The 133,216-nt window shown below is 35.1% G+C and overlaps 3 protein-coding genes and 1 long non-coding RNA gene across 6 annotated transcripts; 1 reads left to right on the top strand and 3 right to left on the bottom strand.

Moving 5' to 3' along the window:
* The first annotated feature begins 631 nt into the window (after positions 1-631).
* On the top strand, positions 632-73,294 carry LOC119084564 (protein abrupt). Of its 3 annotated transcripts, none has more exons than XM_037194578.1 (6): positions 632-1,517; positions 37,118-38,010; positions 38,082-38,426; positions 38,510-38,735; positions 69,526-70,182; positions 70,259-73,294. In XM_037194578.1, the coding sequence occupies exons 2-6, from the start codon at positions 37,480-37,482 to the stop codon at positions 70,654-70,656; spliced, it is 2,157 nt and encodes a 718-aa protein (XP_037050473.1). In that variant the 5' UTR covers positions 632-1,517; positions 37,118-37,479; the 3' UTR covers positions 70,657-73,294. The 3 variants fall into 3 exon arrangements, with proteins under 3 accessions (XP_037050473.1, XP_037050474.1, XP_037050475.1); XM_037194579.1 differs by having other exon boundaries at positions 37,118-38,001; XM_037194580.1 differs by lacking the exon at positions 38,082-38,426 and having other exon boundaries at positions 37,118-38,001.
* An 8,214-nt stretch (positions 73,295-81,508) lies between these two features.
* Positions 81,509-82,306, bottom strand: LOC119084575 (actin-related protein 2/3 complex subunit 5). Its single transcript, XM_037194630.1, has 2 exons — positions 82,032-82,306; positions 81,509-81,910 (listed from the first exon to the last, which is right to left on the bottom strand). Exons 1-2 carry the CDS (start codon positions 82,169-82,171, stop codon positions 81,595-81,597), a joined length of 456 nt encoding a protein of 151 aa, XP_037050525.1. The 5' UTR covers positions 82,172-82,306; the 3' UTR covers positions 81,509-81,594.
* Positions 82,307-95,847: 13,541 nt separating this feature from the next.
* On the bottom strand, positions 95,848-96,233 carry LOC119084577. The gene is made up of 3 exons (XR_005089085.1): positions 96,216-96,233; positions 96,012-96,152; positions 95,848-95,942 (listed from the first exon to the last, which is right to left on the bottom strand). It is a non-coding gene; the product is annotated as an uncharacterized LOC119084577 (long non-coding RNA).
* Positions 96,234-96,646: 413 nt separating this feature from the next.
* LOC119084571 lies at positions 96,647-98,527 on the bottom strand. The gene is made up of 2 exons (XM_037194610.1): positions 97,715-98,527; positions 96,647-97,190 (listed from the first exon to the last, which is right to left on the bottom strand). Exons 1-2 carry the CDS (start codon positions 98,442-98,444, stop codon positions 96,673-96,675), a joined length of 1,248 nt encoding a protein of 415 aa, XP_037050505.1. The 5' UTR covers positions 98,445-98,527; the 3' UTR covers positions 96,647-96,672.
* Positions 98,528-133,216: the final 34,689 nt, after the last annotated feature.

Raw genomic sequence — 133,216 nt, forward strand, 5'->3', positions numbered from 1 at the left:
GTTCAGAAAAAGAAAATAACGATAATATCGTCCAGCGGATATTTTCATCCAGGACGATATTATCGTCAAAAAAAACATTTTTTTGGACGATAATATCGTTTTTTAGACGATACTATCGTCTAAAAAACGATAATATCGTTCCTGACGATATTGACCATGTAGTTATGTCGCCTCATCAATCGAATGAGCTATATAAGTCAATAAAATTCGTGACCCCTTGTCCCCAAGTTGTTCGAAGATTTGGCGATATCGCTCTTAACCGAAACAAAAACCAAAAAATCTGATCGCAATCAACCGGTTTCCAAGCCCTGAATAATGGATAAAACATAGCTATACGAGAGTAAACACTATCGAGAAATATGAAATAAAGAAAAAAAAATAATATAAAATTATAAAGTGGACGAATAAGAAGACGAAAAGAGAATTACACAAATACTATCAAAGACATTAGATATTGGACGGACGACGAACGGCGGTGGAGTTGGAGTAACCATTCAAAATAATGTTATAATTCTCTGCACTATACACACACTATGTCTCTAACAAACAATAATAAAGGAAGATGCGTACTGTACAACGCTATTGAGAAGTTTTATGTGCAGGTTAACATTTGTTCTGCATAACAAATACACTCAGTACATTTTTAGCAATCAAGCGGGTAGCACATTTTGGGATAATAGTTGCAGTTGAATTTGAAAAATTGCATTTTTATATACACAAAAAAAAGAAGAGAAAGAAAAGAACTGATGTGTGGTATAAACATGAACAAAATTTTAAATTATTTATCGTGAAGTGGATCTGATGTTCAGTTCGAATTTTTTTTTAGTTAAGTTTTAACAAAAAAAAATTTTTTATTTTTTTTCTTTAATGAAAAAGAATTTGTTGTGTTGTGGTCGACAATGCGGTTGTTGATAAAAAAAATATATAAATAAATAAAACAATGCAAACGGATTTATGATGGTTAATTAAAATTTCGATTTCATTCAATTAAATCGCAACATATAATACCCCGCGTTATCAGTGAAACCAAACAAACAACAACAAAAAAAAGTAACTTAATAAACCAAGTAAGCAAAAAAAAAAAGTTTAACCACCAAAAAGTAGTGTTGTCGGTTGGAATAATTGTTATATCACAATTTCTGCAATAAACAGAGAACTGAAACCGATATGACGTTCAATTCTAATGTTTTAATAGTCAATCAAATTAAGTAAAGCAATCGAAGCGAATAATTGTTTTTCTGTGGTGACCAGAGAGAGCGAGATTTTCTTTTGTTGCATTTTTTGTGTTTACTTTTTAAAAGCTGATTAACGACACGGCAACTTCAAGTGAAACAACATCATTCAAACAAAAAAGTGCATTTTATGACATTTAAGATATCAACGTCTTCGATAACGATTCCGGCGTGTTCTTGAGTAGCACGAAATAAATTTTGTTTATTTTTTGTATATTGTGCCGCAAAATCTGTACTTCGGACACTCATTGGCTTCCGAGACATCCAATTGATTTGGTCGAAAATGTGAGTACAAAACGAAATTTATTTAGAATTTATCAAAATGTTCAAAATGTTGATTTGATATCCCATCGAAATTTTTTTTGGCAACCAAAACGTTTTATCGCCGGTGTTTTCGCTCTCTTCCACATTAGCACTCGTTCTAAGACGTTTCTATATGTTGTTATGCTGTTTGTTCACAATATGTGCGCTAAAAGTGCTTGTTCTCCACTATTCTTTTTCTCATTGAATGTGCGAGCATCTCAAGCATGCTTGTATCGCACAATTTTATCAAATCGCATTTTTCATAGAAAAAATTGCAACGTCGTCAGCGTAATCTGTAGTGACGATTATCTGTAGATAAAATCAATTCAACGCTAAACGATTTAACATTTTTTTTTGATTGAAAAGTATTTCAATAAAATCAAATCGCGTTTTTGTTGATTACGAAATTTAGCATAAGTCTGAGGTGATTACCTTCGTGAGGTGTGTCAATTGATAATTCTCAGATTATGGTCGACTTTGACGACTTAGTCGAACTAGTGTAGTTTAGAATTTTTATGTTTCTTCCGAACATAATGTGCAACTTCGCCGGTGTCGAATTACATTTAATATAAGAAAGAATTCTCTACACACACTCCCCAAAGTAACGTCCCGAGGGGATTTATTTTGATCGAACATGAACAATGTTTTATGAGACAACTGCAGTAAGAAAAATTACTTCACTTCGCTACTTTATTTACACTCAATGCTCATCAGCGTTTCATTCCAAAGATCTTACTCATTATCTATTAATCGACTTAGCAATACAAACGTTCGATATAAATCAACAGCAAACAAATGAAGTAACAGATTTTGTGTCTGAAGTTAGTGATAATCGGATCGTATGATTAATGAATCAATAAATTCAGATAGAAAATCTTTTACTTCATTTGTTAAATGATAAATTTCCTAATTTTACGTTATAAGTGAAAATCACACTGGGCCTTAAATATGATTTGTAAGACCACATTAAGTATATTTCGTCCGTAGAGTTCGTAACAGATGACATTATTTGAGTGACACTTACTTCTTACTTCTTCAAAATTCATTCCCGAAGTGGAATTTTTAACATATATCCGTGACTTAATGAAAATACTCAGAATCGTTGTAGATCATTAACACGTTGCCGGTTATTGCGACTTGTCAACTTGTCGACTTGTTAGGCACACCGGAAGGTGCTAAGGGAGTCGAGGAATACCTCCAAATAAATTTCTAAAAATCAAAAATTTGACTTTTTATTTTTAGAAATTTATTTGGAGGTATTCCTCGACTCCCTTAGCGCTTCCCGGCGTGCCTACAGTGCCTGATCGAGCAATATCCACTACGTGTTAAAATTATTCTGACTGACGTTCAGTGACTTTCCTCCTCCAATATCACTCCTAATTTAGTCATATTGATTGTAATTTCCATAAATTGTAATTGGTTCCCAAAACATCATTTTCCTTCAATTTGTCAGATGACATCTTCTATGCCAGATTAATACCGATTCCAATGAATTATTAACCATTTTTCTGTGCATTACTATCGCAAACATCTGAACATTGTATATGAGTAATTGATATATCAATTTTCCTAAAATAGCCTTTGACCAGCCAGCGGCAAAAATTGTAATTTAAGTAAATAAAATTTATATCCCGCTGTGGATTTGATATAACGTGCGTTTAACTACACACTCACACGCGTGAAGTCCGTATAGGTAATTTCAAATTGAAATGATTATTATTCACAAAACATTATAATTCCAGACAAATGACTTGTTGTGAAATGATGAAAATGTTTGGACTCAAAAAACCGTCGAATATCAATAATAAAAATTTTTTATTGTTAATCCCACGATTTTAATCAGTCGTTCTACCTGAACCGGGTGTACATTTTAACCGAAAATTTTTATATTTTCTTTCCAAAGCCAGAGACGATAATGTTTATCATAATCAAACTATCAATCATCCGAAATCTTCTTCCAAACGTAACAACAAAATAACCGAGGAAAAAAAATTATCGAAAATTTGAATTTGAATTTTTTTACCATTACGCAAAATAATCTCTTCAATCATCAATTATTGTACAGAAATTACATTACGAGAAGTTCGTCGATTATTACTAATAACAAATAGCGTACACCTTACACTGTCCGTCACCTAAAAGATGTCTGTGTAGAAGAAAATCCGATTTTTTTTTTGTAAAACTTAAACGCTTGTGATTCAATGTGATTAATACGTGACGTCAACCCGGTCATGAGTAGTGTAATGTAAGTAAAATCTGAATACAAAAACAACTGAAAAAATTAAAATTGAAAATTAAAATCTTCAATTATTGTTATAACACGAATTCGGTGTTTTTTTCTGTCTGTATTTCGGATAGTGTTAAAAAGCCTCGAAATAAAATAAAAAAATGAATTTATCCATGCCATATGCAACGTATATTTTTTACGTTCGTTATGGTATTTCTCTCTCCGTTTGTCACTGATTTTTTTTTTAATTAAAATAATTAGTCATGTGTGTGGATTATTCTGTGCTTTTAATGAAAACAGGTATTTGCAATTAGAAATTCATCAATGCTTCGAAAAAACATTTCAATATTTGAGTCTCGGTGTTTTTTCTCTCATTTCTGTATTGGTCATAAAACGTAGGTACTAATGGTCTAATCACGATTGTTTTTACACATTTAGATGTAATTATATTTACTTTTGTTTTTATGTGTGATTAAAATTTGAAACGAAAAAAAAATCACTCGAACACTATTGAGTACATACACACACAGGGTGACCGAAACATTTTTTTGTTTAAATTCTTCAAATACTTGAACGGATATTGCAAATTATTTTCTGACCAAAAAAAAACGTCATTTTGATCATCAATCGATGGATCGGTGTGAATTCGATTTCTAATGTACAGTTACTTGATTTTCTACTGAGAAATTGTTTGGTTAATGGTCCGGATGGGAAAATTATCATCATTTCGTCGGACAATTTTTTTTTCTTTTTTTTTCTCAAAGCCAATCGTCATCTGCCTAGAAAATCATCTAAAATCACTATTTTTCCCTCTCAAATCCAATCGTCATCTGCCTAGAAAATCAGCTAAAATCACTAACAACAACGAGTCTAATTTTTCGATCGACTATAGGTCAGTCTAACTCTGTCTCGCCTGATCCATATTATCCTTGATGTTGAATTGAATTTCCATCCAAAATCGGTGAATAAAATAGCAAAATGAAACCAAATGACTCGTATCATCGGGATTCATGCGAAATATAAATAAAAGCGCAGTAAATAGTCCACATAATAAAGCACAACGTTCCACACACAATAATCTCATAAAACTCATTGTTTTCCCGAAGTATTATGGAATAACACAAAACACTTCGTGTGCGCCGTCTATATCACCACCAACCGATAGATTTTCGGTGTTCACATTTCAAATGGTTTGCAGATATCGCCAATTGAATCGATATTGAAATTACACACATTTCGAATTCAAACTCTTGCATCAAATTATGTACAAAAAAGGGGTGATAATTTATTCAGGAATCAAATCAATAAGAAAATTGCCCCGAATTTTTTGGATAACATTTTTTTGTTCGTACGCTCGATGGAAATGAGGGTATTTATAACGTTCGGTGAGAGAGTGAGAGACTTTACTTTTTATGTATTTGCTAAGTCTCACTTCAACGCCATTAATGATCGTTCTTTTTCGATTAATTTTTATGAGCTTGTGTTAACCAGTCGAAGTAGTAGATTCACTAAAATAGTGTCAATGAAGTAGTAGATTCGCCAAAATTTTGAGATTGGTTTTTGTTCGCTGGATGGAAATTCGAGAATTTAAAACTTTCGGTGAGAGTGACAGATTTTACTTTTTATATATTTGGCAGGTCTCACTTCAACTGAAGAATGAACATTCTTTTTCGATTAATTTTTATCAGCTTGTGTTAACCAGTCGAAGTAGTAGATTCACTAAAATAGTGTCAATGAAGTAGTAGATTCGCCAAAATTTTGAGATTGGTTTTTGTTCGCTGGATGGAAATTCGAGACATTAAAACGTTCGGTGAGAGTGACAGATTTTACTTTTTATATATTTGGCAGGTCTCACTTCAACTGAAGAATGAACATTCTTTTTCGATTAATTTTTATCAGCTTGTGTTAACCAGTCGAAGTAGTAGATTCACTAAAATAGTGTCAATGAAGTAGTAGATTCGCCAAAATTTTGAGATTGGTTTTTGTTCGCTGGATGGAAATTCGAGACATTAAAACGTTCGGTGAGAGTGACAGATTTTACTTTTTATATATTTGGCAGGTCTCACTTCAACTGAAGAATGAACATTCTTTTTCGATTAATTTTTATGAGCTTGTGTTAACCAGTCGAAGTAGTAGATTCACTAAAATAGTGTCAATGAAGTAGTATATTAGCTAAAATTTTGAGATTGGTTTTTGTTCGCTGGATGGAAATTCGAGAATTTAAAACGTTCGGTGAGAGTGACAGATTTTACTTTTTATATATTTGGCAGGTCTCACTTCAACTGCAAAATGAACATTCATTTTCGATTAATTTTTATGAGCTTGTGTTAACCAGTTGAAGTAGTAGATTCACTAAAATAGTGTCAATGAAGTAGTAGATTCGCTAAAATTTTGAGATTGGTTTTTGTTCGCTGGATGGAAATTCGGGATTTTAAAACTTTCGGTGAGAGTGACAGATTTTACTTTTTATATATTTTGTAGGTCTCACTTCAACTGCAAAATGAACATTCATTTTCGATTAATTTTTATGAGCTTGTGTTAACCAGTCGAAGTAGTAGATTCACTAAAATAGATCATTTTCATTATATCGTACTCGTCAACTTAACCCCACTTAATGTTTCGTCAAGTAGTCCTTAACCTCAATAAATTGACGTTAACTGCGTCCAATTTACTAATTTTTACATGAAAACCGTTCGTTCAAATCATTCGATATTTTTCGACATGTCTGACAGTTGGGATCGTGACTGACGTTTACAATGTCATGAAAATGATGAGTGTCAATGAAGTAGTAGATTCACTAAAATTTTGATATTGCTATTCAGCGTGAAACAACAGCACCGCCACAATGTGTAATGAATCTAACTAATTTATTTCTTGATATCATGCGGTTTTCTTCAAAAGTCAACTTATATCGTGTCGAAATCATCATAATGACTCATGTTCGTCCTTATTATATCCTGTCAAAAAAAAACGAACTGAATGCTGTTTGATCACAAATTACTCACTTCCCAAGAAGAATGCGAACCGAACGTATGTTACACCGAATGCGGTAACAAAAAAACAAACAGCCGAGTTCTTCATGAAAACGTTTCATGAACAATTTCATCCGAAAAAATCTAATTGACTCAAATGTTCTATGTACACGGGCTACCAAACCATACGCATTATTCATCATATTAACGCACTAAAAATAAAATATCAAATTACGTTTCTGAGTCTACAGGAAAGAATCTCCAACACTTGACACATTTCTGCCTCTTGTTATTATTCTGTACGTTCTCTTCTGTTCCTATACGTATGAAATACAAAACAACAAAAAATGTTTGCATACGAATTTAAGTGCACAGCGTAAATGAGCATTAAAAATACACAACGAGAAAAGACAGGAATAAAATATGATTTTTCCACATAATGTTACAGAAAAAAATGTGCACTTTGAGCATCTCATAATAACGTACAGCATATGCTCACTTTCTGAATTGTTTGTGGTTTGGAAGATGGGTTTTTTTTTCCTGTGTGCATTTTAATGATTGCATAGTTAAGGTCCTTTTTTCTTCTATTTACCGAACAAATGATGGCGTTTTTTACTGGTCTGGATTAGATGCACAAACCGACACTTTGAATATGACATAGATTGTTATTTGAAGCTGGCTATCTCCCGAAAGAGCCAAGTAAAAAATGATGGAGTAATTACTGTTACACGGTGACGATGTATTCGAATTGGTCATTTTTTCGATTAATTTTTTCTCTGCCATTAAAAAAGGCTTTGTTAATTTAACGCTTCATTACGTATTTCGGAAGGGTAAATCGTTTAGGTGCAAGAATTTTTTATTTTATGTTGTTGGGAAACTATTGTGGTCCTTGAGTCTTTGCTCTTATTTTTCGAGTACAAATACTTTGTGATACACTCTCGTATACCTCGTCCGCCCTGAGAAAGTGAAAAACTAAAGAGAAATTGGTATTGAACACGTTTGCTGACCAAACATGGAAAACATTGTGTTGGTTGAGTGGATATGACATTCTTAATTTAAACATGTATGTTAGCACTTTTTTTTTAGCTTACAAGGCTATGTCCCTGCTAAGAGATCGAAAAAATGCTTAGTTGCATTAAGCGAAAAATTCAAAATTTTCGTCTTGTTTCTAGTTTGTTTAATTTAAGACAAGTGTATAACTACGTTCACAGATGATGTCAAGATATTTTACGGAATTTTCTTCTCCCCTCGGCATACAAAAAAAGGGTCAAAGTTGACTCAAATGTGTTGGAACAGTCATGACATCATTTGTATCATTATGAATTATGCATTTTAGTAATGTGACTCTACACCAAAGTCACCTCTAGCAGCTTCGGGTGTTACTACTCTACCATTCAAAAGTATTCGATCATTGAGTGTTTTCAGTGTAAATTGAGAGGGCGCCAAAAATCGAAATGGTACCGGATTTTCACGAAAGATGGCGCATTCGATAGCTTGATCCTTAATCTTTAAAGGAAAAATATAAAAAATATTTGACCAAATATGAAAATTTGGAGAATTTTTAGTTTTCCCGACGGTCTGCATGGCCCGGGAACATCTTTGTTCGCCGACTATGCAGACCTTTGCAAAAATTAGGATTTATCGAAAATTTCATTATTTGGTGAAAATATATTTTATATTTTTCGTTTAAAGATTAAGGATCAAGCTATCGAATGGGCATTCGATAGGCGCAATCTTTCGTGAAAATCCGAATACTTTTGAACGGTGTATGTTCTGGTGAAAAGTGTCTTAACGACATCTTAGTGACAAGCTAGGAAATTTCGTTCATACACGTTAAGGAATTCGTTAAGAATTTTATGTAATTTCAGCTCATGAATGAAGTAGTGAGTACAACTCACTGAGTAGGTAATAGGCATGGGCGATAATGAAAATGATTATCGATAATTATCAATTATCGATAATCGATAATTATCGACTTTTTTTATCGAAAATTATCAAAAAAATATCGATAATCGATAATTATTGATATTTTGATAATTATCAAGATATCGATAATTCGATATATCGATATTTCGGTCCGAAAATCCGATATTTATCGGTATATTCCGATATATCGGTATATTATCATGAATTTTCAGATAAATATCAAAATATCGATATTTTGATAATTATCGAATTTCGATATTTTGACAATTATCGATAATTATTAAATTATCGATAACGATATGATTAATCGATTATCGATAATTTCTTTCGATTGATATTATCGATAATTTTGAACGCCTCCCATCCCTAGTAGGTAACAAATGATCTTCGTTCTATCTTCTCAATGTGGAAGCCTGTCAAAACTTCCCGCCGAAAACGCTTCAAATAAGATTCATTCATTCAACCGTCCAAGCATATCTTTAAGAAAATCTTAAAAATTCCTTAATTTCTATAAATTAATGAATTTTAAGGAATTTTTTAAGAGTGTTAAAATTTAGCCCTGCTCATACTGGAAGTCATCTGACTTTCTGCTTCTCTATGTGAAAGCTTCCAAAAATTCCCGCCGAAAACATTGCAAATAATATTCATTCATTCAACCGTCCAAAAATATCTTTCCATGCAAAATATGTTAAGGTCACACAACGAAATGAAATGAATTTTTTTTTTCGCAGCGTTTATTATCAGAATAAAAAAAAATATAATTCCGATATCAATTACAATGCAAACAGTATCGTTATAGCCGAATGTAATACGAACACTAAAACTTAATTGAATTTCATTTTTTTTTCTGTTATTAAATCTGTGCACGATTAAACGTACTCACGGATATAATTTCCCATATCACACAATGCTCGAACTAAATGTTAAAATTTGTATATATTTATGTGTGTGCCATTAAAGCGAACAAAAATGTTCCGATATGCCCAAGTAAGTACATTAAAAATCTATTACTCGTTTGATTGATTGCAATAATTTCACAGATGTTTTAAACAATTTTTAACAATTGAAATACGGCGTCTAATTGAGCTTAAAAATGAATATTTTTTTCTTCTTTCGGTTATATCTCTGAAATTAATAAATCTTAGTACTCACATCCAAAAAAATATTACATGCGCTGCTTAAAGCATTCGTAGACGTACAATATATTTCTTCGTGGTTAAATAGTCTTTTGTATTTAATAATCAAAAAAAGAAGTGATGCGATGAGCATGAGCACTTATAGGAGAAATAATGAAAATTATGTCTAAACAACTTAAAACCAACAACTTAACCTTTATCTTAAATGGCTGAATGTACGGACATTTATTTTACGTTTTTAATTTCAATTTAAGATTTTAACATACTTTTCGAACCATTCGACCATTTCATATCGAATGGTACGTATTCACAGGTCGTTGTACAATATATGTAAGTACACCACGGCATGGCAAATAGAATGGAGAAAAGTTGTGTGTTATTCAAAACCCCGTAATTAATTTATTGTAATTATTTTAAATTGTCGAATATTCATTTTTTACTGGGTTGTTGTATGGTTGTTCGTATAACCAATTTTGAAATATAAATCATTATAAAGTACCATATAAACGTCTTGAAGCATTTCTATTATTTGATTTAAGAATAATTGCATTAAAAAGCAAAGATATTTGAAATTATTTATGGGTATACACGGACGGTACACACAATAAAATGAATGAGCAGAGAGACGAACAAGAAGAAACAAATTATTCTTAAAACTATAATAATGAAATTGAATGATTTCAATTGAAGTTATTATAATCGAAGTTTACAAAAAAAAATTGAGTGTTGTAGAGGAAGAACCGAAATATGAAGACAAGTAAAAAAAACCGATTTCAATATGGTAATGTAATTATTTACTTGATTTTAAATAATAATAATAAAGTTAAAAAAAATCACACTTGACCTGCAATTTATACGTAGAATGAATGTGTTAAGTCATGGTATAAGAGCAGTAATGATTCGATGTTTTGTTTTGGGTATTCTGTGTATGTGGTTGAATGACTGTTCAAAAACACCAATCGGTTGGTGTTTTTTTTGACAAACATTTTATTGCTCTTAAACTGCGCTTTTTTTTACCTCCGTAAGACGTGGAAGTGAGGTCTGAATGGCTGTTTGTTTGTTTTGTTATTTGAATGGAATTTTGACACTCGTTTTTGATCAATTTCGCTGTTAGAAACTACTAGTTTTTAACAACAGTGCGGAATGGAAAAATATTGATTTAGAGAAGAAGTAAAAAAAAGCTTAGTAAGTAGTCGACTTGCTTATTGATGTAATGAAACGGTAGCCAAAGACCTTTACGTTTGAGAGGCTCCGTTTATTTGATTTTTGCACGCTATATTATATTAGTGCATCAAGTCACTGCTTGGATTTGCAGAACAAACGAATTAGTCCCAAACGAATTAGTCACAAACGAATTAGTCACAAACGAATTAGTCACAAACGAATTAGTCCCAAACAAATTAGTCCCAAACGAATTAGTCCCAAACGAATTAGTCCCAAACGAATTAGTCCCAAACGAATTAGTCCCAAACGAATTAGTCCCAAACGAATTAGTCCCAAACGAATTAGTCCCAAACGAATTAGTCCCAAACGAATTAGTCCCAAACGAATTAGTCCCAAACGAATTAGTCTTAAACGAATTAGTCTTAAACGAATTAGTCCCAAACGAATTAGTCCCAAACAAATTAGTCCCAAACGAATTAGTCCCAAACGAATTAGTCCCAAAGGAATTAGTCCCAAACGAATTAGTCCCAAACGAATTAGTCCCAAACGAATTAGTCCCAAACGAATTAGTCCGAAACGAATTAATCCCAAACGAATTAGTCCCAAACGAATTAGTCCCAAACGAATTAGTCCCAAACGAATTAGTCCCAAACGAATTAGTCCCAAACGAATTAGTCCGAAACGAATTAGTCACAAACGAATTAATCCAAAACGAGTTAGTCACAAACGAATTAGTCCCAAATGAATTAGTCCCAAACGATTAAGTCCCAAACGAATTAGTCCCAAACGAATTAATCCCAAACGAATTAGTCCCAAACGAGTAAGTCCCATACGAATTAGTGCCAAACGAATTAATCCCAAACGAATTAGTCGCAAACGAATTAGTCTCAAATGAATTAGTCCCAAATGAATTAGTCCCAAACGAGTTAGTCCAAACGAGGGCAGGCTCAGTCTGTGTTAATTTTTAATTTCATTCGTCATGTGTGGCCACTGTCCAATATCTTCATTTTGACGCCAATAATCATCGTCAAGGTTCTACTAGTGCTCTTGGGGGTATGACATAGGTGTGTCCTTAGACTCAAAATGCCGTAGAAATACAGATCTATTAATTTCTTTTAAGTTCTTACTTTTCGTACTTACGTTTCTAACTTTTCAATCAAATATTCATATGGAACCATTAGTCGTATACGTTTCCTTCGTTGCTATTAATTGTCTTCCTATCGCCGCAAAGATTAATCGTCAATATTCGAAACATTAGTCTTTATTGCTACTTCAACGATTTAATGTTGTGAAGAAAAAAGCCAGGCATTATGATGTACTAAAAACACACATAACTACCATATACAGTTCCTCATCAACGTTTTCATTTAACTATAGTGTACGAAAAACAACTAATACCTAGCATTGTGCTACTGAGCACACACATCTCCAGCAAACACTCTTAACTAATCGCAATTACTAAAATATTAAACATTTGTACATCAATTCACATTCATTACAGCTAAATTACTTCAATTACAACAATTCTAATAATTTATTGTCTTATGAGCTTTAATGCCACACACACAAAATTATGGCATACAATGTGTGATGCGATTGCTGATATAAAACTTCTTATAAAAGCCTTAAATGTTTTCAATTACATGTGTGCGTTACCGTATAAATCGTTTTATGTACCGAGCCATATTTACGCGTCCGTATCTATATAAATATAAATAATAATTCATTATTTAGCTTCAGACAAACGGTTCAGTTGCTGAAGGAATATGATTGTTTTTTTTTAGTGGTGGTTCTGTCGTCGTTCATGCTATCCAAGACATGCGGAGACAAAAAAAAAATTAGACCAATTACATATTGAGCGTACAATTAATTCAGCTGAGAAAAATAAAAGAACACAAAATGTGAAGCAAATTATATAATTGAAGAAATAAATAAAATGTGGAGCATTGAGAATATGGTTCGGTTTTATGATTTGTTGAGCCATAAAGTATCTATCATTATACGTATATACCATACACATAAATACTCTCGAATGGTTACTAAAATGCAAATTCAACGAAAATGTTACAATTGAAATCATAGATGACAAATAATTGAACATATACATGTATTGGGTGTGTGTATTTATATGAAGTATGATTCAATTAATGTTAATAAAAATTAATGAAAAACAATTAATTATACAACTGTTCATCAGTGCCGATTGTCTCGAGACATTTGATTTTATTTATGAATATTAATATTGCGATTTGCAATGCATTTAAATTATTGGTTTGTTATGTTGTTTCGTTTTTTATTTAGTTTCTACCACACACAAACCCCTCGACCACAAATTGGGGAAATTACTTTTACCGTCGAATAATATTGTATTTAAACGAATTATCAATTTAACATTTAAATTCCGTTGGATCTGCACGTGTTTTACACGATGATATCCTGGTTAGTCAATTTAGCATGAATCTGGACAGTTCGATGTTGAAATTATGTACTGAAACGGACGATGTTTTTGAGGCTGGGTGGTGGAGGGGTTCCGTTTGGACAATGTGAAATGTGACATTTGTTTTAATTTTAATAATTGATCTTAATATCAATATTGAATTATGGATTGTTCAGACCATGGGAGTCCAGGTGGTTTTTTGAACACCTAAGACCGATTCCATGAAAAAAAAGTTGAATCCGAAAGTTCATTGATGACAAAATATTTGTCACAAAACAGTGAGTCACGTTTAACACTGGACTAGGTAATAGATTTCTCTAGGAATTGTAAAACCTTCTAGGCAGGGACTGCTATTGGAAAAATGTTTTCCAAAATTTTTCCAATTTTTCCCAAATTTTCATAAACTTTTCTCAAAAGTATTTTTTTGAGAAAATTTAGGAAAATCTAGGAAAATGTACGAAAACTCACGAAAATTTCAGAAAATTCAAGAAAATATTTTCTCAAATATATGAAATGCATAGGCTGTCAATGTATCAAACAGTATATATTTAGGGTCCCAGGTAACGAACTGTAAAACCTTCTAGACATTTACTAAAATGTTTTCCCATATTTTCCAACTTTTTTCTGAATTTTCCAAATTTTCCAAAAAAAAATCTGAAAATTTAGGAAAATGTGCGAAAATTCACGAAAATTTTGGAAAAGTGAAGAAAATTCGCAAAAGTATTTTCTCAAATATAGGCAGAAGACAAAACAGTGTGTCTGACATTATAAATTCAACACTGGTCTAGATAATAGATCTCTTTTTGAACTGTAAACACTTCTACTTTCGTGAAAATGTTTTCTAACATTTTCCAGAATTTTCCCGAATTTTTTTTTGTAAGACTCAGAAAATGTAAGAAAAGTGGTACTTTACTACCAAAAGTCACAGAAGTGGACACTTTAGAAGTTGGTAGCATTTCCGAGTAATAAATTTAAAAGACAACAAAATGTCTCAGATTTTCGCTGCAATGCAATGCCACTGATTAACCTGAATCTCAATCTCTTAAATGCAATTCAAAGACTGCATTTACTTCAATTGAACTAAACAAAACAACCAGTCGAGAATATCTCAAAACATCCGCAGAATAATAACAGCCGCGCAAACACACACACTCATACAATACGAGATCAATTAGCGGCAATAAATATAATATTGCATTTAAATGTACAAACGAATCAACAAAACAGTGACCAACAATGTATAATAGAAACATCACTTTAAACTCCATTTAGCATTATTCTATTAATCGAATAATACAACACAAAAAAAAAGACTTACAAGAAAAACGAACAAACCTGAAACATTTATCGCTTTAATTGATCAAACATGTCAATCAAACGTAGTATGTGATATGTAAACACACAGCGGAACGAGCAACGAATTTTATATATAAAAAAAAATGAAAATAATTTCACAAGAACTTTGAAACAAAACGAAAATGAAAATGTTTTTTAATAATGAACGAAAATATTATTCCGTGTAGTTTTCACCAGGGTTTGATGGATATGATTGGTTCATTCAATTGTAGACACAGACGAAGAAAAAAAATTGTAATTAATCGATTAGTAGAAATTTACGTGTGGTATAACAAATTGTCGTAGTTTACTAACTTTATGTTTAGCACGCACTGGAGCACGAAAATAAATTTCGATTAAAAATTAAAACGTTTTCGAACAATGAACTTTGAATAGATTTCCCTACTTTGTCTTGTGTTTTTAATTTCAATTAATTAATGAAAATTCGATCCGTCTTTAACGCCAATTTCCTGGTCCATCAATTTACACCAATCTGAGTACATTTCCTAAACTACTCCACCGTATACCATACACAGCGTACTATAAAAGTTAAATAAATCTGCTACCTTCAGACGCAGCCAAGTACATAGGGGTAGAAAGTGGGTGGCAATTATCAATTAAGGTTTCTAACTCAATCCGTATGTGACCGTCGCCAGTTTATATGCAAAATAAACAGCGACTGAGAAAATTCATTTCCCACCGAATACCCAGCCATCACATGATCACATCCCAAAGGATATGTCACATATTGCTTTTTATGACTAAAATGCTTGGAAACATATAATGGAATTGTGCCTGTCAATTAATTTAGCAACTAACTGCTTGTCACGATGAAAATAGATAATCTTCGGTGTAATAATTTCGAAGATGGATCTATATTTATTCAGCAGTTCTCCATGTAAATCATGAGTGTTTTTGGTCCTATATTTACGACAATATGAATAGTTAAATGCAGAAACGAAACGTGTCGTATTTGTGAATTGTAAGAAAAATCAAATTTAATTGATTTAACTTCGTTGAGAATAGACTGACGATGTCAATAGAAGGTTTTTTTTTTGAACTTTAGAAGAAGAAATGTCGTTGTGTTGTTAGCCTATTGGGAACAGGATCTATAGTTGGTCTGCAAATTTACCGCAATTTACCTAAATTTACCGCAATTTACCTAAATTTACCGCAATTTACCTAAACTTACCACAATTCACTGTAATTTACCTAAAAACGTAATTTACTTAAATTTACCGAAATTTTCGGTAATTTACCGAAGGAATTTTTGGTAAATGTTGGTAAATTTCAGTGAATATTTCGGTAAATTTTGTGGAACTTTAGTGAGTTTCGGTAAATTAGCTTATCGAAGCTGAATCAATGAACTTTCATTTTTCTTATAATTCGCTAATTGTACACGTCCCCTTTCTGCATATAACAATTCATATAGATACGACTGCAGTAAGTAAATCACTATTGCCCACAGTCATATTTATTCACACATACCCGATATTACCGTCAGGCAGGCAATGAATGTTATGAAATGAACAAACAACCATACAATTTCATTAAAATCTAAAACACGAAAGTTCAATGAATAGAAAAAATAAATAAAACAATTTGATCATGCGCATATGGATTTCAATTAACATCTTTAATTGAATCATACAACAGCATTGTATTAACATTTTAATATTATTTTTTGTGTTTTTTAACTAATTTCGTGGATATGAAATTCAATTGTCAAATTAAAAGCACACAGAAAAATGAACAAAAACAACCACAGAGAATCTAATATATAAAGCCATCATCAAATTGAAATAAATGACCAAATATATGAAAATGAGAGAGTGAGAGAAGAATGGAGCGAAATAAAAACCCGATGGAACATAGAAAAATACTTTCGAAATTATAATTTTGCAATTACCAGCTACGACCTACATGCATTTTTAATGGAAAATATTTAATTATTATATATTTGCGATATTTCATAAATGAGTTTCCATGTCGTATATATATACATACGTTATACACAAAGTTCATAATTTAGATGAAATTTGAAGTGTGAAGTGGCCTTTAATAATATGATGGCTATTTATGCATATACATACATGCATGCTGGACACCATATACTTTATACAATGTGGAAACTTTATATGAGTACATAAAATGCAAATCACGTCTCATCTCACTGTGTACCCATACAAAATAATAATAATTGTACTCGTCGCAGGATATAATGGTAAAATATGTCCAGGTTGGTGTTGTTGTTTTTCTGTACACTTTGGTTTGTAATTAGAGAGTAGAAATGTAGAAATCTGATATTTGAGGAGTAGATTCCTGCATTTTTACCTCTTTCCGATATGCGACAACGCTGGCTGCAGAATGTTCAACGGGCGAAGCGCGAAGGGGCATAACGTGAGGGTGGTAATGTGAATTATTCTGTTTTGATCATATGTTTATGGCTAATTGTGAAAAGTATACGAGGTAATTATAGAAGTCTTACTAATATCCGGACGAATAGCACCCGGTTGTGATGAGATTTAATTGGCAAATCGATACAAAAATTTGAGAATTGCTGCAGGAGTCGTGAAACAGGACTAGTGAGTTTTGAGAGAGGAACGCTGTGGGGGAAATGTAGTAGTAACTGAAGGTCCAGTCTAATCTAGTTTAGTTTAGTTTAGTATGAGTGGGTGGGGCGAACCCCTGCACCTAAGCCTCCAGTGGGCCTGTTGTGCTTACCCATTTATAATTACCTACAATCTGTTTGTTATGTTGAGGTAATCGAGTATATGGTTAGGTGAAATGCTCCAAATTATGTTATGTGGGAGGATGTAGGCTCCTAGGCATTTGGCTCTTTCAGTTATGTACGCTGGGCATTTACATAGGAAGTGTTCGGATGATTCTATTTCTCCACATTTGTTGCAGTGGGGGTCGTTGTGAACGCCGATTGTATGGGCGTGTTTGTTTAGGAAACAGTGACCTGTGAGGACGCCGGTGATTCATTTGATGTTTTTCTTGCTAAGCGATAGGAAGTATCTTGACTTCTTTTGGCTAATTGAGATGTTGTTTTTAGATTGGCGGGCGTGGGTGATAGACTTCCAATGTTTCGTGAAAGCTTTTTTTTTGCATTCTAGGTTTACTTTTTTGAAATAAGATGGAGCTTTTAGTCGAGGCTCTGGCCCTAGAGGGAGTTTTTCTGCGCCTGCTCTTGCAAGCTCGTCGGCCAGTTCGTTACCTTCAATATTACTGTGTCCTGGTACCCATAATATGGTTACTGTGTTGGTTGAGGCGAGTCTTTGGATGGTATCGTAGCAATTCAACACCAGAGCCGATTGGAATTTAAAGGCACTGATAGAGTCAATTGAGCTTTGGCTGTCCGAACAGATGCAGATTTTTTGATCGTGGGTGTTTCTGATCAGGAGTTTCCTGCCACAGCTAAGGATGCCATAGATTTCGTATTGGAATATTGTGGCCGTTCTCCCCAGTGGGAATGAGTGAGATTCTTCCGTTTCTCGGCAGTATATGCCTGCACCAGCGAGGTTGGTTTTTCTGGATCCGTCTGAGAACCAAGTGAAATTGCTGTCGTTGTCGATAGCCTTATTTACTAACCAATCAGTCCTAGATGGGAATTTGGTTGTAAATTGTTTGTCGAATCGGTAGGTTGGGGTGATGGTATCAACTGGCATGCCAATTTCTGGATTCTCGGATTCCATTTTGGTCCACAGGCTGGCGTGACCATAGTTAGCTTTGATTAGTTGTGAGGATTGGTGCAATCTCAGGCAGGTGGCTCTGGCTGCTGATTCTATGTAGATGTGCAATGGTTCGATATTGAGCATTGCCTCTAAGGCTGCTGTTGGGGTGGTTTTCATCGCACCTGTGATGTTAATCAGAGCAAGTCTTTGGATTTTAGCTAATTGTTTTTGGACTGATTTTATGTGGCAACGCGGCCACCAAATGAACGAGGCAAATGCTATTCTTGGACGTACTATCGCGGTATAAATCCAGTGTGAGACTTTAGGTTTGAGACTCCAGTTTTTACCGATCTACCAGTTTTTACCAGTCTAATCTAAAAAATTATTTGTAATTTTAAGAAAAAAAAATTATTCAAAAATCAATTTCTGTCATAGGGTAAACACACCAACACTCGGACACGTATAAGTCGTCGGACTATATAGGAATGTCAAAAATGTTCATATAGTCCGACGACTGGTACACACCAGACGCTTAGTGTTATTACAACGCATTAATAACAATAAAAATCATCAAAAACACTATGCGTCCGAGAATTGATGTGTTTACCCTACAATTTGCGAAATCGGCTAAAAACTACTAAAACTCATTTCCCACACATCAAAGAAAACAAACCAAATTTGCCTGCCCTACCGGCCAATCTAGAAACGTCGACAAGCCCACAAAAATAGAGAGTGGAATGCAATTCTGCCTGATAAATTTTTATGAACACTTTACCGCCTTATATAATACATCGTAAAGGACACTTTCTTATGCCTTATTATATGAAAATGTGTATTCTATGAAGTAACCCGCACAATATAATTCACAATCCGTATAACCCACACCGATCCTGATGGGACCCGAGGAATGGGGTAACATTTTGTGCACATAAATGGACTCTGCGAAGAATGGAAAAAAAATAGAGAATAAGTAGAAGGAGCCGGTTATTGTATTTTCCCATTATATGAATGTGATATTTACATTTGTACCACCCTTAAACGAAATGTGTACACACAAGAATTTATATGTGAGGAAACTGTGTAGCCGTTCGTATTACGATTCAAATAGAATGTACGGATATGTGAAAGTACAATGATATGATGAAGTGATATGGGACGAATAAAGGGTATGCCGTACGAGAAGTCGGAGAAAACTCACTTGAAACTCTCTCTCCTACGTCTTTCGGTGCGTGTATTCTTGAAGATTGTAGGTACACGGGTACAGTTGATATATGTGTGTACACAGACTAAAGCCGAGAAGAAGAAAAAAAAATATTTCAAACCTTACCGTTACTAAATCGTTTACTCAAACCCACCACCCTTCGTTTATAAACTAAACTGCCCTCTGGTAACTGGTACATGTAAAAGTAAAAGATGTATGTACACATTATATATTATTTATAAATAGTACAAAGAGCCATACATAACCAGCAACGTCCGTGCTACTTATTCATATGTAATCCATCTATATGTATACGTACCGTATAAGAACAGAGTTAAGGAAATGTCCGATCGATAACTGATCTGTAAACGACTTGAAAGTGAGGAAATAAGAGGAAGAAAATTCGGACATTTCCTCGATTTGTGTTGTGTAATGCTGGGTGCCGTTACTCATATACACACAATTATATATTAAATTTTCTGATACATTCCCATCCCTCACACCGGGCACACACAGTATATTGCCAAATTACATTTATATTTTGCCCATTACAACTGCTGTACCATAGCCGTTCATCGTCCGATATCGGTTCGATTGCTTTTACCTATATATTGCTCCCGAAAGCAGCCAACAATCCATAGTTTTCTGTTTCGGAATATTGTGTGTGTACTGTACACAGTATGTACACATACTATATATAGAACCACCAGTCGAAAAATACATACCGTCTTTTGTCAGAGCAGTGGTAGTTGTTATTTTCCATTATGTATTGTTTTTCCATTTTCCGCATTGTGAGAATTACTGTTTTGTATCGTGTTTGATATTAGGTGTGTTCATGGCAGAATAAATGTTTTATTTACTTATATAATATCGACAAATACTTCTATAAATATTGATTTAATTCATTTTCTTATTGTAAACGGTGATTTTAAAGAAAAAAAGAAAGATTTTCACATTTCTTTTTCGAATCGTTTCGGGGCTTTTTTCCAGATTTTCTCTCTTTTTTGTGTACACCGAAGAAAATGGATATTTTTAGCAGAATGTACAGTAAAAAACATAGCTAACGCCGACCCGTACGAAACATCTATTCGTATCAAAAGCCTTTAATGTGAAACTCTTCATTTCTCTTACTTCATTTTCTTCTCTGCTGAAAAACTATTCTTCCTTTAAAATCACTTACATTATCCACTCTTTGCCTTGTTATCATATACAATTAAATTGCCGGAGGCAATATAGACAGCCCCGTACGAAGACAAATTTCATAAATTCCTATTTAAACAGCTATATACCGCTATATTTACCTATATTTCACTGTAAATAAACATTTCACAGAGGAATATATGCTATTATATAGCTCTATATGCCTGTTTATAGCTCAATATAGCTGTATATAGGTATATATAGATGTCCATATATGGAATCCCTGAAACCCCTCACACTTAACACATTATTTCCATGTTAACAGAAACTCTCTAAGCATCATTTTCCCCAAGATATTTCTATTTTACTAAAATCCAATATGGCCGCCGGCAGCCATTTTGTTAGGAGACCGGAAATTTTACAGACGCTTTACATTCGTTAATACCTTTCAAACAAAAAAAAATCATGAAATTCGGTCAAAATTTACTCGAGATATTGACAGAATACTCCACGTTCACTGTAGGGCCGAGTAGCCAGATAAGAGCTCACTCCAAGAGACCTAGCTCACGATCCGGAGAACATAATTTCAAAAACTTGTTTTTCCCTGATTGGTACGGTCAATACCTATCTAATAAAGCTAAAACAGACGAAATATGTTCAAATGTGGCCGACCTACAAGCAAAAACTGCTTGCCGCCCTGTGCCTGTTCCACACCAAGGGGTCTAACTCACGAGTCGGTCATCCGATTTCCATAAACTTTTTTTTTGTCGATCGGTATTGTAAATACCTTTCATTTGACGTATCACTTACAAGTTTAACGTTTAAATGTCCGGAGATATCTTCGAAAAACCGTAAAGCACTTATTGGGCCACAGCTCGGGAGGGGTCGATCCAAAATCACTCATCTTCGAACTTAGCCTGTCTTTTGACATTACCAAACGGGAAAAAAAAGAATTTTCAAAATCGGATGCGTTTTACTCAAGTTATCGTGCAGACGGACAGACGGACAGACGGACATTTTTTTTTTCGCGGATTTGGCATCTCTAGACAACCACAATAGGTTTCCCCTTACTCAGGGAGTCCAATTCGACGTGTTACAAACGTATGCGTAAACCTATAAGACCCCAGTACTTCGTACGGGTCTAAAAAAATAATCGGTCGGTGATGCTTGTTCACTAAGCCACATGCATAGAGGACATTTAAAACCTTAATCGTTACTTTGGCATTAATCGTGTCTAGCCAAGGAGCCCGGAGATATCACTTGTTGATACGTTGGATTTTAAAGTTTTCTTCAAATGAGTTGTGTTCTAAGGAAATTTAAGATGAAACTGATCATCCTGCAGAGGTACAGATAAACAAAGAAAATCCTTTTGCACTCAAAACAACATTCTTTGTTAAGAAAATCCTCAAATTTGTTGAAAGTCCTCAAGCAATCCTTTAATAATTAAGAAAATCTTTGAAAATCAAAAGAAATTTCTTAAAAATTGTTAAAAAATGCTTCAAATTTTTTTGAAATTGAAAAAAAGTCTTTAAAAATCAAAGAAAATCCTTGTAACTCTTAGAAAATCTTTAAAAATCAAAATAAAATCCTCAACAAATCGTTAAAAAGATACTTAAAATTCCTTTACCAAAAAAAAATCCTTTTTCATTGACAAAACATCCTTTCGAATCCCAGAAAAAATTGTATCTAAAAAATCTTCAAATTCGTTACAAATTCTCAGAAATTCTTTAAATTTTACAAAAATCCGTAAAAATTAAAAGAAAATCCCTAACAAATCGTTACAGTCAAAGGCAGTCAATTTTCAGCAAGAATTTGCTTCAGCTGTTTTTCAGCTGATCCACACAAACAATCACAACCGTTTATAAGTCTTTATACGGTTTTAACACTACCACGCGCGTGCGTGTAGCAGCTTCAACCGTATAAACAAGGAAAACCAGTTTTGATTGTATGTGTGGATCAGCTGAAAAACAGCTGAAGCAAATTTATGCTGAAAATTGACTGCCTTTGACTGTAACAAATCTTTGAAAATCATTTGTCAAAAAAAAAATCCTCAAAAATCCTTAAAATTTTAAGAAATTCCTTAAAATTCAGAGAAAATTTCTTTGAAATTTACAAAAAAACGGGTTGAAATCTTTGAAAATCCTTTAAGGAAATTTATTCTTTAGCACCCAAAATATCCTATTATCTCCCCCACGCCTTTCAGGCCTGTCAAACCTGCAACACCTGAACCAAAAACCGAAAATTTAACGCATGCCTCCAATCTCCTTGAATGTTTCTAAACATAGACTTGTTTGGTAGAATATTCCGAGGCCCAAAATGTTGTTTTGATAATCAGTTATATTGGATCCATTTACATACACACATACCGCGACTATTTACTCGGAATACTTAAAAAAATGAAGAGGAAAAAAATGTTATGCATGTAATTAAAAATGCGCAAAAATATTTACCATTTTAATCGGTCGGACGACCTCCAAACAAACATAAAGGTGTCGGAAAAAAATATATTATTCATCCATGCATTACGATTAGACCCCAACCTTTATTGTTAAAATATATTAAATTCTAAACAGAGAGCGAGATACATGGCACATATACACATTAACGTCGTGTCTATGGCTTGCACACATTCAGGAAAATCTATAATTATCGTTAAAAATAAAGAGAGAGAGAAAAATGCCGAAATTCAAAATAAAAAGAATCATAAAAATTTAAATGAATTATGTATTATGATATATTTATGGGCACCTTTTCGAAAAAACTTACCAAAAAAATTCTAATAAAAATAATTGCTATCTGCATGCTGGCCGGCACAAATACCACCAAAAAAACAAAGCTTCCACATGAACCTTCGTATAATTCTTCAATAATTTATTTTTTAGTTTCAAAACCAATTTCTTTGTATTTCTTATTTCTACCAATATGAAACTATATTTTTGAAACGGAGTTTTAGAACCCAATGGTACGTCGACAACCTGGACCGAACAATGAATTTGTTTTTTTTTTAAATATATTTTTACATTTAAACGGAATCCATTATACGGACGATTTTAATGCATTTTTGTATATACCATCATAATGCCTACTAATTGATTAAAATGACCTCTGTTACTTGTACCAGCAATTCTAAACAGCCTTACCGTTACACACACCTGACAGTATATCATGCAATAAATTTAGTCAATTCAATTTACCTTATTGACTCATCGCATAACAATCGTATAAATGTTGTAAAGCCTGCTATAGCTATACATCGATGAAACCAAGCAAAAATAAAAGTTCGAGGTGTAGTCTCATTTTCCCTAGTTTTTATACATTTTCTATTTCACTTTTACTTGATCGTGCTGTTTTTACAAGTTCATTTCAAACAGCATGCAATCATTTTCCTTCGACTGAATTGACATATAAACATCGACATTATAATACCATATAATAGTGAGAAAGAAATTGCGAATTAGTTCAAACGAAAATTAATAAATAATTCTCGTTGTTCACAAGCAACACCTATCGACACTGTCGATGTATCCATTGGAGATCGATGAAGTGTCGTCAGTTGATTTTCTGCTTACGTATGCGACCATTAAATGGTTTTTGTCGATAATTTACCAAACCTGGTCAGTACGTAATGGTTTCTTTTGAATAAGAGCATCAAACAATAGGGGTAGACCCAAGCTCATGGGATTTCGTAAATTCATAAAATCTCGTACGTCATTAAATCTGTCATCTGTCATGGTGACGTTTTAAACGTCAAACCAAAAATGTTTAGCCAAATAATAACAAAATCGTTTATTTTTATATAAGTCTATTTCACGAATAGAATTGACAAAAAATTTACGACATAAAAATTTTGGTTTGACGTTTAAAATGTCACTTTGACAGATGGAATAGACCGACTTTTGATCACAACTGTCACACTTCTCATGGCGAAATGTTACGAGATCGATTGAACTTTTGGTTTACCCCTAATAACCTCATTACCTTTCCAAAATAGAATAGATGTAGGTGGTAACTAGTTCATAATACTGTGCTTGCCGCAACGTGAGAAAGCTTCTCTCATCCGTTACGAAGATAAATCACAAAATCAAGCATTTCCACAAATTGCATCGCCATTTTCATTTATAATTGCTGCTGGTTACACTTGAGTCAATTTATTTATACCGAAAATCATTCGCTTAAATCCAATCACATAACATACTTCATTATACCTCCAATGTAGCTAGAACAAAAAATAATATTTTTTTCGCACGAATTTTAATCTATTTGAAGATTATAAATTAATGCTTTTAATAAACACGTGCTATGTTCAATAACAATTGTGTGAGCATGTAATAATGTCTCATAACAGGATTGGGCTGTCTTTTGCTTCACGAATTCTATTTTGCCAGGAGATGAACTTTATTGGTTCCAGGGCCGGACTGGCTACCAAAAGGTGCATCGGGTGAATTGTCTGAAAAAGGTTCAGAGGAGCCTAAATAAACTTTTTTGGTTTGATGAGGGTCAAAAAGCAAAAGACGCATCGGGCATTGCCCGATCGCCCAGTACAACAAGTCCGGGCCTGATTGGTTCTCTGGAAAATCAGTATCGTCCAGGAGATTGATTTCGGTCCTTTCGGTTGACAGGTTAGACTGAGCCTCACCTTTTCTTTTATTTTTTCGATTCAAAAGTGAAGTTTTTGGTGTTGTCCCACTACTGGAAAGTCTTAGGGATCTTAGGGCTACCCCTACTTACCTATTGATGATTTTTATTTGCAAATAATGGATGACCTCTGGCTAAATGAAGTCTGATTTCTATTGAAAGTATCATTCGCCGTACGTACCAAACCAATCCATCCATTTAACCTACATAATGTTATTATAATCATTCTGAGTCTCGCAAATTAATTGCTTTGAAACATTTCATAAGTCTAATTAAAAAAAAAGAACTCGAGATGATAATAGCAGAACAATTAGCCGATCCATATAAATGGGATGGATAACAAACATTTATTCGAAATTCGAATTCATAACACTCAGTGTTGTCGAAGTGGTTGTAAGTACAATATGAATATGTGTGCACCGAATTGCTATCTAAACATTAAAGCAATTATTATTTTGTTTAATTTATAAAAATAAGAAATAAAAACAAAAAAAAATCATAATAATGCGGCAAACATATATCAATGGTACGATTATTACGAGTTTTTATTATGTGAAATGGATAACAACATCCTGTACATTTTTCTCACTCTCGGTTTTATGTAATCTGAACACACATAATGTTTATTTGGCATTTCGAATATATTATAAACAATTACAATTTCGATAAATTAATTTTTTGTTTTTGTTCTCTCTTTTATTTCTCATTTGATAATCAAAACGAATTGCAAATAAACTATGGTGTGTACAAGGTGATTGTGGTGCAGGCTAAAGTGCCGTTGAAATCTAGCCGCCGTTCAGGCTCTAAAAAGCTAACTTCAGTCGGGCTAAGACCGGTTGGAAATTTAGATTTAGATTTCTCCAATTTTCAGAATTCGTTCCCTGATTTCCCACTCAAAATTGCGTTTTGTCAGCAGCCGTTTTAAGGACGGGTTAAAGTGTCTTGGATTGGATTGGATTAGATGGGAAGGGGGTTAGCCCAGCATGTAAGCCTCTAGTGGGCCTGTTGTGCTATTGCACAAGTCACTTGATCATATGAATTGTGATTTTTTCATCATATCTCTCCGGACTCGGATAGTTGACAAATCGACCGTGTAAACGTCCCATACGTTGTGAATTCTCTAAGCCACGAGTGGTATGCGAAGACCACAACCATCACTAATGACTCATGCATTTTTCCCAATGAGCGACTAGTCGATCATAGATGGCGCTTATCCTACAGTCTGTTGTATATTGTGAATTGTGTCATTGCCATTATGTCAATATGGCGTGATTGTTGCGAAGAAATCGAATATTGGATTTCTTTGAAATTTGCGACTTTGTTACGGTCGTACAGCCATTAGATAACTAATAGCGAGTGCTTAATCACCAAGTGATTAGAATAAAACCAGGCAAGCATTTTTGCACCGGGAATCGAACCCGGGACCTCTTGGGTATGAGTCCTATGCTCTACCGATTGAGCTACCTGGACCACTAAAGTGTCTTACGTCGCATGTAAACATTGCCATAGTAAACCGCTTTAACCAGGCCTTAAGCAGACGTTTTAGCCTCAGCCACTTTTCTTTTCTTTTTCGAATAACGGCTGCCGACATTTTTGGACGGCTGTCTAGTCTGTTGTGATGTGTAGAACTTTGTGAACTTGTTTCTTGCACATTTTTTATCCGGTCAATTTTGCAGTGTTCGACGAATGTTTTATTTTCTTTAGCTTATAAGGTTTTTTTTGTCGATTCTTTTCTTTAAATATTTGTGGTGCATGCATACCATACATTGATATTCGCTCGTTGCTCTTGCAAATCTTTACTTTTTAATTACAAATTATCTAAGGACCTACTTGGCAAGAGTATTAGCTCTGTACCTATTGATGGCTTGTTCATAAAGTATGTTAGAAATGACATACTTCCTTAGAAGCATGCATTTCTCGTGAATGACACCACATAAGAGCGTGTATGTTTTTTTATGGTATTATTGTTTCCACAGGAACATTTTCCTCAAAACTCGAAAAGTTTCAAGTGTTACGATTAGATTTATGACTCCTTGATATCAGCGAATTTTAAACAGATAAAGTGATACAGTCTTCGACATTTCAAATGTTTCACTGTCAAATTTTTCTGAGAATTTCATTGTGTCATTGCGAATTCACAATGACATTCTTTGAAAAAAAATGACAGTGAGACATTTGAAATGTCGAAGACTGTACAAATTTGGGATTAAAATTTTAGGTCCGTGAGGGATTAAAACGTATTTTAATCCTTCTGGAATTTTTTTCTTTGTAACATTGAGGCAGTGGGCCCAACAGAAAAATTCCCAGCAAGACAGCCAGTTTTTGTTAACGAGGTAATTAGTCGTTTTTTGGTCGCAAATGCAGTTCTACCAGTTCGAAATGTAATACAAGTAATTCCAGAAGGATTAAATTTTAATTCCTAATGCGATTCAATTGGGTACTTTTAATATCTAAAAGAATTAAATCAAGGTCCACGTTTCTATCTGTTTACAAATCAGTCCGACTAACAGTGTCGCTTTTAGATTTTGGGCGCCATCGGGCAATTGGAAAAATAGGCGCCAATTTAGTCAAGCTAAATTTTTTTAAGGACCTCGGACACCATGTTCTTCTGCTCCACTTCGGGCGCCACGGGCATTTGCCCATTTAGCCCATATGGAAAAGGCAGCACTGCCGACTAATACGAATCCTCGAATTTTAGTAGATATGAAGTGTTGAAAATTTCGGCTCTTCGATAGTTATACATCGGTGAGTGTTTCGAATTACCCAGTTATTATCCATTTCTATAAATCTGACACTCACATTACGATTGAACGGGAAATTAAACTCTTGATGGTACGTAACCAATACTTTCTTACACAATGGATTTTTCTACCTGCGTTCATATCTCAAATTTAACATCCTTCGTCTTTCGTATGCACACATTTTCATTATTTATAAATTTGAAACACATTACCCAATTCTTTCCCATTTTATTTGTAAATTATGTTCGGAATTGAAAAAGTTTTCTCAGAAATCTTAAATTTTTATAGTGAATGTTAATAAATTGCACCTTCTCAAATCAAAAAAAGAGCAAAATAAATAAAAAATAATTTTTTTGTTCTCTAACGAGAAGAACGAAACCAAAATACATAAAAATAAAAATTCATTTATCATTATTGCCGCCATTAGAACAAAAAAAAACTATTCTACCGAACAATCTACCACTCAGTTTTGTACCATTCTACACTTCATCTTACCATTTAGAAAAATATAAAAAAAATCAACCTACATTTGGTTGTCTCTCACTTAAGACTTATACACATAGCGTATACACATAAAAAAATATTTCTAAAAAAAAGGAACGAAAAAAAAATTACAAAAGTTTTGGTGCCCCTTCCCGCATACACATCATCAAAACAACAACACCAAAAAAAACGCAATTCTCATTTCAATTCAATACATAAAACCCCCCGAAAAAAAAGGAATAGGATTCTCTTATAACTTACACTACTCTGACATACAACACAGAAAAACTTTATGATTTTATGACCTTAACTGCTCGTGAACAATGGCAAACAGACGCCGAAATAATTATGTGTTTTTTAAACGTATAGAGCAAAAGGACTGTGAATAACGAAGGGAAAAAAAATTGGTTCTGTGTGTACGATGAATAGCACATTTTTTAAGATCTCTCAGAATGTTGCATTTTATTTTCAGTTTTCTTACCTCAGCACCGAGACGATAACGAAATTTACTGTTGAACTTTATGTTTGTGTTGCATGTTTCGTTTCGATTTATCTAATACATTTTCCATTTTCACTTCTCAGTTGCAAAAGTTTTTTTTTGTTTTTCTAAGGATATCGTATCCACCCACACAGGGATGAAGATGACGTTCATCAATATTAACCTATGGCACAGTATTTTTGCTTTACTCTCAAACTTTCTGTTTAGAATTTCAACACTGAATAATTTGTGATTCATCTTAAGTGACATTAAGATAGATTGTTTAATAGTAACGCCTTACAACCACTGACAAAATCATTATTTTATCTGCCTAGAACGATATCGGTTATTTCGATATATCTCTTCTCGGCAGATAAAATAGCGTATGCAGTATGCACCTCTGTCGATTATTTTGACTATTTGTATTTTGTACTACGCCCTCGGCTCGGTACATAACTTCAAAATCGTCAAAATAAACATTTTAGGACAGAGGTGCATATTTTACTGTTTTTTTGAAGGAATGTACAATCGCTTCTTCAGTGAACTGACTTCGAACGTCTGTCTCACATTGAGGTACATTTAATTTTATTAACCGTTTTCAAACGTTGAGTCTATAACTGTTATCGCAAGATTATCATTCAGTTACTTCACTTGTTCACCAGATTTTTCAGTTTTTGATACAAAATCTTGTACTTCATCAGTTTTAACATTTTTATATAAAAGAGGAAACTAGCTAGATCACATCGTTTATCGTTCTGTCGTTGTTTATAGTGGATAATTATCAATTTCTCTATCCAAGACTATATCTATGTGTGCTTCTAATACTTCATTTTCTACGATTTCGATTCATTCATATAACTAAAATACTTGAAATTTACGTAAAGCAATACGAGAAAATTGTTGACAAGCGACATTGTAAGCCAATCCCGCCACTAATATAGATCTGTTTTGTTGATTGTTAGACCCGTACGAAGTACTGGGGTCTTATAGGTTTACGCATACGTTTGTAACACGTCGAATTGGACTCCCTGAGTAAGGGGAAACCTATTGTGGTTGTCTAGAGATGCCAAATCCGCGAAAAAAAAAATGTCCGTCTGTCTGTCCGTCTGTCTGTCTGCACGATAACTTGAGTAAAACGCATCCGATTTTGAAAATTCTTTTTTTTCCCGTTTGGTAATGTCAAAAGACAGGCTAAGTTCGAAGATGAGTGATTTTGGATCGACCCCTCCCGAGCTGTGGCCCAATAAGTGCTTTACGGTTTTTCGAAGATATCTCCGGACATTTAAACGTTAAACTTGTAAGTGATACGTCAAATAAAAGGTATTTACAAAACCGATCGACAAAAAAAAAGTTTATGGAAATCGGATGACCGACTCGTGAGTTAGACCCTTTGGTGTGGAACAGGCACAGGGCGGCAAGCAGTTTTTGCTTGTAGGTCGGCCACATTTGAACATATTTCGTCTGTTTTAGCTTCTTTAGATAGGTATTGACCGTACCAATCAGGGAAAAAAAAGTTTTTGAAATTATGTTCTCCGGAGCGTGAGCTAGGTCTCTTGGAGTGAGCTCTTATCTGGCTACTCGGAAGTACAGTGAACGTGGTGTATTTTGACAATATCTCGAGTAACTTTTGACCGAATTTCATGAATTTTTTTTTGTTTGAAAGGTATTAACGAATGTAAAGCGTCGGTACTATTTCCGGTCTCCTAACAAAATGGCTGCCGGCGGCCATATTGGATTTTAGTAAAATAGAAATATCTTGGGAAAAATGATACTTAGAGAGTTTCTGTTAACATGGAAATAATGTGTTAAGTGTGAGGGGTTTCAGGCTATATTGAGCTATATACAGGCATATACAACTATATAATAGCATATTCATCTGTGAAATGTTTATTTATAGGAAAATATAGTTAAATATAGCGGTATATAGCTGTTTAAATAGGAATTTATGAAATTTGTCTTCGTACGGGGCTGTCTATATTGCCTCCGGCAATTTAGTTGTATATGATAACAAGGCAAAGAGTGGATAATGTAAGTGATTTTAAAGGGAGAATAGTTTTTCAGCAGAGAAGAAAATGAAGTAAGAGAAATGAAGAGTTTCACATTAAAGGCTTTTGATACGAATAGGTGTTTCGTACGGGTCGGCGTTAGCTATGTTTTTTATAATAAAAATTTAGCCCAGTTTTCAATGGTCGCATCATTTTGTTGTCTATATATTATGTTAAATTATTAGTTGACGCTGGTAATTGTACGAATGAATTTAGTAAGAATTTAGAAAATATCAAAATTTTAATTGCCCACAAATACGCGTATTAATGTATCCTATACATACATGCACGCCTGTCTCTCTATATTTTATAATACACTCTAAATGTGCGTTAAATTAGGGAGTTAATTATTTATATTTCACTAATTATCTGGTCTACATACAGTTGTTATATGTGAGAATATTTATTGAATAAAATAATAATTTTTAATTAAAACGGAAATAGTTAATACTTAACATAATTTATGATGCATTAGATTTTTGTGTGTTGTTCCAATGGAAAATGGCTGGTTATGAAATTGTTATTTTAAACAAAAATGGAAGTAGGTTTGGTTTTTCAGTTATACAAACTATTTATTTTAATTGTGTGTATCGTCGGAAATTTATCGCTGTTAAAAACTACATTTTTATATGGGCGACAATTTTGTTTCGGTTCTGCCGCACGGCCAAACGATTTCCGAATTCATTCAACGAACGAATTCATTGATAGAAACAAGAAACGAAATACGAAAAATGCAAATTGTTATACACACAACATTCGTTGACACTTTCAACCAAGAATCGTCGGATATATATCGCAAATTTGTGGTATTTTAATATGCATTTTATGATGCGAAAGAAAGAAGGGCGAAACAAAAAATTCAACACTCAAAATTTTATGGAAAATACACTTTATCCCCGCGACAATTAGGAAATACTTAAAGCCAAGCCTTAATCTTTTAGCGTAGATATAGCGAACATAAGCCGTATACCGAAATTAATTGACTTTGCTCTGCTGTACGACGGTAAATTATATTCTCTTGTGAATGTAAAATGAAATAATAAAGAAAATAAAACATAGCTAACGCCGACCCGTACGAAACACCTATTCGTATCAAAAGCCTTTACTGTGAAACTCTTCATTTCTTTTACTTCATTCTCTACTGAAAAGCTATTCGCCCTTTAGAATCACTTACTTTATCTTTCTTTGCCTTGTTAGCATATACAAATAAATTGCCGGAGGCAATATAGACAGCCCCGTACGAAGTCAACTTTCATAAATTCCTATTTAAACAGCTATATACCGCTATATTTACCTATATTTCACTGTAAATAAACATTTCACAGATGAATATGCTATTATATAGCTCTATATGCCTGTATATAGCTCAATATAGCTGTATATAGGAATATATAGATGTCCATGTATGGAATGCCTGAAACACCCCACACACATAACAAATTATTTCCATGTTAACAGAAACACTCTAAGTACCATTTTTCCCACTTTATATCACTTTTAATAAAATCCAATATGGCCGCCGGCAGCCATTTTGTTAGGAGACCGGAAATAGTACCGACGCTTTACATTCGTTAATACCTTTCAAACAAAAAAAAAATTCATGAAATTCGGTCAAAATTTACTCGAGATATTGACAAACACAAACAGTGACACGTTCACTGTGCGGCCGAGTAGCCAGATAAGAGCTCACTCCAAGAGACCTAGCTCACGATCCGGAGAACATAATTTCAAAAACTTTTTTTTCCCTGATTGGTACGGTCAATACCTATCTAATAAAGCTAAAACAGACGAAATATGTTGAAATGTGGCCGACCTACAAGCAAAAACTGCTTGCCGCCCTGTGCCTGTTTCACACCAAGGGGTCTAACTCACGAGTCGGTCATCCGATTTCCATAAACTTTTTTTTTGTCGATCGGTATTGTAAATATCTTTCATTCGATTTATCATTTACGAGTATAGCGTTTAAATGTCCGGAGATATCTTTGAAAAACCGTAAAGCACTTATTGGGCCCCAGCTCAGGAGGGGTCGATCCAAAATCACTCATCTTCGAACTTAGCCTGTCTTTTGACATTACCAAACGGGGAAAAAAAAAGAATTTTCAAAATCGGATGCGTTTTACTCAAGTTATCGTGCAGACAGACAGACGGACGGACGGACGGACGGACAGACGGACATTTTTTTTCTTGCTGATTTGACATCTCTGGACAACCACAATAGGTTTCCCCTTACTCAGGGAGTCCAATTCGACGTGTTACAAACGTATGCGTAAACCTATAAGACCCCAGTACTTCGTACGGGTCTAAAAATTGCGCGGTGACAAATATGCGAAATAATTTTACAAAAAAAAAAAAATTAAATTTACTTGATCGTAGTCTCGCGTTTTATAAATAGAAATCAAAGATTAACAGCTACGACGACTGTCTACGTAATCTTTCTCGATATTTTCGTTTCGACTATCCCATAAAAGAGTCACGCACATTCTTACAGAATATATATCGGTTTACAACGTCACGAACGAAAAACGTTTGCCATGGCTTATTAAACAACCCTTTCTTGATCTTTAGACATTCCGTAAAGGAAATGAGATGGAATGGCCATAACCTTAAAAAATAAACGATTCGGCGATATATAGATGATTTACGTAGATAGTTTCCAACATTCGTATACCATCGTGCTGTATATTCATGTACTCATACCCAGTCCGAAGCACACACAGGAAAAAAAAAACGTGCAATCTACAACGCTCTGCTCTAATTTCAACGAATTAAAAGTTGCACATAAATATATAGCATTGTACAAACAGTAATCGTCTAAGTATATACATATATATATGAACGCGATAAGCTACGGTCATCGCAAACACTATTTAAATATGCTAATCCCTTCTTCACCCTTATCTCTTATTCCATCATTCACACAAATGCCGAGCAATCCATTCACTCTGCTATATGTGCATAATCTATGCCAGCTACTGCGCCTGACCCAGTCAAACACAAACACTCTCCCAAATATCGCACAAAAAAATTATATAAAACGGAAAACGTTGTGTTTCAAACAGAAATTTTACCATCTTCAACTCCCAAACATCCATTCGAAACACTGTGTGCTATACATTCTCCATCAGCGCCGCGCGGCAACACAATCATTCTGTCTCATTCGGCGTAACAAGAAGTACAAGAAGTCGGAAGTGTGTTGCCTAGCTGCCGGCGTTTGGCCAATATAATAATTTAGTTTTAGGATTTTTTTGATTTCGTACAATTTATTCGGCCGTCGAAATAATACCAAAAAAAAAAAAAACGTTTTGCTTCGGTGCGATGATAATATAAAATGAAAAAAGCTCTCAACACTATACCACCGGTTTGTTTTATGGTTATATGTGTTGTGTACGTAGTATATATACCACCACCTCTTCTCTTAGTTATAACACATTTTCTTTTCTTTTATTTATGTTTCATTTTCTTGAAAGTGTTTTTCCTGAATTTAAATGTGCATTGATTTGAAATTTCTCGTTCTACTGGGTACTGTTCGTATTTTCCTTTTCCTACACGTTTTTTTCCCGTCGTTATGTGCGCTTCTTCCAACGTCTCCTTCGTCGTCGTCTTCGATGCGAATTTTATTCATATTTTGTCAAGTTTTTTGTAAACAATAAAGATTTCTGTTAATAAATACACGATGACGTAATGTTGTGTTCCCGATGCTCCACTTGTGTGTTGTGCTCAATGAAATTCCACGTTGATGGTACGGGAAAAAAAAGGGGAGAGAATGTAAATGGAAGTGGAAAGTAAAGTGTCTGTGGCAGATTTTTCGCATAATATGTTTTGGGTGTTATGTTATGTGTGTAGAAAATGCTGTTGAGATATACACGTATAACTATGTATATTGTGAGTGCATTGTATTAATACAGACGGGAGCGTCGTCGTCGTCGTCGACGACGTCGTTGCATGCTTTGATGGTATAAACACTGGTGCGGAGACAAAGCGTCGTTAAGTGCAATTGTTATGGTTGTCTGCAGTTGAGAATTAAACTTTTCATTTAAAATATTTTTTTTTCTTCTTTTATTTTCGTTTTTTGAGTTAATAGCACAGCACAGTTTTACTATGTGCATGTCCATTAAACTGCAGTATATTGTGTGAGTGAACGGTAGTGACTACGTTCTACATAAATATTTATCTGTTAATTTAATTTCATGTTCAAGCGAAATACTCGAAAATTGTAACTAAAGAAATGTTAATGCAATTATACGCCTTGTTTTAACAATTAAGAGGGACGATTTTCATTTGTGTGATTGTAATTAGATATAAATGTAAATTAAGGTTTATGTCGCATCGTATTAATCTTGCGATAGTGTTTGTGTCCCTTTTCCACTCTCTCGCACTCTCTATATACAACAAATTATGCGATTGTAATTTCTATCCATCTACACCATAACAAAATGTGCTTTTTGGGTGTGAATTTCCTTACGAAATGGAAACAAAGTTTTCCTTACATAATGATTTTGTTTTGTCTAACACGTTTCACAGACAGCATAGTTGCCAATTTGAGTTTTATTTGTGTTCTCTAATATAATGGTGTGTGGGGTAATACTGATGGTGCAATAGTAGAGTATCCTTACAGTATATATGGTAGAAGTATATATGTCCGAAATGTTGAAATTTAATTTGGAAATTTTTCTGTTTACCGAAAACTTTATGTTTTCACTTTAAGTTGGAATTTGGAATGAACATTTCGTAACAATTTTCCAGATGAAACTTAACGTTTTTTTCTTGGTCTGTATGCTTGTGCTATTATCGTTCCGTAGAAGTGTCTCTCCCCTTGATTTATGGGATGTGTTTGTGTTTCACATAATCAAGTGTATTGTAAATTAAGCAAAACCAACGCAATTGTTTGGGAAATTGTTACAGAAGAATGGATTGAAGTGCACCGACTTACGGAGTTTATTTAAGAGAATAGTTAAATGCAGATAGAGGACGTGCCACATTAGCGAATTATAGGAAAAATATTATTTCATTCATTTAGCTCCGCTTCAAATAGGCTGAGGATGTCAATAGAAGTTTTTTGATAGTTTTGATAGTTTTGAAACAGAAAAATCTTCTTCAGTTCTTTTGGAAGTTCATTTTTCTTATAATTCGCTAGTAGGTTTTGTCACCTTTTTGCATTTAACTATTCCACTAGCTTACGTGTCGACATGTCGACTCTTTCACACTAAAATTTATGACCTTCTAATTTATCGTCGGAATAATTTCTGAAGTACAAGATTACGATTTCATTTATCGATATCGTTGTTGTCGATTTAGTTGTATTGCTATACGTTTTACTAAACGAAGTCGTGTTTTACATGTTTAGAAAAACCAGAGACTATTTTTGGGAAAACATTTGCCCATTTTTTCCTACCCTTTGTAGGTGGGTAACACAGTGTAAACATCAGGTTTACACCGAGCTTGCAAAATATGTGATACATCATTCTCATACATTTTAAGTGGTATTTTGTATGGGTCCATTTTTCACGCATTTTTCGCCTGTGTATTATCATACGTGCTTCAATGGTTTTTACTGTTTCAAAAAAAGATTTTGGTTCAGACAAATCATCAAAAAATTGATATTTTTTCGCCTAAATGTAGGCTACAAATTTGCAAAGGGTCAATTGTGTTTAACTTTAAAAAAAAAAAATTTGGAAAATTTGTGAAAATGTGGGAAAATGTTTGCCGAAAAATAGTCCCTGTCTAAAACTGTAGCGCGTGTTGCATACGTACAAAATACTCTCACAAAACCTTGTTAAAGGTCCATTCATTTAATTACCAAACCGAAAATTAATTACAACTCCCGTTGATGATTAAAAGTTAATCTCAATATCAAATCAACATCATTTTGAACCAAAAAAAAATTGTCGTCGATTTACGCTGAAGCTTTTTTTTGTGTTGAAATTGAAAAAAGTCACTTTCCAACATTTTTATAAATTAATAATTTTTTTCCTTTTTCTCTTTCAGATTCCGTCCGTAAATTTTTCATCAACTGCATAAGCATAATCCAATATGAAAAAGGCTAAAAATGCTGTCATTAATTGAATTATAATTTAATTCAAATCTCTCGCAAGGAAATTACTCTCGAAAAGTGATTTTTCTTTCATGACATAAAAATGTAATTAGAAAATAATTACGAAACAGCAAAAGATTTCCGTTTTAAAATGGCAAATTGGTATAAGATTTTATGAAAAAATTTACTAAAAACAGAACGAGAGGCGAAACAAAAATCGGAAATATCGGAACAAAAAATAAATTGAATTGATGTCCGTTACAAGTGGGATACCCAAATAATTACCGATCTAATACCGAGCATATGCGTTAATGCAATGACTGAATCTACACTAATTCAAACAACTGAAAATAATAACACAACCGGTGTCAAAATGGAACCTCCTCCAGTGTCACCATCACCGTCCGAACAACAATATTCCCTAAAATGGAATGATTTTCAAAGTTCAATACTGTCATCGTTTCGCCATCTGCGAGACGAAGAAGACTTTGTTGACGTAACACTAGCCTGTGATACCAGATCGTTTACTGCCCACAAAGTGGTATTAAGTGCGTGCAGTCCATACTTTAGGAAATTACTGAAAGCGAATCCGTGCGAACATCCAATCGTCATACTGCGCGATGTGAGGGCCGAAGATGTTGAAAGTTTACTGCGGTTTATGTACAACGGTGAAGTTCACATAGGTCACGAACAAATTAGTGATTTTTTGAAAACGGCACAACTACTGCAAGTCCGGGGATTAGCCGATGTTACTGGTCCTCAGTCCCGCACATCAAATTCAACTGTAAATTCAACCCTAACTACCACACCAGCTGTTCAGGAACACAAACCATCTCCGGTAAGCAAAGTAATGTGTCACATTATAGCACATTTTATGAACACCAAAAGGTTATTATTAACTCCATGCCATTCGCACAGACGTCAACGTCCTTACCATGGGATTTGCCCGACGATCGATCGAATCATCTCACGCCACCGCCACAAAAGCGAATTAAAAGCGTTGATCTGTACCGGGCGCAGCATGGCATCAGTCCGTCAGAATTAGAATTAGGCAAAGATACTGACATTCAACCGATACCGGCACATCATCGCCAACGAAATCGTAACTCGGACCGAAGTCGTGACACTAGTCGCGATCTGTCACGGTCACGAGAACGATCAAGAGATTCGACAAGGGAACGCGAACGGGATCGAAGTGGCGATATGCGTGAATCTTTATTGGGCCAAGCGTTAGAGGGAGGACCGACACTAATTGTACCATCTGTACTGATCATTTTTTTACCTAATAAAATTGTGGTTGAATGGCAATTGGCTTGATGGAGAAAATTTCTCTTTTCTATTTAAAGAAACAATCACATCCGGATCTGGCAACGCTACAAGCACAAAGCACCGGCGAAGATTCGAATAGCAGTGACACAGCAGCATCCGATCATGGGGACATGGACCATATGGATGGACTGAATGGTTCGATGGATCATCAAAGGCATTCGTTTCCGGGGGCATTTTTAGGACTACAGGGAATTCCTGGACTCTTACCAGGACCATCCGGAATGCATGGTGCAGATAGTTTTGGTAAGTTTGACGAATTTTTGTTTCTTTTTCTTTTATTGCCTTGTTCTTAACACAATTTTTTTTTTATTTAACATTTTTCATATTAAATGTGACTTTTTGTTGAAAAATTTATTGAAAAGAAGGAAAACATTTTTTAACTGTTGGATGATTCATAAGTATAGGTCGTTGAATGAGTAAAAAAATCCATATTTATGTGGCAGGCAAAAAATTGACTTCCGATATGACAACCTCCCCTCATTTCTAAAAGTGTTAACGCTGGATGCCAATCTGTTTCAAACATTTACACATCAGCTGAACGACTCAAAGCTTTTAATATTTTTTTTTTAATTTAGTCATTTACCAAATCAACTTTTGGGCGGGTCAAGTCCCTTGACTTACTAATTTTCTATATTTTGCGATTGTTTTAAAAATATAATGAAATGGCCTTGCTTGATCATGAACAAATTTTTCAAGTAAACAAAGCAAACTATGCCTTCAGACGGGCGATGCCCATATCCTATTATCTTCTTAAAGGCACTGAAAAGAGAGCGCATTCCTTGCTTACCTCTTTAAGAAAAATGAAACTCGTGTGAATTACAGCGCTCGCTTCGCTCTGGTTCATACTCGTTGAAATATTTTCTATTTTGGAAGCTGTGCCATTTGTTTATTTGCATACAAAAAACCACCAAGGAATTTCAGTCCTCCACGAGGACTCCTCGTCGAATATTTTTTTTTTTAAATCCTTTGTAGTGCTATCAAGGAATGAACAAAGTGTTGACAATCACTTGCATACATTGAAAGTTTTTCAAGGTCATACATTCGTGCATTTTCAATCATAGTGAACATGTCAAAAATTTTGTGGCAAACATTCTATGACAAACGTTTTGTGACAAACAATTTGTGACAAACAATTTGTGACAAACCTTTTGTGACAAATATTTTGTGACAAACATTTTATGACAAACAATTTGTGACAAACCTTTTGTGACAAATATTTTGTGACAAACATTTTATGACAAACAATTTGTGACAACCATTTTGTGGCAAACGTTCTATGACAAACGTTTTGTGACAAACCATTTGTGACAATCACTTTGTGACAAACATTTTATGACAAACAATTTGTGACAGCCATTTTGTGGCAAACATTCTATGACAAATATTTTATGACAAACATTTTGTAACAAACAATTTGTGACAAACATTTTGTAACAAACAATTTGTGACAAACAATTTGTGACAACCATTTTGTGGCAAACATTCTATGACAAACGTTTTGTGACAAACAATTTGTGACAATCACTTTGTGACAAACATTTTATGACAAACAATTTGTGACAGCCATTTTGTGGCAAACATTCTATGACAAATATTTTATGACAAACATTTTGTGACAAACAATTTGTGACAAACATTTTGTGGCAAACATTCTATGACAAACGTTTTGTGACAAACAATTTGTGACAATCACTTTGTGACAAACATTTTATGACAAACAATTTGTGACAGCCATTTTGTGGCAAACATTCTATGACAAACGTTTTGTGACAAACATTTTGTGACAAACATTTTGTGACCAACATTTTGTGACAAACATTTTGTGACAAACATTTTATGACAAACATTTTATGACAAACAATTTGTGACAAACATTTTGTGGCAAACATTCTATGACAAACGTTTGTGACAAACAATTTGTGACAAACAATTTGTGACAATCACTTTGTGACAAACATTTTATGACAAACAATTTGTGACAGCCATTTTGTGGCAAACATTCTATGACAAACGTTTTGTGACAAACATTTTGTGACAAACAATTTGTGACAAAAATTTTCAAGTAATTTTCATCCGTAAGACCCTGACTTCCAGTCAAGGTAATAAAAAGTCATCCATGTCCCCACTTTTAAAAACAGTTAAATGTCCCCGACAAAAAAATGTCTATACCCCAAATACGACGCCGTGGTGCTGTCAATCAATCTTTTGTTGCAATTCCTTTGATTGTAATTGATTTAACATTATTCCTTTATATTGTGGGCATTTTTTTTTCTTCTTCTTCTACTTCTTCTTGTTCTCCGATGGGGAGGATAAATAGGACGTAAAACGATATCTATTATTGTGATTTGATTCGGACATAACACTTAAATATCAGGGTGAAAATCAAGTTGAACAATTTTTTATGGGACTGTGTGTGTATATAAAAGCTGGACCATACACCACACTTTGGCTCTTTGTTGTTTCGCCGTTTAAATGGCGAGACATTTGCATTGCAAAGCACAAAAAAAAAATTCTTTATTTTATTCCTTTTTCGATCACAATTTATCCAAATGAACAATCGTATAACGATATTATTATTATCATTTGTTTTCCATTTTTATTGACTGAGGTCTGCAGAAAAGACGAATAGGAAAGCGGGATCTAAAACCGCTCACACATTACATTACATAATATAGTGAGCCAAAACCAGAAAGGAATTTTTATTTCTGCGCGCTTTACGTATGTTTGATATAAAAATGTAGCCGGAGCGAATTGTCGGATATTTTTATGTGCATTAAACAGTTCATAAAGAAAATAAAAACTTTTTATATTTCAATTCTATTAAGACGTTAAACTAGTCAACAATGGGATAGATGACAAATATTTATTTGTTTATTTTGAGATGGAAAACATTTCACCGAACGAAGCAGAAAAAAAAGAAGAAAATTTTTCATTTGTTTTCGTTAAAATAAATATATCTCTATAATATCTGGGTGTCTTGTCGTCCTGGACCGGACAATATTCAACCAATGACAATTCATCAACAATTAATTTATATGTCCTGATAAAGTTTCGCAGTAAATCCAACATCTATAAAATGATATTACGATGGACATTACTTATACGATGTGCTAATATAGAGAAAAGATATATATTCCAAAGTCATCCCCCGTTTCTAATATAATATCAAGGAGAACTTTGTCCTGAATATTATATTCCCATGCTATGCTTACATATATGTGTATGTGTTCCATTTCTATAGAGATGAGCTATACGAGATACGGGCACACAAATTGTACGGACGAAAAATCATCATCCCCAGAAAACAACAAACAGAGAGTTATATAAATGTGAAACTAGAAACTGAAACTCAAAAGCAATAAATCAATACGATGGTCTTCTTGGCGAGCAGGGGTGAATAATACACAAGATATATTGTTCTATAGATGAATTTACTCTGGGTACAGTACATACGTATATATATACGACCAGCATATCTCTTTGAGATGGACAGAGGGCGAAAACTTACCGATATGCTTCATATTCGACGATGTTCTTGTTGTATTACTCTGCGCTTGCTATAGGTACAGAGCGTTTTGCTGTGTGCGAATAATTTTCCGAAGTTTCCGTGTAGGTTCTCCTACCCTTCATTTCATCTCAACTTACAGTCCGAATACAACAGCAACAAAAAAAAAACAAGAATAACCACCACCCACCCACTCATTCCCCTTTTTATCATTATACCATCGGTCGCCACACGTCCGAAACTAAAAGTTTATGCCTGATGGCGTTATACAGTTGAATAAAATGGAAGAATGAGACAAGGCATTGTAAATGTAACGTATGTGTATGGATATAATACGTATACGTATGTATGTGTGCTGCTGCTGCTGCTGCGAAAAGAAAGACAATGAGGAAAATCGGACATGTACACAGTGTTTGCCGTACAAACTATACGAAGTGAAATACACTTTTCGGTAATATATTACCGAAAATATCAGCCCCGTACGTACGATTTTATATTTTGCTGGCGAAATGTTTCCTCGGTACGATTGGGAAAATGGCAAAAGTGGAAATTCGGAATCACAAGTGTTGGATGTAACCATTGCGTAGTTCCTTATTCGGTTCGGTGTATTACGGTATACATATCTATGAATGTCTTATTGTTGGTTGGAATATGTAATAATGTTCCATATTCACCATCGGATGGATGGGATATGTGTATGAAGAGATAAGTTATAGGTAGAAAATCAGCTCCATTTGTGGAGTGAGTTACTTGAATGGGGGCTGGGGTGGAATAGAGGTTCAGTGTGTCTCCCTTCCATATATGTATAAAACGCTAGTAGAAAACTATTGATAACATCTTTGCCATAAGCTTTAAGGGAAATGTGTGTGCTGTTTCCATACGTACACAATACATAAAGTTTTTGGGAAAATTGTATTATTAATTAGATTCACTGTTGTATAATATTAATACGTACAGTAAGTGTTGTGTACGCAGGGTGACGTTCAAGTACCCTTTTACCAATCCTTCCACATCCAGCCTATAATAAGACACATTAAACGGCTCTTGATATGTTTTAATAAATTTATGTTTTCAAAATATTGTGAAACGCAAAACATCTGGAAGCGGAAGGGTTGTAGCTGGTTTATGTTGACTTGGTTTCGGGTTTTAGTTTTTGAACTATACGTATACGTAATAATGTGTACTACTGGTTACATCGGACTAATGGGGTTTTATATTTAAGATAAAATCGCACAAGGGGAGAGCAAAACCTGAAAACTGTTGTTTATCTATGTCATGGTATTGATTTTAAAATTGCACGTGACGTTACGTGAATGGAACATACAGTTGAATTGGTTTTCCAGTCTTTAATTTCACTGTGTAAACGAGTGAGTATATGTTTGTTAGTTCTGGCTAATCTGGACTGATGTGCTGGCTATACATTCCACTCGTCAAACGTGGTGATATTTACGTAATTTTATATGCATCCATACGTATATGCAAATGGTCGGTGTTGTTGTTGTTGTTGTCGTCCAATTGGTGCAATTTTACCGTTTTCTATTCCATTAGAGTAGTAATTCGATTATGGAAACTGAAATAGAAATTGGTATCCGATCAAAGTCGATGGGTAAATGTGCACTGCTGTATTGTATCTTTGTTACCAACCACAGTAGGTAGGACAACAAAACCAGATTGATAACCGAAAATTTTCCGATCAAATCAAATATTCTTCTCCGGAAATCAATTCATTGTCAACCTTTCGATCTATTGATAGTATCAATATGGATTATTCAGCGAATAGAAACCGCAGTTGATGATTTTTTCATTTCCACCCTGTGTGCCGAATTATTTTGGATACCATCCATTCGCTCCAGCTCCACCAATCCTTTACCACTTACCCTCACCGCGAGAAAATTCGTCATAAATACAATATTACTACACATTTTACTTTGGAAAACTGGAAAATCTTGTTTCGAAACGATAAAAGTTTCATTATGTTGTTGCCACGATTAAACTAGGCTTTCAAAATAAAATGAATTAATTATTCATTGCGTTTTACTGGAATAATTAGAGTTTATCTGAAAAAGGGTTCGAAAGATTTACATAAGGATTAGATCAAAACAATTAAATATAATTATAGTTAATACAATACTTCTTCTGCCTCCTGGTTTTCCCGAACACACATAACACAGCGACACACAGAGATAGAGATATGTATATACACATAGGCCCTCTAACCACTCCATAATTCCGCGCATTTGAACATTACATTCGAGCATTTCACATTTGTATTTTAATACGAAATTTTGCGAATATATTTTGCTATTTAGTTTTATCTCCTCTGTGCGTTTTATAGATTTCGAATTGTCTTCAATTCGCCCAAGGACATGAGTAAAATAATTGTGAACGGCAGAGTGTTGGAAATTTCACTTCCACCGACCGTTCGTCATTTTGAATTGGTTCGCTTATCTTACTGTGTTATATATACCATTGAACATTACTCGATGCTAATTAATGATAAAGAAATGAGGAAGAAAAAAATATTATTTCCATCATAATAGCACAGGAGGGAAATCAATATTTGCGAATCGTTTGTTTGGTTCGGAATTTTTTACGTTCCGCGAATTGATGTAACTGAAGCATTGAAGTGATTCTGTTCGGTATTTTTGGGTTTTTGTTTTTTTTTTTGCCAATTGTCGGAAGCAAATATTTCCGGACCCGTACTCACTTTGATTGTTGACGGTATGATTTCCAATAAATGAATGGGAAGCATAAAGTGCTAAAGGCAATTATTACAATGGTTTACGGTACACCGATGACCATTTTAATGGAAAATGGAAATAGACTAATTGAAAGCAATTCAGTAATAGGTGATGGCAATAATCTTGTTCATTAGAAATGGACTAGCTTTTGGAATGTGAAAATATTTTCATGAATTTCCACGATTTTCGCTAAACTTTCTCGATTTTCTCAATTTTTTACGAAAATTTTTGTCTTCGAAAATTTAACGAAAATTAACGAAAATTGATCGAAAATCGAGAAAACCTAACGAAAATCAAGAAAATTTAACGAGAATCTAGTAAACTTAACGAAAATCAGCACAATTTTACGAAAATAGTAAAAACAACGAAAATCTAGAAAACTTACCGAAATTCGTAAAAATTTAACGAAAATCGAAAAAACTTAACGAAAATCAAGAAAATTTAACGAAAATCAAGAAAATTTAACGAAGGTCTAGTAAACTTAACGAAAATCAGCACAATTTTACGAAAATAGTAAAAACAACGAAAATCTAGAAAACTTACCGAAATTCGTAAAAATTTAACGAAAATCGAAAAAATTTAACGAAAATCAAGAAAATTTAACGAGAATCTAGTAAACTTAACGAAAATCAGCACAATTTTACGAAAATAGTAAAAACAACGAAAATCTAGAAAACTTACCGAAATTCGTAAAAATTTAACGAAAATCGAAAAGACTTAACGAAAATCAAGAAAATTTAACGAAAATCAAGAAAATTTAACGAAAGTCTAGTAAACTTAACGAAAATCAGCACAATTTTACGAAAATAGTAAAAACAACGAAAATCTAGAAAACTTACCGAAATTCGTAAAAATTTAACGAAAATCGAGAAAACCTAACGAAAATCAAGAAAATTTAACGAGAATCTAGTAAACTTAACGAAAATCAGCACAATTTTACGAAAATAGTAAAAACAACGAAAATCTAGAAAACTTACCGAAATTCGTAAAAATTTAACGAAAATCGAAAAGACTTAACGAAAATCAAGAAAATTTAACGAAAATCAAGAAAATTTAACGAAGGTCTAGTAAACTTAACGAAAATCAGCACAATTTTACGAAAATAGTAAAAACAACGAAAATCTAGAAAACTTACCGAAATTCGTAAAAATTTAACGAAAATCGAAAAAATTTAACGAAAATCAAGAAAATTTAACGAGAATCTAGTAAACTTAACGAAAATCAGCACAATTTTACGAAAATAGTAAAAACAACGAAAATCTAGAAAACTTACCGAAATTCGTAAAAATTTAACGAAAATCGAAAAGACTTAACGAAAATCAAGAAAATTTAACGAAAATCAAGAAAATTTAACGAAAGTCTAGTAAACTTAACGAAAATCAGCACAATTTTACGAAAATAGTAAAAACAACGAAAATCTAGAAAACTTACCGAAATTCGTAAAAATTTAACGAAAATCGAGAAAACCTAACGAAAATCAAGAAAATTTAACGAGAATCTAGTAAACTTAACGAAAATCAGCACAATTTTACGAAAATAGTAAAAACAACGAAAATCTAGAAAACTTACCGAAATTCGTAAAAATTTAACGAAAATCGAAAAGACTTAACGAAAATCAAGAAAATTTAACGAAAATCAAGAAAATTTAACGAAGGTCTAGTAAACTTAACGAAAATCAGCACAATTTTACGAAAATAGTAAAAACAACGAAAATCTAGAAAACTTACCGAAATTCGTAAAAATTTAACGAAAATCGAAAAAATTTAACGAAAATCAAGAAAATTTAACGAGAATCTAGTAAACTTAACGAAAATCAGCACAATTTTACGAAAATAGTAAAAACAACGAAAATCTAGAAAACTTACCGAAATTCGTAAAAATTTAACGAAAATCGAAAAGACTTAACGAAAATCAAGAAAATTTAACGAAAATCAAGAAAATTTAACGAAAGTCTAGTAAACTTAACGAAAATCAGCACAATTTTACGAAAATAGTAAAAACAACGAAAATCTAGAAAACTTACCGAAATTCGTAAAAATTTAACGAAAATCGAGAAAACCTAACGAAAATCAAGAAAATTTAACGAGAATCTAGTAAACTTAACGAAAATCAGCACAATTTTACGAAAATAGTAAAAACAACGAAAATCTAGAAAACTTACCGAAATTCGTAAAAATTTAACGAAAATCGAAAAAACTTAACGAAAATCAAGAAAATTTAACGAAAATCAAGAAAATTTAACGAAAATCTAGTAAACTTAACGAAAATCAGCAAACTTTTACGAAAATTTTACGAAAATAGTAAATCTTAACGAAAATCTAGAAAACCTAACGAAAACATTTTTTTTAACGAATACGTAGGCCCTGAACTAAACATCTGATTGTCCGAAAAATCGTTTCCCAAATGTTTTTGTTATAACACGAAACCTTAATTTCATTTAATTTTACCGAATCACCCGAAGCAGTCATTATTCAGTTATGTGTGTAAATGCCTCGGATTACTTACTACAAACGTTTTATAATAAATAACACTTGCTAAGTGGATAAGTGAGTGTTAGAGATCATACGTCGAAAACGACACCCCGTCACTTAAATGCTCGCTTCCTCAGTAAACAAAATATGTATTCAGAATTTAAGCAAGTTTTGGAGGAGTTAAAATCATTCATAAACTTCAGCCGTGCTTTCGACTTCTATCGAGTTGAAGTAATTACAAACTGTAACTACCGTAGCCCTCGAACAGATCCACATCACGGCACCCATGTGAAATGTGCCGGAAAATATTATTTTTTTCGACCGATTTCAACCAGTGTTGTGTACATTCACGACATACATTTTAGACATGGAAAAAGGGTTCTACTGTTTTATAATATGATAACACATCAACAGCAAAAAAAAAACTTTTTCGTAAATTTAAACTTTACGGTTACAATCGTAAACATAGTTCTGCTGTTGTTTTATGTGTTTGCCATACACAACACTGGCGCTCTTGTTGTATAAATGGAAATAAATAAAAATTTATTTAAAACTTGTGCTAAAAATGTTAAATTTGCACATTTGAATATTTGCTATCGTTGGTTTACATTTTATCATGTACTCGAAGTTAATGTAGAATTTCTGTATACTCACCACAAAATTAGTAAGGGATGAAACTTTTAAGATGGTCAACTGGGAATATGCATTTCATTTTCGGATGTATTTATATAGAGAGAACGATGGGTATGGGTATGGGGCGGGGGAAGTTACTCACAAAGTTGTTAATTTTAAGTAATTTGCATATTTTTAATTTGAAAGTACGAGTACAATTGCTTTCCGTGTGTATATACACTCGCTTTCATTTTAAAATTACAGCGAGCACGGTCTATTTAGTTTTCCTTTATTTTGTAATTTACCAAAAATGTTTTTGATAATACAGAACGACGGGGTACATGCACAATTAACGGAGGAATTCAAATAACAAGAAAACTTTGCAGGAAGCACTAGTTTTAAGACGTAAATTTGGAAGATAACAAAATTTAGCTGGAACTTCCGTTTATATTTATTTATAATCACAAAAGTTTCAATTTATGTTTTCATCCCTATGCAATAACTTTAATTATTCACAGTCCTGCTTCTGCAGAGAGAGAAAAAAATGCAGTTTAACGAAATAACTTTTCTATATTGTCATCAGCCTCGGACGGCATTAAAAATACATTGTGTTTCCATTTTCAAAGTTTGAAAATATTTTTATTGGAAGTCTGAAAGTTAACTTGACAAAATATGTTTGCAAAACATGCAGCCGTGCGGAGGATGTTTAATAAATTGAAGTCTTATCTAAGAAACATATTTATTGCCAATTACCCTTTTAAATCATGGCGGTGTAAGTCGAACTTGATAAAGACATAAAAGTCTCAACAGTTCGAAAAAAACGTATACTCACGGTCGTCAATCTATTGCCTTTTGATATATGAGACTTCGCTTTTCGAAGATTTGGGTCTTTTGTTTTCACCAGGGGACTCGTTTTGGACTTTAAATAAGCCTTTAGAGAATTGAACTATTTTTCCAGTGAAATTCTAAAAAAGCTCAAAGTGCGAGCCACTCCTTAAGAACTCATGACAGTTTGATCTTCAAAACATTTAATTCCAATTTAAACTTGAAGCTTTTCCAAAGAATTCAGAAAAAGCTTTAAGCTTTCAATCAATCATCGACGCTCTCAGCAAATTACTGACAGTAAAGTAACTGAAGTAATGGCAGTTGATTGCCAAGTTAAGCGAATAATAACGCATGGCATTTGTTTCTTTGTTATTAAGATGCTTTTGTGAGCTTTTGAAAGCTTTCAGCCTATTTTGTATTTCACTAAAAATCCTATTTTAATAGAATCTAAAAGAAGTTCAAAGCTCTCTAAAGCACAAATTCAATGTGGTTCTTTGTTCCGATGATTCTGATCAATATTACGTTCTACATCGTATCAGATAAGCTTTAATAGAATTATTGAAAAAAAAACACTAGGGTTCGTTTTGAACTTTCAATGAGCTTTTAGAGAAATAAAATATTTTTCCAGTAAAATTCTAAAAAAAGCTCAAAGTTCGAGCTACTCCTTCAGAACTTATGACAGTTTGATCTCACAAAACATTTAATTCCAATTTAAACTTCAAAATTTTAGAAATTAGAATTCTGAAAAAGCTTTAAGCTCGCAATAAATCATCGAAGCTCTCACCAAATCAACTGATGCTAAAGTAAGTCAAGTAATGGTAGTATTTCCAAATGATTTATTTGTGCAGCATTCGAACAAAGTATACAATTTCATTCATACAATTTCATCATAATGGTAGTTGACTATTGTCTTAAAGGAAAATGATGCATCGCATTTGTGAATTTGTTGTTAAATTGTTTTTGACAGTTTTTGGAAGCTAAAAAGTCCTAAAAACCCCTAAAGAATCCATTTTTTTTAAAATAAAATCTTAAAGCTTAAAGCTTTCAAAGCACAAATTCAATGCGGTCGTTGGTTTAATGATCATGATCGAAACAACATTCCACCGCGTATAATAAGTCTGGGCGGGATAAGATAAACCAAAATTCGTTTTGAACTTTTAAATTTCCAATGAAATTAGAAAAAAGCTCAAAGTTCGCGCTACTCCTTTAGAAATCATGACTGTTTGATGTTCATCATAATCTGCATCTTACTCCTCGCCATCGTATTCACTTCGGTGCGCGTTTGATCTTATAAAAACATTTAATTCCAACTTGAAATTTGTCATTAGAATTCAGAAAAATCTTTCAGCTAGCAAAAAATCGTCAAAGCTCTTAGCAAATTGTCTGACTACGGTACGACTGAAGTCATGGCAGTTGACTTTAGTGTTAAGCTAGCACTTGTGCCATTGTTATCAATGAGCTTTTGAAAGCTTTTCCACTGAAAATTTGTTTGTTTTTTCAATAGAATCCAGAAGAACCAAAAAGCTCGCTAAAGCACAAAAAACAACGCGAAAGCTCGTTCTGGCGATCTGACCTAACAAGGGAGTGAGGATTATGATAAAAATCAGATAAATTTTAATAGAATAACTCGAAAACAGACTAGGGGTTGTCGTCAGTCGAACCACAATTTGATCAGCTAAAATAATTTTCTTTTCTCAATTTGACCAAAATCAAAAATTATCCGAAATAAATGACTTCCAACACCCACCCGATTTTATATTAAACTTCTTTTATATCCTTATTTATTCGACAAACATTCGAGGCAAAGTTTTAGTCGTTTCCTCCTTATTTTCTTTCCATGGAATATAAAAATAACAAAACATCTGAATAAAACATATAATCCGAAAAAATTTCAATATATATTTCTTGTGTGTCCATTTATTTCCTAAAGACATAAAAACTAAAAAAAAAAATGTCACAAAGGCCATATTAAAAAATAATATTAAATCAATACATTTGTATGTATAAAGTAAAAAAAAATAAGAAGTTTTCCTCATATGAGAGGCGGTCTACGTGTTGTTTTTTTCTTCTTACTGTCCATCAAACGGCAGAGGAGGTAGCAAAAAAAAAGTAAAGGATAAACGAACATCTCAAAAAAACATACATCGAGAAGAAGAATAAAATAATGCCAGAGACACATATAATACACATTTGAACGATATGAGGAATGAAAGTTGAATTGTAAACTATTTCCCCCCATATCTCTATACACAACATTTTACATTCCGTACATAATAGCATGTACCCTTCCTCACTCCCCAGATGGAAAATGTACGCTCTTTACAGTATATCTTATTATATACCAAATGAAATGTACGTTTTGTATACTTCTACATCCAGTTTTGCCCGCCGGTTGTTATATCCCTTCTTCTTGGACCCAATATAAAGCTCCAACACCGCATCTTCTTATACCATCATACCACCATCACCACCCTACCCATTTTATTCATACACGGAATAGCACACACGTCCTCACACCACACACAATCGATCTCAAAAGATGGACATTTTAAGTAAATGGTTTGGTACGAATGATACATACGTATACATAAAGCATGGTGTGTATATGTTTTTAAACATACGTACGTGCTCTTTTCGTAGAAGAGACTTATGTGCCAGATAAGGAAATACGCGCGTACACATGTGTAAACATATATATAAATATACGTAACGGACGGACGTGTTTCAATATAAATGGCACATCCATATATACGTAGATATATGTGGAACCTAAACCGGGCTAACCGAAATGGAATAGGAAAATAGTGGGGTATAAAATGAGGAAAATCGCAAAAAGAAAACGTTCCGTACTAAAATAAAATTGGGTCCGGCAAAGTTGTTTTTTAATATCTGAGATATATAACAGTAAAAGCACCCAATTAAACCAAATGAAAAAAAAAATCCGAAATCTTATTCTTGTTGTTTACGTACAATAAAGCTCAACCGCAAACGTAATGTGCATAATAAAAAAGTGCGGCGATTTTATATATTCCATTCTGATTCTGATTGTGTATTTTGAAGGGAACACACAAAAAAAAACTTTCCCCGTAAGGATTGTTATATGTATATGTATATATGTATAATGTGGGGTCTCTTTCCTCTCTCTATATATAGAAACGGGTAATGAGCGTAGGAAAACGTAGCAGTTTTTTATGATCAAAGAAAAAAGGAATTTTAAATAAATCACGTTAATAATAAAAGCAAAATAGTCATGTAGAAACTATTTTAACAGCAGCAGCAACAACAATATATTTGAAAATATTTTTTTATGTGCGAGTCGTGCAAAATTTCTGTTACAGAATTAATATCGGAAATTGGTTTCTTTTTTCTCTGATATTCGTACTGGAAAAGAGAAATTATTCTTTCTATTTAAATGGTTAGATTTAATGTTAAGGGTGGTGCATCCATTTGTTTAAGTTTTTCATTAGTGGAATTAAGTGAAACGTTTCACGCCAACTGATGTAAAGGTTTTGATTCACATTCCACAGTGACCTTTTTAGAAATGGATACGATCAGGGACTATTTTTACTTATTTTTCGACATTTTTTCATTATTCCTGTAATTTTCCATAAAATTTTTTTTTTGGTTAAATTTGTAAAAACTCAATGAAATTTGAGAAAATGCTGGAAAAAATTTTGTCCCAAAATTAGTCGCTGCAGACCTTCACTTTTGTCATATTTTAAGCTGGATTTTTGTGTATTTATCTAATTTCCTTCACAAGTTCATAATCAAAATCTGTTACTTCTGTTATTAACAGGTAAAATTTTAATACAAAATCTAGTACTTCATTAATTTTAATAACAATTTGTCTATAAAAAAGAACAGTCGCCCAGAGTTCATCGCTTATTTTGGTCGTTGATGACCACAACAGTCTATTAATCCATGCCTCCAACCAATCCTGTTAGAACTGACTAGAGAGGAGTTATAATTGAATAAAATCAAATTTAAGTTTAAACGAATCTCGCTGCACCCTTTTTCGACTATAGTCGAAATTTACCGGCATCGAGCGGTATTATTCTTACCTCTTTCAGGTGATAGAATTCTTGTTGCCTTTTAGTTACTGAATCGACATTTATAGACTCACAAACCATATACAGTACCAAACGACAGAACTGGTCTCAAAGCGCCTTCACTTTCAAAATGTCATTCATCTACATTTTGGTGCACAGAGTCCTTGCGAAAGTTATCTTCATCATCAATTATCACAATCATATTTAGGTACGAAAAACAAAACGAAAGAAAAAAAAAATTGGCAACCCCACCTTAGCGCATAAATAACTCATTTTACCCTTTTAATTTCACATTTATTATTATATTTTTACAATCATTTCAAGGAAAATATCATGCGTAATTGCTACGCTAATGGCGGGTGCGTTTATTTCCTATAAAAAGCAATAATAATTTATATTTTTATTGTGTATTTAAAAGGAATGTATGCCTTCGTTTTGATATTATTTATATATTTACCAATATATACGTGGAATACTTGGGATCGCGCCCTTATAGCAAAAAAAAAAACGAGAAACATAAGAGAACATTTTCGTACCACCCATTAAAAAAAAATAGTATTGCATGTTTGAAATCCGTTAACCGGGGCTAAACATAATTAGACATTTTTTTCTGTGTATTTATATACATTGGCTATCTTAATTATTGACCTAAAAATTGTTTTATGTACCTTCTCAGTACAATAATTTTTTCTGTGGAGAAAATTTTACTCAACCGCACCCACGTCTTGGAGAATAATGGACACGCATTTGCTATAATTTTTTTTATTTTTTTTTATTCCGCTTCTGAAAGGATAACCGTAACGGAAATACAAATATATTAAAAACGTATTAATAATTGTTACCATTATTTGTAAACCGGATGATTTGCAGAGAGACATTGACTCGGTCGCCCTATGCAAAGGCTATTACCGGTTCAATTGAATAAAGACCAATTATACGGCAATTTATTTCCAATGTAAATAAAATTCGGTTACAATAGTGGTAATTTGAAGGTGCTTATATGACTTTTACCGTAAGCACTGTAATCATTGACGTCTATTTTAACAAATATTCACTTAACGTACATACTTATTGGGAGGCATGCAGCTAAAACACATATGCATTCGAGAGAAAAATTTTCTTGATTTTCTCATCGTAGAACTTAGTGACGTACTTTCGGCCAAGCAGTGCCTATATTCGCGAAAATATTTTCACGAATTTTCTCAAATTTTCGTGAATTTTCCCAAAAAGTTTTTGTGAAAATTTGAGAAATTTTGTGAAAATATTTTCGCGAATATAGGCACTGCGGCCAAGGCATTCTTTAAATCGATTTTCTACCATGACCATGCTCATTTTTGGTCAAATGTACAGAATTGTCGATCATGTTGTCTTCTACATTTTTTTCTCCATTTAACCAAAAATGAGCCATCATGGTTTCATGGTATAAAAAATGATTTAAAGAATGTCTTGGCCGAAAGAACGTTACTAAGCTCTTCCGAATTTTTCATTTTCTAGATTTTCTCGATTTTTCTAAAAAAAAAAATTCGAATTTGAAAAATCAAGAAAATTGATAAATTTCAGAGAAAAATTTCTTGAATTTCTCGATGTTTCTTGAATTTTGTTTTTCAAAACTTTTTCGGAAAAATCCAGAAAATCGAAAAATTTCCGATAAAAATGTGGTTTGTTGACTTTTGTGTGAAAATTCGATAGAAAAAATTCAAGAAAATCGAAAGATTTTCAGGAAAAGTTACTTGACTTTCTCAGAGTGTGAAAATTCCGAGGGGTTGACGCACTTCCATTTAATCCATTAAATCCATTAAATCCATTTAATCCATTTAATCCACTTTACACCAAAAACTCGCTTTTTCGCTTTTTAACATTGTAGTATGAGTTGTAGTACGTGGTTCGATCAAAATCAACAATTTTAAAGACTTTTACAGTATTTGGTAAAATGAACGTTTTTCCTATTTAATCCATTTAATCCATTTAATCCATTTAATCTAGAAGTGAGTCACCCCTCGGAAAATTCGAAAAAAAACTAGAAAAATCAAAAAAAAAAACTTTTAATTTTCTTGGGTTTCTAAAAAAGATCGTCGTGGACATGAGGTTCAGGTCAGAAAAATTCGAAGTTCTAGCATGCCGTCGTCCAAACGTTCAAATAGTGTTCATAAATGGAATTTGCGGCAGACTTTTTCTTATCTTCAACAGACGCTAAACGTATCGCAATATTCCATTCAATCTGTTACTTACTTTGTTTAAATTGTCGTATGATGTTTGACACAAAATCTTTTACTTCATTAGATGATGGCATGCATTTCGCTATATAAGGGGACACAAATTAGACCTCTTCGTTTATTTTTGTGGTCATTGACGGTAACAGATGATAAGTCATTTCTAAAAGACTAACATAAGTTCAACTGAAATTATCATCTACCTGGAAAAAGAACAATAAATTGCCATGCTAACAACAGACAGTTCAAATAAAATTCGTTTTAATTGACAGAAAAATGGCCCATAAATTCGATGACAATGTCTTCAAAGTTATATCTTGTCTCAATTCAATTGAACGATAAATTGGATAAAATGTTTTAATCTTCTCCACTGTATAACAACGTAGTATGAATGTGGTACATTGAACCGTTTTGAAATGTGCGGTGTGTTAGCCCGTACGGTTTATCCATCCGAATCGAATCGGAAATTTGTCAAGCATCATCTGATTTGAACCGATCGAAATTGTATTTCAAACTTGCTCAATTAGAAATTTATTCCTAAAAATAAAAACTTTGATCAAATTGCTCCGGTAAGGGATGGTACTGAATGTATGGGGAAGGTATGTTTCACTCATAAATATGTTACTCAAATGAAATCCGAAAATGAAAATTTTGTCAGTTTAACCATTTAATGAACATTTATGGTTTTGTTCATCTTAAAAACCCCCGTAAGATAAATTTTACACCAAACCGAAAAACGCTCCCTGAAAACAAATAACAAACAATTAAAACACTTTCATCCCATTTATTAGTTTTATGTGTTTAAAGATAATTTCGTAATAACTCAAGCCTGACTAATCTAATCAAATATAGCCCCCCGTACGTGGTAAATCAATCATCGGAAAAGGAAAAGACCTTGTCTAGCGCGCTCTCTCAGTTTATTGTAATATATAAATCTTATGTCTTTTACAAAAGCAATGCGCACCAGAATGTACAGAAAATTTAATCTATAAATATAAATCATCCACGTAAAACCGTATGTATAACTCACCTCTTATCGGTATAAACGTATTCTACATACCATTTATCCATATATGTATGTTCCCCGAGTCCTACATGCACAATGTGTATTGAGACAATCCTTTACCATGATTTACAATAAATTTATGGCGTTTATGTACGTCTGTAAGAACACGCCAAGACCGTTCAAGTGTTATCCGCATATATATAACACGTACATATATATATATATATATCATCTGTGTGCCATGATGTCATGTGTGTATGGCAATAAATATATCAACCATCCGATGCATTTTAATTTAATCATATTTTAGTTAGCAGATCTATTTAATCATATCAAAACCATGAGACTACTACACTTCTCGTGTGTATTATAGACACCACACACGTATTTGTATAGATGATGTATAATAGACTCGTTACGTTTGATCAATTAGACGGAGGGATGTCTTCCAATTCCTTTGCCTCATAAAGCGTGCATAACTTCTCCAACTATACGGATGCTGGGGGTTTTTTGTGTACAATTCACTAATCTACACAAATAAAATTTCAATTTCGAGACGAGAAGTTGAATTTACGTTATTAAGGTTGGAAAGATTTTGTTTCGAAATCGTATCTACTTGAATGCACACCATCAACATCGTCATTCGATATATATTTTAATAATTTAATAAATTGGGAAAATGTTATTCAAATTCACTGATCACAAATAAATTGGTTCTGTAAGTGTCTAATTAAACCCGATACAAAGATTGTGTATTGCCAGTTTAGGCATAAGGTTTTCCGAATTCGATTTTTTTTCTTTCTTGGTTTTGTTTTCCTTTCTTAGGAGAGCGTTTTTTTTATGATTATTTTTTCTTACATAATTTCGTGTTTTATGTGTTCGATGGTAACGCTTTTGTTGTTGCCTAATATACCAATCAGAGTTAGAAAAAACAACCCGATATACGTGTACACATATAATATGTTCCCGTACCCACTAAACAATTGTTGGCATATTATATCAGCAAAGAGAAGAAAGAACGGGGAAGAAAAAAAAAATCCGGAAAAAGAAATAAAAACCTAAAATAACCAATCAGATAGATTTCCCTTGTGATGATGAAAAACCATAATATTTAGGGTAAATATTTGTAAAAGCACAGACCATTTATTTTGATATTTGAAATGCGTGCCATGCAATTACCGTCTGTTTTTCCTTCACGAGGAAAATGGCATAGTACACACACACATAATATAAAACTCTCTCACTCTCACTCTCCACTTTTCCTCGAAAAGGAATATTAAAGTAATAAAAGACGTATAATGGAGTTTTAGCAGCACACAAATAATAAAAGAAGACGGAAAAAAAAACCTCTAAGTAAATGCTTTCGGATTGTATACCATTTTCTTTTCACCAGAAGAACATTTCAGGGAAGGATTGACGTGCAATGGGACTTTCTTACATACATACGGGGTGGTTTTCTGTTTTTAACCCCGTACGAAGTACAAACGGGCTTATAGGATTACGATGCCGTGTGTAATTGATGGAATTCGATGAGGCGACATAACTACACGGTCAATATCGTCAGGAACGATATTATCGTTTTTTAGACGATAGTATCGTCTAAAAAACGATAGTATCGTTTTTTGGACGATAGTATCGTTTTTTAGACGATAGTATCGTCCAAAAAACGATAGTATCGTTTTTTAGACGATACTATCGTCTAAAAAACGATATTATCGTCCAAAAAAATTTCATCCAGGACGATAATATCGTCTAAAATTATAATTTTTTAAATATTTTCAGGACGATATTATCGTTTAAAAAAACGATAATATCGTTTTTAAACGATAATATCGTTTTTTTTGGACGATACTATCGTTTTTTTATGATCCTATCGTCTAAAAAACGATATTATCGTTCAAAAAACGATAATATCCTTTTTTTGACGATAATATCGTCCTGGATGAAAATATCAGCTGGACGATATTATCGTTATTTTCTTTTTCTGAACAAATTTATCGTTCCGCTTCGCTCCGGGGCAATGGGCCGGATCGCTCGGCGTGTTAAAACGCTTTTTATGTACAATCAAAGTTGGTATTCATTTCGTAAAAAGATAAATTATTTAGGGACGAACTAAACGCCTTTTTTAAACACTGATGTGTAGGTGATTTCCTCTGACAATTGTTTTTCGATATTTTGGAAGAGAATTCGGTTCTTGCTGCACCTCTGAGTAAAATTGAGTCCTGGACAATATTACCACCCAAAACTAAACGATAATATCGCCCAGGACGATATTATCGTTTAAGACGATATTATCGTACAGAAAACGAAAATATCCATTAGATTTTCTAGAACGGTAATATCGTCCAGAAAACGATAATATCGTTTTTTGAACGATAATATCGACAAGAAAACGATACTATCGTCCAGACAATATTTTAGAATTTTTCAATTTAGACGATATTATCGTCCTGAATGAAAATTTTTTGGGCGATAATATCGTTTTTTTGGACGATACTATCGTCTAAAAACGATATTATCGTTTTTTAGACGATAGTATCGTCCAAAAAAACGATAATATCGTTCCTGACGATATTGACGGTGTGGAAATGCCCCGCCACCATGGAATTCGAAGCAGACGGTAAGGGCAAAGGGTCTGCCTATGTTCGTAGACGACGAATCTGCAATAAAAATTTGGTCTGCCCGTCACGGCGATATCTTGAGTAAATCAAATCCGATTTCAAAATTTGTTTTCCCTGAAAGGTAGTTGAAATAGTGATGGGCATGGGCATAATCGGGTCAGCCGTTCTTAAGTTAAGGCTGCCTAAGTGTTTTAAGGTCTTTTTGGGATATCTACAGCAAAATAAACGATGGAAATGTAATTGAAACGGCAAGAAACGGGGAAAGATAGGTATAGGGATGGGAGACGTTCAAAATTATCGATAATATCAATCGAAAGAAATTATCGATAATTGATTAATCATATCGTTATCGATAATTTAATAATTATCGATAATTATCAAAATATCGAAATTCGATAATTATCAAAATATCGATATTTTGATATTTATCTGAAAATTCATGATAATATACCGATATATCGGAATATATCGATAAATATCGGATTTCCGGACCGAAATATCGATATATCGAATTATCGATATCTTGATAATTATCAAAATATCAATAATTATCGATTATCGATATTTTTTTGATAATTTTCGATAAAAAAAAGTCGATAATTATCGATTATCGATAATCGATAATTATCGATAATCATTATCATTATCGCCCATGCCTAGATAGGTATTCTCGATACCAATTCAGGAAAAAAAAGTTAATTAAAGTCGGTCGAGTGGACCGTGAGTTAGGGAGAAGTGAAAGGCTACTCGGCTCTAAGTGTATCTTGTGAGAGACAAAATTGAATTTTTTAAATTTTTTCGTTGTTTATTTGACAGCTCGCTCTCTCACGGCTCTCTCACGGCGTAATTTTCTCTCCTAATTTTCGTTTCATTTGGAAGGTTATCGAAAGAAAATGTTGTTGGAAAAATTTTAAATTTGGGTCCTTGGATTGAAGCCACATTTGAAAGTAACGTCCAACGGGGGGTTGGACAACGGCAGTCACAGAGAACGGACGTGTTTATGCGTTGCTCTCTAAAAGTGTTTCTTTTGTGTGGCTGTGTGTGAATTCATTTTCGATTTTGTCTAATTTCTGTGCCAACTTTTACGGCTTTGGTGTTTTTATTTTGCTGTAATGTTTAAATGGTGAAATTATTTTAAAGGTTTTATTAACGAAGTCAAAGTGTTGTTCTCGTAGGTCATCTTCTCTTTGATCAATAAAGTCGTTCTCGCCTCATTGTGCGATATCAACAATTGTGTTATTTCCTTTGTTATTTAACATGTGCTTCGTGGCGTCGGTTTACGGATTAACAATCGACTCTACCAGAAGCTAATGCTAAATTACGTGCTCGATTAATGTACGAAAATGACACATTGCCGTATGGCATCTGGCAGTCAATTTTAGTGCAGGTAAGGTACAAACGCTTCGGGTTCTCATTTGACACCCCAAAACCACATAGCAAATTTTTACAAATTTGCTGTGGTACAATCCCAAGATACAGAAACTATCTTGTACTCCAAAATGACCGCGAGGTTTAACAGATCTATTGATTGATACGTTGTATGGATGTCAAGGGATATGACGAAATACGAATCATTCAAACGCTACAACCTGCAACGCCAGAACGAGTTCAGTCACATGGTGGCATGGCGATTTATACGAAGAGGCAACTCATGGCCTATGGTGATTAGACACTTGCTATTACCTAAAACTAATAGCCGTAACCGTAACAAAGTCGGAAATATCAAAAAACCCAACATTCGCTTTCTCCATAAAAGAAACCATATCGACATAATGTCAATAGTAGAAAGAGCTACAACATGACAATGTTGATAGCGCCATCTTTGGGAAAATGTACAGGTCAATTAGTGATGGTTGTGGTATTCGCATACCACCCACGGCTTGGAGAATTCACAACGTATGGGACGTTAACACACGGTCGATTTGTGAACAATCTAAGTCGGGAGAGATATGATGTAAAATCACAGTCCATATGATCAAGAGACTTGTACAATAGCACAACAGGCCCATCTGAGGCTTAGGTGCTGGGCTTACACCCTCCCATCTAATCTAATCTAATCTAATCTAACGTCCAACGGGACTTCGTAATTGCGCTAAGAGCAATTTCATCATAATTTTACTTTAACTACGTTTACGGGCGGAATAGGCTTACGGTCAAAGTATTGCAACAGACGCACTACGGTCGCGTACGGGGATCAGTCGCAGCAAACGCTCCGACTGTTCTGATGGCTCGTTTTTTTTTTTTATTTTATTATTTCTCTGTTCTTTTCTGCTGTATGGTACTGTTTATTTCAGTGTTTATATGTGCACAGCGTACACCCGTGTAATACAATGTAGTTTGTTTCGGAAATAAATCGAAAATCTACGTGATTCATGGCCGTTAAAAATCAAAAAGAAAACAAATTGTGCGTTTTTATACATATATTGGCGGGCTTGGAAAGCATACATTATAGTACAAGTAATACACATTTTAGGTAAATTAGATTTGATGTATTTAGTGGAGGAAGCAGAGAAGAAAAAAAAAGCCGAACCGAAGAAAGGAAAGGAAAAAATAGGAAAAGAAAAAAAAAACCGAATTGCGGTTTCTCTTCAATTTTCTTTTTTTTTATTTTTGTTTTCGTTGAGGTTTTGATGGGTGGTTATGTGGAAGATTGACGTTTTGATGGGCTTACCAATATTCTGAAGTTAACTTTAACATAAATTTTTTTCTTCTTTTTGGGTGAAGAATTAAAATTATGTTTTGTATGTTTGTCATTTTCATTTTTGCGATTATAATGCGCGCTCCGGTATGACGGTGGTGGATATACATATGTATGTATACCTACTTGTTAAATGTGGGTTTTCCTTAACAATGAGCATTTTATGAGTTTGGGGGATGGGTGACATATGTAATGGTTTCTTTATAATAAAAAAAAATAATTTTTTGTTGATAATTTAACGTTGAAAAAACATGCGATGTAATATTTACTGTTATTATGACAGAAATATTGTGTATATTTTATTAAATTGGCAATAAAGTTTATTGTTTTGTAACTCGTTCATCAACGAAAAAAACTAAAATAAAATGCCAGAAAAAAAAAACGAATAAAAAATAAAACAAATTGGTCGGGAGTCTTATAATAGATTATGCCCAATTGCTCAATTTAAACGGTTCGTAAATGTTTCCATTTGTCGTACCAACCATGCTCGTCAATTAATTCCTGACGACTTAAATTTACAGCACAATGTCGCAAGTTAAGCGAAAGACTTGAGATTAGCGCATAGTCATATGAAAATGACATAGCTGGCAGCATTGTGGTAAATTAATAAAAACACACCTCCAATGTGCTAGATCCCTTTAGCGACATGGCTTCTGCCACTGTTTCGATCTGAGAGACAGTGCAATGCAATTTCATAATTCCTCAAAAGTTTAAAAAAATATTTTTGTCAACATCTCATCAGGTCATGGCTACAGTGGCAAGGAAATAACTAACCACAAGTGGCTAGTCATACCCTGTTGCATGTACAAGTCTAGCGAATTATGATCAAAATGAAAGTAAATTTCCATTCCGCTTCACTGGCCATGCAGTCACATACAGGACAAATGACCAATCTGCACATAATGAAAATTTTAGATTAAAAGTTTAGGTCCATGTGGGATCACTTTCGATTTGATAGGGATCATCAATAAATTACGTTACGCGCTGTCGTCAAAATTAAATCCAAAATCACTCGATAAATACGTGCTCTGTGAAGTTAAAACTATGTTATATCCCTCCATCAAGGAGAACGTACAACGCAGTTTCCAATTCAATTGAACACTGAAGAAGCGTCATGTAATTTATGAACGATCCTCTAGTGATCAAAAATGGCCAAGTGGCTCAGTGTGAAGATTCTCGACCGGTGAGCTGTAGGTCCTGCGTTCGAACCTAAAGAAATGTAATTCCTGGTGGACTAAATTTTAATTACAAAAACGATTCGGTCGATCACTGATAATCTCTGAAAGATTAAAATCTGGGTCTACCTAGGCTACACAGACGACAATTTTTATGAGATTGTTACGTCATAAATAGCATGTTGGGATTTTTCTCCATTTATCGGTCCTGTCGAACGTAATAAAAAGTGCTCGGTGGAAAGGAGTGTGGTTAAATAAACATTTTCATAATAAAGACGGATGAAACAGCAATAAGCTGCGAAACGTCTCACAAAAAATTTGTTTACATTCGACATCCACACTTCGCTGTTGCCATACAGGTCTTCAATCATTGAACACTTCATAAATATGATTTTCTGAAGTGTCAAATGTATGATCGACCCCTAAATATGGGAAGCATAAATTTAACTTCTGAAAATGCGTTCTTCTCGATTTACTACTTTGTCTAACAACACTGAATTGCCGACGTTATTTATAGATGTCCCCCAAGTACTTTTTCAACGTGACGTTTAATTCTTACTCTGAAAGCTCTTTCAGATTGTAATTAAGTCATTGTATGATTCTCCTGCTTTTTACAGTAGATTTGTACAACCTTCGAACATCTTTCCAACATTTTCCAGGTATTTTCGATTGAACCATGTATTTACCCTCTCATCGAACTATCTTTTACCGCCGATAAGAATACGAATAATTTCCAATACAAACAACACGTCGGTCAAAACCGGTCGTAACCCTTGTGTTTATATTAACATTTCGGTCGGCAATGCTTTCACGAATCCGAAAATACTTTCGATAAAAGACAGTCGCCCTTGGTCCAACTGAATTTTCATACATAAATTTAGTTCCACATCTCATTCATTCATTTTGGAAATGGAAAAGTTTTCCATTCAAAGTAGATGGTAAAATATTCCATAATTTTGTGGCAGAAAAAAAAATGGGAAAATATTTCTTGCATTTTCGGTCGTTTATAATGGTTTCCTCTACTTATGCGTTTTGTTATTAAAATGGGAAAATATGAAATTTATTGTAAGCTGCTGGGATGTAGTTCAGAAGTGGGGAGAGAAGAAAATTCATAACAAATTGTGTACATGGTTCGATAAACCATTCAACTGCTCACCCTTAAGTGTTTTTTTTTTGTTTCTTCCAAAATAATCTGGCAGAACATTTAGTGCATCCCATTGCTTGTATATCCTATGTTCACACTTGAAATTATTTGCAAACTGCATGTTGAATGTTTTTCTTATATAACACACAAACAAAAAAAATGGGGGCAAAATTGATTCTTAGCCGCCTCTGTTTCATTGCAGGGGCGGCTGAGACGAAATTTTCACACTCATCGTACGACATGATACAAATGCTAGGCGCCCATTTGCAAAATACATCGTCAACTTCAACATTCAAGCAACATTTCGATACATCTTCGTATAGTGGTGGAGGTGGTGGTGGTGGTAGTAGTAATACAAATGGTAGTTCTGGTGGTTTCGGTCCGAAATGTTCACATTGTGGTAAAATCTATTCGAATTATAGTAACTTGCGCCAGCATGTACGTAATGTACATGTGTCGGTTGACAAATCCCTGTGGCATACATGTCCCACTTGTTCGAAGAAATTGAAAACAAAGCACTATTTGATCAATCATCAATTACAAGCGCATGGCATCCATCAGCGCGGTAGTGGAAGCAATGCCAGTTATTTGAATCATTCACGGCATAATGAATCTATCTAACAGTTAACAATTTAGCGATGAAAAATTCCTTCATGTTATCTTTCACACTTGGCCATAAATTATTATTTTAGTTGTTGCCAGCAATGTATGAATGAAATAAAAAATATTTAAAAAGAGTCACCGACGCGACATTAGTTTTGTTTAAATATTTTTTATTCAAATTTTTTACTTTTTAATTTAACAGCCAACGAATTATAACTTCCACCGATTTCAATTCAATTCATTCGAATCACGACACATGCTCCATCGACGTGTTACTGGCTATTTAGAGTGCGACGTATGGGTGACGTATAGTGTCAAAATTGACATTAGAACAAAAGAATTCTGTCAATTTTGGCACTATACGTCTCCCATACTTCGCTTTCTAAATGGCCAGTTACTGTCCATATGCGTACGTACCTTCATTGCTCATGATGACGTAGACGGAATAAAATGAATTTGGATCGACGGACAAGTAAAGCTGGAAGTTATAGTTCCGTTGCTGTATTTATAACTTTTACAAAACAAACCAAACCATAAAAATGAAAATAAATTTTGATACGACCGTGATCTAAAAGATGCATTTAACTTGTAAACTTTTGAATTAATTACATTTTTGGAACTGATAAATTAACAATTACTAATTCATAAATTTAATGCAAAACCAAAATAGGTTAAATTGTACATAAATACAAAGAGAAAAAAAAAACAATGAAGCAAGAAGCAAAACAAAATTTGTAAATTTAATAAATTTAAGAATCAAAATCAAAATATGAATCAAAAACAGAAAAAAAACAGAAAAAAAATTATTTTAGAAAAATCGGTTTTTCCAGCAAAATTCAATTCAAAATTTATTTCAAAATTACAAAATCCATAAATATATCAGTTCGGTTGTAGTTGATGTTGATGCTAAGTCAGATCAGGGTCGGACAATTGGGCGATCACACACAATCAACTAACGATCTGCAAATCCTATGCAGATGTTCAACAATCCTGTGCCGGCATTAAAAAGGAAATCGAATACTCCCCGTCATCCAGTGGATCCTATTCATCTGGTACATCGGTCGCCCTAGAATCCGGTCCTGGTAACGGTTTGTTAATGCAACATCAGCAACAACAACAACAACACCAGCAACAACAGCAACACCATCAACAGCAGCAACAACAACAACTCGCTCAAGCAAACCTATTATTAGCCAGATCGATGGCCGCCTCAACACTGGCTGAACTTTCTGATATGAAAGCATCAGCGACCGGTGGTTATTTACTTCCGTGCCCGTTGTGTGACGTACCGTTAGAGCCTCGAGTATTTCGACAACACTTAGACCGGCATTATCCACGGGATAGTCCTGTTTGTCCGGTTTTACAATGTGGTCGACGGTTTGCGCATCCGAATTCGGTTCGAAATCATATGCGCATTAAGCACACATTACAGTGGGCGAAAATGAAAGCTATGCGCTCGTCTGGCGGTCCATTTACTGGACTGCCAGATTTCAAATGAAGTGGCCTATTCGTTAGATAGCTTTTCGGTGAGCGAATTTTGTTCGCATTTTTTTCCATCTTTTCTTTTACGTCCACTTCAGCGAGAGAAGAAATAGGCGCAACGAATTTTCAATTTCTAATTTCAAGATCAGCTGTTAAGCAAACGTATTTCTGGACTCGATAATTTCGAACCCTTGATCATAAACTTGAATTTCTGCATTCCACCACTCTGAATTGGTTGTTAAAATCTAGTCTACTAATTATTCGACTAAAACTAGTCGACATTAAATTTCCAAACTTATTGCTAACTTCAATCAAAACTATTGGTAATCCCTGGTGGAGAAAAGGTAACATTTTCCAACTTTAATTGAATGCTTCCTTGAAACTTTATTTAAAATGTTATTTTCGAATAAGTTGACAGTACACAGTTTGAGAGAAACTACTGATATTCCCTACCGGAAACACATCGCTGTGGATGTTGTTTAAAGTCTTTTCATTTTTTGTGATTTCACGGGCTGGTCCCCAAACACATCAGTGTTACAGACTGTTGGGGAGGTAATGTCAAGACAATGATGAGTGGAAATTTTTGTATGAAAGGCAGGTGGCACCAACGTGTCTAAATTGACGCTACCTTCCAAACAGTATCAACCTTGGTAGCAAAGGCACTATTTAGATTGTACTTTGATTGTTTGCTAATAAGTTTGTCAGTGCCGCACTGGCTACCAAAAGGCCCTTCAGGGAAATAGGGAAAAGGCCCTTAAATTTCAAAAAAATGCGAAAGGCTTTTCGTGAATCGCCCGAATTCCCAGCAGCCAATTCGGCACTGGAGTGTGTGTTTGATATGGACCGACTGGTGAAATCAGGGCACTCCAAAAAATCTCTCCGTTTACTTGACAGATGTATTTAAAAATTGAGAGATATTTTTGAATGTTAGGTCACCTTTAGTTGTGTCAAAACGATACACATCTTAAATTATTCGCCACTGTTGAAAATCTACTGAAACCGTAGAATCAATGTAATGATTGCATTTCAAGAGAAGTTAAAGTTTGTGCGTCACACTTTTTGAAAGCTTTTTACAATGGTTTTTCAATGATTTTGACAAGTTCTCAGTCTTAAAAATCTCAAATGTCATTGGTTTTTCCACTCATACACGAGTGCTTGCGACAAGGACAGTCCTAATAAAATTATGTGCTTTGACGTTTTAAATGTCAAAATCATCTAAAAACTAAAATTTCGTAGATTTGCTGGTTTTAGAATGTTAGTCACTGCCTGATTTCAGAAGTATTTTAAAAATCCACTTTTGAAACGGCGTGCATTCAGTTTTTGTTTCGAGTGGAACTGTGTACTAGCCTTTATTTTGCGGAAGAGTAAAACAGTATTAAAGGAAAATCGTTTTTATTGCAGTTTAATTTATCAAAATGCTATTTGCATGATTAGAACGAACAAATACAATAAAATTTGGTGAAAAAAAAGAAAATTAAATTTAAAAAAGTAAAGAGAAAGAAAAGAAAAACTAGTTTTGTATAGAAAATACTTTTGCTATAAAAGATATATTAACTGATAACAAATTATTATATGAACTTAAGATTGAACATATGAAAAATCCTATTAAAGTGTAAAGAAAAAGAAGAATAAAAAATTATATGAAAATAACTAAAAAATTAATCGTAAGCAAGTATATTTGGCTAAAAACAAAAAAAAAACAACAAATCACGAGAAAGAAATGAATACCAAAAATTTTTTTAGTATACTTTGCATAGTGTTCGAAAATGATATAAAATTTAAAAAAAATGATTTAGGCGTAAATCAGGTTCCTATTAATATTTATGAATAAAAACATGAGATGCTAATTATTAACAGCCACACATTACTAAATCCAAAAAAGAAAAAAAAACAAGAACGAAAATGGTATGTACTGATTTCATTTTGCTTTGCAATTACCAAGAACAAAAATAGTACATTACTATGCAAGGGAAGTAAAGTGATATCTCGTATCCAGATGAGTAAAAGTAACCGAGGGCTTTAGCCCGAGGTACATTTACTCATCGTGATACGAGATATCACTTTATTTCCCGTGTGTAGTATAACGTTTTCCTATGCGAGTGATGTAAAGGCTATTGCCTATACATGTAATAGCCTTATTACATGCACCAGCATAGGAAAAGTATTAATTTTTTCCAAAAAAAAAAAACAAATTCAATCAAAAAGTAAATTTAAAACAAAAAAAAATTATTTGTTTCTTTTGTGATATTTAAGAATTAAAATTTTAGTTTAGGAAAAACAGAGCAGAATAGTATTCTTTCAGCGAAATTCTTTAGTTTCTTATTCTAATTTTCAATTCTATTACTTTCACTTTATGAATTTGTCAGTCAGCGATTCAAACAAGACCGCAGCAACAGGTCTACTACTTCATTTAGTAGTGTGGAGTTAGATAGTCCATAACCAGCAGTCATAACATCTAATTTCAATAATAAGCGACAGTTTCAAGGGTCCTGCCCCTTAAAATTCCGTGAAAACTCATTTAATGCCATAAAATAAACGTGAAAACTTTTCAGTGCTCATCTAAAACAGCAAGTGTGTCGTCACAAAATATACTTTATCAACGCACTTCAAGCATGAGTGGTACTCTAAATAGTGTACTGAAGCTTGACAGTGTGTCACACTTTCGACTATGATCTCCGTTACTTGAAGTGCGTTGACTTTATAGATTAAACAAACGAAGAAATAGTAACCAGAGCTAATCGCTTATTTTAGTCATCGTAGTCTTTGACATATTACGTCGCTATTGCTTTAACAATTAAAGGCGTTGAGCAGTTTTGTTTGTGTGAGACTCACACTGTGAGTGAATCAGCTGCGGATGAAGCAAATTCTTGTCTTGATAACACAATTTTTAATGACTGACGTTCCATCAGCATAAGGTGAAGCAATAAATCAATTCAATAAGTTTCTTCAAATTTCCTAAAATCCTTTAGGCTTGTCAACTCCCTGAATTTACCGTTTTATTTAGAAAACTTCTTTCTTCTTTCTCTTTTTTGAGTGTCGGCCATGAACCCATATTATCCTACATTCTCCCAAGTGTTTCCGAATTTTCACAAAAACAGTTTTTGTGAAAAATTGAGACATGGGAAAGTTTGAAAATTTTTGGGAAAATGTTTTCTCAAAAATAGTGATTGGTGTCGATGCATTCGCAATATTTATTTTATTTAAAAAATTGGATAACAGTTTGTTTTTAGGGGATCATCCATAAATGACAGTTCCATTTTTTTCAGTGCTGCCAGCATCTTTCATTCATTAATAACTCGATAAATATACGTTTTCTTGAGTCAATTGTTGTTCTAAAAAAATAAGGGGGTATATTTAGGGGGTGCAACACGCATTCGACTGACGAAAACACACATTTATCGAGTTAATGATGAATTAAAATTGCTGGCAGCACTGAAAAAAGTCGGCGTCATTTATGGATGATCCGTAAGGATCTTTGGTTTCTATTTTCGTGGCTCACGTTGAAAAATTAAGTCAAAATTCTAGATGAGATTCAGGTCCTTACTCAAAGAGTATCTCGTCCGAAATGTTGGTTTGATGAAAAAGATGTCTCCCGTTAGAAGAGGAAACTATGGTAGAATTTCGCAAAATAAGTTATGCTGAGTTGTATGAACAATTTTATTGTTTCGATATTTAATATTTAAAAAAAAACGCTTTCTTACCAATGTATTAGCCATACCGATGTATTTAGTTTCGCATTATAAAAATATATAAAAAGAAAGAGAAAACAAAACCAAAACCAAAATTTTTCTTTTACTAATTTTCTCGTCTTGCCAGACTAATTTATAGTAAAAAACCGAAAACCTGCCAGCTATCAAATGTTTGACCCAAAATTTTCTTTCTCTTTTAAAGTATCACGTCGTCAACTGGAAATGCGAGTTCGAGCCACCGATCCACGACCATGTCCAAAATGCGGAAAAATCTACCGGTCAGCCCACACATTGCGAACACATTTAGAAGACAAGCATACCGTTTGCCCGGGTTATCGATGCGTTTTATGCGGAACCGTTGCCAAATCACGAAATTCACTTCACTCGCACATGTCTCGTCAACATCGCGGTATTTCCACAAAAGATCTTCCAGTGCTGCCGATGCCGAGCCCATTCGATCCAGATCTCGCTTCAAGACTGTTGGCCAAAGCCGGCGTCAAAATATCGCCAGCCGAACTACGGGCTCGAGCGTCACCAACCAGCGGTACGAGACGAAGTGATATTAAGCTGGAATTTAGAGGTACCGGCGATGAAAGCAATATGAACGATGATATGGACGATCCGGAAGATTTGACAATGGGCAGTGGACATAACAATAACAATATGAGTGGACGCTATCATGACTCAATGATCGGATTCAGCCATCCGAATACGACGATAACGCGTGTTAGACATGGGGCTGTGACGCCGAAAAGTATCGACAGTAAAGAATCACATGGTGCGTCATTACCTCCAACTGCTGCGACTGGTTCGTCACTATTGGACACGTATTTACAGTTCATAACCGAGAACTCATTTGGTGAGTGGAACATGCCCATTCTGTGCAACAACAGGTTTTTTGATCGAAACTTTTTTTTTTTGATTTTGCTCCACAGGAATGGGAATGACTCAGGAACATGCTGCCGCAGCATTTCATGCAGCCAAAATTGCCCAACTGAACGCCATGGGTCACAATTTAGACAAACTTCCTTCCAGCCTTCTTCCACCGCATCTCGATCTGTCGAAAGTGAACAGCCAGCATCACAACAGCACAGACCTGTCGCGCATTCAATCAACCGGCAGCGTGACCATCGAACCAGCCAATCCGAAAGTGCCAACATCGATCAGCCATAATACACACGACCGGGCTGACATTCGCCGTGATACCGAACCGATGGATTTGGGCTATGACAATCAACAGCAACAGCAGCAGCATAATAACATGAACGACCGTGACAATTCGTCCGGTGAAGAGGATAACTATTCGGACGATGACGGGGAACAGAATACATAATTGGATTCAAATTGTGAATTTGAACCGGTTGGGATGGTGTTCTGAATGGAGTCAGAAAGATGGAAAGCTTTTATATTAGAAATCATCGGTATGATGGAAACGTTTTAACGTTGAGTGTTTTAAGTTTGAATAAAATAAATTTAGATAGTAACCGGGAGCATAATGGACTGGTAAAAATGCATGGAAATTGTTGCAGGATAGCAATGTGGACATTGCAGATTATAACTAAATAAATGGTAGATCTGAATTCTGACAAAGAACCAGACAATTTTGTAGAAGAAGAAAACAAAATATTAACTTGAAAGCCTTAAGCTGTATACCAATTATACTAACAAAAAAAGCAAACAAAAAAATTAATAAAAAAAATGAATTAGACAAAATATCTCGACAAATTGTATACGCAATTATACGATTTTTATAACAAAAATGAAAGAACAAAAAAACATTTTTAAAAAAAAAAAGAGAAAATATTTTTAAAGTTTTTCGTTGAACCAAATTACAAAAATTGATAAGATTAAACAAACAAGTTTTAAACAACAAAAAAGTGAGTGAAGAAGGGAGAACTTTCGTTTATCGAAAGACTGAAAACCATTTTTCAGTAAAACAATTTATTTTTTGCCATAAAAAAGCCGTCATAACAATTAATAGAAGCAAAAAACGGTTATGATGTGTGCCATGAGAAATTTATTTTAATGAAATGGAGACATATATACTCATCGTACAAAGAAAATGAAGAAGAAGAAAGGAAAAAAATCCACGAAAATGGCAAGTTGATTTCATTTGAACCATCCGCGTATGAAAAGAATCATATAGAGGTCGTGGCATATTATTTACACCTTCTATTCAATTGGTCAGTTTTAATTTTAATGAATTACATTTTAATCAATTAATTTTTCTACCTCAATGTCGTAAATTTAAAAAAAATATTTTTTTTTGTTAATTTTAAAGACGTGTTCTCAAATACCTCATCCATAATTTACTATATGAATCTCGCATTTTATTTTACTCAGCCGGTGTGCATCTACATTAAATAAATATTTAAATTACTGTAAGTAAGTTTGTTCATTTATCATTTCGTTCTGTTAGTTTTGACTTTTGTTTCAGTGTTCAAAATCCATGTGATGTCTTTATTCGTTTAAAATGATCAACGGATTCAGATAGAGGGAGAAGCTTGAATGAACACAATCTTAGTTCTGGGTCTTCTCTGACAATTCTAGATGTTATGTTTCTTTAAAGGATAAGCCAAGCGATTGATCGAATTTTCCTCAATTAAAACGGGAAATGCAGAGACAGAGAGAAATTTTATATCGTTCGAACTACGGATTAGTTAAGGGCGTTGAAGCAACTTAGGGTGCTGGAGCAGTAAAAGGTGTTATAGAAGTTAAGGGAGCTTGAGCAGTTAAGGGAGCTTGAGCAGTTAAGGGAGCTCGAGCAGTCAAGGGAGCTCGAGCAGTCAAGGGAGCTCGAGCAGTCAAGGGAGCTCCAGCAGTCAAGGGAGCTCGAGCAGTAAATGGAGTCGGAGCTGTCAAGGGCCGTGAGACAAAAGATAACAAGCGCTGTAAATTAGCTATTTTCTAGACAAAATTCAAAGTTTTCTCACTAAATTCACGACTTTCAATATCACAGAGACCTGAAATCGATAATTCCGCACTGTGCAGGGTCATGACAATTTTAAATGATTTACCTCAATTAAATTGCCATAGGAATTAAGGGCAAATGTGAAAGGAATTTGAAGAAATTTAAGGCATCAATTTCTTGAGGATTTTCTCAAGTTGAGTCCATTATCTGGAAAACGTTTTTTTTTTTCATTTCGAGAATTTATACATTTTTCAAAAAAAAAAAATTGCGCAGAAAGCGTTAGAAATTTTTAGAAAATAGGTCATGAATTAAATTGCGTATTGTACTCGATTCTTTCTTTGCGCGACGATGCTGAAATAATGTAAAATCCCATTCACTTGGTACACATTAACTATCAGAAACAATCCGTTGATCAATCATCATCTCAACAAAATTTTAATTAGTTCAATTAAAACACATCATCTCATCAAAATAAATAATAAAAAATAAAATACGGTGGAGACGGGGGGAACCTAAGTACAATCCTTTTATACATTCGAATTAAAAAAAAATAAAAATAAAAGAAAAACTAAAGTGAAAAAGTGAAAAAAAGCACACGATAAATCAATAACTGTAATAAAATTCAATAATACACACACTTTCTCAGGGTGCACGTTGATTGTTGTGACTAGATTAAATAAATAAAAAAAAACTAAATAGAAATGAAACAAACACAAGAAATTTTGCATATTTTATCTAAAGTTAAAAATGAAGTTGAAGAATAGGAATTTAAAAGAAAAACAAAGAAAAATAATTTTATCGGAGAAATTCGAAACGGGTAGATAAATTCAAATAAATAAAACATAGAAGCAATCACAAGCCGAAACATATTGACAAAAAAAAATGGTGAAAACGTTTAGTGACCGTGAGTCACAACTTTTTTAATATAAAAACAACAATTTAACGGTACAAATTTTTAAGCAAAATAAAACAAAATAAAGGAATTAGGAAAACAAAATTTCAATTCACAATAAATCGTACAATAGAGATCTCATTGGAAGGTTAAATTAAAAAATTAAAATTTAAAAAAAAAATAAAAAAATCTTAAACGAAAATGAAATACTTGTTCGATTGATTTTATACTTTGCCTTTAATTTCCCTGGAACATTGTTGATTGTTTTAGTTTTTGTTGATTTAAGCGATGATTTTTTTTTTCATTTTGTAATTATTTTTTTAGCGTCGACATAACATAATGAAAAATATATATATTTACACAAGCGTCACTTTTAATTTGAAAGTTTTATTTTTTATTGATAAATATAATAGTTTGCACAGAACCATTAACATTGAAACAGATCGGGTATTTTTTTCTCAGTCAATAGCGAGTCCATAATTTTACTTTTTAATTTGTTTTATAATATTTACCTATTTGTTTGTTGTATAAACAATCGTTCCATAGAGAAAATGTTTTTAATATATTTTATCAATAATTTTTAATAATTAAACAGACAACCAATATTTCCGTCAAATTTTTTTTATATTTATTTATATAAAATAAAGTTAAAAAAGAAAGAAAAACAAAAGCAAATAAAAAAGAATATGAAAATTACCTACCTCATTAAAGAAAACATACAAAAAATACTTAGAACATAAAGCAAAGTGTTGATGAAACATTTATTTAAGTGAAATGAAATCTCTAAAAATGCACAACTCTTCCAAAAAATAAAGTTTAAAACACAAACAAAATGTGAAAAATTGTTTGTAATGAAAAATGTTGCATGAAAACAAGCTTCCTCGTATGAAAATAGAGAAAAAAAAATGTTTTCCAATTAGACTAAGAGCCTGCGTGACTATCAGTGTATTTAAAAGATCACGAGTTGGAGCTGGGGCATACTACTACACTATCTAAGGATGAAAATATTTTCCACTTCCATGGTCCATTAAAAAGATGGTCCAGAACGAAAGGCCGGCAGATAATCGTGTACTTTTAATGCAAAAGTATTTTCTAAAAGAAAATTCTCAAACGATTTTCTTAGAATTTTCTCAAAATCTAGAGGATTATTTTGTCAATTTGAAAGAAATTTCGAGACCTTCGACTCGACGTTTGAGAATTTTGCTTTGATTTTCATAATTTTCCTTTGATTTTCTAGAATTTTCTTAAAATTTCTAGATTTTCTTGAGAATTTTCAACGACTTTGTGGAATTTCTTACCAAATGATTCTCTGTTTCGAGTGCAAAAGGATGTTTTATGCTTATCTTCGGTCCAGAATAAATCCTCCTTGTGCCTTAGGCAGTGTAATTATATCGCAACGGCTGCAAACAGTGGTCTTACATGAGATACTGATTTGAACGCTGAGTCTTGGTCTATTCGATTGAATTTTTTTGTGTAAATAAATAGAAAACAGAAAGATACACCAACCAAACGTTATTTTACCAGTTATGTTTAGTGAACACAAAGAAATAATAAAAAAAGTAAAAAAAAATTGAAATTATTCAAGAAAAAAAGGGTAGTAAAATATTGATACTCGTAATCGTAAATGAAAACGTAACTTTTAAGGAAAACTAAATTTAAATTTAAATCTAAATTAAATGTACAGGAAAATGCAATGTGTTAAATGTTATTATGGCAAAACAAGAAATGCGTAGTTGTTAATTAATTATTTACCAATATTAATCACTAAACAAAAATGATATGAATGGTATAAGGAGAGATTGAAGAAGGAAGAGAGAGAGAGAGAAATTTATGTTTAGCAAATAAGTTAATTTTTATGATTTCAAAGTGTAAAAGGAAGAACGCAAGATAAAAATGGAAATAAAAACAAAAAGTTGTGAGTTAGACTTTACAATTAATACATTAGAATGCGAGTAGGAAAAAATGCGAAGAATAAAAACTTTTAAATTTAAAAATGGAAATCGTTAAAAAAGTTATTAAAGAAAATTTTTGTTTTTAAGTTTTTTTTTGTATAAATTTTAAGTTTTAAACTTTTTAAAGTGAAAAAGTGAATCAATAAAAATTAAAAATTAAAACAAAACTGAAATCGTTTTCTCGAGTGATTAAAATTAAATTAAAAAAATCATTTTTTTAACCAAACTCTGACGCTTTTCTTTCTTATTTTTCATTAATTTATTTGTTAAAAACAAATTGGATTGCCGCGTTTCCGTTCATGATCGTTTAACTGCAAACGAGGAAGTAAACAACAAAAAAGAATGATTTTTATGGAGAAAGGAATGGAAGTGAAGTGAAGTAGTAGAAATGCTGTACTTAATAACTGAATTAAACAAAATGGACAACTTTATTGTTAATTGACTTGTGATTTAAATTGAAGCGAACAAAAAAAAACTTTTTTTTATTTAGTCCGTTGGTATAGTTTTGTCGTTGAAATAATATTTTTTTTTACAAAATTTAATTTTGTGCGAGCTTTGAAGATTAAATTGTGATTGACAGAGAGTCTCTACTAAAGGACATTCGATTTAGCCACCAAATAAAAAAAAAACAAGAAAGGGGATATCTCAGGTATACAAATGACTGTAAATCACAAAAATAGTTTTTCCAATATCACCAACAAAATGGAGCTGTTTTTCGCACTAAAATTTGAAATACGAGCCAAAAGAGAATTATCGACGCAAAAATTAGATCTTATTATAGAATTAGTGTCGAAAGGAAAAGAGTTTTTCTTTGGTTTAATAGTTTGGAAATGATGTTTTTTCAGCCCCAGTGACGAAAAGAGCTCCATTTTGATACTAAAATGACAAAACGAACAGCAGTCTTTTCAATAAGTTTTACGAAAATATTTCTTTTCTTTGGATATCAATGTCGTAGATATAATTTCCCCGCTTTTCCCATGTCTCCAAAGTAGAAACTCAAGTGCGAGCTTACCATTAGAAATATAAATAGTTTTCGTTTGACATTTTTGACAATCTGTCGAAAATTTACTGTCTGACTGTATTCCACAATGTAGATTTTGATCCCAAATTGTACCCAAAATGTATTTTATAAAGAACAAAAATGAGTGTTATGTCAGATTAGATAAAAAGGAAAATCTCTCTTTTCACTGTTTCTAGAATTAATTTATGTAAACAGCACAGAAACAAAATAAAATTTAAAAAAAAATTCAAAAATTATTAGAGCAAATAAACTCTTGACAAAATCGACTAAGTTCCTCTATTTGTACTACTACTATAATTCACCAAACTCTACACTATGACAAGCTAAACAAAAACACTTCCTTTACACACAAACAAATTTTTAATTAGAATTGGTTCGGGTGCCTTTGAATGATAAAACAAATTGTAATAAAAAAAAAAAACAAAATATTGAAATGCCTGCTTGGCCAAAAGTTCCTATATAAATATTGATGAAAAATGAAAAGTAACAAAAAAAAGAGAAATAAATAAAAGAAATTATGATGTAACATTTACTGTCGTATGTAATATTATGGTGACGCCATTTTGACCTCTTAATTTTCCAAAAGATAAAAAATTAAATGAAAAAATAAAAAGTTAATTTAAAGAATCTTTTTTAGAAAACCGACAATAAACTTTGACTTATCATTTCCATATTCATTGATTCCGAAGCGAAAATGAAAAAAAAAAACGTTTTTGATTTGGATAAAAATATCTTGCAATATCTTTATAATAAAAAAATAAATAAAATTAGAGAGAAGAAAAAATACCGAGGTCAAGACGTGTTGTATATTTAAATAAATAATTGTAATTTGTTGCAAAAAAAAAATGAAAAGAAAAACCTATACAGAAACTAAGGAAAATAATATTTATGAACGTAAAATGTTACAAAAAAAATGTGTGTGTAATAGAGCTGATTTTTAAACAATAAAAAAATTAAACAAAAAAAAAACAATTTTAACTAAATGCATATGGATCACCTTAACTATAAAAATCTTAGAAAAAAAAAGAAAAATTTTTAATTTCCTTCTCCTAAAAGTTTATTTATTTTTTACAAATTCATTTGCGTTATTTTGTTCTTTCCATTTTTATTTTGAGGGTGCAATACAAATTAAATTTTGAATTTTATACGCATAGAAAGAAATAAACGAAACGATGATTCCTTCTATTTACACTAAAAACAATTTAATTCATCGAACCGAATGAACCAGTGAATCAATTTCCTTTATTTTCGGAAAACTTTTAACCTAAATATCTTACTGTCAACAGTTTTTCTTCATTCTTTTTAGTTTTTGTTTTATTTTTAACTTTTATTTCGATTAATTGCTTTATCAAACAAACAAAATAGTTTTTAAAAAAAATATTTTATTTTTATTTTTTTTGTAATTTTTATTAATTTTGTCTTGCCATATTAATTGTACAATTTTTATTATTTTGCAACATAAAAGAGAAGATCAGAACTTTTTTTTGTTTGTTTGTAGTTTGTAAGAAAAGAAAAGAAAAATGTGTACTGCTTGAGTATGATTTATAAAATAAACAAAAATAAATGAAAAAAAATGATTGAAAAACTTGCAAATTTTCATTTTTTGACCTACCAAACCAAAGATGTGGGCACATCCAAAGCACTTCAAGCATGAGTGGTACTCCAGAGTACTGAAACTTTAACACCGCAAAGAAACGTGGAAAATTGTAACAAAATATTACTCTAGTTGTCAACTGTCATCACGATCACTCATGCTTGCTGTGCGTTGGTATGCTTATCTCAATTTTCTCGATTATTCCGAAAAAATCACTTTCATCGAGTAAGGTTAGTATTTAACTTGTTTTCTAAAACTAGTTGTTAAAGGGCTGGCTCACGAACGAACAAAAACAAATAGATATTTCAAGCATCGAATTGATCTAAGCCCAGCACTGCTCCTAACAATAACACTCTTAAGTCAAATGTCTCCAATTTTTATGAATGCGTGTATCCAATTGCATGTGTTGTGAGTTTTCACTCACACCAAGAATCTTTGCCTCCTGTCGTAGCCAGAGAAATGCTGCACCTAATTTAATTTCATCAGCCTCCACACATTTTCTATGTTATTGCTAGGTAGTAGAAGTGCGAGGGAGACATTCTTCACCATCTAGACCATTTTGATCCCAGTTCATTCGGACGGAACAATTTTTTTTAGTTGTTTTTCAAATGTTTTGTGAACGATCGGTAAAGGTTCAAGGTACAAATGATCTATTGTAATTGGGCAGTGTTCTTAAAGATGTATCAAAGAAATAAATAAATGAAAAAGTTAGTTTCAAATATTGATGTTAGGACTTGTTAGGCATTTCGTGACGCCAATTGGGAAAGCAAAAATTCTTCCGGTTTTTTGTGGGAATTACACTGAAACAATGCTCAATTTTTAACACTATAGACTTTATCGAACCATTCATTTGATGTCAAGTCCTATTTTCGATCGAAAAACAGCAAATGAGAATGTGTCACGCCATAAGCAGGTGCGTTGATACCCAGGTAATGTCCAAGGCAAATAGTGGGGAGGTAATGTCACATACAACCGAATCAGATGTGAAGCAGCACAAAGGTTTAATACAATTCCATCTCTTCCTTAATTAAAAGAAACCACTTTCATACAAACTCGGGTCATTTGTTTTAAGATGGGTCTATCTAAACGCAAGATACGCTTGAAACGCAAGATACGCTTGAAACGCAAGAAATCATAGTCAACCATTTTAAAGTGGACTTCATTAGATGTCATCACTGAATGGCATTACCTTTCTAACTATATCTACCTTGGAATTCGAGCCTGTTTGTCACACCCACCAATCGGTAAAAATAAATTGACAGAAAATGCTGTTAACTTAAGCTCATACCCATAAGACGCGTCGGGATTAGTATAGGGCTTTTACGAGTATACGTTCGTAACATTTGGAGTGTATTCCGGTGTGGGCTAGCATGGAATCTATACGTACGACTTGGATCTCGTTTGTATATACATAGATGTCGTGTTACAGGATTTCTTCTTCTGAAAACAGGAGTTATTCATTATGCCACGCGCGGGGGTCTTACTTGACGAGAAATATAGTTCAGACACATGTAACTAAGGCAATTTTTAAAAAAATGGTAGACAGACGGTTCATTTTCTGATTTTCTGTTTATTCTATAGATCCCAACAAAAATCTCTTCGAGAAAAGTGTGACGCAGTCTTTGAAATACAATTTCTAAAATGAATGATATCGCTAGAGTTGACGCTTTCAGCTTCGTTACGCAAAAATTAAATTTTACACCCAATTTTAGTTCAAACAAGCTGGCTTAGTTTTCCTCATCATCTGCCAAATAATTTTTACCAAAAAAAATTTGACTGGAAACAACCAAAATTTTACCAAAAAAATCTGCGTCGCATGTGGCAGATAAATTTTCTTGCTGGTCTGTTCCTGAACATTTGCCACTTTGCGACGCAGATTTTTTTGATAAAATTTTGGTTGTTTCCAGTCAAATTTTTTTTGGTAAAAATTATTTGGCAGATGATGAGAAAAACTAAGCCAGCTTGTTTGAACTAAAATTGGGTGTAAAATTTAAGTTTTGCGTAACGAAGCTGAAAGCGTCAACTCTAGCAATATCATTCATTTTAGAAATTGTATTTCAAAGACTGCGTCACACTTTTCTCGAAGAGATTTTTGTTGGGATATCAGTCGTTTTAGAAGTGTAGTCAACACTGCTTTTTATAACCGTTTACAGTTTTAATTCAAAAAGTTTACGAAAATCGAAAATTTGACGAAATTTGAAAATTTGACGAAATTCAAAAATTTGACGAAATTCGAAAATTTGACGAAATTCGAAAATTTGACGAAACTCGAAAATTTGACGAAATTTGACGAAATTCAAAAATTTGATGAAATTCAAAAATTTGATGAAATTTGACGAAATTCGAAAATTTGACGAAATTCGAAAATTTGACGAAATTTGACGAAATTCGAAAATTTGACGAAATTTGAAAATTTGACGAAAATTGAAAATTTGACGAAAATTGAAAATTTGACGAAAATTGGACGAAATTCTAAAATTTGACGAAGAAAGAAATTCTCTATCTGCCACCATTCAAGAAATATATCCAAAACCCCAATTGACCCACCCATTTCCAACTTTCGACATTTTTCACATATGCCCCTCTGTTCTACTCGTAAAACTCTGAGACTTTGCCGAAGAAAGTAATTCTTTATCTCTCATAACCAAAAAAAATATTTGTCCTTTCATCCTACGCTCGAGTAGCTCAAAATTTGGTCACTCTAATCACTCTAGCTCAAACGAATATGCCCCGATTTTTTTAATTATTTTTTTGTTCGAATCGTGTTACGAATACCTTTCATTTGATGGGTCGCACGCCTCTGTAGGTTTCAATACAGCTAAGCTACACCCGAAAACGCGTTCCCGACCCTCGAAAACCACACTCAGAAACCACTTCGAGGCCAATAAAACAAAATTCTGGTTTTTCCTGGGGTAGTGGCGTATCACATTTTCATTTTTATGCCCACCCTGAGGTTCCTGCAAAATTTCATGGAGATTGGCTGACTAGTTTCCGAGATCGACCGTCGATAGATAGACAGATAGACAGATAGATAGAAACATACAGAGTAAGTTGAAAGATTTTGATTGTTTGGAAAACGTTAATTTGGTGCATTTTCTATCAAAATGACCAACTTCAAAACGATGTATCTCCGGCAATTTTAAAGTTACATAGTCGAGTGATAGCTCGTTTTGCTCGTATTTGAAGCGCGAATAAGATAGAATAGGATTTGTGGTGATACAGGCCAAAGGAAAGAAACTTAAATTCTCGCCTATACATAGTTGCCGCGTCTCAAAAAAATTTCTTCGTTCTTTTTTTGGAAGTTAGACTGCGTCAAGTCATCCGCTATCGCTCCGGACATGATTCCTTTCAAGGTCAAATGAGTTGTCAAACCGTCATACATAGAGCCATAAACTCAACACTATTAACAGTGTAATTGTAAAAATAATATTTTGTTCGGCATAGCCGTTGCTTGGAAGAAATCTATTCAGAGATCTTTTACCATTCTAACACAGAGTACAGTCTCGGAAACGTCGATACCGACATAGTTTCTGATTTGGGAGCTGTTGTGGTTTCTCACCAAAAATTTCGTTTATTAAAATGAAAATCTAGATGTCGTCAGATTTCTTGTACGCTGTAACGTGCCAAACTCAAACACTGAATCTAGATGTTCATTTGTTATATTAAATTTAAGTTGGAACAATTACAAACCACAATTGCTCCCAAATCAGAAACTATGTTGAATGTCACTTTGTCCGCGAATTTTTTGCTACTTTCACGCAATGAAGCCAATTGAGACAACTTCCAACTTATATGCAGCAAGCAAACGCCATCACTAATAAGGAAAAAAAATTAAATTTTTATTCAGCCACTTATAGATGGGGAACACTCTTTACGAAACAAATTTTTATTTTGCTTAATTCTACGCCCGATTCGTATCGGACAATACTCGATTAATACAACCAATGCCACCGCGAGCGAAAACCTTTTCGTGCCACTGTAACAACTGTCCACTGGAACCTTCCGATGGTATTTCGAATCCACGATAAATGTATTTCATCAAAGTGTCTAATAGATCCTGTTCGGCAAGCGTTTCCACGGCAGTGTTGATTTGCATCGATTTGATTGACAGAATAACACGTAGGATCAAACTCAGTGCATTGTCTTTGACCTGCTGACTTTGACTGCTGAGGGGTGCATTTTCCAAAACAATTTTCAGCGCCTCCACATTCTTACCAGTGTTGGTTCATTTAGTTTTAGGTCAAGGAAAATTTAGTACTAAGACTGAGCGAATTGCCCATCAACAACAACAAAAATTATTTTTTTTTTACCAAAAACCAAAGATATTGAAAAGGATATTTTGCTAGAAGTTTTGTAATTTCGTTTTCATCCGGTCCGAGCTGTGAACTGGAATCGGTTTCGTCTTCTTTAAAATTGTCTTCGTTGTACTGATCAACATCAATCTTTCGAAATGCAGAGCTGGAGGTATTTTTAGCCATTATTTTTGTGTGCAAATGAAGTTTGAGCGCTCGTATTCACTTATCTTTTCGATAAAAACACACCCAATAATACAAAATCGGAATGATTCAGACGTAAGAAAGCGGTCTGAGTACTCAAAAAAAAAGTCACTGACAGAGGAGAGTCAGAATCCCACTCCGTCAACAGAAAATTTTCAAATGTCAAAGTTTCCGATTTTCGGACTACAAGAGACGATTTAAAGTGAAATGAGTGCATTCAATGAACTTTGAAACAATGGCGGTAAATTTCAAGATTTTGAAAGAACGTTATAAGACACTTCTGAGTTGATAACGAAGGTGGTGACACAAATTTTTTGATAATTTAGACAAATTTTGTGAATTTTGACAGTTGGAATTGAAACAATGCAAACGTCATTGACACAATAGAAACGTCACCTAAACGAAGAGCCAAACGGATGTGAAACGGAATTTAACTTAAGGCTTGATTTCCACTTACAAAAACACACTCCGTTTTGCCTCAGTCTAGCCAAACGAGCCGTCAGAACAGTCGGAGCGTTTGCTGCGACTGAGCCCCGTACAAACCCGTACATCTATTGCGTACGTGAACCTAGTTCGTCCGTCGCCCTACTCTTACCGTAAGCCTACTGCGCCCGTAAACGTCGGTAAAGTAAAATTCTTATGAAATGTGTACGTCTTAAAAATTGCGCATAGCGCAATTACGAAGCCCCGTACGACGTTCCTTTCAAATGTAACACAAATTTCGAATTGACCTAAAATTAAGTAAGTATCATTTTCACCGCTTTATATTGATTTTACAAAAATCCAAAATGGCGGCCGACGGCCATTTTGTTAGGAGGTGGAAAGTAGTACGGCTGCTTTACACTCGTTAGTACCTTTCCAACGAAAAAAAAAAATCATGAAATTCGGGCGAAAATTTACTCGAGATATTGTCAAAATACACCACGTTCACTGTACTTCCGAGTAGCCACATATAAGCTCACTCCAAGAGACCTAGCTCACGCTCCGGTGAATCGAATTTCATAAACTTTTTTTTCCCTGATTGGTACGGTCAATACCTATCTAATAACGTTCAAATTTGGCCAACCTACAAGCAAAAACGGCTTGCCGCCCTTGCCGACACCAAGGGGTCTAACTCACGAGTCGGTCATACAATTTTCATAAACTTTTTTTTTTGTCGATCGGTATTGTAAATACCTTTTATTTGACGTATCACTTACAAGTGTAGTGCTTAAATGTCTGGAGATATCGTCGAAAAACAGTTAGGCACTTATTGGGCCCCAGCTCCGGAAGGGTCGACCCAAAATCGCCCATCTTCGAACTTAGCCTCACTATTTTGACTATCTTTCAGGGAAAAAAAAAATTTGAAATCGGATTTGATTTACTCAAGATATCGACGTGACAGACGGACGGACGGAAAATTTTTTTATTGCTGATTCGTTATCTATGAACATAGGCAAACACTTTGCCCTTACCGTCTGCTTCGAATTCCATCAATTACACACGGCATCGTAATCCTATAAGCCCCTTCGTACTTCGTACGGGGCTAAAAACGCCACTTTTCTATTGTTTAAAATGTAAACTCCATTTTGAAGTTTCATAATCTACTAAAAGTAGTTCTAGGCCAAGACCTTTCGAATGATGTGTCATAAGCTTTAGTTCCTTTGGGGGAACTTTTCACATGCTAACCCAGTTAATCCCCTTGACATAAACTTCCCACTTCACAGCAGATAAAAATAACATAGGCAATTCCATTGTTTATTCACAGCACAGCTACTATCACATTCGTGTATGTGTCTCGACAAAGTCAAACTGAGGCAGACATTTATCCAATCACACTGGTTAGCTCCGATACTTTTCAGTCTCAACAATTTTCGAGTTGACAACAAAAACTTATCAATTCTCGCCCACTTTTCACTCCTGTTTTTTTTTTTCTAATTGGAAAGCTCTCGTTTTAAAAGAAAAATTAAATTAAAACGTCGATTATCGATTAGAATGAGAGGTAAAACAAAACCAACGAAATGAATTATTTAAATCTGATTAATTTTATTAAACTTTATTCATACATTTACTTGCATACATTAATAAATGAACTATGTACCGCTGTGTGAACCGTCATTGGAGTAATGCCCGTGCTACCCAATGTATGAGCGATCATAACTATCTTAGGCATTTCAGCTCTTAGATTAAATTTCATAGGCAGGCATTATAGTATTTGTGATCGTCCTGAGCTTTGTGTATGTATCCTCAGCCCGTTGCCAAATCGTAACGTAAAAAAAGCCAGGATTCAATTATGTTGAATTAACTTCTAATTATGAGCAGTACTCTAAATAGGGTACTGAACAACACTGTAAAACCCTGTAAAACCATTTTCATTTAAAATAGAGTACTTTCTGCAGCTGACCACTATGACAACTATTGCTTGATCATCATATTAATGACTTTCCAAACGATTTGACAGATAAAATGTCAAAAATATTGGCAAATGACGAAATGTATGGTAATACGGCAAGTGCAAATAGCGAGAAATTGCCCTACTGTAAGGCAAAATTTCGTATAACGCGAAACAATGGAAATGCAATGACAACGGCTAACTGCGCTTGCCTTATATACTTACGTTGTTTCAGAAAGTCTTCGTCATAATAACGAAAGTAACGTCAGAGTCTTCGGCTTGACAAGGTTAACTCGTCCATTGGGTGTCATTCGACAATCAAATCGTAAATTAAAGGAAACTAACGGATTACGGTTCAGTTTCTTCATCATGACCATCGCAGCAAGTTGGACAAATTTCGATCCAATCGAACCGATTCGAGGACTGATAAATTTCTTGAAATTCGTTGGCGTCTGGCCGTTACACATTAAAAACCGTTTTTTATATTGTCTGTACATCATTTATGGGATCACATTTCAAATTACTTTCTCGTATGCATACACAGCATTCGGTGTCACCATCGACGGAACCAATGTCAAAACGATGACCGAGCAAATTTTCATTGGACTGGCAGAGATATCGATGTGTCTTCGAGTGACGAATTTTCTTTATCATTTCAAGGAGGCAACCAATTTTCTAACCACCATCAAGTCCTTTGAACTGCGCACCCAAGAGGAATACGAGTTGTACAAGAAGAGACTGTCATTGTTCTCAACTGTAATGACATTCTTCGTGTCTGTTACTTCATTTGCCGTTGCCTTTTCGAATGCTGCACCGCTTTTTAACAGTGAGGTAGCACTGCCTTATCCAGGATGGTATCCGCTGGATTGGAGTAATTTTTGAATTATTTGTTTCATTCGTTCCACATGATCACTGCATAAGAGTAGCTCTCTCTTTGCATGTCCTCTTTTGGCAACAACATGTGGAACGTATAAGACCGCATAAGAAGTTTAATTGCGATGATTGTAATTTTTTTCGTTCAAACATTGTAGAAAATGATCGGACCAGTTATTGGATCGTGTATTTCTATCAGCTGTTCGGTGCCATTTTTTTGGCCCACACATTGGTTCGCTTGGAAAATTTTCAGATCTACTGCATGATTTGTTGCACAGCTCAAATCGAGATATTGAAATACCGCGTGGAGAAAATTGGCTACGACACATTTAGCCACGACAAAATGTCGAAGAATCCTGCAAAAGACTCAAATCATGACATACAACTGCTGGAGTGTCTAAAACATCACAAATTTATAATGAGGCGAGTAGCGTTTAATGGAAGAAGAAGAAGTGCTTAATGGAAAGTCAACACATCTATCTACCACACATTTGCATACATTTTCAGATTCATCTCAAATATAGAGCGAGTGTTCAGCATTCCATTCTTGTTTCAATTGTTTTGTAGCAGCGTTATTTTCTGCGTGACCGGATTCCGCATAATAATGGTGCGATAATTTTTGTTTTATATGTAAAAACAACATTCGACTCGTCATAGCAACCAATGAAAGTACAGAACAGGTATGGCCAATCGAAAAATTCATCTTAAACGCACTCACAATGTGTGTCAAAATAATATGAAAATGAGTGCGTCTCATGGCGGAAATCAAATTTTTATGTCCTCCGGGTGGGTGATAGACCATACCTGTTTTACACTTTCATTGATAGCAACTCAATCGCTCATTCACGCCGTAAGTGCGCCTGAGAATTTGAATTTTAAGTGAACGAATTTAACGCTTCCTTATGAGAATGGGGCGATCTTACTCTGGCTCGTTCCTTCTTGAATATTGTAGCGCTCTTATGGCGTGAATTTGTGGTTGTGAAAAGTAATATTAATTTTACGAATTCTCAACAGATGGAAGACGACACCATCACTCTGGCATATTACGTTTGCTTTTTCGGCGTTTTCCTAAACGAGATATTTTTACCGTGCTATTTCGGCACCCTGCTAACGTTAACAAATGATGGTATGACCGTTGCACTTTATTCATCGAACTGGCCCGACCTATCACAGTCGTTTAAGAGAACTATGATATTGTTTCTCGAATACCTGAAACGGCCGAAGGTAATGAAAACCGGAAAGATATTCACACTGACGCTATTCAGCTTTTTAACGGTAACACATTATGAGTGAAGTTGGCAGTGTCTGATACAATTAAAATGATTGATTTTTCCATAGGTGATCAACAGATCTTACAGCATGTTTGCCGTTCTCCGGAATTTAGTGAAATAATTTTACATTTTTGTTCAAGAGGTTCTGAATGTGTCCTTACAATAAAGATAATTGAAATATTTGGTCAGTGTCAGTTTGTGTTACTGTTTAATCACACAAAAACTGGAAATAACTCTTGAAAGAGGGAGGAATGACCCAAGTCGATCACTGCGGGAACTATTATGATCTTTAAATATCTAACATAATTCGATGATAAAATCGCATGTCCTTTGCTGAGTACGACTGTCCTTCACGTTCTGACAAAAGTTTTCGTGATGAAGAAGAACATCAGAGAGGAAAGTCAACTTTGGAACAGATTCAGTTTCTAGATATGGTTAAAGACTTTCCAAATGATTACCTACATTTGATTCTGCTAGGCGCACAAAAGACATGGACGATGGAAAAAAATATTATAAGAAATTATCGGCTGCTCAGATTGCTTCAGTTGATTCAATTGTAAAAACTATTGCACAAAGTGAGCCATCAGAATTTGCGAGGAGAATCAGGGAACTGGACTGTTTGAAGTACTGGAAAGGAACGGAATTCCGAATTTCCTTTTTTATACACGGGTCCAGTATCTCGAAAGGCATCTTATCCCCTCAAAACTATAACAATTTTGTCGCTCTACATTGTGCAGTCCGTATATGTTCGAGTTCCTTCGTTGATTCACGTTTACACGTCGCAGAAAAACTTTTTAAATTTTTCGTCGAGAAGTATTCCGAAATATATGGGTGGCAAAGCGTCAGCTACAGCATCTATAACAGGAACGTCGAACGTTTTTGAAAATTGGACTCGTTTAGTTGCTTTGCCGCAAAGACAAAATTGACTTTTTGAAGAAACTGTTGAGGATACGACATAATGACATAAGCCACTCGAACAGGCTATAAAAATCGTTTGGCTGAAATGGATATTTTAGATCCAAAAGAAAGAAAAAGCATCGAACTGAAACTTGTGAAGAAACACATAGATGATCACGATGCTTATGAATTACTTTTCTTTAACGACGTGAGAATCGACACTTCGGACAAAAGTAAGTGGTTGCTAACCGAAAGCAATGACATTGTTGAGTTTCAGAAAGACAAATACTTGGAGGGTCGTCTGGTTATATTTGGCTCAAAAATCAAACAGGAACATGATTTTTACGAGATGTTACTGAAGTCTTCCTTGCTTCATATTTAAGCTTCAAATGGAAAGACCGAAGTACCTCAAATATACGATTTAACATCGATAAAAACTAAAATGTTTGCCTTGTCTTCTGAGGGTGGACGCTCTAATACTCAAGAAAGAGGAATAGATGGGAAGCGAAGGCTGCAATGGTTCATTCGACGGTTGCCTGAGAGGTATCAAAATCTGCGACGCATGACAATAGATAACATGTTTAGCCTTGGTGCCAATATCTTCAGGCAACACAAATTTTGCCAAAAATCGAATCAGTCACTGTCATGGATATGGTTCACATGATAGACGTCGTGAAGATTTATTATCAGCAAAGTGGTTTTTACAAAGGGAATTGGACAATCCTTGCGAGCACAGGGCTCACATAATGGAGAAAAGAATGTAAAAGAACAGAAATAAACTTTGCTTCGTTCGAATATAGAGAACGCTTGTTGAAAGTGATCGTGGGTGATTTACGTCAGATATGGATAATATATAAAAAGATAGATTCTAACAACGTAATCGATGAGTTTTTCTGTAAAAGTCCCAGCAATCTAGAAAACAATTCTTAGACATCAAAGTCTTTGAATGAAAAAATATTGAAAAAAGGAAAATGGATTCAGAAAATCTATCGTTTACACATGGGTGGTATTACTATGGGGAGGAGGCGGTTTCAGGAAATGAATCGCAATTGAAAATCTGGTTGTGATTATTCTGTACATTACAGAATACTATCGTAGAGAAACGTATGGTCCAGGCAATCATCCACCAACCACTTCATCAACCGAATCACGACAAATTCATGAACCTCACTCAGGCAGACATTACTAACAATGGTTAGCTTCGCAGTAAAAAGTATTGAACAAAGGTAACTTCACAATACTATGACAAGGCATATCGCTCTTATACAAGTTAAAGAAAATAGATGCGCACTGCGCACACACTTCCTTGACCGAAACCATTATTCAGCACCCTAGGTCTTGGGGAAGCCAAAGGAAGCCGATTCTCCATATCGTATCGTAGGCGGAGGACAAATCAATAAGTAACCTTCACTGTGGTTCGTCATTGCCAGCAATTGCTCAACATACACCCGATTTTCTCTGAATCCCGCTTGATCATCAGGAGGAACATTATCGATCGGCGACTTGATTTCAAGTAATAAAGCTTCGATAGACTGAAAATATTTCAAGTACCACAACGACCACAACCCTCGGTCCAATACCTTAATTGGATTTTCAGCCGGACCAATATACGCCGAGAGATTTTTAAGACTTTGAAAGCATGAGACATCGTTAATTTTCGAGGGTCATTTTGCCACTTTACTTGAGGGCGAACACAGTAAAAACGTTCGGAAGAACTGTGTGTACGTGCGTAGCTGCACGCACGATCCTGATAAAATCAAATTATATCCAAATTTACAACAATTGCAAAAAAAGAACTAATTAACTTCGTGGGCAGCTAAAATATACATATTATGGACAAAGGCGTCTCATTCTTTGCATTTAACAAAAAGCATGAGGTTCCGACGGGTACATTTAATCCTTGATGGAAACTATGTCGTTCACATCTGGCCTTGTAATTTCTATAGAAATGTATGTACAACCAAAATGGAAGTACCTGTAGCTTTTGCAACATTATAAACTAATTAACGAGACTAACAGAAACTCAACCAAAACTTACAAAAATAGAAACGCCGGAGTAATAAACATTTATTACGCTACCTGCTTGTGTAAGAGTTTTTAGCTTTGCTGTCTCTCTTTTCTTATTTCTTTCGTCTTTCGCCCGAAGTCAAAGGATTATGCGTATATGTGTGTAAAAGAGACGAATGGTATAAGTAGGAGAAATTATTGTTGGTGTAAGTTTCGTCCATTATAAAGATGAAGTCTGTCCTTGTCAGTGTATATGTGTTGTGTAATGTTTAGAGCAAATATTTGTGGCAAGTAAAGCAGTAGTATTGGTGAGCGTTTTGACCGTAAGTCAGGATTTAAGTTGAGACGACTTAATCGTAAACTTTCGAAGTGAAAAGACCTGTTCAGTACAGCAGAGATATTTTCAAAGTATTTTGCAAAACAAAAAGGATAATTAGCAGCATAGCATCATGGAATCAAACAAGTTAAAAAATGTAAGTAAATCAATTTAATTGAAAAATTCTGATTCCAATAGATGTAACAATTTTTTTTCTCTTTCAGATTGTGCCCCTCAACATCGAGATCGTTGCCATCGATCCGGATCACTTCTATTCATCCGAAAATGAAGATAGCGACTATAGTGACTGCAGTGATAGCGAAGCTGAAACCAGAAACTACGCAACGGAGCGCAATATCAGCAAAAACCCTGAAGCTCAGCCCACATCCGAGCCACAGTCATCAGAATCACAAACAGCCACCGACTCTCCTCAACCAATGTCATATATGTCAAGATCCAACGAAAGGAATGAGAATGACACCACACCTATAACCGACTTACCCACATCAGATGTACTCACACCAGACGTGCTCTTATCAGACGATCCAGCCACATCAGATACGCTCACACCAGATGAACCGGACGAACCTGTCGAATTGATTGGCGGTTTGTTCGACTTTGTCACATTCAACATCGACGAAGACATTGTACTAAAGGATGTGGAAGAAGATGGCAAACATTTCAGCTTAGAGGCGTACATCACCGATCAGAGCGAATCGCCGACTTCATCTTCACAAGAAAACGCCAAATCATCCATTTCATCTTCACCAGGAAGCAGTGCACCACCGATCTCGTCATCACAGGAAAAACCGCTAAACAATTCAAATGGCGAAACGACAGTGAGCAGTACTGGGTTTGGAATAGGTCAAGGAAAAAATTTCGCAGCGCTCATGAAATGCTACAACAAGGATAAGCCAGTGTTTCCCCAATCGAAAGGAGATACAGAAAATAAACTGAAGGCCTTGGCTAAATCGGTTAAAGATAATAGAGCGCCCAAAGCAAGAGACGTGAAAATGACCAAAGACAAGGACCTGAAACAAATCAGAGGAAAGCACCTGAAACCGGTCAAACGGGAAGATGTGAGAACAGTCAAAGTAAAACAAGCGAAACTAGTCAAAGAGAAGGACGTGAAACCGATCAAAATAGAAAACGTCATGCCAGCCAAAGAAAAACTAGTCAAAGAGAAGGATCTGAAACCGACAAATGGACAAGGCGTGAAATTATTGAAAGAGGAAAAAGTCAAATCAGGCGGAGAAAATAAGCTAAAACCATCCAAAGGCGAAGTGAAACCCTGCGACGAAAATAAAGAGCAAATTGGCCAAAAGATTATTAAAAAGATGAAAAATCATTCCAGTGCATGGAACACTCACATCGCCACTCAGAATTCACCAAACTGTGCTGAAGAAGTAAATAACAATCTGGATGATTTTACAAAAGCAATTTTGGCTTCAATGGCTGTAGCGCAAAGAAAACCAAATCTAGAAAAACGACGCAATTCAAAAACGAGAAAGCGAATTTTCCATGTTCAAGAGCATTCGCTTAAATTTCAACAATTTTTGAACGACAAACGAGAAAAGCCAAAGATGAACGTGCTTGAACCGTCAATGACACAAAAATGCAGTAATCGTATCCCAACATTACCGAACGGCAAAATACCAAACACTACAAATGCTAACAACGAACACTTGAAGATGCCACCACAGCTACAACAAAACATCAGAAATGCCAATAGTGTTGCGTTGAAGACCCATCCGCAGCAAGAACGCCAAAATATTGACATCGAAAACCTGCCACCAACTGAAAACTCCAACACCGTCGAAGTGAAGACGTCGCCGCAACAACAACACCAAAATATTAAAACCGAAAACTGTGCACCAACTGATCATAAAGTAGCGCCGGCCGGTACTCGCAAAATCAGCATCCACGAGTATCTCAACCGGAAAAGATCCCACCAATCTTCCAATAATGGTTCGGGCGTTGACATTGATTCGAATATTCCGACAAAGAAAAGAATATCCATAAATGAATATAGGAAACGTAAGGTGCAGCATGAAGGTTCACATCAGTAAGTGTTTTATTTGCTCAATTAATTTCATTGATTGTTATACCCATCCAGATAGATAACGGTATTCTCTTTATTACAGATACACTCCATCAAACATCGCACCAGTTACGAATGTGGCCATATCATCGAAAATGTGATTTTAGAATGTAAGAAAATAATTGTACGACATGCATGCAGTTGTAAATTGTTTTTATGTAAAATATATTACTTGTAAGAAATGATTCATGATTTATTACTTTCATTCGTCTATATCGGCTCAATACGCATACATCCATACACTCATCAATTGTTCCCATTTGCAATAGTCTCGAGGATGTTTCTCACTCACTTTTTCATTTATTTCACCTTTTTAGACAATCTGAAAAAGTGATGAAATATTTCCATGAACAAGACAAGATCTGCTGTTTCAACCTCAGGTGTTAACAGCGGTCTTAAGCCAGTGTGGTCTGGACGTCGTCAGTTGCTACAATTACCACCCTTTGCACGACAATGAAAACTTTACTTTCGAGATTTAAACTTTTTTCAAACTAATTAGCATCGACTGATGGAGGCTCGGACAGATGTGAAGCTGCTATGAAATTCATTCCCAAACGCAGCAAAATTTGGTAAAACTTGAACACAAAACGGAAATCAAAGACGAATGCACCGGGATGGTTTGTTTTCCAAATTGACAAATAAAAGAAAAAGATACAGTTCAACCAATGTCTTCTTCAACATCATTTGACATATCGGCCATCATTTTTGAGCCTGTTTCCCCCTGCTTTCCGACGGGAAACAGGGAACTACACAGACTGTTTTGAGACCCCACACAAAAAAACAATTATGAGTTTTACGTTGTTTACCTGTGTTGGTGTCCACCTCACTTTCTAAAATAATCACGTCGTCGCTACTCAACGGGAAGTACTCTAAAACAGGTATAGAAGTTTGGAGTCAAGTTCTCCAGGAACCAGTTCCAGGAACCAGTTCCAGGAACAGAGATTTTGTTTTATTTTGATTTGCTTTGTTTTGATTTGTTTTGTCATAGCATCTGCAACCAAGCAGAACAGTGGAACAGATTTTCCAATAGGGGTCTGCGTATTCAACCCTACTATGTTGTCATTTTAAAAGATGAGAATTGCCGGTGTACTATATTTTAGACACATATGCTCTAGTTGTTGACAGTATTTTGGTTTCGATAATTAAATGTACTATTGAAGCTGCACAAAATATGGTTGAATCGAGAATTTATCCAGTATACGACTGCGGCAGATGTATCTTCAAATATCGAGAAATAGAAGTGACCCATTGAGAAATAAAAGCAAAATTAGCCCAAAAATAAATTATTATTTTTAACAGCGCCCCATTCTTAAGTATGGAAAAAGAGAGTGCGATTCGTACTGTACGAACCATGTTAAGAGTCACTTTGCGAAAACTTCGACCAATTGAAATTCAAGGGGTCTCCGAATATAGCTAATTTGGTATGAATAGATTCGTTGGACTCTGCTGAGTAAAGTTTAGAAGAATTTTTTTTTTAAACACTTTCAATTTAGGCGTGGACCTTTGAGAACTCACGAATCAGTTATCCGATTTCCATAATCTTTTGTTTTTGCCGATTAGTATTGCAAATATCTTTCATTAAGAACTGTAGCTTTTAAATGTCCGGAGATATCTTCGAAAAACCTTAGAGTAATTATATAGTATGATTAGTCTAAGGGTCGACCCAAAATCGACCCAAAATTTTTTGCGTTACCTCCCCAAAGTTTCTAGCCTTGTGCAAAAACGAGTGTCGTTATAACACATACACAGGGATGATGATATGGCGACTGGGATATCGCCATATTATCATCTCTCTTAACCCGTACAAATTTCATTTCCAATGCGCTGCAAAACGTGAATTTTCTTAACCACCTCAGACGTTTCTATTCTAAAAATAATTTTATGCAACTCAGCATCATAATATGCAAACTTTAGATGCCTCTGTGGCGTAAAATGTTGTATGAATCTCGACCTCGTTTTATAATTACCCATCTAGAGCCTAATAAAGTACTTTGCACTCGATGTCATAAATAACTATTCCAACGTAATTGAAAAGGGCAGGGCATCACTCCAATTGTGCATTTTTTTAGCCGTTACGATGTCTTCAAAGGTCACAACACTTCATTTCAATTAAATTTAATTTAATTGATGAAATTCCCGTCCCAAAAAACGGCGGTTTGAGCGATAAAAAGCCGAAAATAATCTTCAGCCAATTTTTGTTTACCTTAATGCATTAGTCTCAAATGTTTCGGTTATGCGATAAGATTACATTTGCAACATTTTTTTTCTCGAAATTGTTTCGAAACACAAGTCAAAAGATCACATCATCATAACTTTCACTATCTGGCATTCAGACCAGTATGTCGCACAACTTTTCGGATTTTCGGTGAATCGAATCAAGAATTGCCAAATAAGTCAGAGAAACTACACCAAAATGACTAATCAGCAAGGTTTCACTGCTTCTAATATCTGCAATTATCGCAACGCTCCCTAAACTATCTGTAATTTTTCGCTGAGAAACAATAGTTATTTACATCGGATTGTATTACTCCAACATCCGTAGTCCCACATGGATCGATACTAAGTCCTCTCTTGTTGTTGCTATTTGTTAATGATTTGCCTGACATATTCACTTCATCTCGCTCGTTATTCACCGACGACAACAAAATCTTCCGAAAAATCGAGAGTTTGGCAGACGGTTCTAGCTTACAATCGGACATCGTATCTATCTCGGAATGGTGTGACAACAATAATTTGAGTCTTAACCCAGTAAAGTGTAACTATCAATACTCCATAAAAGATACGTCAATTGAAAAGAAAACGACTAAAAAGGAACTGGGTGTTACGTTTGATAGTAAAGAAAGCTTCCCTGCCCACGTCAATTAAATCACGAAAAAATCGTACCAACTAATTGGATTCATCTTTAGAAGTACTCAGAGCTTGAAACGTCCGGCTAGCCTGATCAAGCTTTACAACATGTATGTTCGAAGCAGACTGAAGTATTGCAGTACCATTTGGAACCCCTGCTATGTGAACAAGTGTGTGCTAAAGAACAAGTAGAAAAGGTGCAACGTTTACAAGAATGCTGTACTACCCATTCAACTGGACAACACCTGATAGCACCCAACAGAGTTGATAGTCTATTAAAATGTAAAATACATTCAAAGTCCTGGTCTCTTAATTTTTTAGGAAAATAATTTTCGTTCATCACTTAGTACTACTTGCTTGCGAAGCTGAAGCTATATACTGCTTTTCCGATATCAACGACTGAGTTACTGGTTTGCTCATTTTTGTGGAGAGAAACGTTTCAAGGTAAGAAACTACTTCTTTATTTTACTAAACTGAAATACACTCAGACTTCAGTGCATTTGGTTTGAGAGTTTTGTTGGCTCTCAATACAATGCAAGACATAGGTGCACTGATGATGGCGTGATACGCCGAAATCAGCATTGTTTTGTCCTGTTGTTCGTCCGCATTATGATTGTAAACGGTAGAACGTTTCGTCACGAATCGTAAACGGTAACACGTTTCGTTCGCCCTTCGTTGAATAAAAGAAATTTTTTCAACAATTTTGGTCAAGTCAAAGCAATACAACACTTTGAAAAAAAAAAAAACACCGACAGGTTGGCGAAATTAAGCGATGTGCTGCTGAGAGGCATCCCGACAATGAAGAATGAGAGCCTAATTTCTATTTTTGATCAAATCGCAAATTTTTATCCATTATCTTCAAACGAGAATTCATGGCACAATATTTCGCTCATCGTGAGTTGAAATTGAGCGAGGTTCGCATGTGCATCAGACAATTTGACAATGGCTAATTACATCATTCAACAGAAGGCTGTAAAAATGCTGTAAAAGGCCACTCGGCTCGGCTCGGCTGCTGGTGGCATGGAATTAACCCATTGAATTTGTGTATCAGCATCGTTGTATTTGAATTCCTTAAATTATGAACGCCCATCGTCAATAAAATGTTCTTAGATGGACGAAAGTACAGGAACGGTACATACGGGAATGATGGATGATTTGCTTGAATAGTAGAAATATCCAACAGATTTCATTTGAGGTGGCTCGCCTGGATCGTCGCTTACATCTTGCAGTGCAACCACAGTATAATTACCTTCTGCATCTCCCTTACTATCAATGTAGTCCTTTCAAGAAAGAATTTTTTTTATGAGAACTTAAATTTCATCGAAACTGTAGCTGCAACGTACATCAAAGCCCTGAATGGATGAAATTTTCTGTTAAAGATTTCAGACATAATTGCTGTACCATTTCTGATATCGCCGCCCATTTTGATGACCTCCGTGACGGCCCGAGAATATATGATCACGGCGTCGTACAAATGTGCTGCTGATATCGGAAGCGATACCATAACACGTTTATGGATTGACACGCTGAAATTTTTGGCTGCATATCTCTTGATTTTCTCACAAATATCAATTCTTGTCACTGTGAAAAGACGATAATCAAAAATTTATTAGAAATTTCACAGAAATCTCTCAACACACATTGTTTTTAGCTCAACCATGGTTCGTACAGTACGAGTCGTACTCTCTTTTTCCATACTTAAGTATGTGATGATGTTAAAAAATCTGATTTTTGGGCTAATTTTCTGTTTATTTCTCAAAGAGTCACATCTATATCGCGATATTTAAAGATGCATCTGCCTTAGTCGTACACTGGATTAATTCTCGATTCAACCATATTTTGTGCAGCTTCCGCCGTTTTAAATACAAAGAAGTCAATGTTAAATACACCCAAAATTTCATTTTTGTCTTCCACTTGATCAGCTACCCATTCACCCGAAATGTTCCTATCTGCATCGTCACCTTCTTTAAATCCACCACTTTCTATATCATCACCACCTACAACATCAATGCCGCCACTCAGAATCGACATCGACTTCGGTTTCGGCGCGTTTTCGTCTACTTGGTGTACACCAGTTTTATCTCTATATGAAAGGTATCTCCAAACTTTAATATATACACGACGATATCCGATTGCTTCTTGCGTTGGAATGCCCAAGTCTTTAGCCGACGTAACTACAATCGCATGTTTCGACCAATCCATCGTCCACGTCGTCCATCCTGTAAATGGTATAACGTCCCATCCCTGTATTGGATCTCCTTTGTCCACTGTTATACTGTATCCAAACCCTCCATGGGTTTTGGTGCTAATGCGGAAGCCTATTAAATAAAAAATTTAAACATTTAATGGACAAATGCCAACAAGTGTGTGAACACTTTTTCGGAAAATGAATTAAATCTTTTGATTAGAGAGTGAAACTTCTCGGTTATAACCAAAACTTAGATACAGTGCGATTGTTGACATTGAAACTTTGCTAGGTTCGTTTAAATTTGAAATCATTAAATCCCTTGAAGAGTATAGTCAAATTTAGCATGTGCAGTAAAAGATAAAAGGTCAGAAATAGGCCAGTGTTCAAAGTAAAAACATATTCTCGTAATAGATGGTCTAAAACTCTGAAGCTACACCTAGCTAATCGCAATGTATGCCAAAAATTGAGGGAAGCTCTCACTGCTGTCGACGTATTTGATGGTAAAATCAAAACTTGGAAATTTTTTCTTACAAAACGGGAAGACAACATTTTTCCACCAGCGATTCTGACCCCCTACCCTTAGGTGAATGCGTAATTTGTGAATGGCCCCTCATGTGTGCTTTTAGAAAACGGCAGTGTAGATTGCAAACATACCTATAGCTGTTTCCTTTTCGCAGAGAACGGCGTTTTCAAAATCCGCCACCACACCAAGTTTATTGGCCGGTCTTACATTTTTCATCAATATCGGCACAATTTTATTTGATGAAAGTTTATCATTCCGTAGGATTCTGACTTGCATATCTCCATTTTCGAAATAATCAGCACCAACACCAATCAGGTCCGGATTCTTCTTGCGTTGAATGTCTGCCAAACGCACTTTATTACTGCCGTAGAGGAAATTCTTGACCACCATCTGATCTTCACTTTGTATCCCAATTATTGCCTCAGTTATATCTTCCAAATCTTTTGCACTTGGTGCTACAAATCGCCAAGCACTCGTGTCCGTATCAGTGTGGATGAATTTTTTTTCGATCAAAAGTTTACGTAAGTCATCAAGATTATGACTAACATCGAACCTGAAGAATTGTCGAAGTGTGTCCGCGAACACATCAAGTTTTTTCTTGAGATTGAACACGAATATCTTGTTAGTGTCGTAGATGTATGCGCTAACCGGAATGTATTGTTCTGCGTCCAGGCGAACTGTATCAGTCACTTTACCATTTTCTACTATGGCGAATCGCCAAGTGTCCCCGTCGTCCGCGTCGATTGTTATGTATTTCTTTTCGATCAAAAATTTTCTGAATTCGGCTAGTTTCTTGGTGAAATCGTACGTGGTTAATATTTGACGTTCTTCAACCACAATGTCAATTCTTTGTTCGCTCATTCTTAATGATTAAGATTCGGAAACCTTTCATGCACTTTTCACAGATGAAAACAGAACTGGGAACGTTGCAATAGAACAGCGGGTCACGTACTGAATGAATGTAGTCAGTATTCCTGTTTATATAATCAATTCTAAGCTTATCTTAACACCATTTTTAGGTCTCACAAAAAATCTTAAATTTAAAGAACAGCGTTCATGATTTGTTGAGAGTAGACTTCACAGCCACTCTAATATACTCTGCCGTCAGTCGTCTTAGTTTGATTTCACGAGTCAACAAAACTCTCAGACCATAATGAATTAAAGAAGTTGTTTCTTATCTTGAAACGTTTGTCTCCACAAAAATGAGCAAACCAATACCTCAGTCGTTGATATTGGAAAAGCAGTACATAGCTTCAGCTTCGCAAGCAAGTAGTACTAACTGCAGAATGAAAGTGATTTTCCCGAAAAAGTAAACCTCCAGGATGTATTTTACCATAGCACTGTCAAGCACCGAAGCTGACTTTGACATCACTCAATTAGAAGAAAAACAGTAATGTTATGATATACCAGGTTATGCCATACAGGATTCTTCTCTCAAGATGTGCAAATCATAGTTTTACCCTCTTAGGATCCTAATCCTTTATCCTATTTATCAACGCACTTCAAGCAAAACTGGTCATAGTTGTCAGCTGCAGAAAGTACTCTAGTTTACATCAAAATGTTTTTACAGTTGTGGGACACACTGTCAAGTTTCAGTATCCTATTTAGAGAACCACTAATGCTATAAGTGTGTTGACTTTATACTTACAACCATAGACCAATACTTGAGAGTTGGCAAGATGGTGCTTTTCTATGGAAATATCAGTTCTAAGAGGAAACCAGCATATTGAGTGACGATGCTCCTGGAAAAAGCATTCTGTGCTGTCAGTAGCCATTTTGTTTAACAAAGTTTTGTTGTCAGCTGATTTCATATTTTTAACGATTCTTACGACTCTTTACGGTTTAGGTTTTGTGTGATTCGGTTCTTTATTATGTTGTTTTGGAAATAGTGAAATATTCAATGCAAAATGAGGATGTATTTAGATAAAATTCATCCCGAAAAATTAATTGTTTTCCGTGGAATTAGTGTCATTGGATTGGTTGTAAAGGGCATAAGGTGCTCTTTTACTACATGTAACGAAAATTGTACACCTTGTAATAGTAGATTACGTTGGATGCTGCGAAAGTAATTCATTACACAAGGACACAATTTTGTGGTAAGAGCAAACTCACGAGTAAGTTTTTGAGCAACAAGCTGTGTAATAGTCAATTTTCGCATGAGCAGGCAATAAACCAGAATACGTTGGATGCTGCGACGTAATTCATTGCTCTCGGACACAATTTTGTAGAACTCGCAAACTCACTCGTGTTTTTGAGCAACAAGCTTCGGTAACTGTTTTCGAGACAAGTGTAGAGTGTCGAGCCGAAGGCGAGGTATGCAACTACACTGTCGAGAAAACAGTTACCGAAGCTTGTTGCTCAAAAACACGAGTGAGTTTGCGAGTTCTACAAAATTGTGTCCGAGAGCAATGAATTACGTCGCAGCATCCAACGTATTCTGGTTTATTGCCTGCTCATGCGAAAATTGACTATTACACGGCTGTTCTGCAGAAATTCTACATAAATTCAGTATCTCAATAAACCAAAACCAACAAAACAAAAATAAATCTGTTCTTCCGATAAAACGTTTACAAACAAATCTAGTGTGCTGACGAAATCGGCTCACACGCTACACGTCTCCTAAAAAATTGTTCCCGAAAACAGCACTCATGTTACATTAGTATTGTCGCAACAGTAGTTACAATTGCGTTGGTGACAGGTTGACATTGAATAGTTTTTCGCAGTTAGTATCGATGAAGACGCATTGTTTGTGCAATTATTTTGTTAGTCCTTTTCAAAAAAATGTGCAACAAAGTGTAGTGTTTGTACTAAAAGCAAAAGCATTTAGTGTTACAAGTGAAAAATACAACGAAATGTGTGGCCATAAAGTGTTACTTCGGAACATCAAAATTATTGTTACAATAAATATGGCCGACAATTCTGTGTTGCGAATTCTTCTAAAAGTATGTTGTAACCAGATTACTTGAAAGAACTGTCAACTTGAAATAAACCCAAAATATCCCTAGTGTAATGGATCACTTTCGCAGGGGGTAAACAGCCGTGTAATAGTCAATTTTCGCATGGGGCAGGCAATAAAGTTATTTTTTTTTGTATCGTAGCTTTTATCGTCACCCTTTCTGATATCACTACTTTTGTAAGTAAAGGACTTGCGTTACCTTTCCTCAAGGTTTTTGTCTGATATCATATCTTTTGTAAGTTATCGTTGATTCAGGGGGTTTGTCTACAATTGAAACATTTCTCTTACTGCCCGGCATTGTTTGTTTGCTAGAACCATACGTTTAGCGAGCGTTGCGAAAATTGCGTAACTGCTGCTAAGTGAAACCCTGCTGGCGGTGATTAGTCATTAAGGTGTAGTTTCTCTGACTTATTGGCAATTCTTGATTCGATCCACCGAAAATCCGAAAATTTGTGCGACACACTGGTCTGAATGAAAGATAGTGACAAACAAAGTTATGATGATGTGATCTTTTGACTTGTGTTTTGAAACAATTTCGAGAAAAAGAAATCATGTTACGTATTTCGAACATAATCTTATCGCATAACCGAAACATTTGACACTAGTGCATTGGTAAAAAAAAAAATGGTTTAATACTATTTTCGGCTTTTTTGTCTCTCAAAACGTCTTGGCTGGGACGAGAATTTCATCAATTAAAGAGAGATGATATCCCAGTTGCCATATTATCATCTCTCTGTATGGATTATAACGACACTCGTTTTTGTAGAGATTAATGCGATTGATCAAAATACTAGGGTAGAACTATATATATCAACAAGTGATGTATACCTGACAAGACAAGTTCTGAATTTAATCCGATATAATCGGAACTCTACTGTCAAGTTCCGAACATATTCATTTATAGATCGTATTTTTATGGCTATAGCTCGGTTAAGGCGGTTAAATGTTAAACTAAAATAATTTTTGACGAGAATACAACAGACCTTTCAAAAAAAGCTGTTGACGATGGTACAGTAGTCCTGTCAAAAAAATGTGTTGACGAGGGTTCCGAAGGTATGGGACCACTACTCTTAAACACAAGTCGGCGCCCCTGCTGTCAAGTTACGAATGTAACTCTATGATCATTCCAGTGAAAACATAAATTCTTTTTCACTTACTAACACTTTCAGAACCTTTCGAAAAAAATTATTTCACTAAATTCCTGAGAACGGCAAACATGCTGTAAGATCTGTTAATAGAAAAATCAAACATTTTAATTGCATCACACACTGTCAACTTGGCATAATGTTAAGCTGAGTATTTCTATGTCAGCGGCTCTTAGTGGTATACTCACTACTCAGCTAATGTAAAATTCTGCTCTAAGGGAGTCGCGGCAATTTAAACACCTTTTCTTAAGGCCAGTTCATGGTCGCATATATCGCAAAAATGTATGCGAGTATGAACTGGCCTTAAGCTTAAAAAAAAACAATTTGTAATGAGTGATTAACAAAATTCAAAATTTGCCAACATTCTGTGCCATGCCTTCGTAAGTGCCTTCACCAGGGCATCGATTCTCGTATTTTCGTAACTTGACAGTTAACTGTATACGAACTGTCAAGTTACGAATTCTTAAAGTTACGAAAATACGAGAATCGGTGCCATGTTCTTTCAGTACCTTGAATGATTTGACAATCCGAAATAGTATAACACATTTTTCTCAGTGTTAATGTGTTTAATGCCAAAGCATGACTCGTGTAGGTGTAATTAATGATAATTAATGATACAGTCGGGTGCATCAATGGAACGAAAATAATTTAATTTTGACTAGTCGATTGATCAAACAAAATGTCAATGTGTGATCTCAAGACTCCGGTAAAATAATTAGTCCACCATTCATACACCAAAAGCTATGAGCGTTTTAATTGTGAGCTATGTGAGCCTTAACTCGGAAAAATGGCAGATAGATAGTTCGGTTCGGTTGTGGATACAATCGTACGGATCTACAATGCCCTTAGCTTTTATGGAGATTCGATCGAAAAGATAACGGAATACATACAAAAGACATGATATCACCCACAAACCACTTACAGTGGAAGTGTGACGCAAGTCCCCTTATCCATTTTCACCTTCATCCATTCAAACTGATAAGATTATGATAACTGTCCATTCAAATTGATCAGATCACGGATTAGTCCATCTTCATTCTCGCCAAATCCAAATTTCTCAGCTACGTCGGTATGAGAATTTTGCTGCGGTTCATGTCAAATTCCTTTAGTTGCCACGCTAGTCACTTCAATAATTTTCCACTGTTTTAGATCAGTGTCAAATAACGGTATCGTCTCTCAAAATAGTGTCAAATGAGTTGTCAATTTCACAAAGCTAACCTCAAACAATGACATCTCCATATAAATTTTTGTAACATTGTGGTTAGCTTTGTGAAAATGACAGCTCATTTGACATCTCAAAAAACATTGACAATGATCCATTGGGATTTTTTCTTCTTTCCCAAACCACCTATCCCCTATACACAAATGTCGATTTGCATGATGTTTTTTACCTTTCAAAGTCTAACGTTATCATTCCAATCACCACCATCTGGCGACTCGATGAAGGGAACGTGATGATTATCATTGTCGTGCTGAAGTGATTTTTTGTATGAAGAAGTCTACAATCGTCGCAATTTTTCCACACTAGTGCGATAAAAACCACGTGTTTCTGAAGTCACACTAAGATTATCTTCGGTAATATGCAACACGAATCGTATGCTGCTATATTATCGCACACGATGTCTTGCCAAGCTCCATACCTCCATACGATTCTTGTTAGATAAATAACTATTTAACTCTTCTTGTATTGGTATCAGAGGACCCACTCTATTTTTACACATTGTACGGGCCATATAACACGTGCTGCGTCCTAATTTTAAACTGAATTCCATGATATTAGTTTCGGTTCGTTATCTTAGGTACACAATTTAAATGGTCGACACAATGACTTAATTACAGTCTGGTCTACAATTAAATTGTCGTGTTGGTTGCACGCGACCGTGTTTATAATATAACAGACAGAGGGTTTAATTAAAAGTTTAACAAATTAGTGGTCAGTATTACACTGAAAGTGTTATCGTTGGGACGTGTCAGCCAGTAACAAAATAAAAACTTAAAAAAAATCGTTTAAAAAAATGAAAACTTTGATGAAGGCTAGTGCGTCGCCATATGATCGCTTCAGTTGGAGCATTCACACATTCCTTCGGACCTCTTTAAGGTTCATTCGTTTCGATGTGTTTGATGTAAAATTTCGTCGTTCGTTTGGGTATTGGCTGATGGCCGTCTGGTTTTTCGCATCATTTTGTTGTACTGCATTTTCCATGTACAAGAATCGAAATGATTTGACGACGCTGTTACAATTGGTTGGAACCATTGGTGCAATCACTCAAACGTCCTTGAAATTTTCGTTTGTTGATGACTTCAAACGTTTGGCATGGATACCGAATTTTGTGCAGCAAATTTTTCGACAAAATTCGTCAGACTTTCGCATGAAAAATGAAGAATTTTTCCGCATTTGCGAACGATATTCAAAATTAATTGCAAAAATTTGTTGGTTTATGCTGGTCTATGTGCATGTGTTCATCGTGTTCGGTGCCATTCAACCATTTTTGATTTACTTATTCACCAGCAAATGGATCACATCGATTCGTATCGACATTCCGGGTATCGACAATGCTGCTAGTACCGTTGAATATGCAATCAATGTTGTGTTCGAAATTTCGGTTTTGTCACTCGTTTGTTGGGTTGAAGTAGCCGTTGAGACGGTTATTATCATCAATTTTGTTTGTGTGTCCATGCTGTCGGATTTGATTCACCAAACAATCATCACACTTCAAATGGAAATAAATTTGCGAAAATTGAATGCAGACGCCATCGAGCACGAGCTGGCACGCATCGTCTTAATGCATCAGCAGTACATCAAGTAAAGTTCACAATCAGTCAACCGATAAAAAATCTCCTAAAATCTTAAGTGGTGGAACCAATCCACTCACACCTAAATAATCCTAAGGATCCGTAGAACCCAAGGAAATCCAATTTCTTTCCTGAGGTTTTAGAGCTGTGAAGATTGTGGATCATGAGGAATGAAACAACCTTCTGCACCTCAATAAACTCTGAATTCCAGAATTCTACATGGTACTTTTCTCATCCTTTTTTGACCTCAAGAATTTAATTCCTTCAAAAAAAGCCAGAGTAACCAACACTTTCAAGTCAAGAGTTTCAACCGTATTCCTAGCTATTGAACCTCAGAATGATAAGTTTGGAACCTACTAACTTTGGCAAGTTTGGAGTACGGGGAATCTCGCACTCGGTACAATATGTGGAGGGAAATCTCGCGCAGTGCTCCCTATAAGGTATAAGATCACACAGCTCTAGAGTCCCTCTTAACTCGTACACCAGTTGCAAAAACTGACACACTAGTTCCCCAGACTCGCCCGCCATTTCCATAGACTCGTAAACCAATTCCATAAACTCGCATGCCAGTACAAAACTTTCCAACTTACCTGATTCAATTCTAGAGAGGAATTTCGAACTGTGCGAGATTCCTTCAGTAAGGGCGAATCTTGCTCACCCTACCTCGTTATCTCGTTAAACTCGTGCGGATGCCTAGATTTTTTTAAAAGCAGTTAGGTAACAAATTTAAAGAATTTTTCTCGTAATTTGGTCTTTTTGTGTGAAAAGATGTATCTGTTGTGGACGGTTGATTTTTGGCATCTTAGCCTTTTCACAGAAAAATTTCATTTTTTTTTCTTCCGAATGAACAGCGCCATTGCAGTATTAGGCGACGGATTTTTTAGACCATGTCTGGTTCTAATTCTGGGTGCATTTTCGTTTACAACTTGTGGTGTAGTTATTTTGGTCACAGTAAGTCGAATATTGTAAATAGATCACGGGAGCCGCTGAAACGGAATTGTTGACATATCATGATGCGCTTGGTGTATCAGTGTTAAGTGTGTAAGTTTTCGAAGAAATCTATAGAAACAACGCACTCCAAGAACAGGCAAGGGAACAAACAAAATTTAAATAAGGGGCCTCCTCAACGCAATAGTCTAAAATTTCAAGGTAAATATAGTGTGGTAAATATAATGTCCGAATAACCGAATCCACACTATATTTACCTTGGAATTTTGGACTATTGCAGAGGGCCAAATGACATTTAATAAAACTAGTTCCTTTGCCTGTTATTTGGTAAACAATAATCAGACTGATATCGTCAGCAGCATCTCGAACAGTTCTTCGGCGTCTCTCATGACTGATTTAATTGAGCTATATGCAAACTACAAACATTTTCCAATTATGCAGGATAACTCGGCTCCAATTGTGCCGATAATTTTTTTGAGTCATGGACTTTTGCAGGAGAATTGCATTTGTTACTTGGGAACCATTCTCACTAACTCTGTATGTAAAAAATCAGAGAAATTATATTGTATATAGTAATGAGATCCAAGATTGCATGCGCAACGTTTTCGTAAAAGAAATGCTCGACGAAAATGAAAGTGTTTGCGATTATTTGGGAAAGTTCACAAAGGTTCAGACGAAATTTATTTTACTCAGCGGGGAGATTCGACTCCTAAAACGTATGGCTGAAACATGCCAACGTTTGTATAATCTTCAGCCAGCAACAAGTAGTCCTGAAACTACTGATGATACAAGTAAAATAATTTTGGAAAAAGTCTTTCTCTCATATGGTAGTTAACTTCTGTTTTACTTACTATAGATGTAGACGGAAGTGAAATTGCTACTGTGTCGATGCCATGCAGCAACTTATTTAAAACTATCGGTTCACACATGATTACGGTATTTAACGACGCTCTAAGGATTACGCTGAGTGGGTGGTCATGGCCTTCACGATACATAGCTGGGGAAATGGGAAAAAATTGGAAACTTGGTCAGACCTCCGCCAGAGACATAAATTTACAGTATGTAACCCCTACTTGTCATAAGGAGTTTTTAAACTGCATTGTGAAGAGTGATATGGAGAATCTCAAAGTCTGCATTAAGGAATCTTTGGCCATTTCTTCTCTCATGATTCGGGTAAAAGAACAGAAAAATTAAAATTTCTGGCTGCTGAGAATGGTCTGTCGACTCCTCTAAGATATCCATCTTTTTTTGCTGTACGCTGGATTGAATTCGTATTCAATTTGTTCAACGCCGTTCTGAGAAATTGGCGCACATCCATTAAATACTTTGAAGCTGAGAAACTTCAAGGTCACTTAGACTACTGGACTCAATACGAAACACTACATGTTCTAACCTTTTTAACGGATGTACTAGGAATACTGAAAACATTTCAAAAGTCATGTCAATCAGATACGATCACTCTTATCGATGTGTCACGATTTGCGGACAATTTGTTCACGAAACTGGAACGCTGCAAAGAAAATTATGTAGACGGAGGCTGGGAACAATTGTTTCTACAGACAACCGTCAATGATGGCAACAACAACTTTTCTTTTTACGGTATAAAATTGGCAAAAGCCCCTTCAACGCGGACAAGACGTTCCAGTATTTCCTTCACGGCAGAGAAACGGAAGCATATCCTTCAGTCAATGATTCAGCACCTAAAAATGAGGCTTAATTTAGATAATGAACTTTTGAACGCTTTCGAACCATTTAGTAAATTCGGTCCCACTACTTCTCGAGAAAGTTTAGAACTTTGTCACCGAACCGTTGCCCCCGATTTGGACAGAAACATTTTCATTAATGAGTATTATTCTGCGGCAACCTTATTAAGCACAAAACAGCTTGTCTCAGCCCTCGACATTTTACAAGCTTTGGTTGAATGCAATCCGAACGATTTCAACATATTTAAAATTGTTTTGGCGAGAATTGTTGCTACAAAGCCGCATTCAGCCGATGTGGAACGGTTGATCAGTAAGTAGTTGCAGTAATCATTCCCCCCATGAAGTTAATAGCAATACATTTACAGATGTGTATAACAAGTTCAAAACCCCTGATCGTTCCACGATTTCGCAAGACACTCTATCTGACTACTTGTACGTAAATACAAACATGGGGCCTTTGGAAAAATTTGACCCGACCGACGCCTTCTGTACAGTGTTGGTTAAGCAAGAAGAAACGACGTGAAAAATCAAATTGTAAAAGTCATGAACAGGAGTGGTTCAAAGGCGTGTTTGAGCAACAATCCGACAATCAAAGAAAAAATAAAGTACAAAATCGAATAGTTCGATTTTAAACATAATTTCTGTTATATTTCAGACTAAAATCATTTAAATCATAAGTTATTCTTTGAAATTCATCAAAATTCTTTGAAATTCATCAAATTCTGGAAAATTCATTAAATTTCATTAAATTTCATTAAATTTCATTAAAATTCATCAGAATTCATGAATTTCATTAAAATTCACGAAAATTCATTAGGAAAATTGAAAAATAGGCCCTCATTGAGGAGTTAGAATGTTTACTATCAATGATAGTCCATCATAGCAAAGAAACATTTATTAGCATGTAAATAATAAATTAATAAATAAAACGAGGTCGCATAAAAGCGATGAGTCATCATTAATAGTCTGCCGTTTAGACCGAAAGTTTGAGTTTTCCATTAAATAATTGTTGTTGCATGGCGACAATTATTTAGGACAATCAAATTCTTAATTCACTTCGGTACTTTCTTTTTCATAAATTTGATTTTGTATGTACTAGAATCACTACACTACAGTGTCCATGTCGAGGGTGATGCGAGAAAAGCCTATCGTCCAATAATTTTGTGTAAATTTTTTCAACGACCCATATCTCAGTGTAGATAAGTCCCAAACGCAACAAGACCCTTTATGCCCGCCCAGTAACTACATGACCTAAGCTTCCAACTGATATCATGTTCCGTATTGTAAACCTTATAGGTTGAAGTATAGCTAGTGAGCCGACAAATGTGGCTTTGGATTTTAAGGTTCATTCTATTCACTCGATTCACTCTAATAAAAATGGGTCAGAAAGAAACATCAGTCAAATAAGTTGAAAAAAATGAGAAAAGTGAGTGAGAAACATCGCTCAAGTTAACATTTTTGGATGTATGGATGTATGAGCATTGAGCCGATATAGACGAATGAAAGTAATAAATCATGAATCATTTCTTACAAGTAATATATTTTACATAAAAACAATTTACAACTGCATGCATGTCGTACAATTATTTTCTTACATTCTAAAATCACATTTTTGAGGATATGGCCACATTCGTAACTGGTGCGATGTTTGATGGAGTGTATCTGTAATAAAGAGAATACCGTTATCTATCTGGATGGGTATAACAATCAATGAAATTAATTGAGCAAATAAAACACTTACTGATGTGAACCTTCATGCTGCACCTTACGTTTCATATATTCATTTATGGATATTCTTTTCTTTGTCGGAATATTCGAATCAATGTCAACGCCCGAACCATTATTGGAAGATTGGTGGGATCTTTTCCGGTTGAGATACTCGTGGATGCTGATTTTGCGAGTACCGGCCGGCGCTTCTTTGTGATCAGTTGGTGCACAGTTTTCGGTTTTAATACTTTGGTGTTGTTGTTGCGACGACGTCTTCACTTCGACGGTGTTGGAGTTTTCAGTTGGTGGCAGGTTTTCGATGTCAATATTTTGGCGTTGTTGCTGCGGATGGGTCTTCAACGCAACACTATTGGCATTTCTGATGTTTTGTTGTAGCTGTGGTGGCATCTTCAAGTGTTCGTTGTTAGCATTTGTAGTGTTTGGTATTTTGCCGTTCGTTAATGTTGGGATACGATTACTGCATTTTTGTGTCATTGACGGTTGAAGCACGTTCATCTTTGGTTTTTCTCGTTTGTCGTTCAAAAATTGTTGAAATTTAAGCGAATGCTCTTGAACATGGAAAATTCGCTTTCTCGATTTTGAATTGCGTCGTTTTTCTAGATTTGGTTTTCTTTGCGCTACAGCCATTGAAGCCAAAATTGCTTTTGTAAAATCATCCAGATTGTTATTTACTTCTTCAGCACAGTTTGGTGAATTCTGAGTGGCGATGTGAGTGTTCCATGCACTGGAATGATTTTTCATCTTTTTAATAATCTTTTGGCCAATTTGCTCTTTATTTTCGTCGCAGCATTTCACTTCGCCTTTGGCTGGTTTCAGCTTATTTTCTCTGCCTGATTTGACTTTTTCCTCTTTCAATAATTTCACGCCTTGTCCATTTGCCGGTTTCACGTCCTTCTCTTTGACTAGTTTTTCTTTGGCTGGCTTGACGTTTTCTATTTTGATCGATTTCACGTCCTTCTCTTTGACTAGTTTTTCTTTGGCTGGCTTGACGTTTTCTGTTTGGATCGGTTTCACGTCCTTCTCTTTGACTAGTTTCGCTTGTTTTTCTTTGACTGTTCTCACATCTTCCCGTTTGACCGGTTTCAGGTGCTTTTCTCTGATTTGTTTCAGGTCCTTGTCTTTGGTCATTTTCACGTCTCTTTCTTTGGGCGCTCTATTATCTTTAACCGATTTAGCCAAGGCCTTCAGCTTATTTTCTGTGTCTTCTTTCGATTGTTGAAACACTGGCTTATCCTTGTTGTAGCATTTCATGAGCGCTGCGAAATTTTTTCCTTGACCTATTCCAAACCCAGTATGGCTCACTGTCGTTTCGCACTTTGAATTGTTTAGCGGCTTTTCCTGTGATGACGAGATCGGTGGTGCACTGCTTCCTGGTGAAGATGAAATGGATGATTTGGCGTTTTCTTGTGAAGATGAAGTCGGTGATTCGCTCTGATCGGTGATGTACGCCTCTAAGCTGAAATGTTTATCATCTTCTTCCACTTCCTTCAGTACAACGTCTTCGTCGATGTTGAATGTGACAAAGTCGAACAAACCGTCAATCAATTCGACAGGTTCGTCTAATGATTGAGGATCCAATTCTGCTGATGTTACGGGCACGTCTGGTGTGAGCGTATCTGATGTGGGTACATCTGATGTGGCTGAATCGTCTGGTGTAGGTATGTCGGTTATAGGTGTGGTGTCATTCTCATTCCTTTCGTTGTATCTTGACATATATGACTTTGGTTGAGGTGAGTCGGAGGCTGTTTGTGATTCTGATGGCTGTGGCTCGGATGTGGGCTGAACTTCAGGATTTTTGCTGTTATTGTGCTCCGTTGCGTAGTTTCTGGTTTCAGCTTCGCTATCACTGCAGTCACTATAGTCGCTATCTTCATTTTCGGATGAATAGAAGTGATCCGGATCGATGGCAAGGATCTCGATGTTGAGGGGCACAATCTGAAAGAGAAAAAAACTGTTACACAACTTTACTCAGAAACTACGGTTGTATGTGAAAATCCTTTACATCACGGTACAGGTTGAGTAAATAGTTTCATCAGGGAATATAAGTGGAACAATATTTTAACTTATTTACTTGCCATTTCCTATATTTTTCCAAATTTTCCCAAAAATACATAAAGTCGGAGCATTATAATTTGATCGATTCTACTCATTTAATTCATTTTTAAATAATTGTAGTTTTCGAAGAAATCATTTCGAAAACATTACAGTATAAAAGCTAAGACGCATTTGAACGGATTACCCGCAGGTATACCGCGAATAAACAGCTCTAATGCGCATGTGTAAGCTTTTATACTGTAATGTATTCGAAATGATTTCTTGAAAAACTACAATTATTTAAAAATGAATAGAATCGATCAAATTATAATGCTTCGACTTTATTGTGACATTTTGGAAGAATGTAGTAAAATTTCAAAGAAAACATTTATGAACTCAGAGACCACAAACATTTGGTAAATATGTTAAATATTTAAAAAAAAATCCAAAAACGAATGTTGGCCACAAAGTTGATGCGATACCGCAAATCACAGTTAACTTATATCGCACAAAAAAACGTATCTGCGAAGTCCCTACGTATTTTTTTCAAAAGTCACAAAATTTTTCGTTTAAGTTTCACTTTCTCGTTGATTGAACAGGTTTCATCTGATAATAGCAACACACATGACACAATTCCGTTGAAATTAAAGTTATTGCAAATAAAATTGATCGATTTTACGGAAAATTTCAAATGGATCATTTGGAGTATTTCTATAACACTGACGGCGCTTTATAAACGAATTATTCAACAGGTTCAACAGATTATTCGGTGATCAATATAAGAGATAGATGTTTTCATCAACAACAAAAATCCCTTTCTTCCAAAGGCCGATAATATCTTTCACTGCAATTTTCACAAACATCTATTGGAATCAGAATTTTTAAATTAAATTGATTTACTTACATTTTTTAACTTGTTTGATTCCATGATGCTATGCTGCTAATTATCCTTTTTGTTTGGCTGCTAATTTATTCACCTCACTTTTGTTTGGTCTAAATTTTCCAAAATACTTTGAAAATATCTCTGCTGTACTGAACAGGTCTTTTCACTTCGAAAGTAAATTTACGATTAAGTCGTCTCAACTTAAATCCTGACTTACGGTCAAAACGCTCACCAATACTACTGCTTTACTTGCAACAAATATTTGCTATAAACATTACACAACACATATACACTGACAAGGACAGACTTCATCTTTATAATGGACGAAACTTACACCAACAATGATTTTTTCCTACTTATACCATTCGTCTCTTTTACACACATACACATATACGCATAATCCTTTGGCCTCGGGCGAAAGACGAAAGAAATGAGAAAAGAGAGAAAGCGAAGCTAAAAACTCTTACACAAACAGCTAGCGTAATAAATGTTTATTACTCCGGCGTTTCTATTTTTGTAAGTTTTGGTTAGGTTTCAGTAAGTCTCGTTAATTAGTTTATAATGTTGCAAAAGCTACAGGTACTTCCATTTTGGTTGTACATTTCTATAGAAATTACAAGGCCAGATGTGAACGACATAGTTTCCATCAAGGATTAAATGTACCCGTCGGAACTTAACACAGTTCAACGAAATTCTGCGAAACTAAACTCTTTCTGTACTTTACGACCTAATGCTTTTTGTTAAATGCAAAGAATGAGACGCTTTTGTCCATAATATGTACCTATTTTACTGTGTACGCGCTGAAGCAAAGTGGCAAAAGGGGGCTATCTGGAAAATTATCGATGTCTCATGTTTTTAAAGTCTCAAAAATCTCTCAGCGTATATTGGTCCTACTGAAAAACCAATTAAGGTATTAACATTAATGAAACGAGGTTCCTTTCTGGCATGGGACGCAACATGCGTGGACGCTTTTTAGCGGCATCCTATATCAACACATCAAAGGTCAAAACTTTTAGAGCAGCGGAAAACGCAGCGTTAAAAAAACAGAATCTGTACAAAGTGACCAAGGAAAAGAGTATAATTTTATTGAATTTCGCTGTAAAAAACATTGGGACCGTGGTGGGACAGGTGAAAACGTGCCAAGAAAAAACAGGAAAAGTATCCCGTTCAAGGACCTTTAAACACTCAATTTGTGACAACAACAACTTCCACATCGTTAACTATTTACACCAATTATTTCGTCTGAAGATTTAAGCAATATAAGAAAATTTCACAAAAAGAAGAAAAACGCGCTGTTATCAAATTGCTTTCTTGCCAATAGCTACTGATCGACCAACCCTATTTAAGGTAAATAATGGAGAGTTGACCTAGTGGTAAAGTGATCTTACGTTGTCCATGCCAAACAAGAAAAAATGTTCGGTCAACTAGCCATCGAATAAACCGCGAGTTGACGTAGGTTTACGTAGGTTAATTCAGCATTTTTATTAATTAATTCACTTTATTAGACGAAATCGCAAATAATTAATAAAATTTATGTTAATTAAGTAAATAAACGATGAATCTTTAAAATAAAGGTGGTTCCATGTAACGTAGTTCCAAACTGAGAAATTCAAGTTCAAAGTTGGGATTTGTCAATTAGGGTCAACTCCGCCATTAGTTACCTGACATTTAAATATTCTGATTTATCTCGTCAATACTTTTCATTTGATATGTAATGTCGCATGCTGATCAAAAACTTCCAGAGATATACTTGAAAAACCAGTGAAAGACAAAACCATAGCATAACAGATTTTTTTAACGGATATTTAGCCACTCTGATATGATCTGTCACAAAATAAACAACATTTTTTGAGCCTAAGAAATTTTCCCATAATGAATATTACTCACATTTTTGACTAGAAATAAATCTTTTTAAATTCACGTAAAGAAAGTTTTTTATTCGGATTTTGTATGGAAATTTACCAAGAAATGCAAAAATTGGTGAAATTGGCCTACTTCGAAGGGCTGAAACGGGGAAGAATGGAGGGGATTTTTGGGCTACCCTTCCAAAACCTCATTGTTTTGCATCCTAAGCAATATTCAATCACTGGTTTGTCTCTACCCGATTTGTAAATGTTTTGGTCCTTATCAAATCGCTCAAGTGCACAAAGCCATCGAAACAACAAAACACGACGTGACCCGTGTTTTAATTATAGAGGGAATCAGTCAAAAAATAATAATTGAAGAATTAATAGGAAATACTAATACCCATTTGGCTAGTGAGTTCCCCCTCGCATGAAGGACTTTCTATAAATATCGCCTTCAATTTTATTTTTGTTAAAGACGATTGACGTCTTACCGCATACATAAACAGCTACACCTGTGGTAATAATTTATTAAAAATCGGGGAAGAAACACCATGATTTACCATGATGAACTAGTGATTAAAAGATGATTTTAACCAGGTCAAACAAAGTAACTTATATACAAATCGTGATGAAACAATGAAATAAAGTCATTAATCATGGTGAATCGCTATTTTAATTTTTGGTAAATCAATGTGAGCAAACCCTCGTCTCTAACATGGTACAGTACGAATCGTACTCTCTTTTTCCATACTTAAGAATGGGATGATGTAAAAAAAACTGATTTTTGGGCTATTTTTCTGTTTATTTCCCCTTTGTTTCTAGATATTTGAAGATCCATCTGTCTTAGTCGTACGCTGGATTAATTCTCGATTCAACCATATTTTGTGCATCTTCCGCCGTTTTAAATACAAGGAAGTCAATGCTAAATGCACCCAAAATTTCGTTTTTGTTTTCCACTACATCAGTAATATAACACCCCCCGATGTGACTATCTGCACCTTCTTTAAATGCACCACTCTCTATAGCATCGCCACCTGCAACATCGATGCCGCCACTCAGAATCGACATCGACCTCGGTTTCGGCGCGTTTTCGTCTACTTGGTGTACAACACCAGAGCTATCTTTGTATGAAATGTATCTCCAAACTGTAATAAATACACGACGATGTCCGATTGCTTCTTGGGATGGAATGCCCAAGTCTTTAGCCGACGTCACCACAGGAAAAGCCGCTAAACAATTCAAAGTGCGAAACGACAGTGAGCCATACTGGGTTTGGAATAGGTCAAGGAAAAAATTTCGCAGCGCTCATGAAATGCTACAACAAGGATAAGCCAGTGTTTCAACAATCGAAAGAAGACACAGAAAATAAACTGAAGGCCTTGGCTAAATCGGTTAAAGATAATAGAGCGTCCAAAGAAAGAGACGTGAAAATGACCAAAGACAAGGACCTGAAACAAATCAGAGAAAAGCACCTGAAACCGGTCAAACGTGAAGATGTGAGAACAGTCAAAGAAAAACAAGCGAAACTAGTCAAAGAGAAGGACGTGAAACCGATCAAAATAGAAAACGTCATGCCAGCAAAAGAAAAACTATTCAAAGAGAAGGACGTGAAACCGATCCAAACAGAAAACGTCAAGCCAGCCAAAGAAAAACTAGGCAAAGAGAATGATCTGAAACCGGCAAATAGACAAGGCGTGAAATTATTGAAAGAGGAAAAAGTCAAATCAGGCAGAGAAAATAAGCTGAAACCAGCCAAAGGCGAAGTGAAACCCTGCGACGAAAATAAAGAGCAAATTGGCCAAAAGATTATTAAAAAGATGAAAAATCATTCCAGTGCATGGAACACTCACATCGCCACTCAGAATTCACCAAACTGTGCTGAAGAAGTAAATAACAATCTGGATGATTTTACAAAAGCAATTTTGGCTTCAATGGCTGTAGCGCAAAGAAAACCAAATCTAGAAAAACGACGCAATTCAAAAACGAGAAAGCGAATTTTCCATGTTCAAGAGCATTCGCTTAAATTTCAACAATTTTTGAACGACAAACGAGAAAAACCAAAGATGAACGTGCTTCAACCGTCAATGACACAAAAATGCAGTAATCGTATCCCAACATTAACGAACGGCAAAATACCAAACACTACAAATGCTAACAACGAACACTTGAAGATGCCACCACAGCTACAACAAAACATCAGAAATGCCAATAGTGTTGCGTTGAAGACCCATCCGCAGCAACAACGCCAAAATATTGATATCGAAAACCTGCCACCAACTGAAAACTCTAACACCGTTGAAGTGAAGACGTCGCCGTAACAACAACACCAAAATATTAAAACCGAAAACTGTGCACCAACTGATCATAAAGAAGCGCCGGCCGGTACTCGCAAAATCAGCATCCACGAGTATCTCAACCGGAAAAGATCCCACCAATCTTCCAATAATGGTTCGGGCGTTGACATTGATTCGAATATTCCGACAAAGAAAAGAATATCCATAAATGAATACATGAAACGTAAGGTGCAGCATGAAGGTTCACATCAGTAAGTGTTTTATTTGCTCAATTAATTTCATTGATTGTTATACCCACCCAGATAGATAACGGTATTCTCTTTATTACAGATACACTCCATCAAACATCGCACCAGTTACGAATGTGGCCATATCCTCGAAAATGTGATTTTAGAATGTAAGAAAATAATTGTACGACATGCATGCAGTTGTAAATTGTTTTTATGTAAAATATATTACTTGTAAGAAATGATTCATGATTTATTACTTTCATTCGTCTATATCGGCTCAATGCTCATACATCCATACATCCAAAAATGTTAACTTAAGCGATGTTTCTCACTCACTTTTCTCATTTTTTTCAACTTATTTGACTGATGTTTCTTTCTGACCCATTTTTATTAGAGTGAATAGAATGAACCTTAAAATCCAAAGCCACATTTGTCGGCTCACTAGCTATACTTCAACCTATAAGGTTTACAATACGGAACATGATATCAGTTGGAAGCTTAGGTCATGTAGTTACTGGGCGGGCATAAAGGGTCTTGTTGCGTTTGGGACTTATCTACACTGAGATATGGGTCGTTGAAAAAATTTACACAAAATTATAGGACGATAGGCTTTTCTCGCATCACCCTCGACATGGACACTGTAGTGTAGTGATTCTAGTACATACAAAATCAAATTTATGAATAAGAAAGTACCGAAGTGAATTAAGAATTTGATTGTCCTAAATAATTGTCGCCATGCAACAACAATTATTTAAATGGATAACTCAAACTTTCGGTCTAAACGGCAGACTATTAATGATGACTCATCGCTTTTATGCGACTTCGTTTTATTTATTAATTTATTATTTACATGCTAATAAATGTTTCTTTGCTATGATGTACTATCATTGATAGTAAACATTCTTACTGTCCATTCTATTCTGCAACTTAAGTACCCAATGAAAACAAAATCATGGTGTACGAATAAAGTGATCGCATAATCTGAAAGTAGAAAATGGATCGTATACAGGTACAACATACATACATATGGAAGTAAATTTAAAAAAAAAAATCCCGTAAGTACAAAAACAATTCCCTTGATTGAAATACTATTTTGTGATCAAGCAGCCAAATTGAAAAAGATATATTTACCACGACACTTGTTTCCAAACTGAGCTTACTAATACCACCAATGTAAATGTCACGTGGTTGATCGATATGATGCAGCATTATCAGATAATGTTTTTGTAAATGATACGGCAAAAGATGCCAATCAAACGTTTTCATTGCCTCACGGATGCGATCATTCTGTTCAATAAAAGTCAATAGAAAATTAAACTCCAGGTGCTCTAAATAGCGTAAAAAGGCCATTTACGAGCATCATTGAGAATTTGTTTTAAATAATTTTTTTTGATATTCTATTCTTAACACGAAATAAATGAATTTTTCATGATATTAGAGAATCATACTTTTAGAAACAAAATGTCCTTACAACCTTTAACATTTAAAATGTCTCACTGTCATTTTGTTTCTCACTGTCATTTTTTTTTCAATAACCAATTTTTATTAAAGAAAGAAATTTAGAAAACGAAAATCTTTAAAGCACACAATCAGAATGGGTAAGTGTTCACTTCTATGTGATTGATCTCACAGAATCTAATAAAGTCATTCCGCAATGATTTGAGTTGCGTTTTGTTTAGAATTTCACGGGCCTTGTCTGGCGTGTAGAACGTTTCGTTTTGACTTGATTCGATTGTGTGAGTCCCCATCGGGATTATCAAGTGAAATATCTCTGGCGTGATATTCAATATGGCTACGCGAGGGCCATATTGTGTTTTCACCATGCGGATATTCTCCATTGTCATCTTCAACTCCCTTTAGTGGCCTTCATACGTCGGGTTTCCCGAAGACTCCCTGTACGAGTTTGAGACGTTGAAGGAATATCCACCGTTTCGAGGACCGTAGGGCTTTTTAAACCTTGAGACGTCGAAGGCATCGACCGCGGGGTGAGTGGTGGTGTGGTGGTGTGGTGGTTCTACGACACGGACTGTACGGTGGACTGGCGATATCTCCAGACGTCAAAGGTGGTGATGTGCTGGTTCGATGTGATGGACTGTGCTGCAAAGTGTCGATATCGGAATCGTCTGTATGGCTTGTCACATGTGGTACTGTACTCCCACCAGGCTGCGGGGACATCGTTTTTGCTCTCTTTGATGCACGTTTCGGGGAAGTTTTTCGTTTTCTTTTTCGGTTCGAAACGGGGGCGGGAACGTCGCTATCATTGTCGTCGTCATCGACAGTACCGCCAGCAGCGGCAGCAGTGCCATCAAACCAACGCCTTTGCATTAACTTTGAAATTCGGCTCGAAACAATTCGGGGCAACACCAACTTAACGCCACCAAACGAGCCGTGGTTAGCATATTCGTCGTCTCCAACAACCTGTCCGTCCAACTTCCTGTGAATATTGATGATGCGAATAACAGGGAATATGGGACCCTGATATTTATGCAACGACGCAGTTCGGTGGAACGACATCATGTATGTGCCATCAGGAGCTGGGCCCGGATACATTTCTGGGATGCCAGCCTCCTCCATTGCGGCCGATTCCATTAACGCCTCGTGAATTGTGTGGTGGACGTTTTGTGGGTCGTTCAGTGGCCTCCGGGAAATATGTGTAACGAAGCTGTTGTCATCGGACAACACTCGATTGAATGCCGCTTCCACGCCATTTAAGTATAGTAGCCGATGAAGGCTGTTTAGACCATGTTGAACCGGAACAGCAATGTCCACACTAAATACACGTCGATGAAAACCAGCACAAGTCTGGATCAACTTCAATATCGGTTGCCGATACGCGTCGGTCACTCGATGGATAATGACACCGACCATTGAACGGAATGCATCAGGCGCATCGATTCGATCGGCAATTTGACACAACATCGTCCCAGAAATCCAGGGCTTCCGGGATGAATAAGCAACCATTTTTCCCAGGAAGTGTGTGGCCATGGACAGCACGAACGGTTCAGCCAACTCGCTAATGTATCGAAGAGCCACGAAATTCTCGCTGCGAGCCGCAAATGGCAGTCGGTTCGCGTCATGCGTCCATGGTTTCGGTTGGCCCTTCCATTCACGTCGCATCAAAAGGATCCGCTGCGTGACTTGTGGGTCGAAAACCCACAAGGTCATTGCCACAAGAACAATTCGTGAGAGTGCTGGATTCTCCGTTGTTTCGATCACAAATTCCAGGGCTTCCGCGATTCTCTCTCGTGTGCATTGTTGGTCGTTCCTCAATATTTCGACAAAGGAATAGCACACTTCTTCAAAGAGCAAAGCGTGCCTATCGATGTGTCTCACGACTTCTGTGAATTCTCGATCATCGTTGTTCGTCGCACGGATCGACACTATCGTATGGTACACGTATTCTTCAGAGTCGAACGCAAATCGCACAAACGCGCGGTTATAACATCGGATGGGGACCGCACCGTCCATTTTTTTTTTGTATGAAGCCGCAAATGCTTTAGCCGACATCAACAGTCGTTCATCGCTTCATCGGTAACCGTTGGTGTGATTGTCAATTCGTCGTGCATCCTTTCCAGCTGCTCGGGGGTCGTCTGCCACTGTGCATTCAAGTCGGGATCAAATTCCTCATCGGAAACAGGAATGAAATTCGCACTGCGGTACTTGCTCACTAGTGGATATCAGGGCAAAATTACGATTACAAATTATTTCCGCTGGATCTTTTTTTCGAAGGGGCATCATATTCTATACATTTTGTAGAACAACATTTCTGAAATTACGTTCATTTAGGCATCCCGCAACATAAATCTTTTTTCCATATAATTCGACAAACCAATTATTTGTTTACTTTCCTCAATTTTGTAATCCTTGTACAAAGCCGTATGTAACTAGAAGCCAAATGAAATTAAATGTTCAAAGTTCAAAAAAAACATTTAATTTTTCTAAACGTAGGTACGATGTATTAACTCAGAGTAACAAATGGGAGAATATTTTAAAAGGAATTTTATAGAAAATTATCGCAGTGATTACAAAAATTATTCGATTCGACGTTTTTTGTACATAGACAATGTAGATTTTTTTGTATTTGGGACTCGTTTCCGATGGTCTTCAATGACCTGAATCGACTGTTGCTTCTTAGATTCGTTTGTTGTTAAATTCTCGTTAAAATCAGTCATCAATTTGAGTGTCCGCTCTGCAGTATCGTTTACAACGTGAATCGCGTCGACTGTTTTCTTCGCTGCCTTGTATTCATCCAAATTTTTCCATTCGCTCACGTCGTTTTTGAACATGAAAGCGATGTCCAGCTGAAGACTTCTTAATGCCATCATAGATGAAGTACCAACAAGGTCATCCAAGTTTTTTTTGAATATCTTAGTGGAATCAATTAATCTTGGACACCTTTCTACCCACTCGTTGTTATCCAAAACTTTCATCTTGTCGAACATTCGACATTTGATGGTATCTGGAACTTTGTCTGAAAACAGTGACAAAACCACAAGCTCGGACCCCAGATACCAAAGGTGATCACTAAATTTTCCGATAGCATGAGTCGAAATAACATTGTGGATTTTTGAATACAACTTCAAATCATTCATTAGCAGCAAATCGTTATGAGGTGCATCGCTTGCAATGCTGCACTTGATCCAATTTTTCACATAAACGAGGCATATAAAAATGGATATATCTTCAAGGTTCTTTATTTCTGCACTCGAAAAGCTGAGTTGATCCCGAAATAGATACATTTTCATCACATAGATTATCTTAGCCATCCATCGTGAATGACTGCAGGCATGGGGTATGTGAAATTTATAATTTGGCAATTCCTTTCCCAAAACAATCAGACACAACTCAAGCATTTCAAGGTAGTCACCTTTTAGAGCGGCTTTTCTTTCTGTTGATGCAAATATTTTCTCGACGTATTCGATCGTATTTTTTCTCAGTTTGGCAATATATGTCTTCCCCTTGAAAAGATTCAGGTCCAGTGGCTGTAAATTATGTGAAAAATGTGGTTAACAACTGAATCTGATAATTCTACTAGTTTAAAAAAAATGTGAAGCAAAATCTAGAATCTCAAAACATTTATGTTTATGATTTACTATAAATTATCGTGTGAATTTTGATGACATTTATTTACCTTGAATGCTTTTTGATCGACAAGATGCCAATCGCGTTTAAACGACTCGAACATTTCGGGACTACCGGATTTTGTTTCGCCAAACAAAGCTATAAAAATAGCTCCTATGATTAACTCGAATACGTGATGTCGGCACGCCAAATACAAAATATTTCTTTTCAACAAATTTTGGAATAATATTACGGAACCGTTATGTATTCCAGTGTTGGATGCTGTGGTATCCGTACAAATACCAATAAGCCGATCCAAAAGTGTCCATTCGTTGATATGCATGTAAACAGTGTCTGATATTACCAGACCAGTTTCATTGTTCATTTTTGCTATTGTAATGATTTTTTGAACGTCCACACCGCTTACAACAACCGCTAGTCTGTCAACTTTTTTATTTCGTAGAGTAAGATCGTCGTTAGTTGAGTCACGTAATTTTTTTCCGTCCCAGTGAACGACCAAATTCGTTGATAAAGATGACAAAAACTCATTTTTCACAACAGTTACGATTTGATCTCGGTGTTCTTCTCTCCGTCTGTAACACGTCGAAGTTGACAAGACACAGTCATTGATTTCTTCACCAACAGCTCCAGCAATTGCCGCGCATATCATTGAGAATTTTGGACTTGTAATTCCGGCTCGATCGAGAGTAGATGAAACGTCTGGGCTGTTTATAATTTTGTGAATGATGCCAGGCTCTTTTATCGCTGATCCACATAATTTTGACTTCTGATAATTTGTTAGAGTGATTTCAAAATCCGGATCAGAATCAATTTCTTTGATTCTGTCATCGTCAGAATCGTCGGTCTGTAACAAACAGGTCCTTTGGTATACATCATTGTCAGCAGACTTTGGATCTGGATCATTGTTTGCAGTTATTGGAGTCGTATCTCGTAAGTCCAAAGATTTCGGTTCAGCCACCTTCACTTTCTCATTCTCTTTGCGATGAAGATGATAGTTGATTTTCGGTGCAATTTCGAAGAATTGATCCAACAATTTTACATATTTTTGCTCATTGTGTCTTTGTGTCGGTGTGTTACGGTGCATACTTTTTTTGTATGAATCGTATTTGTCAATAAGAGTATTAATTTTTCGTACTATGTCCTGATGTGCAATGACATCCAACTCCAATCGTTTTGAATGATCAATTAGGTCTTTCGCAACATAGTCAACACTCACTTTTTTTGCAGTCTTTAAAATCAAACGATAATTAAAATAAACACGCATCACTTCCCGAACAGTTGGAATTCCTTCAGGAAGATATGGAGTTACCTCTCCAATTAGCCAAATATTTAATTTTTCGATGTTTTCCATTTTTGAGCAGATTTGAAAAATCTTAATTACCGGTGCAATAATTATGCAATAATGTGGTACGAGTTTTATCTGTTTTTTGTGCTATATTCTTTGAAAGATTCCAGCAAGCGCCTGCTTAATAGTTTTTGTTACCAGCTATATGTAAATAGTGCATAGTAGTATGCATTACAGTCATATTACAACCTTTAGAATAAATTATCAATCGAAGTTAGCTGCCTAAGGAAGCATTATCATAAAATAATCCCCAAGATGTTTAACATAATAATGCGGCGGTTCATTATTCATTCAGCAAATTACATATTCACCACCCGCACTCTTCTCAGTGATTGCATTATATCGAGTCATCATTCCGTTCGTAGCGGTCAAACGGTTCGATCCATTTTGTCAATAAATTCATTTTTAGTTAAGAATTTATTCGAGCGTTTTATTGACGGAGTCGTACTCCGCACTGGTGACCCCGCGTTCAAGAACACTTAACGATTCCGATCATCGTAATAATTTGGTTAAATTGATTGAAATACAATCAAAAGTGCGTAATAAATTTGACCGTGCGAAGCAAATTGTATGAAAAGGATAATTTCCGTCGGTGCAACGAAACGTTGTGTGTAAATTTCGAACATCGTCGTACGCAAAATTATGACCGAAATGTGCTCAAGTCAGTAGCAAGTGAAAATACGAAAACGTTTTCATTCAATTTCTACGTGGAACATCGAAATATAATTTTCATCGAGCCGACGCCCGTCATTTTGTACACCGCATGGCACATCCATTGTTCAAATTTAGCATTGTTTGACATAATGACAACTAGCGCCACCTGACGATCAGTAGCCACACTCAAGTACACTGCTCATTTGCCAAGTGTCACGAATACCAACCTGCCGATAAAAACGTCAACCAACAGAAGTCACAACGTCAATGTTTTGGTCGGGAGATTTTTTCACTGTTTTAAATATCACGGTTGATGAACAATTTCGAAGATGTAAGCTTCAATCTCAACGAAAAATATGGTACAACATACAGCCGATCAACACAGCAAAACCGTCGAACGTCTAGAATGGAATCAAATCAACGAAACGAAAGCGAACTGTCACAATAATAGCAAACCAAAATCATCAAAATCTCTCGCGACTGGTTTGGATGTAAATCCCAGTACAACGAGAGCTGTATTTTATGTGAATCATCGCCGGATTTCCTTCGAAATCATAGATTTTTGGAATCCACGGCATGAGTCATCGAAACAACGGAATCAAAAAACGAACAGTTTCATAATTGAGATTCAACGGGAATTTCATCGACAGAATAACGAAAGCGACACAAACTGCGAAACAAAAACAACAATCAACCAAAGTGTTGATCAAGCAAAACGAGCGAACAATTGATTAAATCATCGAAAATTAATCAACGAATCTGGTGCGAACAATCAGACGAATTCAACAAATTCTGGGCGATAAACTAGAATTATATAAGCGACCACATAAATGTCAGTCAAAAGTCGACTCAGCGTATTGGATCGAGGACAGCGAAGTAAGCGAATCTGGACGTAAACCAGTACAACGAAATCATCATCGAACCGAAATACTTCTCGCGTTACTGGGTTGGATTAATTTCCCAAAACAACGAGGACATCGCACTACTGAAGTCTAATCTGCATTACCTGCGAAGCTACAAATTCTTTCGGGTACAGCGATTGGACACTTCAGAGACTGCACGCGATTCACTGTGCAGAGAACGTTCAACCGACCTCATCACATCTGATGAGACAAGCAACGAATTTCAACCGGATTCATCACAACTGATGCGAATTAAAGTCAGATTGGCGAAACGAAACCGACGAATCAGGATATTTTTAGCGGCACTGGTATGAACGATTATCCCAGTCAGCAAATATGCGAACAAAACAAATCCATCTGTTATGGATCAGGAAGCGAAGCGACAACAAACGACCATCCGAATTTGAAATTTCCGCGATCAATGGATTTCATCAAGTTCGACGAACCATTAATAAGGAATTTGACGTACGATGTGAACAATACATCGCTCAACATATCACTTCACCGTACCAACAAAACCTCGGAAACCTAATCGTTTTGTTCTGGGGTAAAACTTTTTAATTTAACGATCATTGTAACGCAAACTTTTTCGTAGATTTTTTTATTGTAAAAAATTTCTAAGAGGGGAGTAATGCGGCGGTTCATTATTCATTCAGCAAATTACATATTCACCACCCGCACTCTTCTCAGTGATTGCATTATATCGAGTCATCATTCCGTTCGTAGCGGTCAAACGGTTCGATCCATTTTGTCAATAAATTCATTTTTAGTTAAGAATTTATTCGAGCGTTTTATTGACGGAGTCGTACTCCGCAATAACATAATAAGCATATGCCATGTATGTAGATATTAATGTTTGTTTTTAAATGAATCAAAGCGATTACAATTGATTCGTACAGAAAATAATGATATAATTCGGCATGCATTCATAGACGGCTTCGTATGTGTTGCCAAAATTAATAAAAATGTTTGTTATTGTAAGGTCTTCAAAAATCTGTATGAAAAAAAAAAATTGTTGCGGGATGCCTAAATGAACGTAATTTCAGAGATGTTGTTCTACAAAATGTATAGAATATGATGTCGCTTCGAAAAAAAGATCCAGCGGAAATAATTTGTAATCGTAATTTTGCCCTGATATCCACTATTGCTCACAGCTCCATATTCCAGCAACTTTTGGTATACGTGTCGCGGTAAGGTGGGCGGAGTTCTTTCCAGCAGCCGGTACAAGACAAGTGACTCAGTCTCCGTTTGTATTAATTTATAAAATTCCCCCAAGTTAGCGTGCACGCTGAGATGGCCGAGGAACTTCATAAGTGGTTGGGTGCTTCCAATGGCATAATATTCGATGTGTCGTTCCAACGCACCTACAACCAATCTGCCAGCGGCCGTTTTGGTTTCGTTGAACGTGTTTATTTCGTATTTAATATCCTCTTCGCCAAATGCCAGGGTCATAAACGCCTCTAGATCAACCAAACTAGGCATGCCTTTTTCTTGGCATATTTTCATGAGGGCCTCCACACATACCATCCCCGTGTTGTCAATAAATGGTTGAAGTTTTTCCATCAATGGCCCCATTTGACCACTGAGCAGATCGGGTCTTGTTTCCAAGCTTTCAAACAGCAATCTTATTCAGAGAACTTAATTTATGATATAATTGTGTATCGTTTGCTATGTTTGTGTTTGTTTCATTTGTATGTGTGCGTGTTACTTTGTTTATTGTATTATTTGTATTGGTTTTTGTTTAAATTCGTATATTTTTGGTATTGTCGGTTTCCAAGCGTTACTTAAAACTGGGCCTTCATCTATATTCATCAATGGACCATGATGCCAAATCTTCTTCTATTTTTCCGTAGATGGTGATTGTTTTCTCTCATGATTAGTTTCGAATTATTTCAATTGATTTTATGTCACATTTTTAAGGATTTTATGTCCTTTGCTCCTTATGGTGTGTTTTGCTACGGCCGATTTATTGTATTCGCGTCTTCTAACATTGCCTTCGTGGACTTCGAGTCTTTTCGTGACTTTCTGTTATTCTCCAATGTAATTTTTTGTTGCATGAATTACAAGGTATGTTGTATATGCCAGCAAGTTCGTTGACCTCTTTGGACCTCTTTTAATGAAAGTATACTCTATGGTCTAATGTCAAAATTTGTGTGTAGCGGAGGAAATAGCCATTTAATATAAAGAAACTCACCTCTCAATGAAAATCATAGAAAGGTGAGTTTGTTTATATGAAATATTTCCTCCGGCTTGTATGGACAGACCATACCTGGTTTGTAATTTCGGCAAAAAAAAATCTACTTTAATTTTAAAGATGTCTTGTCCTATGGTTAAAATTGTGAGTTGTCCTATACTGGTTTTAATAAGAATATTTGTTTTTAAATCAAAACGGTCAACTCAACATTCATTTTCGGGTATGTCAGCTCTCCATTATTTACCTTAATATTACCTAAATTCAAGTAAGGAACTCGTGATTGAGAGGACGGCTTGTAACCGGCCTCTTTACGCTATTGTACTTTTTACTCGCTTATAATTTCTCTGATTTTTTACATACAGAGTTAGTGAGAATGGTTCCCAAGTAACAAATGCAATTCTCCTGCAAAAGTCCATGACTCAAAAAAATTATCGGCACAATTGGAGCCGAGTTATCCTGCATAATTGGAAAATGTTTGTAGTTTGCATAAAGCTCAATTAAATCAGTCATGAGAGACGCCGAAGAACTGTTCGAGATGCTGCTGACGATATCAGTCTGATTATTGTTTACCAAATAACAGGGAAAGGAACTAGTTTTATTAAATGTCATTTGGCCCTCTGCAATAGTCCAAAATTCCAAGGTAAATATAGTGTGGAGGTATTGCCATTGATTCGGTTATTCGGACATTACCTCCACACTATATTTGCCTTGAAATTTTAGACTATTGCGTTGAGGAGGCCCCTTATTTAAATTTTGTTTGTTCCCTTGCCTATTCTTGGAGTGCGTTGTTTCTTTAGATTTCTTTGAAAACTTACACACTTAACACTGATACACCAAGCGCATCATGATGTGTCAACAATTCCGTTTCAGCGGCTCCCGTGATCTATTTGCAATATTCGACTTACTGTGACTAAAATAACTACACCACAAGTTGTAAACGAAAATGCACCCAGAATTAGAACCAGACATGGTCTAAAAAATCCGTCGCCTAATACTGCAATGGCGCTGTTCATTCAGAAGAGAAAAAAAAATGAAATTTTTCTGTGAAAAGGCTAAGGTGCCTAAAATCAACCGTCCACAACAGATACATCTTTTCATACAAAAAGACCAAATTACGAGAAAAATTCTTTAAATTTGTTACCTAACTGCTTTTAAAAAAATCTAGGCATCCGCACGAGTTTAACGAGATAACGAGGTAGGGTGAGCAAGATTCCCCCTTACTGAAGGAATCTCGCACAGTTCGAAATTCCTCTCTAGAATTGAATCAGGTAAGTTGGAAAGTTTTGTACTGGCATGCGAGTTTATGGAATTGGTTTACGAATCTATGGAAATGGCGTGCGAGTCTGGGGAACTAGTGTGTCAGTTTTTGCAACTGCTGTACAAGTTAAGAGGGACTCTAGAGCTGTGTGATCTTATACCTTATAGGGAGCACTGCGCGAGATTTCCCTCCACATATTGTACCGAGTGCGAGATTCCCCGTACTCCAAACTTGCCAAAGTTAGTAGGTTCCAAACTTATCATTCTGAGGTTCAATAGCTAGGAATACGGTTGAAACTCTTGACTTGAAAGTGTTGGTTACTCTGGGTTTTTTTGAAGGAATTAAATTCTTGAGGTCAAATAAGGATGAGAAAAGTACCATGTAGAATTATAGGATTTTGTGGACTAATTTCTTTAGTTCTCTTCTGAAATTTAGAGTTTATTGAGGTGCAGAAGGTTGGTTCCTAAAATTATTTTATCATTCCTCATGGTCCACAATCTTCCCAGCTCTAAAACCTCTGGATTTTGAGAGATATAAAAAGAAATTGGGTTTTCTTGGGTTCTACGGATCTTTAAGAGTATTTAGGTGTGAGTGGATTGGTTCCACCACTTAAGATTTTAGGAGATTTTTTATCGGTTGACTGATTGTGAACTTACTTACTTGATGTACTGCTGATGCATTAAGACGATGCGTGCCAGCTTGTGCTCGATGGCATTTGCACTCAATTTTCGCAAATTTATTTCCATTTGAAGTGTCATGATTGTTTGGTGAATCAAATCCGACAGCATGGACACACAAACAAAATTGATGATAATAACCGTCTCAACGGCTACTTCAACCCAACAAACGAGTGACAAAACCGAAATTTCGAACGCAACATTGATTGCATATTCAACGGTACTAGCAGTATTGTCGATACCCGGAATGTCGATACCAATCGATGTGATCCATTTGCTGGTGAATAAGTAAATCAAAAATGGTTGAATGGCACCGAACACGATGAACACATGCACATAGACCAGCATAAACCAACAAATTTTTTCAATTAATTTTGAATATCGTTCGCAAATGCGGAAAAATTCTTCATTTTTCATGCGAAAGTCTGACGAATTTTGTCGAAAAATTTGCTGCACAAAATTCGGTATCCATGCCAAACGTTTGAAGTCATCAACAAACGAAAATTTCAAGGACGTTTGAGTGATTGCACCAATGGTTCCAACCAATTGTAACAGCGTCGTCAAATCATTTCGATTCTTGTACATGGAAAATGCAGTACAACAAAATGATGCGAAAAACCAGACGGCCATCAGCCAATACCCAAACGAACGACGAAATTTTACATCAAACACATCGAAACGAATGAACCTTAAAGAGGTCCGAAGGAATGTGTGAATGCTCCAACTGAAGCGATCATATGGCGACGCACTAGCCTTCATCAAAGTTTTCATTTTTTTAAACGATTTTCTTAAAGTTTTTATTTTGTTACTGGCTGACACGTCCCAACGATAACACTTTCAGTGTAATACTGACCACTAATTTGTTAAACTTTTAATTAAACCCTCTGTCTGTTATATTATAAACACGGTCGCGTGCAACCAACACGACAATTTAATTGTAGACCATACTGTAATTAAGTCATTGTGTCGACCATTTAAATTGTGTACCTAAGATAACGAACCGAAACTAATATCATGGAATTCAGTTTAAAATTAGGACGCAGCACGTGTTATATGGCCCGTACAATGTGTAAAAATAGAGTGGGTCCTCTGATACCAATACAAGAAGAGTTAAATAGTTATTTATCTAACAAGAATCGTATGGAGGTATGGAGCTTGGCAAGACATCGTGTGCGATAATATAGCAGCATACGATTTTTGTTGCATATTACCGAAGATAATCTTAGTGTGACTTCAGAAACACGTGGTTTTTATCGCACTAGTGTGGAAAAATTGCGACGATTGTAGACTTCTTCATACAAAAAAATCACTTCAGCACGACAATGATAATCATCACGTTGCCTTCATCGAGACACCAGATGGTGGTGATTGGAATGATAACGTTAGACTTTGAAAGGTAAAAAACATCATGCAAATCGACATTTGTGTATAGGGGATAGGTGGTTTGGGAAAGAAGAAAAAATCCCAATGGATCATTGTCAATGTTTTTTGAGATGTCAAATGAGCTGTCATTTTCACAAAGCTAACCACAATGTTACAAAAATTTATATGGAGATGTCATTGTTTGAGGTTAGCTTTGTGAAATTGACAACTCATTTGACACTATTTTGAGAGACGATACCGTTATTTGACACTGATCTAAAACAGTGGAAAATTATTGAAGTGACTGGCGTGGCAACTAAAGGAATTTGACATGAACCGCAGCAAAATTCTCATACCGACGTAGCTGAGAAATTTGGATTTGGCGAGAATGAAGATGGACTAATCCGTGATCTGATCAATTTGAATGGACGAAGGTGAAAATGGAAAAAGGGACTTGCGTCACACTTCCACTGTAAATGGTTTGTGGGTCTTTTGTATGTATTCCGTTATCTTTTCGACCGAATCTCCATAAAAGCTAAGGGCCTTGTAGATCCGTACGATTGCATCCACATCTCAGATAAAAGACACTTAAAACGGTCATGGCTTCCAAACGAGCGACATTTGAAAAAAAAAAACTGAAACACGCCGCGGATAGAATCTAAAACTCAGTAAATTTGTCTTTGAACCGAACTTTCTATCTGCCATTTTTTCCGAGTTATGGCTCACATAGCTCACAATTAAAACGCTCATAGCTTTTGGTGATTTTGGGGACAAAAATCCTGAAACGAACTTTCTATCTGCTATGTTTTCCGACACCTGGCTCACCTAGTTCAATAGCTTAAAACGTTCATAGCTCCAAAATTATTGACTTTTATGAAAATTCCTTTCTTAGAATCACGTCCTTGACATAACCTGATAATTTCAACCAAATCCACCTACACCACCTACACCAAAATCAGTCATATTTGACTTCTTCGACACTCAACTGTTGTCTGTTAACACGAAAAAATCATTCAAGAACGAAAGACACGAAGTAGCTGAGTTACAACTTCGAAATTTTAGATTCGTTTGTAAATTTCGTCGTAGAGCGATCTCGCTACAAAAAAAAAAAACTAACAAAAAAGGTACGCGTCACGACCGATGCGTATCATGTTTTGTATCGTTACAAAGCTTAAGCTTAGAGCTAAGCAACTGCACATATTTTGATTTAAAAAAATTACGTTGGAAGTGTTCCAGCAGTGCTCAAAGTTCGCTGAAGGTAGCAAAAAAAAGATGGTCAAAATTTGGCCATTAGAGACAACACCTAAAAAATCAGCTATAGTGGTAGATAAAGCTTGTCACCCTCGGTCCATATCAACAATCTAAAACTTCCACGGTTGCTTCCTTTCGAAGATATCGCCCATTGAAAATCGTGATTTTTCGACTACTTAGGGCTACAGCTGCCCAACCAGATGTTCCAATGTGATTTTTTTCATGAAAAGTATTAGAATTAGTCCCTCCACCGATCCCAATATAAGTCAAAATTAACCGCTACTCTACCTGCCGTGGACGACACAGCTGCTGGTTCTCAGAAACGGCCCAGCCGTTTGGTCTGATTTTTTCCTGTGTGATGTTCTTGTCCATCACTGATTAATAATATGAAAAAAGAAATTATTGGTGGTCGGCGTTCCCTACTTAATCTCGTTTCAAACCAACCGTGTTTGATCAATCACATTAATCTCTGCAAAACCAAGTGTCGTTATAATCCATACAGACTCTGTATTACAGAGTGATGATAATATGGCAACTGGGATATCATCTCTCTTTAATTGATGAAATTCTCGTCCCAACCAAGACGTTTTGAGCGTCAAAAAAGCCGGAAATAGTCTTAAACCAATTTTTCTTTACCTTAATGCACTAGTTTCAAATGTTTCGGTTATGCGATAAGATTATGTTTGAAACATGACTTTTTTCTTCTCGAAATAGTTTCAAAACACAGGTCACGAGATCAAACTATTGTAACTTTCACTATCTTTCATTCAGACCAGTGTGTCGCAAAACTTTTCGGATTTTCGGTGGATCGAATCAAGAATCGGCAATAAGTCTAGTTTCTCTGACTCACCTAAATGACTAATCACTGTCAGCACGATTTCACTGCTGCTAATATATGGGTAATTCCATGGTTAGTTGCGTTACAAATTTCGTTATCTGTGAGTCATAAAGTTAATTGTGCTGGCTATGTTTTGCGGTAACAACCTCAGTCTATAAATTTTCTAATACTCAGGAGACACAGTGCATGAAAGCAACAAGAATTGGAATTTTTAGCCTGCGAAGTGTGACTTGTGTGATCGCAAAAGTCGGCGGTTAGTTGCGTTACACGTTTGTGACTTTTCGAAATATTTTCACCAAATAAAAACTGATTTCGGTAAACTTTTTTTTCTCTTCAAGACGCGCAATATGCGCAGTTTAAGCCCAATATGAGGTTGGTAACCCAAAATTTGGGGGAGATATGTCTAAAAAAGTGATATTTTTCGGAGGTCATAAAAAGCCAGAAATATTTTTTTTTCACAATTGGTGGTTGTTACCCCACAGAAAATGTTGTTTCGGCTCAAAACCGTTTAAAAAAATGGTTACAAAATTTTTCGATATAATCTCGACGAGTTAAAATTCGAGGATGACTTTTATCACCACTGGGAAGCTGTTGTCACCTACTTTACTCACCCAACTAACCTGATTGACTCAAAGTTATTTTTCTCGTGAAGTCATATGCTGTAGCTTTCGAATGACACCGATCTTCAGTTTTTATTTGAAAAAATGTAATTTCGGCAACGTTTGGGTCGAAGTGATTTTACCTTACTTCGAAGCAGAATGAACCAAAAATCTTCAAAAAATTTAATTTCGTGTCATTTGGAGCAATTGTGGAATTATATGGTCCACATCTACAGGAAAACAAATTTACAAAAATCATTTGAGATTTATTGAGAATATCTCGGAATGTCGAATACAAACAAACACTTTTTGATCATGTCTCCCCGAGACTGCATTTTACAATAACCTCATGTCAATAGCTTTCAGCAAAAAAAAAGTTTAGTGAAATCGGTTCAGATTTCGTGAAATAAACTAGAATTTTCAAAATTTCCACCGACGTAATATGGGGCTTAAACGACGCGTCTGGTCAACAGCTTTCAAGGAAAAAAAAGTTTGCCGAAATCGCATTTCAATTGGTGAAAATATTTCGAACAGTCACAAATTAGCAGGAATTACCCATATGCAATTTTCGCAACGCTCCCTAAACGTATGGTTTAAGGTTTGGTATTGACGAGGATATTGATTAACGATAATAATTCAAATTTTCATTCTAATTTTAAACTATCTAGAGAATTCCAGCACGAAAAAACTTGAGTTTTCACAATCCTCTCTTTAGCAAACAAAGAATGCCGGGCAGTAAACAAATGTTTCAATTGTAGACAAACCCCCTGAATCAACAAACTTACAAAAGACATGATATCAGACAAAAACCTCTAAGAAGAGGAAAGGTGACGCAAGTCCTTTACTTACAAAAGTAGTGATATCAGAAAGGGTGACGATAAAAGCTCCGATACAAAAAAAAATTAACTTT

This window comes from Bradysia coprophila, unplaced genomic scaffold, assembly GCF_014529535.1.
Source record: "Bradysia coprophila strain Holo2 unplaced genomic scaffold, BU_Bcop_v1 contig_87, whole genome shotgun sequence".
Taxonomy (NCBI): Eukaryota; Metazoa; Arthropoda; class Insecta; order Diptera; family Sciaridae; genus Bradysia; species Bradysia coprophila.

Bases quoted from the DNA above. Each gene is read 5' to 3' on its own strand.
- LOC119084564 (XM_037194578.1), top strand. From the start codon at position 37,480: ATGACTGAATCTACACTAATTCAAACAACTGAAAATAATAACACAACC. The intron at 38,011-38,081 runs GTAATGTGTCAC...CCATTCGCACAG, and splicing joins AACCATCTCCGGTAAGCAAA to ACGTCAACGTCCTTACCATG. The intron at 38,427-38,509 runs GTACTGATCATT...TTCTATTTAAAG, and splicing joins CGACACTAATTGTACCATCT to AAACAATCACATCCGGATCT.
- LOC119084571 (XM_037194610.1), bottom strand. From the start codon at position 98,444: ATGAGCGAACAAAGAATTGACATTGTGGTTGAAGAACGTCAAATATTA. The intron at 97,191-97,714 runs GTATGTTTGCAA...TTTATTTAATAG, and splicing joins CGAAAAGGAAACAGCTATAG to GCTTCCGCATTAGCACCAAA.
- LOC119084575 (XM_037194630.1), bottom strand. From the start codon at position 82,171: ATGGCTAAAAATACCTCCAGCTCTGCATTTCGAAAGATTGATGTTGAT. The intron at 81,911-82,031 runs ATATCCTTTTCA...ATGAACCAACAC, and splicing joins ATTACAAAACTTCTAGCAAA to TGGTAAGAATGTGGAGGCGC.